Source organism: Macrotis lagotis, chromosome X, assembly GCF_037893015.1.
Source record: "Macrotis lagotis isolate mMagLag1 chromosome X, bilby.v1.9.chrom.fasta, whole genome shotgun sequence".
NCBI lineage: Eukaryota > Metazoa > Chordata > Mammalia > Peramelemorphia > Peramelidae > Macrotis > Macrotis lagotis.
This window is the reverse complement of record NC_133666.1, coordinates 324,983,381-325,106,009: the sequence shown is the minus strand read 5'-3', so window position 1 is coordinate 325,106,009 and position 122,629 is coordinate 324,983,381. Positions and strand designations below refer to the sequence as shown.

General features: G+C 35.7%; 1 long non-coding RNA gene and 1 pseudogene across 2 annotated transcripts; both read left to right on the top strand.

Moving 5' to 3' along the window:
* Positions 1–2,615: 2,615 nt before the first annotated feature.
* Positions 2,616–96,277, top strand: LOC141500565 (uncharacterized). Of its 2 annotated transcripts, XR_012471967.1 has the most exons (6): positions 2,616–2,677; positions 16,538–16,694; positions 48,794–48,884; positions 53,219–53,436; positions 92,079–92,283; positions 95,604–96,277. It is a non-coding gene; the product is annotated as an uncharacterized LOC141500565 (long non-coding RNA). The 2 variants fall into 2 exon arrangements; XR_012471966.1 differs by lacking the exons at positions 48,794–48,884; positions 53,219–53,436.
* LOC141503465 (small ribosomal subunit protein uS10-like) lies at positions 84,867–85,242 on the top strand (annotated as a pseudogene).
* Positions 96,278–122,629: the final 26,352 nt, after the last annotated feature.

The following is a 122,629-nucleotide window of genomic DNA, read 5'->3' as shown; positions in this document are numbered from 1 at the left end:
CAGGAGTCCCGAGTCTTTCCTTCTCTACGGGCAAATTGTGCTGCTGGTCTTGGGGCAGGCGCGAATTTTAATAGGATTCCCCCCCCCCCCCATCCCGCAACTGTTTTTTTTTTAACCACCCTTCTCCCCATGATCCTTCCACATTTGTCACCCCACCCGAGCAAAATAAATAGAATTAAAAAGAAATCACCTACCCCGGCAGCTCTCCAGTTGGTGGAGCGGGAGCTGTCCGCCTCTGGGCTTCTCGCTGCTTTTCCTGCTTTCGCTCGTCTTTGCTTCTCAGAAAAAGACTGTTGAATTTATTGTGTATTTTCAAAATTAAATAGCACCCCCACACACACATAAAATTCAAGAGATTTAATAAACCCAGACCGGGACTCCTATGGGGTCACCTCGGCTCCTGTCAGCAACAGCTGAGGCTGGGAAGCTTTAACTTAGTCTTGGACCCCAAGCTGGTCAGTTTTGCTGCCCCTATCCTGGCGGGGCAACGAGATACAAAAGTAATGTGAAAAATGCTAAGTTCTAATCATTCCGTTTTCAAATTCTCAACATTTGTTTATCTAGTGTACAACTTATCTGAGAAGCATAGCCGTTTATAGACATGTCCACATACATATCCAGTTTTTCACCATAACATGTACGATGGCATCATATTATTGTGCATAGAGTATATGCCAGAGACGAAGAATAATTCACATACAATTCTACGTGTGAATACGAAAGAGTGCGAGCATAATGTAGGTAGAGTAGATAGGGGGTGTTTGTGCATCACGTGTATGTGTATACATACATATGTTTTTTGTGTAGATACTCTATGTACAGTGTTGGTACAGTATATGTGTATTATTGTGTTTAGATCGTGTCCAAGCGGGTTAGGAGAGAGTTTATTTGTAGAGTATATGTGTATGTATAAAGATATAGCGTGTTCGGTAAATCCGCGTATGTGCAGGTCTACATTCTCTTGCCTAGGTTCACCAGGATAGGTCAGTAGAGGTTGACAAGTTTGCCTGGAATTTCTCGTCAAATGAGGTACTAACGCAACCGAGCTCCCCCCCCCCCCATCTCACATCCGAATGAAATATATTTTCTGGCATAACAACAGAGTTTAGAAGCGTAATGCATTCTTCACGCCGAGTTCGCTCACTCGCTCTCTCTTGCAGCCCCCCTCCCCCTTTCCTCCAGCTCAGCTATGACAATGGAGGGAATCAGCAGAAGGTGAGGACGGAGGAAAGGGGAAGGGAGATCGTGTCTCCCCCACCCTCCATTCTCTTCCACCACTATCCTATCTACCCTTAGCCTTATGTGAATTATTAACATATGTTTAATAATTCATATTATTATTAATAATAATAGCCAATACATAAATAACAGCGGTGAGGGTGGTGGTGGTGGTGGTGGTGGTGGTGGTGGTGGCGCCTTGGTATGGCTAATGAAAAAAAATGGGAAAATCACTTTCGGGCGTGAGTTGCTCCCGAGTCTTTCCTTCTCTACGGGCAAATTGTGCTGCTGGTCTTGGGGCAGGCGCGAATTTTAATAGGATTCCCCCCCCCCCCATCCCGCAACTGTTTTTTTTTTAACCACCCTTCTCCCCATGATCCTTCCACATTTGTCACCCCACCCGAGCAAAATAAATAGAATTAAAAAGAAATCACCTACCCCGGCAGCTCTCCAGTTGGTGGAGCGGGAGCTGTCCGCCTCTGGGCTTCTCGCTGCTTTTCCTGCTTTCGCTCGTCTTTGCTTCTCAGAAAAAGACTGTTGAATTTATTGTGTATTTTCAAAATTAAATAGCACCCCCACACACACATAAAATTCAAGAGATTTAATAAACCCAGACCGGGACTCCTATGGGGTCACCTCGGCTCCTGTCAGCAACAGCTGAGGCTGGGAAGCTTTAACTTAGTCTTGGACCCCAAGCTGGTCAGTTTTGCTGCCCCTATCCTGGCGGGGCAACGAGATACAAAAGTAATGTGAAAAATGCTAAGTTCTAATCATTCCGTTTTCAAATTCTCAACATTTGTTTATCTAGTGTACAACTTATCTGAGAAGCATAGCCGTTTATAGACATGTCCACATACATATCCAGTTTTTCACCATAACATGTACGATGGCATCATATTATTGTGCATAGAGTATATGCCAGAGACGAAGAATAATTCACATACAATTCTACGTGTGAATACGAAAGAGTGCGAGCATAATGTAGGTAGAGTAGATAGGGGGTGTTTGTGCATCACGTGTATGTGTATACATACATATGTTTTTTGTGTAGATACTCTATGTACAGTGTTGGTACAGTATATGTGTATTATTGTGTTTAGATCGTGTCCAAGCGGGTTAGGAGAGAGTTTATTTGTAGAGTATATGTGTATGTATAAAGATATAGCGTGTTCGGTAAATCCGCGTATGTGCAGGTCTACATTCTCTTGCCTAGGTTCACCAGGATAGGTCAGTAGAGGTTGACAAGTTTGCCTGGAATTTCTCGTCAAATGAGGTACTAACGCAACCGAGCTCCCCCCCCCCCCATCTCACATCCGAATGAAATATATTTTCTGGCATAACAACAGAGTTTAGAAGCGTAATGCATTCTTCACGCCGAGTTCGCTCACTCGCTCTCTCTTGCAGCCCCCCTCCCCCTTTCCTCCAGCTCAGCTATGACAATGGAGGGAATCAGCAGAAGGTGAGGACGGAGGAAAGGGGAAGGGAGATCGTGTCTCCCCCACCCTCCATTCTCTTCCACCACTATCCTATCTACCCTTAGCCTTATGTGAATTATTAACATATGTTTAATAATTCATATTATTATTAATAATAATAGCCAATACATAAATAACAGCGGTGAGGGTGGTGGTGGTGGTGGTGGTGGTGGTGGTGGTGGCGCCTTGGTATGGCTAATGAAAAAAAATGGGAAAATCACTTTCAGAAGCTCAGCAAAAATTCAGTTTATATAGAGTATCACTATCTCTCACTCTCTCCTAACCCGCTTTTCCTGGCTAACTCTTTAGCGCTTTGACCCAAACCCAGCAAAGAACTTCTTTCTTGCCTAGAAGAGAAAAGCCTCGTTGAGTTCACATTTCATCGTTCCCCCTTTCCCCCCATCATACAGGGAAGCGGTATTTTGGATGCTAGAGATTGCTGACCCTCAGTAGGGACTACAATGCTTCCCTTCCTTAGCAAACTACAAAGGGTCCTCTCTGAAGAAGGGAAAAAAAGATCAAGGAGAAGCTCTGCCTCCCAGCGTGCACTAGCTGGCCCGCCCAGATAGAGGCAGCACCTGATACTAAGAGCACAGGGCCACTTCACTCCCCTTTAAAACTGAATAACCCAGTGCAACAGCCACCATGGTGAAAACATCGATCTATTAAAGGCGCAGAACTTGATTCCTTAGCATTATGTACTTTTCTGCAACAGCAAACTTTTGTGCCTATAATAAAGCAGGGAGATGTCCCAAATGAATGCCAATTAAAGGAATAGTACTGAAAACAGAATCATTCTATTATTTGCCTAGAAACTCCCTTTAAAAGATCCCAAATATGCTAATAAGACTTGGACTTGGGGGGGGGGAGGTAGAATCATTCTGTTCATCAAACAAAAATTAAGTGTAGCTGTAATGAATTATTAGCTAAAACGTTTTCTTTCAGTGCTATTTTATTTTCACAATGGGGATGGATAATGGAAAGGGTGGTGTCCCTTTTAGGGAGTCTAGGTGTTCGATTCTTGTACCAATTCTGCTTTAGTCCTGGTATGATGGTCAGAGTTATTTTGGGGCTTATCGCCTAGTGACAGGGTCAGCTATGTTCTTAACTTTTGTCTTCTGTTTTCTAACTAAATAAGAAGACTTCAAAACATGTAGGTTTATAGGATCATAAATTTCAAGCTAGAAGAGATTTCAGCGAATCTGACAAATTCAGAGAATCATAAATTTAGAGCTGGAAGAATCTTCAGAGGTCATCAAGTCCAACCCCCTTATTTTACAGATGAGAAATAAGACTGACATAAATAGGTAGCAAGTGGCAAAACTGAGATTCTAACTCAGGTTCTCAGGCTCCAAATCCAGTACTCTTTCTGTAGATGTTATCTCATTTGATCAGCACATCTTTCTATGAAGCATTTCATAAATTTGAAGGAGACCCCAGAACCCAGATATCCTTTACTTTAATTCAAATATGGACAGAAATGAACTCTACAAACTTGAATTGAATACTGTCAGTGGTAAGGATTATACTCCTATAAGTTATACCATTCCATTTTTTGATAGCTCTGTTCCTCAGCTATGCCTTATGTTGGAAAAAATGTTTCTCTTCCTCATCTATTCATTACTCCTAATTCTGCTCTCTGGAGTCAAGGAAAATATGAAACTATATTGGAATGTACTGACTAGGGGGATCCAAAGTTAGAAAATATTGAGATTTTAAATACTAAGAGACACTTATTTGTTGTTTGATCCTGGGCAAGTCATTTAACTTCTTTTGGTATCTGAGTCTTTATTGATAAAATAGAAATAAAATACCTGTAGACCTTATCTGATAGAGTTGCTGTGAGAATCAAATAAAATAATGTATATAAAACACTTTAAAAAATCTTAAAATGTGATGACTACATTAGGCAATGTGGCAAAATCAGCCAACCATTGATTCAAGAAAATGCAGGTTCAAGGCTTGCCTTTGTTACATAAAGGCTAGGTAAGTCAATTAACCTCTCAGTGCCCCCTAGGCAACTCTCTTAAACTGTAAATTGCAGATTAGGTGCCTAATTGTGCTGATAGATAGAATTTATTCAAGTTTCCCTAACACTCAAGTCATAGGTATAATCATTAAAAAGATCTAAATTACTATTTTCCTTCACACTTATATCATCACTTCAAATCCTTAAAGATAACAATCATGTTCTCCACTGTCATATCTTCCCCAAATTCAGCATCTTCAATTATTTCAAGACTTCTGGTCTCTGGTTCTCTCACTATCCTGACAGTCTCTGGATTACACCAAATCATTACTTTTTTGTTTGTTTCGTTTTCCAAAAACGTTCCTTCTAGAATCCAACATAATATTCCAAGCCAGGGCAGAGTTGGTAGGACAAATAATATCAAAATTTTATGTTTGAGGATACTGAGAGTGAGTGAAAAGAATGCACTTAAAGTAACCTTCTAAGGAAGTAGTGGAGCCAGGACTTCAACATCAACTATTTTCTCCATTCCATAATCTCTATAATGCTTTAATTTCTACAGAGATTTTGTCTCTGAGTCTACTCTACCAAAAAAGCTGTCCCTACCCAACTGCCCCCATTGATTCCTGAGTAGGCAAGGTTGTATAGTGACTAGAGTGTTGAAGATCTAAGTTCAAATCCTTTTTCAGACAAATAATAAACTTGAAATTCTGGGCATGACTTCTTTTAACCTTAGTTTCCTTATCTATAAATGAGGATGATAACAATTGCACCTATCTTACTAGACAGTTGGGAGACTCAGATAAAATAATATGTTTCATGCATTGCAAACCTTTGAAGTATTATATATGAACTCTATTATTCTTAAGAATTTACTTATCACTTGAGGTTTAGCTTATTTCTATACTCTCCATGAAGCCTTCTGAGTCTGCTCCAATTTTAAAGATGCCTCCTTTTTCTGACCTCCTCCAACCCAAATTGTCTGAACCAGTTTATTTTTGGCATGTAAACTGCATACTTGAATTAATCACTAATTGTTTCCTGTGCATCTTGTTTTTTCTCTGAGGACAAGGTTTTTGTCATTTCCTTACTTCCTTCTGGAAGAACTGGACATAGAGCTAGTTCACTATCAATAAAGAATGCTTTCATTTAATAACTAATTCTTGGCTTATCTGACTTTGTGCTGGTAGATTGCATTTGTGTGTGTCATCTTTGTCCCAACACCTCCTGTGTGGGGAGGATTACTTTACCTCAAACATTTGCCCTATAGTCTGTGGGAAACTGCCTTTGTGAAGTAAAGAGAGGAGGGAAGGAAAGGGCAGCAGTGGCTATTTCTCCTAGTTACTTCTCAGAACTCTGGCCAGGCCTCCTGGGGAATTTGCCAGATTGCTGAAGGGAATCCAGAACAGGGCTAGGCATACAGGAGGTACCCAGGAAATGTTTACTGGATGGTTGTCTCCATCCTTAAAGTTCTCTCCCTCTTCAAACTACCTTATATTTATTGATTTGTGAATTTGGAATGGACCCCTAGTATAATATAAGCTCCTTGAGAGCTTACATCCTTCCTTCCTTTTCTGTCTCTCTCTTTTCCTTTCTTTATCTCCTCTTTTCAATGTCCAGTGGATGCTTAATGTAGATGAAGTATTCTATCATTCATCTAGTCAACCAACCAAGGAGCCAACTAACCATCCAGTATGTACTCAATGTCTCTGGCCAGAGAAAAAAGCATTTATTAAGCAAAGCAAAACAAATAAACAAACAAAACCCCAAACCTCCATCTCAAAGAGCTCACAGTCTAATGGGAGATTCAATAAGAACAGGAATAATACAAGCAAGATATGTAGAGCTAATCTCAGAGGTAGGATTTTAAGATTAAGGAGAATTTGAAAAGGCTTCTTGAAGAAAGAATATTGGAATGAATTCCAGATATACGGATCATCCAAAGAAAATGCCTAGGTTAGTTTTCAAAAGAAGAAATTAAAGCTATCAATACTCAGATGAAAAAATGCTCCAAATCACTAATAATTAGAAAAATATAAATTACAACAACTCTGAGGTACCACTTCACATTCATCAGATTATTAATATGACAGAAAAGAAAAATGACAAATGCTGGAGGTTGTGAAGAAATGGGGCATGGTAAAATTTTGAACTGGTCCAATCCTGCTGGAAAATAATTTGTAGCTATGTCCAAACGGCTATAAAACTGCATACTCTTTGACACAGCAATACCACTACTAGGTTTATATTCCAAAGAGATACACAAAGGGAAAAGAACCCATGAGTACAAAAACATTTCTAACAATTCTTTTTGCTGTAGCAAAAAACTGAAAACAGGAAGAAAATGTCCATCAACTGAAAAATGACTGACAATGTGATAGCACAAGCCTTAGACATGGAAAACTTCAGTTGGCTCACTACTACCTCTAGTATAAAATTCAAAATACTTGTTTTGGCAGAGACTTCTACAATTTTTGCTCTTGTTTATCTATTCAGTCATTTTATATTACTACCCTTTGCTACAGTCAAACTGGCCTGCTGAGTTTTTTTCCCTTAGTAGTCCATGTTCTCTTTCTATGTCTTTACATAAAATGCCTTTACATTTTTATATCTAACATTTATATTGTACTTTAAACATTGAAAAACACTTTATCCTCTCATTTGATCCTCACAACAACTTGATGGAGACAGGTGCTCTTATTAATAGTCCCTTGTTTCTGGAATGAATTACCTCCTTACTTTCACTTTATAGAATAATTTAAGTGATATCTCCTGAAGTCTTGATTCTATCAATTAGTAGCTTTATATCCCTCTTGAAATTACTTTGTATATATTTTCTTTTTACTTGCTTAAATAGAAGGCAGCAAGATGACTTGTTTAAATAGAAGGCAGCTAGGTGAATTCTGGATCTGGAGTTAGGAAGATTGAAGTTTAAATTTTGCCTCAGATGACAGCTTTGTGTCCCTAGACAAGACAATTAACTTTGCTGTGCCTCAGTTATCTTATCTGTGAAATGGGGATGAAAAATATGCCTATATTGTTTGGTGCTCATGAATATAAAAAGAGAAAATATTTTAAAAATATTTTGCAAGCCTTAGACTGCCATGTAAATATTAACTATTATCATTATTATGTAACAGTTATATTCCTCAGTAGAATATAAGCTCCTCGTGGGCACAACTAATTCATGTTTGTTTTTTTCTTAATATCCTTTGCTTTTGGCTTAACACTTTCTTCATGGCAGGCATTTAATAAATGTTTGTTGAGCTAAAAAATGAATAAATTCATCATTTGTGAAAATTTTTTCTATATTTAAATTCTATATGACCCAGTAGAACTGAATGACACATTTCCAGAATGTCAGAACCTATGAATCAATAACTACGGAATGAGTTTGCTGATAATTCTATCTAGGAAAGGGTACCTGGAAGACTCCTTTTGTTGCTCTCTACCCCTAAAAGTACACATAACCCTATTACTCTGGGAAGGGAAAGCAAGGAAGAATTTTCCCCTGTCTAGTTTCTACCCACAATCTATCGAGAGGGAGTTTCAGAAATATAGGATTTTATTTCAGTTCTCAATCTTATCTTCCTTCCTTTTAAATAGGTATAGACATACATATAAAAGTAGTTATAGCTTGAGATTACTAAAGAAAACAAAAGGGGGGGAGGTGGATCTAGGTGTACAGTCAAAGAATCATATCCTGGAACTGGATAATCACTTCATTTTTTTTGGATTTCAGTTTACTCATTTCTAAGATCTCTTTCTTGTAATATTTGTAATAAACTCTTCCTTGTCCATATCACAGGGATATGAGACTCATGGAGGATTAAAGGATATGTCAAGTTATACAAATATAAAGGATAATTATTGATAAGAAATTTAAGGCAGTTAGGTGGTATAGTGAGTTTTCATTTATTGATATATAATTTAGAATTAATAACTGATCTTCAGAAGAATAAGTAAAGCTAGATATATGAGTCTGAGAGTTATTTTGAGAGAAATACAAAGTGATCAGCTCATCAAGTAAGAGACCAAAGACAGAGAAGAGAGTCCAGAACTAATCTTAAAACTATTCTGGTGCTGGAGCTAGACATGCAAAGGAGACTGAGGAGTGAGTTAGCCAGAGAGGTAGGAGGGAAACCAAGAGAAAGCAATATCACAAAAACTCAGGAGCTATCAATAGCATTTAATGTTTCAGAGAAGTCAGGATGGATAAAGATTGAGGAAAGATCAAATAATTAACTCAAAGGAAAGAAATTCAAATGGAGGAATATATCAGTCAACATAGATAGACTTTTTGGGAAAGATTTTGATCAGAAGACCATGTTGGCACTTTCATCTTGTCTTATGTTGTGTAGGTAATTATACATCCTAAGGATAAATCTAATTAATAAAGGATTTGTATAGAATCAGTGTTCAATGAATAATTTTCTAAAAGTTTTCATATGTGAAAATAAACCTTTCCTGGCATGGTCAAAAAGGGTACCAGGGTCAGCTGTCTATTTTCATGAGTCCAGTTCAAAAAACTTCCAGTCCCCCCTTTTTTTACCTTCCTAAGAGGTGTTGCTGTAGCAAGTCCATTTTATTGTGATGTTTTCCTAATTAGTTTTTAATTATGTTAATTTATTGTAGACGAGCTCTGAGGTTTTCAGACATTATACTCACTTTAGAAACTGAAATAATAAATTGTGTTTATTACACAACAGCAGTTGATAAATTCTTCCTCAGCATGGCCATAATAGGTCTGTAAACAATAAATGGACAAACAACTCTTCTCAGACATTTTTGGTTCTCCTTAAGATTCCTGAAACTCCTTACCATGATCACCACAGAACATCTCTATTCTCTGTCTTTACCTCAAAGACCCACCCATTAGTTCTCAGAAATAAACTTCCTGTCTGTCACTGGAGGTTTGTAAACAGAGGCTGAGTGACCACTGGTCAAGGAAAATGAATAGGATATTTCTGAACTGAATGGACACATTGGTATAGATGACTTCCATATTTGGGAGATTTTCAATTTTTATCAGTCCTGTTATTCCAGAATGTAAGAATCAAATACCTGAAATAAGACTGTTCTTTATGGGCCCAGATAATTACCCCAACAGAGGCATCAAGAGATAATTTGGGGAGGTTGAATTCAACAGAATAACAGGTACATAAGACAAAGCTGAAAAAAACAACCTTAGAGGTCATTTAGTCCAATCTCTTCACTGTGTAGATAAAAAAACTGAGACCTAGAGAGATTGAACAATTTGCCAGAGGTCAGAGATGGAATTCAGAACCAAGCACTATTACTTCAGATCCAGTGCCCTTCCCACTATTCCCATTGATGCATCAAGGCCCAGGTCACTTACTCCTTCAATATGAGGTTCTGAATATTTTTCCTTTTATTTCTTCCTTTACGAATGTTTTTCAGCGCACAATTTCTAAGGATATTTTTTCCCTTGAATAGTAGTTGCTACTTTTTGTAAGTGAATTTTTAAAAATTCAACAAAGCCTTTCATTCCTTTTCTTCTCCTCCAAAATAAAACACTTGAGAACAAATTCACTCTTTTGATGGCTTCTTGCCCTATTTTTTTCAGGTTCAAGACTTCCATGTTTTTTACATTCTTTATAGGAAGTTGTTTAAAAATGTTCTTTGTAATCAGTCTTTTGAGGATCAACATTTTTTTTCTTCTGAAGTCCAACCAATGGAGAGATCTGTCATTTTTCCAAATTTCATCATTAAAAAGTCACCATTTCTATTTTTGTTTCATTTTGTTTTTAATTTCTATAACTTTTATTTAATACATTTTTGATCATTAGTTTTTCTAGGAATTGAGGACAAGAACAAAAACCTTTTGGCCTATAATGACTAGTTATATAGTATTTGGTAAACATAGAACTAGATTAAGTTTCAAAACTTCATTCAGTCAACAGCATTTATTTTTAAGTGTTGAGGATGCAAAGACAAGGACAGTATTTTTTACTTTACTGAGTTGTAGAGGAATTTGTGGATGGGTATAAGAGGGAAATTTTGTTGCAAGGCCAAAAGAAGAAGAATCTTTGATTTTTCTTGTTTCAATATTCTTCTTCTAGTCACATTCAGTTTTTTTTTTTAGACAGGCAAATGGGGTTAAGTGGCTTGCCCAAGGCCACACAGCTAGGTAATTATTAAGCATCTGAGATTGGATTTGAACCCAGGTACTCCTGACTTCAAGGTCGGTGCTTTATCCACTATGCCACCTAGCCGCCCCCACATTCAGTTTTAAAGTTTATTAAAACATATAGCACATGAACAGAAACTTGATTTCTGACAGATTTCTTGCCATTGTACAGACCAGTCATTTGTTGATATGGATTATACATTTGAACTCAGAAGGAATCTTGGAGGCCATCAAATCTAAAAACTCTCCCTCATTTTTTTTCTCATGTGGAAACATGCCTAAAGTCATACCTCTAATATATGCCTAAGTCTGGATTTGAATTGAAGTCCTCCTTCAATCATTGGACCATATCAGCCACGTAGAATTGAAGCTGGGAGAGAGAAGAAAATCCAGACAGAAGGAGTAGTGTAAGGGTAGTAGAAACGTTCAATGAGTCTGTAGATCACCCTGAGTAATCCAAGGTAGTTGGGCTGCCAATTCTGTATTGGAAAGTAGGACCTTGGATTTAGAGCTGAAAGAGGTCTTAATGACCATCTAAACTTCATTTTATGGTCAGCTAGATGGTGGAGTAGATGGACCCTTAGTCCTGAAATCAGGAATATGTGAATTCAAATATGGGCTCTGACACTTATTAGTTGAGTGATCCTGGGCCACTCACTTCAACCTGTTTGCCTCATTTTCCTCATCTGTAAAATGAACTGGAGAAGAGAATGGCAAACCATTCCTTTATCTTTACCAAGAAAACTACCAGTCCAGTCATGAAGAGTATAACATAATTGAAAACAACAAATCCTTATTTTATAGATGGGGAAAATAAAACCCAGAAAGGTGGGCTCGTACCAAAGGTCAATACAGGTAGATATAGAATTTATATCCAGATTCTCTGACTCCAAAGCCAGTATTCTTTCTGTTGTTCTATTGAAAGTGGAAATTAAATCAATACAGGTAAATTTGGGCTAATCTGTGGAGGGATTTGAATGTCAGGATAAGAAGTTGTAACTTTTTCTTATAGGAAATGACAAGTCAGTGTTCTGAGTGGAGGGGAGGTGGTAATGGGGGTGCTCATGACAGAGAAAAATTGATACATTGGAAAGATTAACTTGGTGATGTTAGGCAGGATGGATTAGATGTGAAAAGAGAGAAGACTGAAGACAGGAAGACCATTTTAGGGACTTTGAAATAGTTTAGGGTCAAAGTGATAGCAATATGAATGGTATTAAACATAGGCTACCTTTAGAATTAAGATGATGGATTTGGTTATGGCTTTATTATCCAAACTGCTAGATTTCTCATGGATGTGGCAGATAAATAGCAGTTTTCCCCTTAATTGCATTTTTTTTTCTTGAAAATAGAAATCTTTGTTCTACAATGAAACATATTAAAGGATGCTTGTTGTTTTCCTATTCAGGATTTTCTTGCTAAAAATACTGGAGTGGTTTGCCATTTTCTTTTCAATTTCACTTTACAGATGAGGAAACCAAGGCAAACAGGGTTAATGTGGGTTGCTCTGGAGTCACATAGTTAAGTGTCTGGGGATGAATTTGAACTCAGGAAGATGAATCTTCCTGACTCCAGAGCTAGTGCTTTATCCAATGGATCACCTAGCTACCCTCTTCTATTTTTAACTTTTATAATAGCAGCTAGCCCTATGGTGCCACCTAGCTGCCCATACTGAAAAAAGACATTCACTCAGGGTATGGTTACAAAATGTCATTTCTGTTGTGGTGTTATTATTAATATTAATTATATTCTCATATTTTCGATGGAATTCAGATAGAAATAGCCTTTGGACAAGTCAGTATACTGCTACACCTTTTGATTTCTGCTCTGAAGATTTTCTCATGAATATGTAATTTATATATATATATATATATATATATATATACATATGAAATGTATAAGTAAAGTATTGAGATACTTGTAGGCTCACTAAAAACAAAACAAAACAAAACCCCAAACCCTTCAGGTTCACTTCAGTAGCAAACAAGATGATGGGGATGATATTCACCCAATTTTGTTCCTAGATTTTGTCATAATTTCTTCTAGATTTGGAAATCTTTTCCTTTTTCCTAGCTTGGAGATAATCAACACTTGTTATAGTGCCGTCTATTAAAAATTTTGTTCTTCAGTTCTTTAAGGTGATTGTGAACAAAGGCTCCAGTAATAAAAGTCTGATTCCAGTGTACTTTGTTAAGCTCTATAGAAACTTTTAAATCTGTATGGTATGGAAAGTTGTAGTCTGTCAGGGTTTTGGTTTTTGCTTTTTTTTTTTTGCTGTTTATTTTTTAGGTAATTGAGATTAAGTGATTTGCCCAGAGTCTCACAGCTATTAAGATTCTGAGGTAGGATCTTTTACTCAGGTCCTCTTGACTTCAGGATTCTATCATTGGGCCATCTTGTCTGTTAATTTTTGAAAGATACCAAGCTTCTGGTAGAGAATTTTACTTACTAAGTCATACATTTTGTTAGTGCAACATTTTTACAGATTGTAGTGACAAATTCCATAGGTTCTACAGTTCCTTCTCATAATCTGAATTGATTGATAGTTCTGGGCTCTTTAAGAATAAATTTTTGGTATTGATGACCTGATCCTGAATAGACACCACAAACTCTTCATTCCTTTGCTTCATGTCTTATAACATATTGCTTGTATTGAATGGAAGTTCATTGAAAGTAGGGTTTGTTTCACTGTCCCTATATTGTCAACTCCTAGCATACTTCCTGGAATGTATTGGGCAGTTAAATACTTTTGCCACAATGATTGATATCAAATTCATTACTTTTAGTTTCTTTATTTTGATATCTTGTGTTATGGAGGTGATATCAGATTCAAAGACGATGGCAGCAAACTTTGGCAGTTTCAATTCAGATGTAAAGGCTTTGAGTACTTCCAGGACTATGTTAGATACTGAGGACCAGTTTAGTCAAGTTCAAGAAGGCTCATCAGACCTACTTTGGCTATTAGGTAATGAATACTTTTGGCCACAGAAGTTCATTAAGATCATCTATTCAGGGAGACAGAGGTTGTGTGCTAGAAGAATAGATGGAGCATTTATAGTGATAGACAATCACAGATTCACAGAAAGTCATCCTTTAACCTATGCCCTATAAAAAATGTCTGGTCTGATCTGATTTGGATGCTAGGGAGGCTGCCCTAGGAGGGCAATTTTCTCTCTTTGGTTTATTATGTTACATAGAGTTGCTTCAGGAAAATCTCAAACTCGGGTAATATCTCTTGCCTAAGTTTTCCTAAATAAAGGAAAAGGGATCCTCAGATATTTTATAAGTACTCAAGATACAAAATACATATTGGCTACAGGACAACTTAGTTTATTCATAAATAATTTGCATGCAATTGAAAGATCTTATAGGAACCTATAAGCAGTTAAAACACACACACACACACACACACACACACACACACACACACACACACACACTCAAATACCATATCAATTCCTCTAGAAAAGGAACTGATGTAGGGTTGTTATTAGGACAAAGTTTTGGTATTCTAGTGAGTCCCTCTTTTCCTCAGAATCCTTGGGGAGAACAGTTTTTCAAACTTGTAGGGTCTCTTTGTTCTGTGGTTTAAAATACCCCTGGAAGAAATTTTTTGGGTGGCAGCTGACCACACATTTACCTTTCCAATTGACTTGTACTATCTGTATTATTGACTGGCTTTGCTGTAGTGCAGGATAAAAAGATGATTTTGGGGGAGAGGGTTAAAAGATTATGTTGCAATGAAAAATCTTTCTCTCTCTCTTTCTCTCTCTTTCTCTCTCTCTCTCTCTCTCTCTCTTTCTCCCCGCCCCCTTACCCTCACCCCCTCTCTCCCTTTGAGGTCAAATCTTAAAACTTTTGATTTTGGAAACTTTCAAAGGTAATTTTACCAAATGAAGCAATTCCCAAAGCTGGAAATCCCCAGAAATCTCCTTTTTCTTTTTAGAAATCTCGATTCTGGGGTCATGTTGCTTAGGGAATTCAAAATTGCTCTCCTTCGTAAGTCTCAGGAATAATGAACATTGCCCTTTTTTGTCCCTCTCAGTCATGCCTCAGTACATGTCTGACTCTTCTATTTATACTGCAAATTATTATCAATTTTTCCTGGAAGTATGTAGTGGCACTATATTCCTCCTCTCTATAATGCTGATCTTTACTTTCCTTCAGGTTGGTTTTGTTTTCTCAAAGAAAGTAAGAAAAGAGAGGAAAAAAACATGACCACTTTGTTTTTACATGCTACAGAGACTTTTCATTGCAACATAATCTTTTGACCCTCTGGCAAGACCTCTGTTTTTCATATTTAGTTAGGTATTCATCTTGAGGTCCTTGTGTCTTATCAACAAGGTGCTAGTTGGCCTTATTTCATGAAAAGGTACCTTTTGGATGCTTCCCAAGACCCTTACCCTATAATAAATATCAAGTCAATTGGTGAAATTATTATATTTATTAATTTCTCCTTTTAATTAGTTTCTCTTAAGTGGCTAGCTCCTCCACAAAGTGGTTATTTGGGGAGTTGATATGATTATTTTGATAAAGCTGATAATGCTTAAAAGATCTTTGAAGCCACATAAGACAGTTTCACTGTTGCATAATTCATATTACATAATCTTATAAAGTAGACCTAAAGAGAGGTCTATGTCTCTAATATTACAGATTAGGAAACTGAGATATAGAGATGTGATGTGAATTTCCAGGGGTCATACAAAGAGTACAGGGTAGAACTGGACTTTAATGAATAGAAAGAGCAAGTAGAATGGAAATAGAGTAAACAGGGTATGTGTCATTTTGATGGTCATTGTAGTGACTTCCCAAGTCTTGGTCTTTATCATCTTCTATATTCCACTCTAAAGAAGATGATGAAACAGAATAGAAAGAATTGTGAAGCCTACAGAAATATAGGTGCAAATCAAAGGTAAAAATGATTGGATAATATTATTTCAGTCTGGTTAAGATTATTTCAAGGAGGCTTCTTAGAGGGAGGGACTGTGAGGAGTGTCTTTTACCCTTACACTTGAAGTTTCTATATTTTTTTAAATTTTTTTTTCAAGGTTTTCAGAGCACTTCTTAGACATTTTCTCATTTGGCTCGCAGATAAAGTTAGATGACTTCTCCAGAGACACAAGACTAATAAATGACAGTGAAGATTTAGGCCCACATTTTCACTTTCAACGGGTCCCTTCTCTTCTCACCACTCTATATTGCTTTTCTATTCTGATCTACTTCCCTCCCTTAGGGAGGGTCATAAAACTCTATCATTGGCTTGGCCTTATTGAACATCTTTATCAGTGATTAAAATAAATTAAGGAATAGCTAGTATTTTATCTGAATTTTGGATGACAACAAATTGGGACACTTTGATGGACCCATAAGTGGAGAGCAAATAATTATTTATTGGAAGGGTGGGGCCCCTGTGTTCTGCATTGAATTTTACCCTATTTAGAAGAGATAAAAGTAAAATGGTGCATGGAATCATTTTTACTCATGTAGGGTAGTGAAAGGTGGGAAGCTAAACCAGATAACAGCTTGTGGGGAAAAGATTTAAGAATTTTAGTAGATTGTAAATCCCTGAGTCAACAGGGTGATATGAGAAGTCCAAACTAATACATTCCTAGGCTATGCTGAGAGAAATAGTATTCCACATGAAGGAAGTGATGGCCTTGCTATATTGATCACTAATTAAAATTCATCTGGAGTATGACATTCATTTCTGGTCATATCTTTTAGGAAGGATATAATTTCAATGAAGTCTCAAAGTAAATTGTAGCACATCTAGAAGAAGGTGGCCAGGATGATGAGGAAACTGCAAATGATATCACACAAGGATTTATTGAAGAAATTCAGTCTGTTTGGTTCAGAGAGGAGAAGATTGAAGACAGAAAAGGTTAGTAATCACATGGAAGAAGAATTATGTTTATTGTTTGGCCCCAGGGGCCAGAACCAGTAACTATGGGTGATAGTTTAAAAGAAACAGTTTCTGGATGTAGATTTGTAGAAGGGTCGTGGTGATACATGCCTGTAGTTCCTCTTATTGGGTTGACAGAGGTTGGTGAATCAGTTGAACTTGAGAGTTCTTAACTATAGAACTAAAGTTGATTTCAGTTGTTTGGCTTAATACTTTAACAATCAATAAATCAATATTTATTAAACTATGCTAAGCTCTGGGGTAATAAATTCCCTTCCCCTCAAGATACAGCCCTTTCCTCAAAGAGTTTACAGTTTCATGTGACCAATATGGCCATTTTGATAGGGATGATGAGATGGTGGTGGTGGAGTAGGGTAGAGTTAAGAGACTAGGCTTTGTAAAGAGCTATGAATTGGTTTAGATTCTAAATGAAGCAATTCAAAGCTTCTGTAGGGATCAGCATTGGGATACTCACAATTGATTGACTGACTGATGCATGTTCGGTTTGAATGAAAAAGGGAGACCTATTTAAAATTTTTTCTATTAATCAGAGTTATTAAAAAAATAGAATGAACTTCCTCTCACGGTAGGGGGTTTCTTCTCATTAGAGATCTTCACTCAGTTTGGATGACTATTTTGTAAACACAGCCTCCTGGCTATGATTTTCTGACTTTCCAGACTTCCATGATTCTTTTTGCAGTTTCATCTTGGAAATATACCACCCCATTGCAGTGTTCACACCCTGAAATATCCCTCAACTATGTTGTCCTCCCATTTTTTTAATTTTCCTGGGCTTATGCCAATCAATCTTTATTCTCCTTTTTGCTGTGTTTTTGGTATTCTGGACTTCAACACCATAACTAGGTGAATAGGTACATAGGTATTCTGAGGGGATTATTCCCCTCCCCCAAGCTCCCTTTTGTCTTCCTCCCTCCCTCCCTCCCTTTCTTCCTTCCTTCCTTTCTCCTTTTTTAAGACTTTCTTTTTGCTTCTATTTTCCCAGCATTTAGAATAGAGCTGGTAGGAACTTAATAAATGCTTATTTCTTTGCCTTGTTAAAAATGTTATCAAAACTATGCCCAGAGACATCTAGGTGTTCCAGTGGATAGAGCACCCGCCCTGGAGTGAGGAGTACCTGAGTTCAAATTCTACCTCAGACACTTAATAGTTACCTAGCTGTATGGCCTTGGGCAAGCCACTTAACCCTATTTGCCTTGCAAAAACACTAAAAACCTAAAAACAAACAAAAAAACTATGCCCAAAGAAAAATAAAACTACAGACCCTTTGAACCAGCAATACCACTATTAGGTCTGTATCCCAAAGAGACTACAAAAAAGGGAAAATGCCCTTTTTGTGGTGAAAAAGAATTGGAAACTGAGGGGCCCCATCAAGTGGGGAATGATTGAACAAGTTGTAGTATATGAATGTAATGTATTATTATTGCTTTATAAGAAACTATGAGGGGGCAGCTAGGTGGCACAGTGGATAGAGCACCAATCCTGTAGTCAGGAGGACCTGAGTTCAAATGTGAACTCAGAGACTTAATGCTTATTTAGTTGTGTGACCTTGGGCAAGTCATTTAACCCAATTGCTGTGCAAAAAAAAAGAAACTATGACTAGGCAGAAAAACCTGTAAAAACTTACATAAACTGATATTGAGTGAAGTGAGCAGAACCAGAAGAACATTATTCACTTTAGTAGCAACATTGTGCTGTGTTAAACTATGATAGACTTAGCTCTTTTCAGCAATACAAGAATCAAAGACAATTGTAAAAGTCCTGCAATGGAAAATGCCTTTCACATCCAGAGAAAGAACTATGAAATCTCAATAAAGATCAATGTATACTATTTTCATTTTTTAAATGTTTTTTGTCTTTTCCTTCTTGTGGTTTTTTGTTCTGATTGTTTTTATACAAAATTACCAATATAGAAATATGTGTAACATGATATTCTAGGGTGGGAGGGAGAAAACTTTTTTTTTATTTCTTTTTTAGGTTTTTGCTAGGCAAATGGGGTTAAGTGGCTTGCCCAAGGCCACACAGTTAGGTAATTATTAAGTGTCTGAGGCTGGATTTGAACTCAGGTACTCCTGACTCCAGGGCTGGTGCTCTATCCACTGAGCCACCTAGCCGACCTTGGGAAGGAGAAAACTTTATGAAAATGAATGTTGAAAATTATCTTTATATTTAATTAGAAAAATAAGTAAATTAATTTAAAAATTAAAAATATTATCAAGACAACCTGTTCTAGAGTTTAGATTATAATAGATATTTTCTAATCCCAAGATTACAATAAGTAGAAAGTTTTCTATAGTTAGGATTGTTTGAAGACAAAATGGGCCCCCTTGGGGAGAGTAAATTTTCCATCTATGAAGGCCTTCAAGATGAGGCAGGATGATCACATCCAAAGAAATCTGTAGACAGGGCTCATGACTTGGACAAAAGTTGATCTGCCTTATCTTTGAGGTAATTTCTTACTCTGAGATTCTACATTGTTTTTGTTGCTGTTGTTTGTTTATTTCTTTTAAAGAGTACATATATATAGGAACAGAAATTTATAGGCACAAGGCCATGGGTGTATATATATCTGTACATCCTCATTCATACAAACATCCCTACATGTATACACATAAATACACTCACAGAGACAATGGTCAGTGCTCCTGTTCTATGTGACTCACTCCCTGGCTTTCTTCCCACATTCTGAGTCATAGATAATTGATATTAGGTTGAGCCAGATTTTTGCTCTTATTTTGACCTGAGGCAAAGGCATACGGCCAAAGTGAATCCAAATATGGTCTATTAGGGGGTTTTGGGGAAGGGATGAGTGTCACCCAGAACGATGATTTGGAGTAGAAGAGGGGCATGCTTAATGTGACATGAAGACAAACCTGGATCTGGACTTCTGGCCCAGATTTTTTCAGTCTGTTAGGAGTGGCTTACACAATGTGAACTGAGAGGTGCTGGGAAGAATACCCACCTACTCATAAATGTTACCCTAAGTAAGATATATTAGTTCTGTCTTTTTTTTAGGTAGCCTGCAATTCTCCCTGTAAGAGTTATTACTAAGACAGCAAAAGTGGGACTACTGTCTTTAGAAGGTCCCTGTGAAAAAAAATTACTCATGATTTTAAAAAACTTTCCCCATACCATTTCTGAGAGGCAAGGTTTATGGGTATACAAATGTGTACACATGTATCCTCTGTCTATATACCCTGTAAATATATATGTATCTCTAGATTTCCTATAAATGTGTATATACTGCACTAAGACTTTTGGGATACTATGTGTGTTTTGTATATCTGTATATATGCATACATGCATTTGTGCCTGTATGTATGCTTACATAATTGCAACTTTCTGAGAGAAAATGCTCTGTAGCAATGAAATTGACAATTCATGTCATTTATAGTCTTAGAATGTAGATTGTCAAAATAAAGGACACAGCATAAGAGAAATTGTTAGCATGTGACAGAGAAAGAATGGAGCCTAGGTCTTAGTCATTCAAAGACTTACCTTCTGTCCATTCTTCCATGCTCCTTTTCAGGGCAAATATAATGAATAAACTGAAACTCAGGAATGAAGTAACCTTCATAGTCACTTTTCTCATGAGTGTTAGAGGCAGGATTCAAACTGAGATCCAGGCTGACTCATTAGGTTTGAGTTTTTCTCTATTCAATTGGGACATCTTAAAGGAATGGGTAAAGGACAAGTAAATCTTAAAACATGAAACTAATGAAAACTAATATAGAACAAGGCATGACAAGCTATGCCTGTTCCTATAAATTGCCATATCTATATCTATCTATACACACACACACACACATACACACATGTTTTAGTTGTCTTCATGTATTTAAGAGGAGAAATAAAAAGCTATTAGGATAGTCAGGATAAGTTTCTTTGAAGAAAAGAGATGTGTTTTGGACTTTGGAGGTGTGGGATAAGGGGTGGGGGGGGAGTTTTTAGTGGCAGTGATTCAGGGGGAGAAGTCAAGGGTTACACCGAATCTAAGATTGTTGATGCCTTTTGCAGAAAATGTGAAGGCAGAAAGAGGAGGGTTTGGAACATGCCAAGTCTGAAATGATTACAGGACATTCAGTTCAAAATATCCAATAAGTATTTCATGCTATAGGACTGGAGCTCAGGACAAACTCTTCCCTTAGACAATGTTTTCTCTTTACTCTCCCCTCCTACTTGACTAGTGTCCTTGGCTAGATGTACAGCCACATCACACTCACCAACAAGAGTATCCCATGGGGCTCTGTCCTGAACCCTTTACTCTTCTCCCTCTGTCCTGTCTCTTCATCTCCCTGAATTCATATTTCAGCTTTATACAAATAATTCCCAGATCTATATATCTAGCCCTAAATATCAGGGAAGAGTTTGGTCTCATTAGAAGTGTGTTCATGAATCCATGCTCACAAGGCTCATATGGAGTTGTGTGAGTCAAATGAACAAGTAAATATGAATTTTTAAAACACATACCGTACTAGGTTATACAATATCATCATCATCATCATCCTCATCATATCTGATGTTTTCAAGGAGGACTAGCATCTGGTATAATGATTTTTCAGGATTTCTCATCCATCTTTGATGTCTATGGAACTCATCTCTAAATTGTGGCTCTAAGAAGCTGTAGCATGCCCAGCAGCCATATTCCAATAAAAGTTTCTTGGCAGATGGAGTTAAACCAGGTTTATGGTAATTTTTAGGCCTCAATTACATTGATGGGGAGGTTGTGGGGAGCAGGTCTTCCTCAACCATGTGAAGACTTCCCCCAGTAGAATGGAAAGATGCGAAAAATTTATTTCAGTGGCCATGCAAGTGATTAAAGCAGGTGCTGGTGGAGCACTGAGAACATAGTCAAAGATTGAAAACAACGTGGTCATCCCAGGCCATTACCAATGATCCTAACTTTTGGCTTGCTAAATGGACTTCCAGGACTCTGGAAGAAAAAGCGAGGCTGATGACTTTGTGCAACTCTGCTTCATTTAAATCAAAATCATGAATAAGATATCATGCATGATGTCACTGGTTGGCTTCAAAAATGAAGGACAAACATTATTATTATTGTTATCATTCTAGGTTTTGGGTTTTTCTTTTTTTGCAGGGCAATGGACTTAAGTGGCTTGCTCAAGGCCACACAGCTAGGTAATTAAGTGTCTGAGGCTGGATCTGAACTCCAGTACTCCAGAATCCAGGGCCAGTGCTCTATCCACTGCACCACCTAGCTGCCCTTGTTGTTATCATTTTAAACAAACTTTTTTTCTCTTAAATGACTCCACCATTTTCCTACCCACTGAGTTTGTGGCAACAATGGAATTTGTTTGATTTCTAATTACATTCTCTTCTTGATTCATTCTCTCAATAATTATTCTATCATTCTTTGTCAGACAATTCAGCCTCCCTCAATGATTAGAGATCTGTGTCTCCATAGGTGCTTTTTCCCTCCTTGGTGCAATTGCAGAAGAAACATAGAAAAGTGGAAGGAGACTAGAAATAGGAACCAAGATTCCTAACTTCTAGTCTCAGCAACTCCATCAATCTGTGTTGCCACTTTGGGCAAGGTGATTTATCTAACTGGGCCTTGGTTTTCTTCTCTGTAAAATAGGATTGCTGAACTAGATATTCTCAGAGTTCCCATTGACTTCCCAAAGTCTTTGAATCTTTATTTTGTTAGGAGATAGTGTTTCAGTGGGGGGAGAAAAAGCATGGTGCAATAGAAAGATACAGACCTTAAAACCATGAGATCTTGAACAGAGACTCTAGCTCTCTAAAAATGGAAGATTAGGTTACCTATAGATCCCTTTCCAGTTTTGATATTTTTTTTTTGGAAATAAAACAAAAATTTAGTAAAAAGAAGTTACAACACATAGGAAGGGTTAGGTAGAGAGAGAGAGGAAGAGAGGGAGAGATAAAAGAACAGCCAAGCAGTATTGGCTGGGCAAACAGATCAGAGAAGACTGCAGCCTGAGTGGGAGTCCAACCCATGTTTTTATGTCTTGCCTCTCATCCAGAGGGCAAAAGGTGAATTCCCTTCCCTTACTGAATCTGGAATTAGGTAGAAGGTGAAGCCTAAGGAGATCAGGATACAAATTTTACATTAAACAATGAATCAATGGTAGTTAATTTACATTTCAAGAGTAGGTAGTAGTCAATTTGCATCTCCACTCAATTTCTACATTCCTTTTATCTTTCCTCCTGCATCATTCCTTTCAAACTTTGGGACCTAGATTCTTCTGGGTCTTTCAGAATCCATTTGGTGAGGACTTCATTGAGGCAGGTTTCAGAGAATGATTAGCTGGCACAGCTGGTTGGCATCCTGCAGAGACTGGTTTTGGAGACATACAGCTATGGAGCTCAATCCAATTTCCCAAGTCTGAGCAGGGAATTTTTCTCCTTGGCTGGCTTACCATTATGTAGTTTGGTTCTGCCTATGAGGAATCATTATTCAGACTCCAGAAAGCAGGGGTGGAAATAAAACAAAAATTTATTAAAAGAAGTTACAACACATAGGAAGGGATAGGTAGAGAGAGCGAGAGAGGGAAAGATAAAAGAACAGCCAAGCAGCATTGGCTGGGCCAACAGGTCAGAGAAGACTGCAGCCTTTGATACGTTTTGATTCTCTTATTCTGCCTCTGCCTCTGAACTTTGGTATGAATTTGGACAAATTATTTACCTTATCTGATATTCTTTCATCCCAAAGATGGGTATATGAATTCCTGATTAGCTTTTCTCATAGGGCTCTTGTGAGATTTGGAGGAGCGAATGGTTGAAAAAGTGCTTATGGAAAGAGAAGCAACTTCATAAGACAGCAATGGAAGAGAATTGGGTTTAGACCAGAAGATATGACTTTGAAATGGTACATTTAACTTGGCCACCTGAATGACTTTGGACAAGTCATTTCCCTTGGATTCATTTTCCTCTCCTGTAGGAGTTCAGGCCATATAATTTCTAAGGATCTATTCATTTAAAAAAAAACTCTGCCATCCAAAATGTAAGGGGACTTTATTAGAAACAAGTTGCTATTCTACCCAACCCCCTCAGCTTCAAATCCTGCCCTGAGTCCCTATCCCTGAGCTGACCTCAGCACATGGTATTTGTTCATTTTCTTCTGTGCCTCCTCTTCCTCCTGCTTATTTCTCCCAATCACTCTTAATAGCTGACTGCTTTCTGCTGTAGCTTGATATATAATAACCTGCAATTATTGTCCACTTAGACCGTCCCGAGGGCCTCTTTTATTGCTGCCAGCCTGGACCCTGTCGCTGCCTGCCTGGTGATTTCACTGTCAGATTCATTGCTGCTGGGAACAAAATCCCTGACAAACCAGCTAAGGCTGACAACCTGCTAGGGAATTCTGGTGTACCCTTCCCCACATGCTGTTCCTTGGTCTACCATCCAAGCCTCCTGTGAATGGCTGGGGAATAGTCACCCCAGAGAAGCTTTGTCTTTCTGTCATCTCTTTGGATAGCAGAAGGTTACATCTTTGTTCAAGACCCAGGGTTCAGGGTGGTTAGGTGGTGTAGTGGATAAAGCACCGGCCTTGGAGTCAGGAGTACCTGGGTTCAAATCCGGTCTCAGACACTTAATTACCTAGCTGTGTGGCCTTGGGCAAGCCACTTTAACCCCATTTGCCTTGCAAAAACCTAAAAAAAAAAAGACCTGGGGTTCCTGCTGAAGTGTTTGGAAAGTAGCTCATTTTTAATAATTTCTTGTTGAATAATTGATTGATAAATATCAATCATTTCTCAGGTGGCTCTCACCTTAAGTCTTCACTCTCTTTCCTAAATAATTCTGGCTCTTAAACTAGACCCATTTCCTCAGAAAACAATGCAAAAACATACAACTCTTTGAGCTCATTCTATCACCCACAATTTATTCATAACTTCCTTCCCTCCTGCCCAAGGATTGTCCTTTTTTGCAGAAACTTTCTTCTCTAAGCTCTCATAGCCTGAGACTAAATCACATACTTCCAGAGAAATGATCAGACAAGAGTCTTTATTATTCTCAGTTTTGTGTATATAAATCTTGTTTCCCCAACTAGATTCTGAGCTCCCTGAGGACAGGGACCATATGTCTGTTTTCTCTTTCAATCCATAATGCCTGGCAGAAGCTTGGGCATTCAGTTAAGTCTCACTGACTGTACTTATTAGCTATTATCTCACACCTACCGAACAACTTACTTATATAAGCTCTCTACACTCCTTCCCTTGAGGCTCCCTGAATATCATGGGTAGAATTTGCTTGGGGTAGAATTGGGATTAGATGAAGACTTTGAGTCATATAATTATAGAATCAAATAATAATAGATGACATTTATTTAGCCCTTTAAAGTTTGCAATATATATGCATGTATATAATCTCATTTGAGTCTTATGAGAACTTTAAGCTTGGAGCTCCAGGTATTATTTTCAGATGAGGAAACAGGTGTCATGGTTTGTTCAAGGTCACAAGGTTACTCAGTATCAGAGGTTGACTTTGAACCCATGCCTTTCTGACTCTGGGCCTAGCATGTTAGAATGAAAGGGTTCTTCAATGGAATGATATTTAGGAATATTCTCATTTTCTGTTTTTACCCAAAACTGTGAAAAGAGAGCCTAATAGAGAACAACAAAGGAACTTTATCTTTTCCTCCCATTTTCCACTGGGTTTACTCTTCTACCATTAAGGACAAATATTTTAGTCCCTATTAACTTAGAAATACATTAAATAATTATCACAATATAGTAGAAATCACTGGGTTTTTTTAGTTAAAATCATATAGTATTAGACAGAAGGGATAAAACTGTATAAGTTTTGAAGGGGACATTGAGCAAGGGAAAAGATTTGGCTTTGCTAAATGGGGAAAGATTAGTCAAGAGGATTGCAAAGGGGAAACCTTAGTACTTGAAAAAATAGTATTGGGAATGAGGATGAGGTATGGTCACAGAAAAAGGGTCTGAGGGTCACAATGGACCATAAACTAGACATGAATCAGACCTACTCAGAGTGAGTTTCATGCTGAGAATTATAGTGCTTTGCACATAGGTGTATACTTTGTTGAATTATTTATTGTAGCAGTAAAACATTCCTAGGAGACTAGACAAATGGGCTAAAACCATTATTATCTCTACTATGTGGAAAATAACCCAGAAGATAGGGTAGAAGAAAGCACCACTTTCTGTCTACCACATTCATTGCCCATGTCTAGTCATTGAACTTTGGTATAATTTGGGAGTTATCACTCACTATTTCTAATTAGAGTGTAATAAAGGCAGGAGATAGTGAAAAGCCTCAAAAAAATATGATAAATATCCTGGAGTAGGAGAAACTGGTCTCTGGGCATTTTATAATGTCAGAGCTGACCTAACAGATAGGTGACTTCTGCTACCCTCCTCTCCCCTTTAGTTCTAGAAAACACCCCAGTAGATGCTATGGAAGTTAGGAGCTAGAAGTCAGGACATGAGCCACAGGAAGCAGAAAGGGCAAGGGAGCCCATTGCTTTGAAGAAGAAGAGCTAAAAAGAGGAATTAAAAAATCCACACCTACCTTTGTGCATTCTGCGCACATATGGCATTTTCTCAATGAAAACTCATATGAAAATTACTTTTTACATTGGGGAAAAATGATATTGTACATAAAGACTGAGTAAAATGCAATCTTTGATTAAAATAAATTGAGCAAGCATTCACTGCAACATGCAATAGCTATGGGTTTACATCTGGACTCTTCATACAAATAATAATTGACTTCCTTGAATATTTTGTGGTTTACAAAGAAATTTCCTTACATCAATTGTGGTGTAAAGCTATGATACAGATGCAATAGGTCTTATCCCCATTTTACAGATGAAGAAACCAAGGCTCAGTGTTATGAAATGACTTTCCCAAGGTCATAGTACTAATGACAGGGTCAAGATTCAATTGTATTCTTTTGACAATTAATTCAAAGTGTTTCCTCTCCAATCCCACTACATTGCTGTATTTTCTTACCAAGTCAGGACACAGCTGGTTTGTGTTTAAGGCAGGACAATTTATATGGACATGGATACAATCAATGCCTTAGCTATAAAGAATCATAGATTTAGAAGTGGGGAAAAAAACTTAGAGGTCTTTGAGTGAAGGGCCCCCCCCGCCCCCCCCTTCCCAATCATTTTACAAAAGAGGAACTGAGGTCCAGAGGGGTCAGTTCACCTGCCAGGAACACAGAACTAGGAAGTGTCTAGAGATGAATTTGAACCTAGATTTTCTTTCCTTTAAGGTCATATCATTTTCTACTATTCCATGATCTCTCTTAATTATTACTCTTATTTTACAGATGAGGAAACCCTCTGAGAGAGGTTAAATGACTTGTCCAGGGTCACACAAATAAGTGTCAGACAGGATTTGAAATCAGGTCTTTCTTATTCCTGCTGTCTTTGTATCATGCCAGCTAGCTTGCTGGATCTAATACCTTTTGCTTTTATAAGAGGATCAGAAAAAAGACTGCAATTAGTGAATAATTCAATTTGATTCATTAAACATTAAGCACCCAGTATGTGTTAGACACAGTGCTAAAGACTGAAGATACAAATAAGGGGAAAAAAAAGACAGCCCCTCCCCTTACCATCTAAAGGGAGAAGGCAATGCACAAAAGAAAATTGAAAAGGCCCCCCAGTATGGGAGGCATGAAATTTCATGGAATCAGAACCAAGCAGAACTGCTAACAGAAAATGGAAAATTCCCTGCAAAGTTCAGATCCCAGACCTGTATAAAGGAAGGCTATAGGAGGAGTTTAGTGCTCCATCCTCTAGCCCTTTCCCAAGAGGGGAGAGGTAACTGATAGAGTTGAGAAGGAGCTGAGTACCAAGAACTGAGTCAATCAACAGGGTGATAAGATTTCAAGTGATCTGCTTCAATTAACCTCCAAACACATTTGTTAATGGAAAAATGGAGTTACCACTATGAGATGGAAGTGTAGGGGTCTTAGTTTTCTCCTCTGCAAAATGAGATCATTGGATCAAGTAAAGCCTAACATCTCTTCTAGGCCTAATTTCTGATACTCTATTAATGTTAAAGCCACAATTGAATTTTGAGGTGGGACACAAGGTAATATGATGAGTGTTATAAAAGAAAGAACACAGTGAAGGCCCGGATTGAAGTATAAGTCAAATACCTCCTAGTTGTGTGACAGGGACAAGTCAGTTCATCTCTCTGATCTTCCTTTTTTCCACTTTAAAATAAGATAATCATATAGTTGTGAACTCTTTTTCCCTAATATAAATTTTATTTTTTTATTTTTTTAATAGAGGGTATGTTAAAGGAGAAACAGCTAGAAATTTAAACATTCCCTCCAGTAGCATATATAAAACATGGAGAAGCTAGATGGTATAGTGGATAGAGCACCTAGAGTTAGGAGGACATAAATTCAAATGTGACATTAACTAGCTGGGTGACCTTGGATAAGTCATTTAATATCCATTTGCATCCCTGCCCTCCCAAAAAAGCCCAAGTAATGAGGACAAGGATTACCTGATTTTGTCTTTGTATCTCCAGAACTTTACACAGTGCTTATAATATGCATTACTAGTTGCCTTTGTTTTTCAATTTCTTTCAGATATTTCTGACTTTTTATGATGCCATTTGGGATGGTTTGCTATTTCCTTCTCTAGCTCATTTTACAAATGAGTAAACTAAGGTCAACAGGGTTAACTAACTTATCTAGTTACAGATAGTTTGTGTCTTCAGTATTGCTGGGGAAAAATGTGGCCAACTAAAGGTTGTCAGAACATGAAAAGATTCATGTAAAAGACCAACTCTGAACTAGAAGAAATTTTAGGAACAAAAAGTTTATTTAAGTATTGCTGTGATTAGCAGAAACTAAGGAGAAAGACTAAAGACAGGAAACCACTGATCTCTAAGTAATCTAAATATCCTAAGCAACCAAAGACACCATGAAAGGTTGAGCAGGAAGGAAAGGTATAGGAGTAACCTTAACAACATAAGTTACCAGGAGAGGATGAGCAATAAGGAAAAGTAGAGGAGTAAGAGAGTTTACATGGGAAATTATGCTTCCCAAATGTGGGTTAGCTTTAAGGAAGACAAGCAAGTCAACTGAGGAGTGAGTTTTTGAGGTGAAAGTAGGGAGACGTAGGTGGGGTTAATAGCTCTGAATGAAGAGGATGAGATAATGAGAAATGTTAATGAGAAGCAGTAGTTTAAAGGCTTAATCCCTTCAGCCTAGGGTATAGGGACCATTGTTGTTTTATTGATGGTTTCAGGGAGGGGCAAAGTACTTAAATTTTACTGACCTCTTCTCTTTACTTGAACTTTGGAATGGGAGTAGGCCAAGGTATGTAGTTTGTACCAAAAGTATTGACTAATAATTATAAAACATATTTCACTGTCTAATATTTCCTCTATTTCATGAGGAAAAATTTGAACTTAGGTACTCCTGACTTCAAGGACTGGTGGTGCTTTATCCATTGTACCACCTAGCTGTCTATTTGGTGCTTGGTGTTTCCTCATCTTTAAAATGAATTGGAGAAGAAAATGACAAGCTCTCCAGTATTTTTGGCCAAGAAAACCTCAAATGGAATTGGACATGATTGAAATGACTAAACAACAACAACAATAACATATTTATTGAATAAATGAATGAATCTGAAAACACTCAGCACTGAATTAATTTCTTAGTAGAGAGGAAAGTGAGTGAGTACAGTATCCATCAATGACTGGAGATAAAAATAACAGGGTCTATGTGGCAAAATTGAAATTAGGACCTTTTGTCTCAAGAGAATCCTGGATTCCCTTACTAGATCCTTTTGCTTTTGCAGAGACTCTCTTTTATTTTTCTTCTACAAAGAGAGTGATCTTTGAGCTCAAAAGCACCAAAGAAAATGAGTTGAAGCTCAAAGTAAGTAAGGAAACAGAGATTACCTACTGCCCTTGTTGAGTTAACTTTACCCAAGACAATGAAATGACTGCAAAATGTGATTGCTTCCCCATTATCACCTTGAAAGATCAGAGAGAACAGAAATACTATAGCAGGATGGGGCAAATAGTCCTATGGTTTTTTTAAGGGTAAAAATAGTAGAATTGTCCATTAGATTCCTAGAAAAATTTTAAAATGTCTAGGGAAGTCTAGTGTGATTCAGAAAAGAAATCATAAAGAGCCAGCAAGATTTCATCAAGAACAGGTTATTTTCTTTTTCTTACTATTCTTATTAGTAGTAATTAGTAGTAATAGTAATAGTAATAGTAGTAGTAGTTTCTGCAGTAGATCAGAGAAATATTCTAGGCTACAGTTTAACTTAATTTTAGCAATACCTTTGACAAAGTCTCCCATGGTATTTTTAAGGAAAATATGAAAAGATTCAGGCCAGAGACTACTGTGCCTATCTGGGCACAGAGAGTAATTATTAATAAATCAGGTTCACTGATGTCTCTTGGGAGGCATCTTTGTTTGACCCAGTGACTTGAATAAAGACATAAATGGCATGCTTATTGAAGTTACAGATAGCACAAAGTTGGGAGAGTGGTAACTAACTTACTGGGTGGCTTTAACAATAACTAAGGATAGAACATTGAGTTAATTCTTTTAAACTGAAATTTAATAATGATATACACAAAGTCTTAAAATGTTGGGCTACCCTTCGATTATTGCCTGTGAAGAATCATAGTAGAGACCTAGGAATGCAGGTGTGGAAAGAAAATAGAGATTTGTTAAAAGAAATTACAACACAAAAGAAAGTGATAGGGAAGATAAGTAGAGATTAAGGAAAAGGCCACAAGGAGTGCTAATTAAACTTGGCAGACCATCTGCCAAGTCTCCAAGTCTGGAGAGATCAAGAGAGGGAGCCCCCTCCCCAAATCTCCTTAAATTCTCCCTTAGGATCTATGGGAGGGGGTGGACCTGGGAGTGACCCAAGTTCCACATTGGAGATTTTGCCTTTTGGAGAGGGGTCTCTTTTGGGTGATTTTAGATGTGTTTCCAGGCCTGGACACCCTGGCTGCCTGGAACAAAAGAGAATGCAAGACAGATCAAATTGAAGGTCAGGCCCTCAGGTCTGAAGGAAGATTCCTTTAACAATGCAAACAAAAGATTTACAAAATTTGTCTGTTTTCAACGTTCCCTATGCCCATAGTTCCCTACATCAATATCTTGTGGTCAAAAAATAATCCAGCCTTATTCACTTATTAGCCATGTAACTCTGGACTAGTCACTTAACCCTGTTAGTCTTAATCTATTGGAGAAGGAAATAGTAAACCACTTCCATATTTTAGAAACACCAGTTCTGGGAGGAATGAGAGAAAGTCTGAAAAGAAGTTAGGGGCACAATGAATAGAATGTTGGATTTGGAATCAGGAATACCTAAATTTAAATCCCAACATAGATGATTACTAGCTGTGTGATCCTGGGTTAGTCACTTAAACTTTGTATGCCTCAATTTTCTCATCTGTAGGATGAATTTAATAATATCTATCTCATGGGATTATTTTGAGTATCAAATAAAAGAATTTGTAAAGTCATTTGCAAACCTTTAAGTGCCATATAAATACATGATGGTGAGGATGCTGCTGAATCTACTAGGGGCAAATGACCTGTAAAATGCTTTGGTTAATTCTATTAATAATAGCTAATATGGATGGAGTGCCAGTTCTGCTAAAATCAGGAAGACTCATCTTCCTGAGCTCAAATATAGTCTTAGATACTAGCTAGAGCAGGTCATTTAACCCTGTTTGCCTCAGTTTCTTCATCTGTAAAATGAGTTGGAGAAAGAAAAGACAATCTACTCCAGTATCTTTGCTAAGGAGATACCAAATGGGGTCACAAAAGAGTCAGTGACTGAACAGTAGCAATATTTATAGTGTCTGCTATGTTTCAGTAATTGTGATCTACAGATATCTCAGTTGATCCTCACAACAACCCTGGGAGGTAGGTACTATTATTATGATCATTTTACAGTAAGGAAAACTGAGGTGAATAGAGATTAAGTGACTTGTCTGCAGTCACAGAGCTAGTGGGTGTTTGAAGCTGAATTTGAACTCACATTTACCTGATTTCAGGTCCAATGCTTGATCCACTTTGCCATCTAGCTGCCACTATGATGTTCCCAAATAATATTTAGATTATCTGTTGATTCAAATTATCCATGTCATGACTCTTCTCCATTAGTATGGACAGTAAAGATTCATTATATTGTAGGAGGGTTATTTTCTATTAAAAGGGGAAACTCAGTAATTTCTGGAGTTCTCTTTCATTGATATAATAAATTATGAGGTATGAATTACTTATATACATTATAAGGATTTGAGTAGACTGTAAGTTCTTCTGAAATATGTGTGAGATATAGAAGTAAAACAAAATGCAATTTAATTCTGCACTTGTAGGATTCTGGTGTACACATTGAGGAGGTATTAGAGGGTTGCTGTCCTTTGGACTGATGAGATCACTTTGTGTTCAGTTGAGAATGCCACATTTTAAGCATATTGAAAAGCTGGAATGTGTCCAAAAAAGGGCTAACAATACAATGAAAAGACTCACATAATGCCGAATAAAGATAAATAGAGGAACTCTGTATATTTAGCTTGAGGAAGAGAAGACTCAGGAGATTAAGGAGGGGGTATTGGTAGAGGGACTTGGGAATAGCAAAGGTATGGAGGTGATGATTATATTTATGTATTTTTAAGGGTTTTTTTCCCCCTTCAGAAAAGTGTCTGAACATATACATCTTGGTTTCTAAATGCTGAATGAAAAACCATTGAGTAGAAGTTAAAGAGAATTGGTATTCAGCTGTATATAAAGTTAAATTTCATAAGAATTGAAATCATTAAGGCAGCTAGGTGGTCCCAGTTAGTAGGACCTGAATTCAAATTCAACTTTAGATATTTAATGCTTACTTAGCTGTGTGATCTTAGGTAAGTTACTTAATCCCATTGCCTTGCAAAAAAAACAACAACTTGCAAACAAGCAAGAATTAAAACCATCCCTAAATAAAATGAACTTTATCAGGGCAAATCTCTTATTAAAGATCACAGGAGGTCTGAGTCTTGGATCAAATGAAAGATTTCTGCTTAGGTACAGGTTCAATTGAATGATCTTGAGGTCCATTTTTTTTTTTTAGAAAAACCATTTATTTATTTATTTATTTTTGAATTTTACAATTTCCCCCTAATCTTGCTTGCCTGTCCCCACCCCCCATAAAAGGCAGTCTGTTAGTCTTTACATTTTTTTCCATGCCACACATTGATCTAAACTGAATGTGTTGAGAGAGATATCACATCCTTAAGGAAAAAAAAAATAAAAGAGATAGCAAAATTACATAATAAGATAACTTTTTTTAAAAATTAAAATTAATAGTCTTTGGTCTTTTGTTCAAACTCCACAATTATTTCTCTGGATACAGATGGTATTCTTCATCGAAGATATCCCAAAGTTTTCCCTAACTGTTGCACTGATGGAATGAGAAAGTCCATTAAGATTGGTCATCAACCCCATGTTGCTGTTAGGATGTGCAATGTTCTTTTGGCTCTGCTCATCTCTCTCAGCATCAGTTCATGTAAATCCCTCCAGGCTTCTCTGAATTTCCATCCCTCCTGGTTCCTATTAGAACAACAGTGTTCCATGACATATATACCACAGTTTGTTAAGCCATTCCCCAGTTGATGGACATTCACTCAATTTTCACTTCTTTGTACCACAAACATGGGTGTTCTGAATGTTTTTGTACAAGTGATATTTTTACCCTTTTTCATGATCTCTTCAGGGTGTCGACCCAGTAGTGGTATTACTGGATCAAAGGGTATGCACATTTTTATTGCACTTTGGGCATAATTCCAAATAGTCTTCAGAAAGGTTGGATGAGTTCACAGCTCCACCAAAAATGCATTACTGTCCCAGATTTCCCACATCCCTTCCAACAATGATCATTGTTCTTTCTGGTCATATTGGCCAGTCTGAGAGGTGTGAGGTGGTATTGAGATCCCTTTTGATTCTTCAATTCTTTGATTCATTACTTTGAAGATGTATGTATACACTCAGTTCCCACATTATCAAATTGACAGCATTTCTGTCTATGTTCTTAAAAATAAAGTATTTTGGAGGACTTCCAGGAGTCAAAATGGCAGAGTAAGTGGTAAATTACCATAATGCTCACATATTCACTTTAAAACAACTATAAAATAGCACCCCCAAACAAATTCTGGAACAATCTTTGAGTCCAAGAAACTTGGGATATTGGCAGAAAAGGTCTGTCTCATTCAGGTAAAAGGGGAATGCAGTCAAAGACAGAAAGCACCCTAGCAAGATAGCCTCAAGCCTCATTTCATTAGACCAATGGTAGATCTTGAGCCCCAATTCAGTAGAACAGGTAAATGCCAGCACCAGGAACTTTCTCTTACTTCAGTTTAGTCAGGGGAATGGTAGACTCCAGTTCTGAGAACTGTCACTGCTTTAGTGTAGCCCCCCCAGGGAAACACAGATATACTCCAGAGGCCTCAGACACCATCACCAAGACCCTGACTCAGCACTAGCTAAGATCCTGACCCTAGGAACTGTAGCAACTCCAGTCATCCCCCAATCCACCCCTTCAGCACAGCATCAGACATGAAAGTCCCCCAAGGACTTCAGGGCGATATCAGTGTAGTACCAGGTAAACTGACAGTGTCTGCAGCCCCTGGCACAAGAAACCTGAGACATTTTCCTTCTGCCCTGGGAGCACAGTTCAAATTTAAAAGGGAAAAGGCCAAAAAAGATGAGCAAAAATATTAGAAAAAAAAATATGGCCATATAAAATTATTATGGTGACAGAGAAGATGAAAACACAACTCAGAAGAGGATAAGAATGGCAAAACAACTATGGTCAAACCTCCTCCCTCTAAAAATGGGAAGTGGTCTCAAGCCCAAAAAGAACTCAAAAAAGGAGACTAAAAATCATATAAGTGAAGTAAAAGAAAAATTAGAAAAAGAAATGAAAGCGATGCAAGAGAATTGTGACTACCTCACATTCAGGGCCACTGGGCCCAGATGACTCTGAAAGAGAAAATGAGGCTGATGACTTAGCATAGCACCCCTCACTCAAACCCGATTCACTTGCTTATCATGGCATCACCTCCTTGATGTTATGGTCTTCTTTGAGAACTAAGGACAAACATTATGCAACAGGCATAGTACAGTGACAGATGACCCTGAGCTATCCAGTAAGAATTTAGTTCTATTCTATATATTATTGAGGACATATATCAAGGGAATGAATAAACATATTTCAGAAAGGTTTCCATGCAATTTAAAAAAAATAATGCTTAAAGGGTGAACGAACCTCTAGTTTTCTGGAAAACTTGATTATCTAGGATGATGAATTCATGACAGGTTTTTTCTGTTCTGCCTGTTTTATTACATAAACACTATATATGAATATATACAATAAAACCTAATGTGAGACTCACTAATGTGAGACAGAATGACATAGTCGATAGAGTCTTCCTAGAAAATGAGGATACCTGATTTCAAGTCCCACTTCTCAAAGATCCTGGCTACAAAACCCTGGGTAAGTCCATTAATCTTTCAAAGGCCAAGGCATTTCTCCAAGACTCTCAGTTGCAGGAAAGGTACAGATTTGCAATGGGAGAGAGAGTTTCCTCAGTGAGATTTCCTATATTAATGAAGTCACAAATCTGATTCTAAATGAAATCTGATTGCATATGTAATTTTATAAATATAAGTAATAACACTGCCTATGTATATGGGTCATTTTTTTATTTCTCTTCCTCATAATTAATTCTTTATTATTATTATTATTATTATTATTATTATTGTTTTTTTAGATTTTTGCAAGGCAAATGGGGTTAAGTGGCTTACTTGGCCACACAGCTAGGTAATTATTAAGTGTCTGAGGCCACATTTGAACTCAGGTACTCCTGACTCCAGGGCCAGTGTTTTATCCACTGAACCACCTAACTTCCCCCCCACCCCCACTGCATCACCTAGCTGCTCCATAATGAGTTCTTTATATTGAATGTTTTTGCTTCTGAAAGTGCTGTACCTGTATTGTTAGCATGATATTGCAGTGATTTACTTCTAAGGACATCAGAGAAGACTGATCTCTGATCATTTTGCAGAAAAATAAACTGAGTCTCAGAGAGATTAATTAACTGGCCCAAAGTTACATAGATACCTAAGGACAGAGTAGTTATTATATTCAGGTCTCTTGACTTAGATACATGCATGTGGTTTCTCAAAAGTCTCAGTCCAGATTTTAAACTCTAATAGCTTAGGGACACCCTGAATGAATATAAAAATAACAACAAATAGTCATTTGATTAAATGTTATTCCCTTAGTGCTTGAACATATATATACTTGAACATACTTGAACACATATATACTCACTCTCACACATGCATGTGTGTGTATATATGCTCACATACACAAGGTACTACCTTTGACTGGTGTGAAGGATAATCAGTCATTCATTCAGTCAAAACCATTTATCAAAAATATGCTAGGTTCTGGGGATAAAAAATAGCAAAAAACAATTCTTTCTCTTGAAGACTTCAAAATATAATGGGTAGACAACATGTAAACAATTATGTACAAATACCTTACATTTAAGGATAAATTGAAATAATTAATAGACTAGAATTAAAAAGGTTAGTGTAGATGATGTCCCTAAGACAGGGAAGCTGCCTCAGCTGCTGGTTACTTTAGAGGGTTGTGTTGGAATTCAGCTAACACACACTATGTAACTCAACTCCTTCATCAAACACTGGGAGGAGCAGTCAAATGAGAAAGGAAAGTTCTTCCTAAGTTAAGTAGCTTATTGAGAGCTTGATGGATTCAAAAGGAAGACTCAAGTTCAAATCTTTACTGTGAAACCATAAACAAGTCAGTTAATTGCCCTGAGATGCTGTTTTTTCATCTTTAAGTGATATAATCATGTCTGCTTCACAGGATAGTTGAGAGGTTCAAAAGACAGCTTAAATAAAATGCTCTGCAAACTTTAAAGTGTTAAAAATATGGGCTCTTATTATTATGCAGCTCATTTATTTTGATCCATTCCTTACAGTCTCAGATTGAAATCAATTCCTGAAATGTCAATAGAAACTCTTTGGGGAGATGCAGAAATAAGTAAAATGTAATCTTTGCCTTCAAGGCAAATCTAGAAAAGGGATGTTAGGAACTCATGAAAAACTCTAAAGGCAGAATGAATGAAATCTTGAGAGTTAAAAGGAGGGAGGGGCTTCAAATCTGATTGGGGGGATTTAGGGAAGGTTTTTTAGGAGATAAACTAGGCCTTAGTAGATAAGATGATTTTCATGGGTCAAGCCTGTTCACACCCTCAATCCAGACCTTGTGAAGGAGTAGTTATGGATACCCTCTCAATTGCTCTCCCACTTGTATCATGATCCAGAGGATCAGTAGTTTAGAACCTTCTTCAGTCTCTGCCAAAAGAGAGTTGGCAGATGCCTGGAGTTATGTGAGAGGTTACAAAGAGCTCCTCCCTCTAAGCTAAAATATTCTTTCCTCTTGCCAGCATCCAGTCTGAATGATTATAAACATTAAAATATAGAACTCTTTCCCATTCTACTTTTATTTGAACTGTAGAATCTTAAATTTTAAAGGACCATAGACATCATCAGACCCTGGCATGTTTGAAAGTAATGGGATAGAATGGGTGACACATTTAATTCACCCCTAAAAATTTCCTATATTTATTGAATTTTGATTCCCACCTGCAGTTGCCATGGTAGTACCAGATCACAGCCCACAGCCTGGAGGTTTCCTACTGCAATCTAGGGCTCCATTCACTCAGTGCGTTTATCCTTAGACTGGCAGATCTAGGTTCCCAGAGAAGGACCACCACCTCATGGTTACACTCAAGCAATAGCAGGGTATTATAATCCTGTAAAAAAAAATCCTTTCCCTGCCACCATAGTTTGAATCCTGTTCAATAAATTTTCATTTGTACAAATCCAGTGACTTATATGGATCACACTTTTATATTTTAAACAAAACTATTAACAATGAAGCAAAATAAACAATAATACCACAGATGTTCATATATTAAAGTAAACATAAGAATAATACATCACAATCCACATATAACCCTGAGTCATCCTCTCTCACCATGGCTTTTGGTTTCTGGGGGTGGTAAAACAGGCACTCATAGAACACTGGCAAAGAGAACATGATATGAAGAAAATCTGTTTGACAGGGACATCACAACCCTGCAATTATTAACTCCAACATATTTTTTAAAATCTTGGGAACTGTCCATAAAAGTTCCTTGATGAATATAGCTTCTCTCTTGAACAGATGTTTCTGCCACTATGCTGAATTGGTCTACCCTGTGCTTGACTAACATCTCACTAAGCCCCTTGTCTCAGTCAAACTAATTGATCCTCTGGGTGATTTCTTTGCATCCCTGCTCCCAATCTGTTCCTTTGCTCAGCTGGACTTACTCCTCTTAGCAATAAGTGACAGAACAGAGTCAAACTCTTTAATACAGTTTTAAAACCTGTCTTTCATTTCTCTTTTATCTTTTTTGGATTTTCTCTGCAAGTGACTCCACCTTAGCTTATGGTTAGTAGTTGACTTCTCACCTATCTATGATCAAGTAACATATTTGTTCTTTTGTGATGGAGTCATTCTGTTATTCACATTTTTACCAGTGTTTGATCTCAGAGTTACTCAGTTCTGCATATCCAAATCAGTAAGGCATCCTTTTGCTTCATTATTTAACAACTTGTCATATTCAAAATAAACAACTGCTCTCTCAGAGTTCTGAGAGTTGGGAACAACTTTCTCAGAATTCTGAGTAGACTTATTCCCCCAAAGGACTCAGCTTCACTTTGGGGAGTTTTCCCACTTCTGGTTCCTAATCTCTCCCAGACTATCTTGGAAAATCACAACCTGATGGCTCCCATTGTACTGATGCCAACTTCTCTCTCTTTTTTTTTTTTGTTTTTTTTTGCAAGGCAAATGGGGTTAAGTGGCTTGCCCAAGGCCACACAGCTAGGTAATTATTAAGTGTCTGAGGTCGGATTTGAACCCAGGTACTCCTGACTCCAAGGCCGGTGCTTTATCCACTAAGCCACCTAGCCGCCCCTTGATGCCAACTTCTCTTGCAAGTACTTAGTTCACAAAATTATTGAAGGGAAGTTTTTTTAAAAATAAAACTCAAGGATATAAAAGGATGCTTTCTGGGGGAATTAAAAACCCAGCACCCAGCATTAAATATCTTCTTTTTAAAGATCTGCATAAGAATGTCATTCACTTAGAACTCTGATTAGGTCACAAATCTATAGCAAGTTAGAAGATGGTGGTCAGATCTTATGTTCTGTAATTCTGCATAATGTTCAGCTTGGTGCATCGGTACCACCTCTAATTCAGAGGAGAAGGTCTTAAATCTTCCTGGTCTGGTGAGAGGCATAGTTCTCCTTTTAACATTGTTCTACAAATAACAAAGAAGCAAGTTAAGACCCCCCTCTTATTGATGATTCATCACTATTTAAAATCCTTTCAGACTTGGGGAAGTAATAATTCATTGACTTTTCATTTCTAAGAGAGTTCCAGATATTTCTTGCTTTAGATGTCTTTCTTTTCCACAAGACCCCCCGAACCACAGCTGAGTGAGTATTCCTTGCTTCTTAAAACAAAAGCCATATTTCATTTTATTTGTTTAAATTGATAATAATTAATTTTATTTCCCTTCTATCTCCCTTATGGCACCTACCTTATACCCTTGTAACAAATATACATAGTAAGGCATTGCTTTATTGTCCATGTCCAAAAAAATTTTACATCAGGAGTCCACTTCTTCTGTTACGAAGTATTCAACATATCTCTGTAATCATGGTCAATCATTGACTAGACCAGAGTTCTTAACTTTTTCAAAATTGCTTGCCCTTGTAATGTTTTTTTATCATTGTTAAAATTGTTCTCCTTCTACCCACTTTACTCTGTATCAATTCAGGTTTCTCTGAAGTTGCATTTTTCATTATTTCCTAATAGCACAATAATATTCTATTTCATTAATTTATTATGATATGTTCTGCCATTCTCCAATCGATGGATATCCCCTTAATTTCCATTTCTCTATTACTATAAAAGGAGATGATATATATTACATGCAAACACACACACACACACACACACACATATATGCTTAAATAAAGGCGTATTTTTACATATGGATCATTTTCTTCTTTCCTTAATCTTTTTTTGGGGTATAGGACTAGTAGTGGTATTTCTGGGTTAAAGAGTATGCACATTTTAGTGGTTTTTGTGGTCATAGTTCTGCATTACTTTCCAGAATGGAGTCAGAATTCTACTGACAATGCATTAATGTACCTCTCTTTTCTATAGCTCCTCAAACATTATTCATCTTCCTTTTTTGAACATCTTACTGAACATAATTTTTACTACAAGGATTTATTGAATATTTTTGAGTTTTAAAAATTTGTACATGAGATTTTTAAGGTCCTGAAACATGGTCAATTTTGTAAAGGTGCAACACACACAGGTGAAAATAATATATTCTCTTTTCTATTCACAGTCAGTAATTTCCAGAAATCTATTATATCTAGCCATTAAAAATGTCTATTTGGGTTCTTAAGTTTTTCCTCGTTTAATTTTATTAGCTTTAAGTCTGAAAGGTAAGCACATTGAGTTCTCCAATTACTGTCTGTTGTTCCTCAAAATTTGTTTATTCTTTTCTTTAGGTTTTTAGATGCTCTGTTATTTGATACATACATATTAAATATTGATATTAGTTATTTTACATACATTTTAGAATAATGCCTTTCTCCTGTAATTAAGTTTATTTTGCAGTTAAAATTGTTATTCTGATTTGTGAGTTGAGTTGAAGCATACTAACTTTTGCTACAATTCCTTTTTTATCTTGGTGAAAACTTTTATTTTTCAAGTGTATTTCTTTTTTTTTTAATTTTATTTATTTGAGGCAGTGAGGTTAAGTGACTTGTCCAAAGTCACCCAGCTAGACAATTATTGACTGTCTGAAGTTGGATTTGGACTCAGGTCCTCCTGACTCCAGGACCAGTGCTCTATTCACTGTGCTGTCTAGCTGCCTCCAAGTAGGTTTCTTATAAAAACATATTGTTGGATTCTACTTTCTAATCCTTCTATCTTTTTTACATTTATGGGAAAGTTCATCTTAATATATTCACAGTTATGATCATTAATTGTATATTTTCCTCTATCCTGTTCTTTTATACTGCTCTTTACCACCATCTTTTCTCTTTACAAACAAGAAGGGGTGGTGGTAAGAGCAGAGTGTGTTCAACATAAGTGCTCTGTGATCAGTATCATCTATCTTTGTTCCTATCCATTTTCTTTTCCTTTCTCCCAGATTTCTAAAACTAATTCTTGCCATTTTTCTTTCTCTTTTGAAACTTTTCTTCATAACACATCTCCATATTTAGAGTTTTTTTGCTTATATCTAATCCCTCTCTTATTCTTCCTTTTGTCTAATTCCTTCCTTCCCCTTCCCCATCCCTTCCTGTTTCCCGATTGAAATGAATATATTTATTTCCACTCCAAACTCTCTATCTGTTGTATATATGAAATCCATCTTTTGACTTGCAGAATAAATTTAGGTTCAAGTGATTTTCACTCCTACCAGTTTCTTTTATTTCTACAAACTTCTACTAGCACACTCTAATTATCTTAGCAAGTTTCTATTTCTCTCAAAGTATATTTCTTTTTCCCTCTCTTTCTTTTTTTGCTTTAATTTAATAAAAACCAAGCCCAAAGATTCTGTAATTTAATTTCCCCTATGACCCCGATGATATTAATGTTCTGAGAAGACACTTGTATCACTTCCCCCTATTAGAATGGAAACATTTCATCTTGTATCCTCTATTCCAATTTTCCACTCATATTTACCTTTTTATATTTGTCTTGATTCCTGTGCTTCTATTTCAAAGTTTCTACTTAGCTCTGATTTTTTTTTTAATCAGGAATGCATGGGAGTCCATTATTTCATTAAAAATCCATTTTCCCCCTTATCAGATCATACAGTTTTATGGGGTAAGTCATTCTTGTTTCTTGGCCTATATCATTTGTCTTTTGAAGTGCTATATTACACACTCTCTGCTCCTAAATAGTGGTAGCTATTAAATCTTTTGTGATCCTGACTGGTTCTTTGAGACTGAGCTCTTTTTATGTGTTTACAATATATTTTTTACTTTGACTTAGAAATGCTACATTTTAATTATAAAGTTCTTGAAAGTTTTATTTAAGGGTTTATTTCAGGAAGTGGTCATTGAAGTTTTCTACTTTCACTTTTCCCTCTACTTCTAATAGTTATGGAAAGTTTTCATTTTCATGTCTTGAAATATAACGTATGACATCTGAGCTCAAATCTGGCCTTGGACGCCTACTAACTGTGTGACCCTGGGCAAGTAACTTAATCCTGATAGATTAAAAAAAATAAATTTAATTTACAGATTCTTTTTTTGTCATGATTTTTAGCTAGTACAATGATTTTTAACTTCTTTTACATCTGTTTTTCAATTCAGAATTTTTTAAAATAAATACTTCAAACTTCTATTTTTTCAATCTTTTGACTTTGTCAAATTTTTCATTTAACCTCATGCTTTAATTAACTTTAATTTGCTCTATTTTAATTTTCAAGGAGTTTAATACTTGAGCAAGGTTTTGTATCTGTTCTATTTCCAAGTCCTTCCTCCAGTAGTGTCATTTCTTTTATAATTCTTTCTTCTAGAACTCTAATTTCATTTATAACATACTGTAAATTCTAAACTTTCATGGGAGTAATGTTCCTAGAAAATATCATGAATGTATAAAACACAAATGTTAATTCATTAAAACTATGGGAAATAGGTGGATAACTTCCTGTTACCATCAAAAAGTATAATAATTAATTAGAGATTGCTGAAAATACTTTTTTCTGCATTCAAATCTTACTCAATAATATTTTATTTTTTCCAATGATATATAAAGACAATTTTAACCTCCATTTTTATAAAATTTTGAATTCCAAATATTCTCTCTTCCTCCCTTCCCCTCCTCCTAAAATGGAAAGAAATTTGATGTTATTTATTTTTAATCATGTAAAGCATATTTCCATATTAATAATGTTGTAAAAAGAACCATATAAAAAGAAAAAAAACATGAAAAATAGAGAAAGTGAAAATAGCATGTTTCTATCTGCATTCAGAGTTTATCAGTTCTTCTTTTGAATGTGAATAGCATTTTCCATCATGAGTTCTTTGTCTTGGAGGGCTATATTGCTGAGAAGAGCTAAGTCATTCATCATGGATCGTCACATAGTGTTGCTGTTAACTATGTTCAATGTTCTTCTGGTTCTGCTTTTTTTACTTTTTTGCATATAAAACTTTATTATAAAGCATTAATTCTGGTAACATATACTTCTCATGGCATAGTGACCATGATATAACCCATAGGATACAGTGTACCAAATAAAATTGGTAACATGTAAAATTTTTTTTGAACTAGCAATTCCTCCAAATTTTGTGACCTTTTGTGCTAGCATCTCAATTAAAAACAAAACCAAACAAAACATTGATTTAAGACAATAATAACATGTGAAATTATATATCAAATAAAAATCTTAAATCTAAAGCTTTTTTTTAAAACATTCTTTTCTTCTACTGTATCAGATGACAGTGTGATGACATTATACTGTATACTATATTGCTATAAACTTTTCTATTTTGACTGTCCTAATGAAAACCAAAGGAGACTAGATTGGTGGGACTTTAGTCACCACTACTGGAAGATGGAGATCAGCAAGGTCTCTTCAGACAGTGTCATTTGGCATTGGAAATTGTGAAAAATGTGCCATCTTGAAAAAATACATCAGTGATGTCTGCTTCAGGCATCATTTGAGATTCTTAAGGATCTTAGAGTATAGGAGCAAAGTCATGAAGTACCTAGAGCAGGATACCAGCAACTCCACAAAGTTGTGTGCTTTGCACCTCTTATTTTTTTCTCTACTGCACATTGACACAAATATGCATGGTTGCCAACATAAAAGTAAAAATGAAGTTACTATGCCTGAAGTCTCAAAAGTTAAAATATGAAAAAGTTGAGGACTGCCTACAATATAAATTCTTTTAGAAAACCTCTTCATTTCTTTTAGGAATTCTAGTTGAACCTCGAGGCCAAGTTGTATTTTTCTTTGAAGCTTTGCTTGTAAGGATTTGAAGTTGTTCATTTCTGGTTTTGTGTCTTGGGTTTTGCTCTCTTATATTAGCCCCTTATCATGAGAGTTTTTAAATTTTGTGTTGTTTTGTTCATTCATTATTCCAAGCTTAATTCTTGAATTAGGATTTTTGTATTAGGACCACATTCTACATATTTCTGGAGGGGTATGTAGCCACATATTATAGTCCTCATCTATATTATTTGGAATTATGGCATTGCATTCTCTGGGTATTGAGTTCTATATTCTTTAAAGATCTCAGGGATGGCTCAGGGTAGGGAACTATAGTCCTTTAGTGGGCACTATGAGATCTGATTTAGAGTGTAGTCTGATCATTATTCTCCATGCATGAACTTTGCAGATTACAAACTCCATTTTAGTGAAGTTTACATCTGAATGGTAGAAATGTAAATTGCTTTTTGAAGCTCTAGGATTAAGTTGATGGTTCTGTCAGTTAGCTAGAAATCTAAGAAGATTCAAAGCAAAAGAGTTTTAAGCCTACTTCTACTGCAACCCTTTCCCATTTTCTTACCCCTGGACATAGTGGAAGATTGGATTCTGAATTCAAGGGAATGATGTTGGCACACTCTTAGAGTAACAGAGCCTCTGGTCTTCCTCTTATCCTCAACGGTAGGATTCTGAATTCATGATCTTGGGGCATGAAAATGATTCATTGTGTTTGCTTCTTGGTTTTCCTGATCATTGCTCTAAAATTGGAAATAATGTAAATGCCTATCAGGAAATGGCTAAGCAAAAAATGTTACATTAATTTAACAGAATGTTATTGTATTATAAATATCAATGAATTTGAAGAATTCAAAGAACATAGGAAGGTTTTAATCAACTGATCCAGAGTAAAGTAAGTCAAACTAGGAAAAAATATGCTCACAATGACAATAAGTTGAAAGAGCAAAAAAAAAATACTCAAAAGTGATAGTGTATTATAATAATAATAATCAATCTTATCTCTAGATAGATGAAAAAATATACTTTTTTGTAGAAATTGGGGTGACAACCAAGGATTAAGGACATTGTCTAATCTTTCAGACTTGGTCAGTGTGTTAGGTACTGTTTAGTTACTTTAGTCTTTCTGTTTTAAACCTTTCTTATTAGGCAAAGTAGGGGAGTAGTAGAGAGTAGAGAGTGATATTCAGAAATGAAGGTCATGCAAAAAAGCCAATAAAATTAAACAAGTAAACAAAAATAATACTTATTGAATTGAATAGGAGTATATCTAAGCCTTCTTCCATATGACAGGCTGGAAATATCTGAAGAGACTCATTATGACAGTCTGCCCTTATCTTTTGTCCTCAAGTTTTCTCTTAAGGTCAAATACTCTTAGTTTCTTCCAAGATACTTTCAGATCTTTTTAATTTCATGCCTGTCCTTTTCTGGACATATTCTAATCCCTTTTATGAGATGGCACCCAGGATTCAACACTGTATTCCAGGTATGGGATGACTAGACTAGACTATGGTGGGATGTACAATCACTTTCATTGAAATAAAGATTATACTTCTAATAATATAATATAATCTTTATTAGATCTTAGTCCATCAATAAGCACCTATTATATTTCAAGAATTTTTCTAAGTTCTGGAGATTCAACAAAGGACAAAAACACTGTCCCTTTAAGGAGATTTGAATGGTTGATAAAACTTGTACATACAAATTGATAGTAGGTAAACTTAGGGGCAGTGGATAAAACATCCAGACTATAGTTAGGAAGTCCTGAGTTCAAATCCAACCCTAGAAACTTACTATCTGTGTACCTAATCAAGCCACTTTAACCCTTTTTGTTTCAGTTCCTCATTTGAAGAAGGAAATGCCAAATCTCTCCAGTCTTTTCCAAGAAAACTCCATTAACTTTGTCACAGAGAGTTGACAAGACTGAGCAACAACTATGAATTTAGATGGGAAGGACTTTAGCAGCAAATGGCATGGAGGCCAGTTGATTCTTGAAGGAAACTAATTATTCTAAGAATTGCAACTGAAGAGAGAGAGCATTCCAGGCAGGGGGGGATAGATACCAGTGCAAAGGTACAGAGATAGAAAATGACCTGCTGTGTACATGGAATAGAAATAGACCATTATAACTGGAGGAGTAAAATTTAAAAAGACTGAAAAAGTAAAAGGACTATTGTGAAGATCACTAAACACCAAAGAACAGTATTTGATCCTGGAGGTAATGGAGAGCAGTGGAATTCAATGTGTAGAGGTGGGAGTAGTAAGGAAAAATCACTTTGGTAGCTCAATAGAAGATGGAAAGAAAAGGTGAGAGAGGGGGCAAGATGACCAATTAGAAGGCTATTTCAATGCTCCAGGAAAGAGATATGAAGGGTTTAAAAAGAAGTTGAGAACAATAGAACAGTTAATTTTACTCTAATCATAGTCTAAGCATATCTACTTCAGGAAGAAAAAAACTCTTTATATTGGTTTCAGATTTGTCACCTACAAAATCTGGGGCTCTGGCAGTTAGGTGGTACAGTGGATAGAGCACTGGCTTTGGAATCAGGAGGTCAGGGATTCAAATCCAGCCTCAGACACTTGATACTTAGTAGCTGTATGGTCTTGAGTAAATCACTTAACCCTGATTGCCTCACATCCAGGGTCATCTCCAGTCATCTTGATTCATATCTGGCTCTGGAGGAGTGACTTAGCACAGCACCCCCACACTCAAATACAATTCATGTGCTTGTCATGGCATCACCTCCATGATGTCATGGTCTTATTTGAGAATGAAGGACAAACATCATCACCATATTTGGGTAGAAGATCACTTTGTAGGTAACATGTTTCCTTCATTCCTTTACATATAGTACTGTACTTGATATGAGCTATTCCATAACTATATCTTTATATTTCAGTTTTATTCAAATCCAGACATTCAGAGGTCAAACAGGTAAATGATTTCTGAAATTTGACCAACTGGGAGAGACAAGAGCAAAAAGGAAGAGAAAAGAAATAGATAGAAAATGGATTTTTTATATCAGACCTTCTCAAAGCAAACTACTGATTCATATTATTTGAGTACATGTAGAGTAATATGCTAAGAAAATATGTGGAAAGATCCAGTAAAAGGTAGGTGCCTTGTTCAGGAGCCTCTGATGATAAAGCTCTAAGATATGCAAACAATTGTGAAAAACAGTCCTTTTTGTAAATATTAGGGATCACAGGAAGAGTGCCAGACTATTTCCAGTCAAGTAATTATGAACAAAAGAAGGAATATTCTGATGACATTGAGATTATGCTTTGTTTGTGTTTCTACCAGTGTTAATTAAGAGCACATGAACAAAACATTCAAACTTATCTCTTTAGGGGAGAAAGTAAAAAGTTTTGAAGAATTTCTTATTTCTACCCAGGTCATCAGGGATAATGAAGTATTATCTGAAAGAATGGAAAAAAAAGTTTCAAAGAAAAAAAAGTTCAGAATATGAAAAGGATTGACTATTGGTCATCTATGTAATACAATTTAAAGATACTTGACTGTAATTCTATGAATATGAAGAAAACTTGAAATTGGAAAAAAAAAGAATTGAAGAAAGAAAACTTAATGAACATGTCCACCAAAGCATCTACTCACATAATATTTAACTCATGAAGTGAGCAAAATGAGCAGCAAAATGATATTATCAAAATACTAAAAAAAATCCAATATTTCAAGAGAATTAGCTAAGAAAAAGAACAGTAGTAGAAATTGTGGCACTAGATGTTTATATGCAAATGTATAGAATATGCATTTTGCAGAGTAAAACACAATGGAAGGGAGAGCTATTCTGACTTCAAATGCAATCCTGAAACTAAATTAAATGCTTATATTCACTGGAATATATCAATGGCAAGACATTTCTTTCAAAAATAGATTAAAAAGGCAAAATAATAGAACTCTAAAGAAGATATACTTTTTGTAAGGGAATTAAGCAGTCATAGGTATATAAAGCATTTTGGTGAAGGAAAAGCAGAAGTGATATTTTTGTAGTATAGTACAGATCACTTGGTCAGAAGGAGAAAATGGATAATAAATGTAGAAAACAGATGATAAAACTGGCCAAGAGACCTATTATTATTATTATGGATCTCTTCAAGTATTTGGACATTTGCTAGAGCTCTTTGTGAACATAGGCAGAATATCTGACTTGCTTCAGAAACCATTCTATTCTTTCTAGAAAGTATAAAAAAGGAGAGGAAGTGACCAACAGAAAACATCTTCCCTGATATTTCATCAAAACAATTTAACCCATTAATGAACCGTAAAGACCTACTGGACTTTGTCATATATGCTACATCTAGACTTTGCCCTCCATGTTTTGTTTCTCTCAATTAGAATATGATCCCTGAGAGGAACCAGATCATTTTTTTTAGGGTTTTTTTTTTTTTTGCAAGGCAAACAGGGTTAAGTGGCTTGCCCAAGGCCACACAGCTCGGTAATTATTAAGTGTCTGAGACCGGATTTGAACCCAGGTACTCCTGACTCCAAGGCTGGTGCTTTATCCACTATGCCACCTAGCTGCCCCTTGAACCAGATCATTTTTACTGGTATTTAGCATAATACTTGGTATATAGTAATAACTTAAATAGTGTTTTTTCATTCATTCATTCTGACTACCTCATCTTAGATTTCTTATTAGATGAAGAAATATCCTGGCATAATGGTAGCTTTCAAAAAGCCCAGTAGAAAATCAGGGTACTAATACAAATTACTATAGAAGTTATTTCAGGAGGGATGGTGTTCTTTCTAGAATGAAATGTTGATTACGCAAATAAATGTGAATCCATTGAGAAAGAATCTAAGAGTTATCCCAAGAGAATTATGTTAAGGTATAGGGAACATATTGACCAATTTAGATTTTATTTTATATATATATTTTTAGTGTTGAATTAATGCTTTTTATTTCTGTACTTTAGTAACTTCACAATAGATGCTTCTTTGAAGAAAATCATTCTTATAACAAAGGACTCCAATTAAGGGAAAAGAACTAACACAGTCAACTCATAGGTCAGAGTATGTAATATTCTGCATCTATAGTTTTGCACTTTAGAGAGGGAGAAGTGTGTTTCATCAAGGTTCTTAAGTAGAACCTGGGTGATCATTGTATTTAATCTTATTCGTGATGTCTGTTCTCTTGTTTCTGTTTTCTTTCTTTTTTTAATTTACTTTTTAATTTACTTATACATTACTAAAACAGTCTTGTTGTAAGAGTAGACATAATCCCCCCTCCCCCCACAAAAATAAAAATTCTCACAAGAAATCAAGTGAAAGAAAGAGAAAAAAATGTGCTTCAGTTTGTGTTCTAATACCATCAACTCTGTCTTTGTGGTGGATCGAATTCTTTATTATGTCCATCAGAGAAGTTACTTCCACAGTTGATGCTGCTGATTGTAATTCCCTCCATCCATTTCTTCCTACTACCAATTATTATATTTTCTCTCTTCTTTTACTTTGTCTCTCATCAAAAGTATGTTGTGGGAAAACCAAGTGGTACAGTGGACAGAGCACCAGCTCTGGGGCCAGTATTCCAGCCCAGGGATTCAGCTTCCACCCATCCCTGTGGTCCTGGACAGGCTACCCAATACTACCACCTTGCAAAAAGTAAAAAAGAAAATGTATTATATCTGACTATCCTCTCCCATGATCTACCCTCTCCTCTATCACCTAATGCCTCCTACCCTTCCCCTTTCCCCTTTCTTCCATCCCCTTTCTCTCCTTTTTCCTTCTAGATTTTTATGCCCTATTAAGTATATATATATATAATGTTGTTTCCTCTCTGAGCCATTTCTGACGAGAATATCCCTCTCACTTCCCCCCCTTCCATACCATTGCAAAAGTTATTTCTTGACTCTTTTACATGAAATATCTTAATCTATTCTACCTCTCCTTTCCTTTCTCCCAGTACATTTCACCCATTGACTCCATTTTTAAGATACCTCCAAATTTGGCTCTCTCCTGTGTCTTGACTATAAAATTTCCTTCTAACTGCTCTAATAAATGAGAAGGGTTATATAAGTATTATCAGTATCTCATATGAGTATTATCAGTATCATCTTCCTATACATGCAGTTCATCATCATTAAATTCCTCAATTTGCCCTTCTCATCTTCCCTCTCTTTGCTTTACCTGAATCCTGTGCTTGAAGATCAAACTTTCTGTTCAGTTCTGGTCATTTCAATAGGAACATTTGAAATTTGCCCTGTTTCACTGAAATTCCATCTTTTGCCTTGGAAGAAGATGTTCAGTTTTGCTGGGTAGTTGATTCTTGGTTGCATTCCAAGCTCTTTTGCTTTCTGGAATAATGTTATATTCCAAGCAAGTCCTGGGTAATCTTGATTGCAGCACCACAATATTTGAATTGTTTTGTTCTGTCCGCTTGTAATGTTTTCTCTTTGACTTGGGAGTTCTGGAACTTGGCTATCATATTCCTGGGGGTTGGGTTGTTTTTTTCTGGATCTCTTTCAGTAGGAGATCAGTGGATTCTCTCAATTTCTATTTTGCCTTCTGCTTCTAGTATATCAAGGCTATTTTCCTGTAGAAATTCTTTAAAAATGAAGTCAAGGCTCTTTTTCTGATCATGATTTTTCAGGTAGTCCAATAATTTTAAAATTGTCTCTTCTGGATCTGTTTTTTTTCAGATTTGTTGTTTTTTCAATAAGATATTTCATGAATTCTAGTTTTTCATTATTTTGATATTGTTTTATTGTGTCTTGATTCCTTGCAAAGTCATCAGCTTCCTATAGCATTCATTCTACATTTGAATGATTTGTTTTCTTCAGAGAACTTTCTTATCTCTTTTTCCATCTGCCCAATACTGCTTTTTAAAGTATTTTTCTCCTCATTAACTTTTTTGAACTGTTTTTTCTATTTGACCTAAACTAGTTTTTAATATGTTATTTTCTTCAGCATTTTTTGGATCTCCTTGACTAATCCGGTGACTTCGTTTTCATGTTTTTCCTGCATCTCCTTCATTTATCTTCCCAATTTTTCTTCTGCTTCCCTCACTTGATTTCCAAAATCTTTTTTGAGCTCTGAAATAGCCCAAGCCTAACCTCTATATTTCTTTGAGTCTTTAGATGCAGAAGCTCAAACTTTCTCATCTTCAGATTGTGTGTTTTGGTCCTCCATGGGACCAAAGTAATTGTCTATAGTCAGGTTCCTTTTTTTCCTGTTTACTCACTTCCTTAACCTATGACTAATTTGGGGGTGCTTCCTGAGCTTTTGAGTATTATTAGGACACCCCTGCAAAGACCTCAGTTTCTTCAAGGTCTTATGAGAGTCTCTGATCACTCTATTGCCTGTGCTCTGTTCTCCCAGACTGCAACTAGGGTCTGAATATAGACAAAGCACAATAGTCCTATCCCAGGGCCAGAGGAGAGACCTTGACAGTCTTCCCCCAAATCCCTTACCTTCCATGGTCTGAGCACTCTGAGAGCAGCTGCTGGGTGGCTTTGTATGCCTGCTTCCCTTTCCTGGGATCTGGGCTGTGCTGAGGGCTGCAACTATGTTGATGGCTGTGGATGCACTGAGGGCCATACTGGGTCCCACTCATTCTGGCAGAGGTTTCTCCACTGATCTTTGAAGTTGTGTTTGGTGTTCCTGGGTTGCCAGGTCAGGAAATTGCTTCTGCTACTAGGTTCCTCAGGACCAGGTTCCTAGATGCCCAGAAGGCTGTTCTGGAAAGACTGGAGTTCCTTTGTTTCTGCACTATAATCCTGGCTATGCTGCTGCCCCCTCCACCCTGTGGAACAGAGCTTTCCCCATGATTTTCCTGGCTACCCTGGGCTGGAGAATTGCACCCACTGAATCTTTCTGTCGGTTCTGTTTCTCAAAAAATTAGTTATGGCCATACTTTTAAGGTTTTTTTGGAATATTTTTGAGAGAGCTCCTAGGAAAGGCTGTTCTCATGCTGACATCTTGGCTCTGCCCCCTTGTTTCTGTTTTCTTCACTCTGCATCAATTAATATAACTTCCATTTTTTTTAAGTTTTTTTGCAAGGCAAATGGGGTTAAGTGGCTTGCCCAAGGCCACACAGCTAGGTAATTATTGTGTCTGAGACTGGATTTGAACCCAGGTACTCCTGACTCCAGGGCTGATGCTTTATCCACTGTGCCACCTAGCTGCCCCTATTCTTCCATTTTTCTCTGAGTTTTTCTTAGTTAACAGTTTCTTTAGTTCAATAAGATCCCAACATATTTATTAACACAACTTGCTCATATGATCCTGAACGATAATTCACTCTGCTTCTGGTAGTTTTTTTTTTTTTAATTTGCTACTTCAAAAGAAGTACTCCTATGGATATTTTGGTATATATGGAATCTTTCTTTTATTGATATCTTTGGAATGTATGCCAAGTCAACTTAGGTTTTTAAAAAGACATTTGCAGAAAATGGGAGTTTCTAAATTCTAAGTATAAATGTAAAGGAGGGATACAATCCTCTAAGAATAAGTTTGAGAACTATGACTCAAAATGAACTAAAGGTTTAAAATTAACCCAAAAGAAAGAAGGCAGTATATATTTAAAGTTATAGTGAGAGCAACAGGAAGATTAAAAAAATTTAGTAATTTTATTTGGAGTAGATAAAGCAATGATGATAGAAAAAAGGTAGCATTATTCAGTGTATATCTTGCTTACTTTCTCTACCAAGGAAATCAAATTTCTGACTGGGAAATATGGAATAAATATGATAAATAGGAAAACTCAAGACAAATGAGGATAATAATAATAACTGGCATGTATATAGTGATTTAAGTTTTGCTAAGTCCTTTTAAAGGTAAATACATGCTATTTTTATTATTATTACCATTTTATATAAGAGGAAACTGAGACTGCAATTAAGTGGCTTGTTAAAGATCACATTGCTATTGAGTATCTGAGGTAGGAACTGAACTGAGATCCTTCTTAGATTCAAGATTCTTATCTACTGCACCACCTAACAGAGTAAGAAAAGATGCCCTCAAAAATATCAAATAAGACTCAGTGGAAGTACATTAAGTTACTGAAAAGCTGGAGCCTCTGGATATTGAGTTGTTATTGGTGATCTTGGAAAATAGGTGGAAAATGGGATGAACTTTTTTAGGTAGAACTAAAGATGGAAGGATATGCTAATTTTCAGAAAAAAAGAAGAGGATAGATTTTTCAAGCTACCTTCTTGTGACCTTTCATGGATTTATAGTTTCACTGAAATCTTCTAGAAACTCAAAATTATGCTATTATATGAAATTGAGCATCATAATCATTAGCATGTTTATAGAACTTTAATGTCTGGAAAGTATATTATCTCCTTTGAATGTCATAGCAATACTATGAAGTAAGTTCTTTTATTATTCCCATTTTACAGATGAAGAAATCAAGACTGAGAGAGTTAAATAACTTGCCAAGGAGCACATAGCTGTCTGAGAGGATGTGAACTGAAATCTTCCTGACTTCAATTCTAGTGCTCTATCCTCTTCACAAAATCTATACCATCTGACTGCCTAGGAGCAATCATCATTCTCACAGAAAAATAAGACCAGAAGTAGATGATTGTATATGGAAAGGGAATCCTTTACAAAAAGAGTATGTACATATATTCACACACAGCCATATATATATATATACGTATGCCTATATATTATATACACATTCACATCTGTATATATATATTTGTATATACATACAGAAGATGTCCCAAAAGTCTTAGAACAGTTTATGTTCCATTCTGAGTATTTTGCTCTCTTCTGTGTATTTTAAAAATTGATGCTCTTTTCTCTCTATTTTTTGCATTGTATTCATTGTCCTCTTCCTGTCAACTCTTCTTTCTCCCTAAATAAAAGCATTGTTTTTTAACATATGATCAAAGTCAAGAAAAAGGAAGTTGTATTATATTACTTGTATCTAAAAATGCATACTTTTTTTTTAGGTTTTTACAAGGCAAACAGGGTTAAGTGGCTTGCCCAAGGCCACACAGCTGGGTAATTATTAAGTGTCTGAGACTGGCTTTGAACCCAGGTACTCCTGACTCCAGGACTGGTGCTTTATCCACTACACCACCTAGCCGCCCCTAAAAATGCATACTTCATTCTTTTTTTCTCTTTTTTTTGTTTTAGCAAAGCAATGGGGTTAAGTGACTTGCCAAAGGTCACACAGTTAGGTGTCTGAATGTCTTAAGTCTTAAGTATCTGAGGCCAGATTTGAACTCAGGTTCTCCTGACTCCAGGGCCAGTGCTCTGTCCACTATGTCACCTACATGTCCCCATACTTCATCCTTTACCTACCATCTGATATATTTCCATCAAGGGGTAGGAAATATATTTCTCATCTTTAGTCATGTGGAGTCAAAGTTGGTTATTTTGTTGACCAGTGTTCTCAAGTATTTCAAAGTCATTTTCTTTTAAATGAATTTGAAGTCATTGTATAAATTGTCCTTCTGATTTTGTTCATTTCACTCTGCATCAGTTTCTATAAATTTTTCTAAGTTTTTTTTTCTGACAAAAATATACTATTAAAGGGATATTTTATGAGCATTTATAAAGACAAGTGGTATTTTCCAGATATAGGGAATAGTAGGAACAAAGGCTCAGGAATAGTGATAAGGATGGTGCTAATTCAGAATAATGAGAGTCTGGTTTTTGGGTATGATTTGTATTATGGGAGGTATAATATAGTTAGTTACAGGGAATCCATATTATGGAAGGTCTTAAACTCCAGTCATTGGAGGTTTACTTATGATTCTCTGGGTTAAGGGGGGGAGGACTATAAAAGGTTGGTTAGATATGTTTGACATGATAAAAACAGTGTTTTAGGAAGATTTGTCTGTTCAAGATGGGGCTAGGGAATCAGCTGGATGTCTGTCCTGGAATAATGAGATGAATGCCTAGCACTCAGTGCCTCTTTACCTCTTATCTGGTTGACTTTCTGATAATTGACAAGAAATAGATGAAGAGGCTGGGAACGAAGAAGCAGGGTTACATTCAGTATGAATGAAAAAGAACAGGATACAAAATGTGACTTCAATAAAAGTATCAAAAGTCAATATCAAAGACAAATAAATTACCCTTTCCTTATCCTAGATTTGTATGTATGTTTATATTCCATGGTCAGACTGAAAAATATTTGACTCCAGAAGAGTGAACTTACTGATTTTGGAATCATTCTGGCTTTGATAAATAGCTAATGAGATTATTATTTTTCCTTTCCATTTTCAATACCCATATATCTCCTAGAGATCTTGTCTTGGAATCTTCTGGCCATAATGGACTGGAGATGACCTGACAGTTGTCATTTCAACTTCCAAGTGTGATTTGCTAAGAGTAACTTTTCCTGAACCCCAGTTCTATAATTTTGACATTCTCATTCCTAGGCTGCAGATCACATGAAAACATTTTGTTGGAAGTCTGGAACCCTCTCCTGCCCTCTGTTGGCTCCCTGCATGTCTCTAGTTTACTGGCAATTAAAGCTTGCTTTTCCTGCTCAGTGTTTCACCAGGTTCTGCCCCATCTCATTAAAGCAACATTATAAATCATTGATGAGGATGTTTCTATTTCTGTTTTAAGGATTCTAGCCAAGAAAGTCTTATGATTATTTTCCAAATCATGTTCTGCTTTACAAGATAGTCTATCATTGATAGCATATCCATATCATTGGCTTTGCTCTTCTTGGTGGCAGTGATTCAATTCTGAATCTCAAGATCTGGATAATTAAAATCTGGTTCAACATAATTCTTGGGAAAGAACATCCTTCCTCCCACCCCACTATCACCATTCTTCTTTGGATTCTTTCTCCTACTGATGCTTTTACCATTTCCTTACTATCAAATCTTAGTTCTTTATGCTATGGATTTTCCACTTTGTGTAGTTTCCCTGTTCTATGTTTAATCCAAATCCATTGGGTTCTCTCATACCTCTCTCTCCTCTTTACCCAACTCCCGACATTATTCAGCACATTTATTTTAAAATCATCCCAATAAAGATTGATTTTTTTGTTTTGTTTATTTGCAAGGCAATGGGGTTAAGTGACTTGCCCAAGGTCACACAGCTAGGTTATTATTTAGTCTCTGATTCTGAATTTGAACTCAGGTCCTCCTGAATCCAGGGCTGGTGCTCTATCCACCACACCACCTAGCTGACTGATGCCTAAAGATTGTAATCTTGCTACAGGATGAAAAAGAATTTACAAGCCATTCCTAAACTATGTCCTAAAAAACATTTATTTTGTATAGCTTGCTTAATTTTTTTTTTCAGAATCATGGCTCCCTTTCATTTATAAAAAGCAATTAGAATTGAATGTATCACATATGGTAAAAAGGTCACATGTTGATCTTTTAGAAATTATGTATAATGGTTTTAGAGACTGAGATTCTATGAAGAAATTTTCACTATTAATCCAATCTAATGCAGGTCCTCCTCTTATTTTGATTACCTCATCCCTCTGATATTCATTTATTGAACTATCTTCTATGTTGCTTGGACATTGATGCCTCATAGCTTTGTATTTGCCTTTTATTCCCAATTTATGAAAAATTTTATGCAATCTAGTTCCCCCTTACTTGTTCACATTCCTTCTTTCCTAGGTTTAATACTATGGTTTATCATTTTAATGTTTTATTTCCAATTATTCTGGAACATTTTCCACAACTTCATCCAGGATCAGTATCTCTCCTTGGACACCATTCTCTGTGAGATAGACAGACCTTGTCATCAATGTATTTATTGTTCCTCTTTGATAATCTAGCACCAGTTATAAATCAGGGCAGAAGCCTGCAAGAACAAGAACAGTATCATTCCTTTTATATAAAAATGATTTCATACAGACCAAATCAGCTAGGTGGTACAATGAATAAAGTGTCAGGTCATGAGTCAGGAAGACTCATCTTCCTGAGTTCAAATCTGGTCTCAAAACCTGGGAAAGTCATTTAACCCTATTTACCTTAGTTCCTCATCCATAAAATGAACTGGAAAAGGAAATGGCAAATGACTCCAATATTTTTGCCAAGAAAATTCCAAATGGGATCATGAAGAGGTAGACATGACTGAAAAACAAATCCCTCAAAACAAACAAATGACTGAACAACAAAAAAGTTAACTCAGCACTAAATAATATAGATTTACTTGGCTCATCTGATCAGTACAGTCTATGGGATCATTTTACAAATGTCCACCCCCCCCCCCCAAAGTATATAAACTAAGTGGTCAGGGTGAATTATATTTGCTCTCTAGATTGATTAAATTGGCTCAGGTAATTCATTTTGTAAGACTTTGTTGACTGTACTGTCATAATTATATCATGTGTATGAGTATATGACTCACAATGCTCTTGTGGATGAGGAGAATTGTAGACTAAACAATAATATAATTAGATTCAAAACTGGTTGAATGGTCCAATTTAAAGAGCAGTCATTAATGGTTCAATGTTAACTTGACAGAGGTCTCCAGTGGAGTACCTTAGGGATCTGTCCTATTTAATATTTTTATCAGTGTCTCAGTTAAAGGCAAATTGTGGCATGCCTATCAGTTTTGCAGATGACACCAACTGAGTAATAGTAATAAACTAAATAACAAAATACAAAATTATCTTGAGGCTGCACCATTGGGCTGATTGAAATAAGCCTGAATTCAATAGGGATAAAGGTTAAGTCTTACATTTGACCTAAAAAAAAAAAAAGAGAAATAACTACAGGCACAGGATTGAGGAAGACATGGTTAGATAGAAGTTCAACATGAATCAACAGAGTGATTGGACACCAAAGAAAACAATATCATCCTGGGGTACGTTAAGACAGGAATAGAATGTAGGACTAAGGGGATGGTATTCATTCGCTCTATACTCTGCCCTAATCAGATTACATCTAAAGTACTGTATACAGTTCTGTGTGTCATCTGGAGAGTGTCTAGATGGTGAAAGGTCAGGAATCTATGCTATATGAGAATCCAATGAAAGAATTAGGACTAATTAACCTTGAAAAGGAAAAAAAACTCAGGAGAGGACATGATAACAGTCTTCAAATATATAAAGGACTCTCATTTGCAAGAGGGAGTAAATTTATTCTATTTGAATTGTGAGGACAGAACTAGGAAAATGAATGGATGTTGCAAAGAGATAAATTTAAACTTCATATTTCAAGGGGAAAAAAAGCAAAAAAAATCCTAATTATTAGAACTGTCTAAAAGTGAAATAAACTGCCTTAAGAAGTGGTGGGTTCACACTCACTGGGGATCTTCATGCAAAGGAGACCACTGTCAAATATGTTCTCATGAGGATTTCTTGGTTATAGATTCTACTAGATGACATCAAGAGACTCCTTTCAGTTCTTAAAATCTGTGATTCTATGCTAGTGCTTTAATTTTGACAAAGAGCTGTGAATCAACTTTATTTGATAGGGATGGTAATTATTCCCACCTGACAGATAAGGATTTCAGGGTTTAGGTTGAGCTTGTGTATGGGATAGAATGAGAGGTGTAGGATGGCCAAGATAGTACGAGTGAAGGTTCAGTAAAATATGTTGCCATAAGGTATAGAACTGGACAGAATTGGGAAGTCATTTGAGATTGTGAATAGGAGGCAGACAGAAAGTATGTATAACTAATTGAAGAGATCAAATCCAATACCATCAGTCCCAGAATTTGGAAGTCAAGAGGCTCATCTTTATAATTTGGCAGCCCAAATAACGAGTCATAGAGATGCCATGGGACAAGCAGAATGAATGGTATGAAGTCAAAGGGGAGTCTGCAAAACCTGATAATAGTAGTCCAAAGGATTGGTCTGAGTTTGAATAGAGGAGTGATCTCAAGTGCCATATTCTATTAGCCACTCATTCCTATCATCTTTCTAAGTTATGACTTCTCAGACTTCCTTTCTGAAATCTGATCTTCTTGCACATCCACATATCCTGTTAATCATTCTTTTTGCTACAATATTTCTATAAAAAAAGAAAGACACTTTTCATCATTCCAGTAGAAGTAGAATCAGAAGAGCTGGGTTCAAATCTTGTTTATGTCTGTTATTACTTGTCTTCATCAAATTACTTAACCTTTCTGGACCTCAGTTTCCTCTTTTGTGAAAGAAGGGGAGATGAACTCTAAAGATTATTTTAGTTTTAAGTCCCTGTTATATCAGATAAATGTCATCTGTGGGTAGCTCCTCCTTCCCTCTCTGCCTGCTGACATGGAAGTCACCCTGTCCAGACAGCATCATTGCCCCACCTGCCCTTTTTTCACTTTTCTCTACCACCTGCCCAGGTTTTAGAATACCAAGTCCCTTCTTTTCACTGTCAAATCTTCCTCTTCGAAAAGAACACAACAGTCATTTACACCTTAGCATGAATGCTGTTTGTGTAGCTCCCCAATGGGTTCATATTTTGAATCTGAGTTTTCCTTTTGAGATAAAGTTTTGGTTCCTTGAGAAAACAACCTGGCTACCTCCCTGATATCCCCATCATTTCCACCCCTGTATCCTCACTACCATCTTCTCTCCCCCCTCCCACTACCACAAACTATCACCACCAGCAGCAGCAGAAGCAGTAGTAGCAATGGTAACAATGATGATTAAAACAAAAAACAAACAAAAAGCAAACATGCTTTAGAAATCAGTAGGCAGATTGGAAAGGACTTTTAAACATCAGGACTTTCCCAGAGACTTTGAAATCATCCTCTGTGGGTGGCCAGATACATGGCCTAGATAGAAGAGTGACCCTTTTTCACTTCTCCCTGCTAAACACTGTATGGAACAAACCATTCTTTATTCCTTACATTTGTAAACAAAACAAAACAGAAAATATTCTGACCAATTTTTCTGTGCTAACATGTTGCTATGTTAACATGTTAATAATGCAATAATACTCTCAGGGAAGATATTTATCAGGAATTAACAAGATTCCTCAAATGAATGAATCTCTACTGACCTCGTCACTGTGGAGCAAGTCTGAAGAGAGATGTTTGTATACCTTCCTTCTCTCTCTCACATCACACAATGCAGGTGCTTGTCTAGGGCTAAATTTTATCTAGATGGTCAATGTGTCTATTTAAGATCATAACATGAAATCTTGAATAATCAGAATTAGATGAGATCTTAGGAAGCGTAGAATCCAAACCTCACCTTTTATCAATGAAGCTAATCAGTTTCAGAGAGGTAACACAGTCAGTACAAGGCCACATTAGGGAAGGGAAAGAAAATAAGAACTTAAATCATGCCTACTAGGTGTCAGGCCTTACGTTGAGGGTTTTACAAATGGCACCTCATTTGACATTGTTAATTTGTGACACATCCATCACTGGAGCCCACGGTTTCTCACTCCTAGACCACACTGATCTTTCTATTATAACACCATGTGTTTGCTCTACTAACAATGAGAAAATCCTTCTTTCTCATTAGTTTTTATCTCCACGTCGTTTTCTTCTTTGTTTTTGCCTCCGAGAGGAGCTTTTATAATGAACAAGGTTCCGGTTTTATGGGCTTCAGGCATATCTCCAGTTTCTGTCCTCATCTCAAGCTGAGTCGTTGCATGACAGAACAGCTGTTCAACAGCTGCCACCAGGTGGGAGGCTCCTGCAGCCCTTCATGGCATCTGCTCCCCATGGGCTCTGTTGGGAGCCTCCTCATCAGCCCAGGGACTGTCGCTCCGGGTGGCAACAGGAGCCATCTTCATCAGGGTAATTTGCCATGTACTTGGAGATGGGAAGAGAAGGGCATTGTTTTATAAATGCAAGACATTGCTGCCAGTGTCTAAGCAACAAGCTTAGGGTTCCTCTTTGCTGATGACCAACAATGGACTTATTATTTTCCCAACCTTTTGACCAATCCAGATTCCCATAGTCTGGGATGCTGCCTCCAGGTTTACCATGTCCTGTGCCTCTTGAAAACACAGAAGGAGAGAAGAGCCTTAAAACCCAATTCAGTTTTGTGCTGAGCTGCTACTCTTTGCTTGTCATATGCATAGAGGGAGACAGGAAGAAGGAGGCTAAGAATAATCATTAACATTTACATAATACTTGAAGGTTTTTTCCACATATTACCTTATTAGGTAATTCACATATTACCTAAGTATTCACCTTTTACCATATTCATATCTCATATGAAATATAAAATGTTTTATATATTACTTTGTCTTTTTCTATATTGCCTTATTTCATGTTATTTTATTATAATGTTCATATATTACCTTATTTATATTTCATGTTACCTTATTATCCTCACAACCCTATAAAATAGGTGCTATTACTATTTTCAACTTACAGTGGAAAAATTGAGTCCAAGAGAGGTTTTTATTCACTCAGGATCCCACAGCCAGGGATTATTCAAGGTAGGATTCAAAATAAAAACTTCCCAATTCCAACTCTAGTGGTCTACCTAATATACCAGCTATCTGGAGCAAACATAGAAGTTGCCCTCTCAGACTAGTTCTTGAGATTAAGTTCACATGTATTAGTTACAGAGTAATGCAAGACAATATATAATCAAATATGAAATGAAGTCTAAGCAAGTGAGAAAACAATGCTTGACAATAGCCTTATACTATGGACTATTGATAAGAGAAGACAGTGGAGTAATCAATATATATGTATTATATAATATGTATACACACATATACATTCTCCTCCATGTTATATTTTATTTGTCCCCCCATTCTCTGCTACCCAAATTGATATGATTTAAGGTGAACCTGGATGATTTAGTAAAATTTAAATACTTAAGGAGCAGGAAAAGGGTTTTCCAAGTGGGTGAACTAGATGGTCTAAGAAAACTTTGCCTTATCCAAGTCTACAACTAATTTGTCCTCTCACCTTAGTATCATAATATTTTAGATATAGAGATAAAAAGGGCTTCAGAGGATCCCTCATCTTATAGAAGAAGAAATGGATATCTAGAGAACTTAAGTGAAGAACCAAGGTCACACAGAGAGTAAATAGAAGAGTCAGGATTTGTATATGCATCCTCTAACATCAAATACAGTATACTGTTTTAGATAAGACATAATTATCTCTTTGGGCTTCCATGGTCATTTCTTTCAAATGAAGATGAAAACATCTTGCCTGGGTAAACATAGGGTAGGAATTAGGATGAAACAAGATGATGTTTGTGAAAAGACTCTGGAAAGCATAAAGCACTACATCTCAGCCATTTCTTGTCATAGACAGGCTCATTCTCCTCCCAGTCTCTGCTACCCAGTGAAGATGCTAGGCTTTACTTCTTGTTAGCTTCAGTTCATCATCTAGTGATTTTCATGGCTGCCCAAGTAGGCAAAGGGAACTGGACATACACATATATATAGCTGCATATATGTATATTGTATACAAACATACATATATGATGTGTGAGCAAATAGGGAGGAGATCACTGCAACAAGAAAGGTCTTTAAATTTGCAGGACCTAGCACAATGTCTTTGTACAAAGGAGCTTCATAAATATAAATTGCATGTGGGTTGTAGAAGAATAGGCAAGGGAAGCTTGGCAAGAGCAAGGAGTGTGTTATGGTTTCCTGGAGGAGGCAGTATTTACATGGAACCTTGAAGAATGAATGACAGAATAAGATTTCAAAAGCATTCTATACAGAATGAATGGAGGCATTCCAGTAGGAAAGTGAAGTGATGTTTTGACTGGAAAAAAGATGGAAGGGATAGGAGGGGGTGTGAGAGTTGCTGTCAAGGTTTTTTAAAGGATGCCTGGGGCTGCTAGGTGGTGCAGTGGATAAAGCACTGGCCCTGGAGTCAGGAGTACCTGGGTTCAAATCCTGTCTCAGACACTTAATAATCACCTAGCCTTGTGGCCTTGGGCAAGCCACTTAACCCCATTTGCCTTGCAAGAACCTAAAAAACAAACAAACAAAAAAAAGGATGCCCTATGGAAAATGTTAGATTTTTTTCCTTGTCCTGAGAAAATAAGCAGAACAAAGAGCAATGTGTATAAATCTTCCCTGTGAAGTCTTTCTTGATCACCTCAGCAGCTAGAGGCTTTTTTTGCTTGAAATTATCTTGAATATACATGTAGATATACCAATATACATATTGTCTTTTCTATTGTATTTTCTTTGGGGGCACAAATAATTTTTCTTTTGCATCTTCAGTTCTGGCACTAACACTGTGTCTACCATATCTACCATGCTTATGGACTTATGGATAGATAGATATTGTGAAGCCAGATTTTAACTGATTAGAAGGAAAACTTCCTGATAACTCAGAACTGTTAAAAAGGATAATAGATTTTTTCAGGAGATAACAAAGACCATCACTGAAGGACCTTAAGAATAGCCTTAAAACCATTCTCTGGCGGGGGGGGGGGGGGGGGGGGGGGCGCAGCTAGGTGGCACAGTGGAAAAGCACCAGCCCTGGAGTCAGGAGTACCTGGGTTCAAATCTGGTCTCAGACACTTTTGTGTGGCCTTGGGCAAGCCACTTAACCCCGTTTGCCTTGCAAAAAAAACCCTATAAAAAAACCAAAAAAACCCCATTCTCTGGGCTTAATGTAGATGATGCCACTTCTGGTCTAATATATAATGGACTTAGTTAAGTGGCTTGCCCAAGGCCACACAGCTAGGTGATTATTAAGTGTCTGAGACCGGATTTGAACCCAGGTACTCCTGACTCCAGGGCTGGTGCTTTATCCATTATGCCACCTAGCCACCTCTCAATTAATACTTGTTGAGCAGATTTGTTATGTGAGAGGCACAATGTTATATCCTAGAGAAAAAAGAGACAAGGTGTCTTCCCTCAAAAAGATTACATTCTACTTTGGCCTACAGTAGGTACACAGATTAATGAACAAAAGAAAGAGAGCATGACTAATTGGAGGAATCAAGAAATGTTTCACAGGGGGTAGTACATTAGCTGAACCTTGAAGGAAGCTAAAATTTTTTGGAGACAATATAGGAAAATAGGCATTCCAGACACGGGCAGTATAAAGACACAGAGGCTGAAGATAAGGTGTTGACATGACCCCCTCTCCTCTCCAAGGGACTCTATTCTGGAATTCAAAAAATTTGGATTTATCTTAAGGGAGCTTAAGCCTACAAAGATTAGCCTTTTCTTTTTTCTCTGTTTCTTTTTCTTCTTCTTGGATTAATACAGTAAAGTACTAAAGATAAGACCTAAGTATAGTTGATGTTTAAAATGCCCCAAATGTGGGAGTACACAATTCTAAATTTTGTACCACCATTCAACATTCATCATAATTGTTAGGTATGGTACGGCTTTTTATTTCAACCCATGGAAAATGAACAAAATGTCAAGAATGCACAGGAGTCCCTCAACAAATACAAAATAAAGTTTTCAAAAAGTCCATTAACCCTTCCTACCCACCCAAAAAGAAACTGATTTTTGGACAACTTTCTATTTTCTTGAAATTTTTTCTTTCCCCAAGAGTTCTCCACAATCTTCCTAAGATATGATGTACTGCCTGTGGTTTAGACACCCCCAGACACTTTGAAACATTTTACTGACCCTGAAATTTAGTTATTCTTTCTTTGGTTTTATTTTCCAAATAGATTATAATGCTGTAACTATATAGGTTATTGTCTTCCCTTTACAAAAATCTTTCTTTAAATAGCGCCAGTGATATAACCCTCAAATTCAGGTACCCTTGACTCATGAAGTAGCTACCAGGGGTGGAAATGTCTATTTCTCAGGATCATTAGTCACTGTCCTGTGGTTCTGCTATAAGATGCCATTGCTAGTGACTGGAATAGGGAGAGGATAATTGTTGTTGTTGTTAAGTCATTTAGTTGTGTCTGATTCTTCATGACCCTATTTTTAATGGGGTTCTCTTGTCAAAGATACTGGAGTTGGTTTGCTATTTCCTTCTCTAGAGTCCCCATTTTACAGTTGAGGAAATTGAGGCAAAGATGTTAAGTGATTTGCTTAGATTCATACAACATGTAAATGCCTGACTAGATTTGAACTCAGGTTCTCCTGAGTTTAGACCTAGTTCTCTGTACACTATGCACCTCTATCTTGATATGTTTTGGAAAAAAAGACACAAGCAAAGAGTACATTCATTCTCACATACTCAGAGTGAAGAGAGTGTGATCAGACTGTTTTTATGTACCAAAAAGGCGCAATGGTCAATAATCAACTATTTGGAGTTCCTGGATTTCCATCAGTTATCTTCATCTAATGTCCAATAAAAATCAGTTTTATTGAGACTTTTTTCATTTTGTTTAGAGATGAACAATGGTCCATTCTTTAGAAACTTTTAAAATTATTTAGCAAATTTCTCAGTTTGATTATGGATTACCTTGTGCTAAACCCTCTACAATAAGATCAGGTTTAAAACCTATCAAAATCTGATAGGTTTATTGTTGATCATATTTTAATTCTTCAGAAGAAGGGTCATTGGAAATGCTCTTCCAGGATGTGCCAGGACTTGTGATTCTTTTTTTTTGTTAGGTTTTTGCAAGGCAAATGGGGTTAAGTGGCTTGCCCAAGGCCACATAGCTAGGTAGTTATTAAGTGTCTGAGACTGGATTTGAACCCAGGTACTCCTGACTCCAAGGCAGGTGCTTTATCCACTACACCACCCAGACGCCCCCGACTTGTGATTCTTGTTCTGTATGTGCTTGTGTCAGTGTATAAGGAAATTTTGATCTGTCTCATTTTATGTCTTTACTTTTAGGTGTTTCTTGTATACAATATATTGTTCCGTCGTTGTTATTGAATTTGTAGATCTTACCCTTGTTCCCCCCCCACTTTTTCTTTGTCCTTTACTGAACTTGAACTCCGTTTTTTTATTTTTGTTTTGTTTTGTGGGGAGAGGCCAAGGATTCCTTTTACCCTTCCTAAAATTCCCAGTTCTCTTGGCTTTTGATATGCATGCATTCTTTTCCTTGATTAGTTCACCTGAGATAGAGTTAGGATCACTAAAATATTTTAATAATTTAGGAAAAAAGAGTAAAATACTACAAATGGACAGAGTATAGAATTTCTGAGTTATATGATCTATTCTGTTACATATGATATCCCATTTTTAGCCTTAGTTTCCTAGATAACAAAGTTCATTTTTCATATACCTAGTATCTTGTTTTGGATCAATGTATTGCATTAGTAGAAGACCTTTGCCATAATGACCAGACCAATGATAATCAGATGAGCTCTTCCATAATTTCTCTGGGCCTAGATTTTGGATAGTTCACTCAGTAGATCAAGTGTTTATTGAGCATCATAAATATGTTGGACTTTGTGCTAAGGAAGAGACAAGTTGTCAGAGAAGATAAATTTAGAGCTGTGGCAGATCATGGATATTATATAATCTAGTCTTTTCACTTTACAGATGAATAAACTGAGGTATAAAGAGAGGTCAATAATCTTCTGATGGATACACAGCTGGTTGTAAAAGAGAGAGGAACTTGAACTTTAATACCACCACTTTTGGAATATAGATTTATAGAACCTTTGAGTTAAAAAAATACATAGAATGTCATTTGCTTTAATCCTCATTGATATATTTTATTCCTCTTATGACATCTTTGAGAAGTGGTCATGCAGATTCTAATTTAATATTTCTAAATTATGAAGAACTCATTTACCCATGTGATAGCTCATTCTATTATTATAATTTTAAGTTTCCCAAAGTTCTATTTTGAACAAGTTTTATGTTGAGTTAAAAATCTTTGATTGTAGTTTTGTTCATCTAGGTCTAGACTTTGAAGCTACTCACAGTAAGCCCAATTAGTCTTCAATTAGTCTTCTTTTAAATATTTGAAGACTGCTTTCATGGTACTATGGTGAAAAGCCTACTTTAGATCAACAGCCTTGGGTTCTACTTATTATAGGAATCCTGAGTATTGGGTTACCTATCTGCAAAAAGGGGGGTTAATAACATTTGCCATATTTTTGATTATTGCTAGAAGAACTTAAGACTTTTCTAAATTGCAAAGTGTTGTACAAATAGAAGTATTCCTCCTCCTCCTTCTCTTCATTCTTACTTCCTCTTGCACTTTTCTTTAGATTAAACATCCCACACAAAGAAAAATGTAGATAATCCTCAAATTACTCTCTCCTTTTTTCTTCATTTCTTTTCCTGTTCTATTTATTTCTTTTTCTCTTTTTTACTTTTTATTAGCAGAAAGGGTTATTTTAGCTGAATAGAAATGGGGTTGACAGTTTTCAATGCTTATTAATTTTCACATTTTTATAATAATCTTGTAAAGTAAATATAATCCCCCTCCTCTAATAAAAGATAGAGAAACCTCAAGAAAAATAAAGCAAGAGAAAACAAGGTCTGTGTTCAGACATATAAGCTCTGTCTGGAATGGGTTGCATTCTTTATCATAAGTTCATCAGAGAAATTGCTTCAATATTTTTTTCATGGTTGCTATTGTTAACTATATTTCTATGCATTTTATTCTTCCCCATTCCCATTTATTCAATTTTCTTTCTCCTTTCACCCTGCCCCTTCTCAAAAGTGTGATGTATCTGACTACACTCTCCCACAATCTTCCCTCTCTTCCATCACCTACACCCTCCTCCTTTTCCCTGCCTCCTTTCTCCCATAGCATTCCTCTCCTTTTTCCTGTAGGATAAGATAGATCTCTATACCCTATTGAGTATGTATGTTATTTCCTCTCTGAACCATTTCCTATGAGAATAAAACTCACTCATTCTCCCCCACCTTCCCTCCCCTTCCACTTCATTGCAAAAGTTTTTTCTTAACTCTTTTATATGAAATATCTTAGCACATTCTACCTCTCCTTTCCCTTTCTCCCAGTACATTCCTTTTACAGCATATTATAGCTTTATATTGAGCTCTCTCTTGTGCCTTGTCCATAATATATATATATAGATATAGATATAGATATAGATATAGATAGATATAGATATATAGATATAGATATATGCTCCTTCCAACCACTCTAATAAATGGGAAGGTTCATATGAATTAGCATTATCTTCTTCCTATAGAGGAATACACTCAGTTCAATATCATTAAATCCCTTATAATTTGCCCTTCCTGTCTACTCTCTCTATACTTTACCTGAGTTCTGTACTTGAAGATCAAACTTTCTGTCAGTTCTGGTCATTTCAACAGGAAAGTTTAAAAATCCCCTATTTTATTGAATGTCCATCTTTTTCCCTGAATGAGGATGTTCAGATTTGTTGGGTAGTTGATTCTTGGTTGCAGTCTAAGCTCCTTTGCCTACTGTAATATCATATTCCAAGCCCTATGAACCCTTAATGTACCTTGTGTAATCCTGACTGTAGTGCCACAATAAAATTGTTTCTTTCTGACTGCTTGTAATATTCTCTCTTTGACTGGGAATTTTGGAATTTGCCTATAATATTCCTAGGAGTTCATTTTGGGATCTCTTTCAGAGGCACATTCCCTCAATTTCTATTTTATCCTCTGCTTCTAGGATATCAGTGTTATTTTCCTGGAGGATTTTTTAAAAAATGAGGTTTAGGTTCTTCTCCTGGTCATGACTTTCAAGTAGTCCAATACTTTTTAAATTATCTCTTCTAGATCTCTTTTCCAGGTCAGTTGTTTTTCCAATGAGATATTTCACAGTTTTTCTAGTTTTTCATTCTATTGGTTTTGTTTTATTGTCATCAGCTTCCCTTACTACCATTCTACATTTGAAAGAGAATTTTTTAGGGAGCTTTTTTTTAATATCTCCTTTTTCATCTGGTCAGGTCTGCTTTTTAAGGTATTCTTCTCCTCATTGCCCTTTTGGACTACTTTTTCCATTTGACCTAAACTGTTATTATTTTCTTCAATATTTTTTTTTGTATCTCCTTCAAACTGCTGACTTGGTTTTCATGTTTTTCTTGCATCTCTCTCATTTCTCTTTCCAATTTTTCCTCTACCTACCTTACTTGCCTTTCAAAGTCTTTTTTTGAGTTATTCCATAGCCTGAGTCCAATTCCTATTTTTCTTGGAGGCTTTGGAAACAGAAACTTTGACTTTGTTATCTTCTGAGTGTATATTTTGATCCTCCATGGGACCAAAATAATTTTCTAAGGTTAAATTCTTTTTCTTCTGCTGTTTGCTCATTTCCCCAGCTTATGACCCAATTGTGGTACACTTTCAAAGCTTTTGGGTGTTTTTTTGGGACCCCCCCCCCCGACCCAAGACTTTAATACCTTCAAGGTCTTATAAGAGACTCATTGCTTTCCTGGCATGTGCTCTGATCTGTGGATGATCACAAGCACTCCCCTCTGTCTTGGAGCTGTGAGGAGAGTCCCTGCTCTACTATGGCAATATGGAGCCTCAGATTGTGACCAGGATCTGAGTTTGGCAAAGCAGCAGAGTCCTGCCCCAGGGATATCAGAGACATCCCTGCAATTTCTCCCACCCCGCTTACTGTCTGTGGACTGAGTTCTCTGGAAGGAGCAGCTGGATGGCTCTGCAGGTTCCCTGGGAAAAGCCGTACTGAGGCCTCTGCTGAGGACTGCAATGACCTGGGTTCCGAATTCACTCTGGTGTGGCAGAGTTTTCCTACTGTCCTTCCAAGTTGTCCTTGGCGATCCATGGGTTGAGAGCTGTGGAAACTGCTCCTGCTGCCATGGACCCAGGTCCTCCTAGGGACCCAGGTGCTCTTGTGGGCTGTTACTGGAAGGCTGGAGCTGGTTTGCTCCAGGTCAGCATGACTATGACCTGGGCTGCTCTGTGACTCTTTCCAATTCCAGTGGAATAGACCTTTCCTGAATATCTTCCAAGCTGTATTGAGCCAGAAAATTGTTTCACTCAGGCTTTCTATGGGTTCTGCCACTCTAGAGTTTGTCTAGAGTCATATTTTATGGCAGATTGGAGTGTTCTGGGGAAGAGCTTCTGGAAATTCCTGCCTCCACACCACCATCTTGGCTCCACTCCAACAGTTTTCCAATGTGAAAAAATGGAGAAAATGAAATGTTGATCAAGACTCAGAAATAATTAAACACAGCAGCATAATATTTGATAAAAACAATTATTCCAACTACTAAGTTAAGGAATCTCTTTGACAAAAACTGCTAGTGAAACTGAAAAGCGATCTGGCAGAAATTAGGTTTAGGTCAAAATCTTCTATCATATAGCAAAATAAACTCTAACTGGGTATAGCCATGTGTAAAAGATTTTAGAATTTAATTTAGAGGACAAAAGGAGACACTTTTGATAGTGACAGGGAGAGGATTCTTAACTACAAAGAGAAAGGTAATCATGGAAGATTTAGATTGACAACTTCAATTACATAAGATTGAAAAGATTTCATCTAGACAAAATCTATATAGTTAGAATTAGAAGAGAACCTGTTCCTTTGTGGGGGAGGGGGGAATCTTTGTGTCATATTTCTCTAATAAAGATCTGATCTACAAAATAAAAAGGTGGAATTGATATAAATACATCAGAAGAAGAGAGATTTTTTCTAATAGAGAAAATATATTAATATAAAATTTTCAAATGAAGAAATACAAATTATCAGCAACTATTTTTAAAATGTTCTAAGTCACTAATAATAAGAGAAATGAAAGTTAAGGCAACTCTGAGTTTTCACTTTGTACTCATTATATTAGCAAAGATGATAAAATATGAAATGTTAATTATGAGAAGACAGAGAAACTAATGCAAGAAAAAAGCACAAAGCATTTAAACATTAAATAGAAGACAAAAAGAAGTTCAGAAAGGAACATAAGCAAAAAGGGTAATTTTTTTACTACCATGTTAAATTGAATATATACTTAAAAATAAAGGACATATGACATAATATACAGCTTTGTACATAATCTTCTTTATGTCCCATATCCCTGAAATGTTCATTTTTCTTGAAAATTATTGGGTCGTAATAAAAAAAAGAAAATTAAAAATATTATGGTGTGGATAATTGTCCTCTTAGAAAAGAGGACCATGAGTACTTCGTCTAAACCATCGCTTTTCCAACTTACCCTGTTCCTATTAAGGACATTATTTCCTCAATGTAGATTTGATAATCTCAAAGTCATTCTAGACCTTTCTTTCTCCCTCACTTTCCTTATCCAGTAAGTTGTCAAATCTTATCCAGTCTACTACTTATCATCCTCTCAGAGTCATCATCCTAATTCATGCCTTTGTAACTTCTCGTGTGGACTTTGGTCATTAATATTACTATTACAACTACTGTCAGGGAGAGAAAATCATATTGTACTTAAATATTTACTATATTTTTTATATATGTTTTCTTATATAAGATTCATTCAACTTCATTTTAATTCCTCAGAGATTGTTGCATGTCAAGATTTACAGTCAGGAAATATCACTAGAAGAACTTCTGTGTTAAAACACTGATATTTTTATTGGTAAGCATCTTGGAATTACTAAAAGCACTATTCAGTCCCACTCATTCTATTCTTTCTGTTCAAATTATGGTTCAAATCATTAATCATCTTTAGTGCCTATCCTAAATAATTGAACTGATGTATTTCATGGAATAGTCATTCAACTGAATTTCACAAACCAAACAGTAGTTTTCATGCATTTAGTTTTTCTTGATTGTAAAGGCAACAACTTTTGAAAATCATGTATCTCATTGAGAAAGCTCTATAACATTCTGGAACTCAATGCATCCAGCAAGATACTGTTTGAAAAAGGGAGCATCTGGAAGACTTTACCATCCTTGAGGAAATTTTCTTTTTTTTTTGGACCTTGTTTAAGATATCCCCCATGGTTAGTAATGAATATATGAATAAATTTCCCAGAAATATCCATATTTGTAATTATCAATCAATCTTGGATGATTTTAACTTATGCCTGTTGTGGGAGGATAGTTTTTAAGTCAACTCTTTCTTTCTTTCTCTCTTTCTCTCTCTGTCTGATTAACAAATTAAACCCACAGGGATCTTGTAGTTTCTGTTCACTTGTGTTACTGCAAAGATGTGACCCTCTTTAGAAAATGATTTGCAAAAGTTTCTTCTTGTTTCATATTTTTATCAAGAAAAACCTTGATACCCATGTAGATCATTTTTGTAAATATTTTATGCAGATGAGAAAGTAGACATTTGTGTTGGTAGTTACTGATATTCACTCAACTGTCTTTTGTCAGTATTAATATCATTAGTGATTGTTTCCCCCTTCTTTGAACAATCTTTGCAAAATTACCTCTCATGGTGTTTAAAATTGTGCCTTCTCAGGCACAAATTACTTGTGTCTACTTGATCTAGTTCAGCTGCTCTTTCTGACACTTTCTTCTTAAGAACCATTTCTATTTCCTCCAGTGCCACATTGAAGACTTAGGTATTTGAGTCCAAATGTGGTGATTCTTCTGTCATTGATGATAAAAATAGATTGTTACCAAAATGTAGACAAATTTCTTCCATTTTACATCTATTTGTTGTCCTCCTGCCAATTTCATCTATGAATACTTTGGGGATGATGTGGCTTATTTGCATCTCACACCAAGCTTTCTTTAGGGTTGTTTTTGCTTCCACAACTTTTTGCTGTTTTATGAGATGATATTATTTATAATCTTCCACCATAGTCCCCATAGTGTTTTACAAATGAAACTGTTCTAAAGTAGTGTTTCCCTTGGCTGCCACTTCCCTCTGCTCAGCAAAGAGATCAAGTGTTTCATGTCCAAAGGGGTTTCAGAGTCCTTTTGCCTTCTTTTTTGTGGCAACTGCTTTATATCAGTTAAACTTCTGTAGAAAATAGTGATGATCAAGGGAAAAATCTTGGTTTTTTTTCTATGGTCTGCTTTTTTAATAAAAATAAGCTACAGTAAATACTGTATTTTCATTTTTTTCTTTTGGTCTTGACATCTCTGGTATCTAGCTCCAGGCTGTGCATGTAGTACCAACTTAATACATCTTATAGAACTGAATTCAGCATCGATAACTTATTTGAATGGATCAGGTTGAAATTGTTGAAATTATTCAGAGTACTATCAGTTTAGACTTTCTTTTAATTAAATGTTGATTTTGGCATCGATAATAACTATTCAGTCTGACTCTCCATGGATCTGAAATCCTTCTCAAGTTAGCCTCACATGAGTCCAGTCATGATCTGTTCCTTCTCATTTCACTTTGTATCAGTTCATATAGGTCTTGTCATATTTTTCTGAAACCACCCTCTGTCATATTTTATAGCACAAAAGTACTCCACCACAATTATATGCCACAACTTATTCAGATTTTCCCCAAATGATGAGCATCCATTTGATATCCAATTCTTTGCCATCAAAAAGAAATTGTTATAAATACATTAATATATATTGATTCGCTTCCTTTTTCTTTGATCTCTTTGGGATATAGATCTAGTTATGGTAGCACTAGGACAAAGGATATATACATAGTTTATAGCCTTTTGGGCTTAGTTCCAAATTGTTCTTCAAAATGATTAGACCAGTTCATTAAACTACCAACAATTTATTAGTGTACCTATTTTTCCTCTCATCCTTTCCAGCATCAGTTTTTTTGTCTTCTTGTGCTTCTCTGAATTTTTATCTGTTCTTATTTTTTATATTTTATTTTTATTTTTTAATCATATGTTAATAAAAATTTTAACATTTGCTTTTTAAAAAATCCTCAGTCCCAGATTCTCTCTTTCCCACCCTTCCCTTTTTCCTTAAAGAGATAAGCAATTTGATATGGGTTATTCTTGTGCAGTCATACAAAACATATTCCATATTAGTCATGAAAGAAAACACAGACAAAACTCCAAGAATAATAAAGTTAAAATATACTTCAATCTGCAGTCAGACTCCATCATTCTTTCTCTGAAGGTGGATAGCATTTTTCTTCATGAGTCTTTCAGAAATATCTTGGATCATTGTATTGTTAAGAATAGTCTAAGTCATTCACATTAGATTATTGTATAATATTATTGTTACAGTGTATAATGTTCTCTTATTCTACTCATTTCACTTTGTATCACAATGTAATTCTTAGTTTTTTTCTGAGAGCATCTTACTCATTATTTCTTTTAGCATTATAGTATTCCTTTACAATCATACTACACTTGTCTCAGGTGATGGACATCCTGTCAGTTTCCAATTCTTTGCCTCTACAAAGAGTTTCTATACATATTCCTTTTTTTCCCTTTTATCTCTTTGGGATACAGACTTAGTGGTGGTATTGCTGAATCAATGGGTAAACACAACTTAATTGCTCTTTGGGCATCGTTCCAAATTTTTCTTCAGAATGGATGGACACAACTCTACCAACAATGCATTAATGTCCCTATTTTGCTATATTGCCTCTAAAATTTGTCATTTTATTTTTCTGTCATGTTAGCCAATCTGATAGGTATGAGGTGGCACCTCAAAGATGTTTTAATTTATATTTTTTTCTGATCAATAGTGATTTAGATATTTTTTTTAAGAAAAAATGACAATAACTATCGTTGATTTTTTCTTCTGAAAAGTTCCTGTTCATATCATTTGACCATTTTTCAGTTGGGGAATGACTAATTTTCTTAAAAATTTAACTCTGTTCTCTATATATTTAATAAATGAGAACTTTGATTACTTGCCACAACCTCCTTTCCCCCAGTTAACTGCTTTCCTTTTCATCATGGCTGCATTAATTTTGTTTGTGCAAAAACCTTAAAATTTAATGTAATCAAAATTATCCATTTTACATGTTGTAAGATTCTCTTTTACTTGTTCATAAATTCTTCTCTAATTCATAAATCTGACAGCTAAAAGATTTCTGCTCCCCTAATTTGCCTATATTATCATTTTAATGTCTAAATCTTGTACCTATTTTGACTTTATCTTGGTAGGAGATATTAGATGTTGATCTATATTTAGCTTCTGCCAAACAGTTTTCCCAGCAATTTTTATCCAAAAGTGATATTTTTGGTCCCCAAATCTTGGATCTTTGGGTTTGTTAAACTCTAGATTACTATGATCTTTTACTATTATGTATTATGGACCTAATCTAGTCCACTTATCCACTATTCTATTAGTCAGTAGAAGATGGTTTTCATTATTAGCACTTTGTAATATAGTTTGAGATCTGAGAAAGAAGGACCACCTTCTTTCACATTTTCAAAACTGATTCCCTTGACCTTTTGTTCTTTCAGATGAATTTTGTTACTATTTTTTTTCTAGCTCTATAAAATAATTTTTTTGTTGATCTGATTGGTATGGCATTGAATAAGCAAATTAATTTAGGTAGCATTGTCATTTTTATTATAACTTGGATACCCATAAGCAAATTTTATTTCTTCAATTGTTTAGATTTGACTTCATTTGTATAAAAAGTGCTTTGTAATTGTGATCATATAGGTTTTTGGTTTGTTTTGTCAAATAGTCTCCTAAGTATTTTATATTTTCAGCAGTTATTTTAAATGAATCTCTCCACTTCTTGCTGCTGGAATTTTGTTGTAACATATAGGAATGTTGATGATCTTAATGAGTTTGTTTTATATCCTGCAATTTTGTTGAAATTGTTAATTAATTCAACTAATTGAATTCAAAGTTAGTTGCTTCTCTAGAATTCTCTACCATGATGTAGATTGCAAAAAAAATGATAGCTTTGGTTTCTCAGTGCCTATTCTAATTCTTTTAATTTCTTTTTCTCTTTGTATTGCTATCACCTATTCTAGAAAGAACTAGTGATAATGGGTATTTTTGCTTTGTTCCATTCTTTTGAGAAAGCTTCTATTTAATGATTTCAGATAGATACTACTTTTCATTTTAAGGAAAACTCCATTTATTCCTATGCTTTCTAGCATTTTTTAATAGAAAAGAGTTGTATTATATTAAAAGTTATTTATATATATATATAGAGAGATAATCATAATATTTTGTTGGTTTTATTATTTATATGGTAATTATGTTGATAGTTTTCCTAATAGTGAACCAACCTTACCTTCCTTATATAAATCCCACCTGAGCATAGTGTATGATCTTTATGATACATTGCTGTAATTGCTTTGGTAGTATTTTATTTAAAAGTTTTTTTTTAAACCAACATTCATTAGGGAGATTGATCTATAGTTTTCTTTCTCTGTTTTTACTTTTACTGCTTTAGTTACCAGTACCACATTTGTGTCATAAAAGGAATTTGGTACTGCTCCTTTTTTTCTCAAATACTTTTTATAGTATCAGTATTAATTAGTCTTCAAATGTTTGATAGAATTCACTTGTGAGTTTGGGGAATTTTTTTCCTTAGGGAGTTTATTGGTGTCTTGATCATTTTGTTTTATGATATAGGGTTAATTAAATATTCTATTTCTTCTCTTAATCTTGACAATTTCCATTTTGGTAAACATTCAGCCATTTCACTTAGAGTGTCAGATTTATTGGCATATATTTGGACAATGTAACTCCTAATAACTTCCTCTTTATTATTATTATTATTATTATCATTTTTGATACCAGTAATTTTCTCTTTTATTTCTTTTCATAAAACTGACTTCTAGTTTTATTTATAAATTTAATGACTTTCTTACTTTCAATTTGATTAATCTCTCTTTTGATTTTTCAGTATTTCCATTTTAATGTTTACTTGGGGATTTTAAATTTAATCTTTTTCTAGATGTTTTAAAGTTGCCCCCTAACTTACTGATCTGCTCTTTCTCTATTTTATTGATATAAACATTTAGAGATTATAAATTTTCTCCAAAGACTGTTGGTATGTTGTATCATTGTAGTCAATCTCTTGAAGGAAATTATATATTGTTTCAATGATTTGTCTTTGATCCACTCATTCTTTAGGATTAGTTTAATTGGTTTCTAATTATTTTTTAATCTATGTTTCCATAGCCCTTTATTGAATATAATTTTTATAGCTTTATGGTCTGGAAAAGAAGCATTTCATATTTAGGCTTTTATGCTCTAACACATGGGTTGATTTTTGTGAAGGTGCCATGAATAGCTAAGAAAAAAATTTTTCTCTTTTCTAATCCCATTCAGTTTTCTCTAGAGAACTATCATATTTAACTTTTCTAAAATTCTATTCATTTTCTTAGATTCTTCCTTGTTTATTTTATGGTTAAATTTTATCTAGTTCTGAGAGAGAAAAATTAAGTCCCCCTAGTGTAGTTTTATAGTTTATTTCCTCCTATAACTCACTTAACTTTTTAAAAAAAGAATTTGAAAGCCATGCCATCTGGTGCATATATGTTCAGTATTTATATTACTTCAGTGACTCTGGTACCTTTTAGCAAAATATAGCTTCCCTGCTTATGTCTTTTAACTAGGTCTATTTTTTTTTCCTTTTGCTTTGTCTGAGATCATTATTGCTACCCTGACTTATTTTTTTAACCTCAGCTGAAGCATTATAGATTCTGTTCCAGCCCTTATTTTTACTCTTTGTGTGTCCTTCTGTTTCAAGTGTGTCTCTTGTAAACAACATATTGTTGAATTCTATTCATTTCTGTTTTAAGGGTGAACTCATTCCATTCACATTCAAAGTTATGATTACTAAATGTCTACTTCTCTCCCTATTTTCTTCTCTCTTTTCATCCTGTTCCTCCTCAACAGTTTTTCCTTGTAATCACTTTCTCACTTAATCTACTTCCACTTTTATCATTACCTCATTACCTCCCCATTTATCTTCTCACTTTCCCCTCATATTTTTAATTGGATAAATTGCATTTTTATATTCACTCAAGTATGTGTGTGTGCATATATATATATATGTATACATATATATGTATACATATATATATATATATATATATATATATATATATATATTTCCCTCTTTAAACAATTCTGATGAGAGTGAGGTGAGCACTGATTTTGCAACATTTCTTCCCATTTTCCTTCCACTATCCAAGTTCTTTGTATGTTTCTTTTATATGAGAAAAATTTCTCCATTCTATCTCCCTGTCCCCTCTGCCCATTCCCCTTCAATGAGGGTGCTCCTTTTTATCAGTTTGACTTCTTGGAAATCATTTCAACAGAATCAACATCCATGCTCTCTGTCAATGTAAACTCCTTTTAAATATCCTTATAATAAAATTTTTAGGAGAAATACACACACACACACACACACACACACACACACACACACACACACACACATCACTTTACCGTAAAGTAATATAAGCAATTTAGCTTTCCTGATCCCTTAGATTATCTTTTAATTTACCTTTTTATGTTTCTCTTGATTCTTATGTTTTAGTGTTAGATTTTATATTTAGCTTTGATCTTTTGATCACAAATGCTTAAAAGTCCTTTTTTGAATTAAATATCCATTTTTCCCCCATGAACAATTATACTCAGTTTTGCAAGGTTATTTTTGGTTGTAGTCTTAGTTCTTTTGATTTTTCGACATACCTTTCAACATATTCCAAGACCTCCACTTCATTATTGTGGAATCCACTAAATTTTGTGTGATTTTGGCTATAGCTTCATGATATTATAATTATTTCTTTCTAACTGAAGTATTTTCTCTTTGACTTCAGAGCTATGGAATTTGGCTTTAATATTTCTGGAATTTTTATTTTGGAATTTCAGGAGGTGATTGATGGATTCCTTCAATTTCTATTTTACCCTCTGGCTCTAAGGTATAGGGACAGGTTTTCCTTTATTTATAGTTTCTTAAAATGTGATGTTTTGGTTCCTTCTTTGATCATGGCTTTCAGGTAGTCCAATACTTCTTAAATTATCTCTCAAACAAATAATGTTTTTGAAGAAAAAAGAAAAATAGGAAGTAGAGAAAAAAGTCACTGATCAAAATGTTGAAAAAGTAAAACTATGTGTAATGTGTCATGCCCATGATCCTACCTATTTTGCAAAGATGTGGGAAGAGGATATATTTTCAAATCTCTTCTTTGGAATCTTGTTTGTTCTTCATAATTTTGCTATATCATCTTTTGATTTTTTTTTCTAGTTGTTCTTTCCATTCACATTGTTGTAGTCACTGTGTGGATTTTTTTTTTTTTTTTGCAGAGGAGGGACTTTGTTTTCTTTACTTTGCATCAGATCATGCAAATTTTCTGTACTTTTATGTATCCATCACATTCATCATTTCACACAGTACAGTAATAGTCCATCACATTCATTTACCAAAATTTGTTTAACCATTCTCATGTCACTGAGCATCTATTTTTGTGTCTAATTCCTTTTTAAAACCCTCCCAGAAACAAAAAACTCAAAACATGTTACTGCACACACACACACACACACACACACACACACACACACACACACACACATATATATTTATTAAGTTAATGCACATATTTTGGTACATACATGAACTTCTTATCAATGATCCTTGAGGTTTAGTATTAATATGGCATCTTTGGGTTAAAGTGTATGGCCATTTTAGTCACAGTACTTTAGACTGTCTAGATTAAAGTGCCTAGCCCAATAGATGCATATAAGTTTATGGATTCTGAGGCCACTCTTCTTCCTGTGTTAGAAGAGGTCATTTAGTTCTCTTGGCATATCAATTAAAGCTATCAAAATTTCTTAAGATGCTCTACTAAATTACCCTTTAAGCACTATATTCACTCATATCTTTTTACCAGCTTGTTGTTTAGCATTTTCAGTCTTGTCAAACTCTTCCTTACCCCAAATGGGATTTTCTTGGTGGACATGTTGGAGTGTTTGCCATTTATTTTTCTAGCTGATTTTTCAGTTGAGGCAACTGGGGCAAATAGGGATTACGTGACTTGCTCAGGATCAAATAACTGTTTCAGAAGCTGAATTTGAGCTCAGGGTGGTGAGTCTTCCTGATTCTATATCTGGCACTCCATTCACTGTGTCTGTCACCCAGCTGAATCAGGTAGGCTTCAAATCTCCCTCAATGCTGTGAGCTTGACTGAAATTATTAAACTGAGAATTAGTGAACATCTAGAAAGGAAGCAGTAATCACAAAGGTGAGATATGGATTCATCATGACCAGATTATGCCAAACTATTATCCTTTTCTTCTTCTGGACAAGAAGATAAATCAGAATGATAGATCAGGTATTAGTTGTGGTTTTATGCTTACCTAAATATAAGGAAAATCTCATGACATCCTTTTGAAAAATATAAAGTGATGTGGGATAAACAATAGTACAATTAATTGAATTTGGAACTGGTTGAATCACTAGGCCCCAAAAATAGTTATCAATAGATTGATAAGAAGCTGGAAGGGGTTTTAAAATGGAGAACCCCAAGGATCTGTGCTTGACTCTGCTCATCAACATTTTATCAATGACTAGGATAAAAGCTTAGATGGCAGGCCCATCAAATTTTAAGATGACAGAAAGGGTGGAGGTATATAGAATGCACTGGATGATGATGTCAGGGTTCAAAAAGATTTTAACAGGCTGAAATATTTACTGATTAAAGCAAGATGAACTTTTTATGGGGATAAAAATTCATAGGATCATTGATTCAGAGTTGGAGAGCATAAAAGAGATCATTTAGCCTAACATTCTTATGTTATGAAAGAGGAAACTGAGGCCCAGGTAGTTTTAATGACTTGCCAGAAATCACACAAATAATAAGCAAAAAAGGTAGGATTAGACTAAAGCCAGGGTTTTTTTTTCCCAGTACATCCCATTTTATTTACTTAAACAAAATTGATTTTATAAAGTTAGGGAGGCATAAACAGATTATAATTTTGCCCCCCAAATTGCTTTTTTTAGAGGACTATAAGTTTAACATAAGTTAATTCAGAGGTTTGTTCTAACTCCATAAATTTATAAATATATGTTGCTTTTGTTCTATCACAAGCAGAGCAACTGCCTCTCATTTTTCTTGCTGCTCTCCATCAGAATATGGATGGTCTCTATAATATTTAGCTTAGGATGGTTGAAGGAAGAATCATAGGGAATTCTTCCTAATGGTACTAAGAAGGATTTGTGACCTTGAGATAGATAAACACAAGAAAAGAGGCAATGGTTCTGTCATCAGACAGGGATAGTCCCTCAGGTAAGCAGATGTCTCTTTTCCTCCTTTTTCTTTTTCTCTTTCCTTCTTCCTCTTTTGATATGACAGAACCATACTTGGAATTTGATTTCCTTCCAGTTTTCTGCTGGGGGAGGGGCAAGATTTTTTTCCAAACTCAGATCCTGGTGAAAATTTGTCCTTTGAGGGAGAGATTGGGAAAAGAGCAGAGAGTTGACTTATTAAGTAGTTAGTAGGAGGAGGAACCAGCTGGAATCCCAGCCATATGACAGCTGGTTGTGGGCTAGGGAGAGGGATGGGAGGGCATGATAGGCAGTGATTTTAAGGCAGTTGAGTTGGGGCTGCTGCCCGCACTTGGGCCAATAAAGGCCACCTTCTGTGAAAGTGGGTCTGTAAATGCTTGGGAAATAAAATCCATGAAGAATTTTCACTGCCTCCTGTTAGTATTGTTATTGTAGCTTCAGAATCCATTCAAAACCAGCTTCTCTAAAATGAGTGTCGCTAAGGCATGGACATATTTGCATTGAAAAAGAAAATTTTGTGTTTCATACAAAATAAACTCAGTCAGATTTTTGCTTTTAAATATTTGACATAAGGCATATGCAAATGGAAATTTACAAACCAAGTACGGCTTATATACCTTACAGGAGAAAATTTCTAGGGTGTTGATAAAGGAGAAACATGAATTAGTAGAGATGAACAGTCACTCTGTATATTTCTTTCCATCCATTTGCTCTATCCTTTTTGCCCTCAATCTATTTCTCCTCCCTTTCTCTTTTTTTCCCTCATATTTCTTCTTTGTTTTGTTTTTTTAATCTTTCACCCACTTAAATTTTTTTGCTTTGAGATGTTCCTTTTAATGTGCAGCAAATGAACTACTGATAATGCTGGAAAGTGGTGGCCTTAGATTCTTATATTAGCTTGCCTCCCAGCTCCCTTTATGCCCTTAGACAAGTCACTTGACTTTGCTGAGCCTATTTTCTTGTCTTTTGAGGTGATCAATATAAAAGTGCTTTGAAAAGCTCTGTACTTATGAAACATACTATTATTTCTGAGAAAAATAAAAATGGACTGTGGCATGTCTAATCCAGTATTTTTAGCCATTTTACTGGGCAATGTGGGATAAGGGCAGGCCTATGTCGCCACATAATTGATCACATAGAGATAAAAGCATTTGGGTTTCATTTTACCTGAAATATACAGAGTGACTGTTCATCTCCACCAATCCATATGCTTCTCTTTTATCAACACTCAGGTTGATAATCTCTTTCTTCCAGGAAGTCTTCTGTGATTGATTGAGCCTGATTCTAGTCAGTCTATTACACTGTGTCCTCAGTTGGGCTACATTCATTTCTGTGAGTGGGTATGCTGTTCCATTAAAGTGAGAGGCAAAGACCACTCAGAACTAGGAAGCTAAGTTTGAGTCCTGGCTCTGATACTTAATAACTGTGTGACCTTTGACTTGGATGAATCTGTTCAAAAGATCATTGATTTAGAGCTGGAATCACCTGAGATAGCATCCAGCCTCAGAGTTCTTAACCATTTTTGGGTCATGGACCGCTTTGGCTTGGAACCTTTCCCAGAAGTGATGTTTTTAAATGTATAAATAAAATTTATGTGATTACAAAGGAAATCAATGATATTAGAATAGTTATCAAAATAATAAATGTTAATTTTTAAGATTATTTTAAAGAAAGTACTCTACAAACTAAAAAAACCAAAAAAAAAAAAAAAACTCCAGACAATTACAGTTATAGAGACACTAGCATTTTTTATGCTGACCAAAAGGTCAAACAATGACCAGCTTTTTTGTTGCTGGCAGGCAGTCATAATAAAAGCAGGATGGTGGAACAAAGGCAGAAATTGCCAGTTTCTACTAGTTTCCCCCTTTCCTTTTTTTGCTCAGAGGTTAATTTGCATGACAGTGAATATGATGGAATCTGAGAGGGACCTCCTTACTCTAACACCTATATAGCTCCTGTATGGTCTGTTGAGAATACCCTTAAAATAATAATGAGGGATTTGACAGGACTTAATGAAAATGTTTTTTTAAACACTAAAGCATGTGCTTTAGTAGGAGGAGTTAGGGAAGGGGAAGGATAAATTTTATAGTCAGAGGATAAAGACCTTCCTATCAAAAATTTTAACCTATGAAGCCTTGGGGAAAACACAGACCTCTTGATGGGTCTCAGTTTTCTCATCTTTAAAATGAGGGAATTGGATTTGATAACCTCTAAGTTCTCTTCTAGTTAGGGATCTCTGGTCCTGTGAGTTAGCACTAGTAGTTGAATCAATGCAATAGATTTAATCTTATTTTTATTTTATTTTTTTGGCTTTCATTCACTATCTGGATGGATGTAATGGTTTAAAGCCCTTAAAAAGGCATTAAAAAGTTATACCCATTTCTTATCAGATTGAAGCTTAGTTGTTGTTATTGTTCATACTTCATTTTCAAAGAGGTACAAAACTATCATGGCTGATGCTTTGATTTGCATGTGAATTGGATTTAAGTGAGGCAGAATTGTACAAAGTTGTCAGCTTCACTATCTCTTCCTGAGTCATTGAAGCCCAGTGGCAGAGCAAAGGTAAGGATGATTAATGATGGCTTGTGATTCAGTGGATGATCTTGGCATCTTTGATGTAAGACAAGCTCTAAATGCTCCACAGCATCTTCTTGAGTCACCTTCATGTCAAATTGTTCTCATCTACCCATTTTGCTGGGTCTAAGTCTTCATATGTTTGGGTTAGATATCCTCCTAATTTACTCATATATTAAGGCCCATGGTTACCTCAACTTGTTTTAGGCCTTCTACCAGGAGGTGTTCACCATGTACACTACAGGTTCTTGGAGTCACTCTTGGAGAATTGGGTGAATCAGGTGGACACCAAAGGTGGATGAGTAATCAACAAGCCCTCTCAAAAGAGGTTCGAATTCTAGAACACAACATACATCCCGAGGCTTAGTAGTTACTGCTTGTAGGAGCAGAAAGTTCCTCGGAGACCACAAGATTATTGTAGAGTAGAAATAGTGTGATACAACATTGCATGAAGACCATGAAGACAATACCTAGCAGAGAGAGAGAGAACACAACCAAGACTTCAAAAAAGAGCATCAATTGGTTTTAGTATGACTTGGTCACATAAATATGTTCCCTGGTGGTGTAAAAATCTATTGTAGAGGGGCAGCTAGGTGGTGTAGTGGATAAAGCACCGGCCCTGGAGTCAGGAGTACCTGGGTTCAAATCTGGCCTCAGACACTTAATAATTACCTAGCTGTGTGGCCTTGGGCAAGCCACTTAACCCCATTTGCCTTGCAAAAAAAATCTATTGTAGAGTACATATGTTCATGAGAGTACTTAGAATAGACCTTAGAAATGCATCTATAACTTGGAGATAGTATATAAAAAAAAGTAGAAAAAAGTCAGACCTTTGATTTGATATCCTCTTTGATTAGAAGTTATATATTTGAAACAAATGAAACTATTTCTCTTTGCTCTCCCAGTTCTGTTACTGCCCTTGCCCCTTTCAGTTCTTTTTATCTGTAGTCCTTTTTGTCCCCTTGAAATATAAACTACTTGAGGGCAGGGACTGTTTTTCTTTTTTGCTTTTATTTGTATTCCCTGCACTCAGCACAATGGCCTACACATGATAAACAGTTTATAAATGCTTGTTGATTGACAGAGCTCCCTTAGATTGGGGTATTTTCCATTTTTATGGCTATGGAAACTAGAGTACATTCCAAGAATGCTTGGCTATTGACAGAAAGGAGAATGGATCCCATTAAATTTTATGTTTAGGTGAGAGCAAAAACAACATACATCTGTCTGCTTATCTTGAACACTAAAGACATATTAAATTAAAACATACTGATCAATCAATACTTATTTATTGAGTACTTGTGATATCTTCTGCTTAGTGCCAGGAACTTCAGGGGAATTTAAGGGCAAAAATCTTCATATCCATGGACATGAAGATTGTGACATTCTAAGGAAGGGATTCTTAACCTTTGAACTTGCTTTTGTTAAAAAAATATTTCAGTGATTATTTCAGTATCATTGATTCCCTTCAGAACTCCATTTTACAAAACAACCCTTAATTTTAGAAGGGGTCTATAGATCTCATCAGATTACCAAATGGTCCATGACAGAAAAATAATTTAAGAATCCTTGATCTATTCATTGGTTCAAAGTACCATTACTGTGGCATTCCCACCTCCTCCTGACTCACTGCTGTTTACTCTCACCAAGGAGTAAGTTGGTCAGGAAACTGCTCCACTGCATGGTCTTCACAGACACTGGTAATTCACTCGTGGAATCTGAAGTAGCCATTCACTGGATCTGAATCACCCTCACCTGCCACAATCTTAAGTCACTTGAGAAAGTATGTGCTGCTCTAAATAGAGAAAAGAACTTGAGGGTGAAAGGACCTGTTCAAAGACACTTCAAATCACAACTAGAAAAACTCCTTGTGGTGAACATTCAAAGACTTGGAATCAATCCCAGATGAGAATCCACAAACACCTTATTGTTTGTACAATCCTTTTGAAATTGTTAAACAGATCACTTTTATCAGCATTGAACCAGGTGTAGAAGTTGAAGTCACTATTACAGTCACTCATCAATCATCTCTAAATAAATTGAATGCAACTATTTAAAAAAAGAACCTCTGATCTAATGTAATTTTAATAAGTCTGAACAATTCCAAGTGCTAAACCACAAGGTGCCTAGAAATTCAGCATGGAACCTAATAGTTTCATTTTACTCTTACCTCAAAACTACAGATTGCATTGCATCCTTATATTTCATAGATACTAGCATTTTTTTTTAGAATACCTGGAATATAAGGAACTGACAGCATGGAAATTGCCATTCAGCATAGATAGCAGTGTGGACCTGTGGGAAACTTATCAACCATCACCATCTTTTTCCGACTTGAGGCTGGTATTCATTCAATTTGGCTAATGAAAGGTAGTTGGAAGAAATAAGAATAAAGCATAGACCAAAATGGAAAGAACAAAGAGAAGGGTTCTTTTCCAGTAGAGCTTCCAATTACTGATATGGCAGGAGAAAAGATGAAATGACTAAAGAAACAAAGCTTTGAGCTTCCGAGCATATTGATTTATTAAGCAATGTATGTCAATTGCACAACAAATTGAGACCAGACCTCCTCAGTTGTGACACTGAATCCTGAATACAGATGGGCGAGACAGATTTTTATGCATTAAAACTGTCAAATAAGATCAATTAATTAAGGGAAAACAATTAACCAGGATACAAGATTAGGTTATCTGATTTCTAATTGGAAGAAAGATAAAGGACTTTCCAAATTGGAAGGAAACGAGTGAACAGGTATAATTCCATGAAATCAGAAAAAGAGGTGTCCTATTCCACCCAAACTGTCTGTATTTGATGAAAAGAACATAGAAACAGTTACCAGATGACCATATGGGGCCAGTTTTTAGAAAATACTTATTGGGTGCTTGAGATACATAATTATGAGAAAACTCCTAGCATCATTCTTTAGATCTGATTGGGTTTGTGGTCAGTATAATCCAGGTTCTTCTAAGCATCATGTTGAAGTGGTCCAGCTCAAAAAAAATTAAAAATGTGTTCCAACTTTCCAGTCATGCACTGGGTTCAAATAATGCCATACAACTTTCTCACAATTCCTACAATTGAATAAAGTTTTCTCACAAGACACACATTGAATTAGGTTCAAAACTGAATAGAAAAGCAATTGAGTTAGATCCAGAACTGAGTTATAAGATAGTCAGTTCACTCAATTCAATCAGCTTTTCCATCACTTAAAAAAAATTCTTTCATTGAGATCTAGAAAAACAGAAATATTGATGATGACCCTTCTTGAGGCTGGGATCCAGTGTCCTATGAAAATAGCACAATGTTTCCTTGTTCCCTGTCCTAGCACCTTAATAGAATGGATAATGAGGAGCCCTTGAAGAATTCTGAGAGGGTAGAGATTTGGCCAGACCTAAGCATTAGGAATAGGTGATATAAATGGATACAGGGAGAATATTTAGAAAGAAATTACAATAAACTAGGTGAATGGTAGCAAATATGAAGGTACATAATTCCATAATCATATTGAATTAATGGCCTTATAAAAAAGGCACAACATAAAAGTAATATTTATGACTCAAAAGAATTCCTGAATATTTCTACACAGAAGGAGGGAAGTCAGAAGAAATAGACTCTAAACTGTTAGATTGGAAGCAGCCAGTGTTAGTGATGGGGATCTCATTACCTCATGACTGTACAGTCACAGAAGAAATATTCATTTCTACATCTTATCACTTACTATAATGGAACAAAGATATAGTAAGCACTTTGGGTCAGTCAGTCAGTCAGCTAGCATTTATCTATCTATCTATCTATCTATCATCTATCCATCCATCTATCCATCTATATCTCTCATTTTTAATTGATATTTTATTTTATTTTATTTTTCCAATAACATATTGTGAAAGTTTTTCAATGTTTATCCACACACATATATGTGTATTTTTTAAGTTACATAATTTCCTTCCACCCTCCCTCCCCTCAGTGACTAACAGTCAGTGAATATTGTACATAAACATTTGTGGTTAACATGCTTACAGATTAGTCATTTTTGGTATGAGGAATTAGGATTAAGGGAAAAGAAAGAAAATCATGAGATAGGAAAGAAATACATTAGAGAAATTTTAAAAAAGTGAATGTACTGTTCATTCTGATTCTGAAGGTTTTTTTTTTTTTGTTATTGCTGTTGCTTTGTTTTATTTCATTTTTTTCCTGTGAATGGGGATAGCATTGTCCATACCTGGTCTTCTAGGGTTATTTTAGCTCTCTGAACTGCTGAGAGGAACTGCATCCATCAAGGTTGTACAACTCACAATGTTGTTGTTAATGTCTAGAATGTTCTCTTGGTTCTGCTCCCTTTGCTCAACATTAGTTCCTGTAATTCATTCCATGCTTCTCTAGAGTCTTACCATTCATTGTTTCTTATAGAACATTAATATTCAATAATATTCATATGCCATGACTTGTTTAATCATTTTCCAATTGATGGGTATCTCCTCAATTTCCAATTCTTTGCCACCACAAAAAAACCTGCTATGAATATTTTGGAACATGTGGGACTTTTCCCATTTTTTTATGATTTCTTCTGAATATAGGGCTAGTATTGTAATTCCTGGGTTCAAAGGGTATAGACTGTTTTATTCCTCTTTGGGTATGATTCCATATTGCTCTCCAGAATGATGGGATCAGTTCACAACTCCACCAACAATGCATTAATGTCCCACTTCACTCCTCCCACAACCTCTCCAACTTTGATTATTTTTCCTTTTTGTCATCTTAGCCAATCTGATAGCTGTAAGGTAATACCTTATAGTTGTTTTAATTTGCATTTCTCCAATCAGTAATTATTTGCAGCATTTGTTCATACAATTATATATATAGCTTTAATTCTTTATTTGAAAACTGTCTGTTCATATCCTTTGACCATTTCTCAACTGAGGAATGACTTGCAACCTTATAAATTTGATGTGATTCTCTATATCTTTTAGAAATGAGACCTTTATCAGTATAACTAGCTATGAAAATTGCTTCTCAACTTTTTGTTTTCCTTCTAATTTTGGCAGCATTGGTTTTATTAATAAAAAAACCCTTTTTAATTTAATAGAATCAAAACCATTCATTTTGCAATTTATAATGTACTCTATTTCTCACTCAGTCACAAATTTTTCCCTTTTCCATAGATCTGACAGAGTAATTTTTGGTCTATTAATTGATCCATGTCTTCATACTTTCTGTCTAAATCTTGTGCCAATGTTGACCTTATTTTGGTATTCAACTAGCATCTGTTAAGGCATATGTATATATATATATGCCAGGAGGAGATAGCTAGGCAACTCAGTAGGGGTAGGAGTCAGGTAAACATGAATTCAAATCTAAATTTAGACAGTTACTACCTGTATGACCCTGAGCAAGTCACTTAACTTCTGTGTGCCTTAATCCACTGGAGAAAGAAATGGCAATTAGTATCATTTTTTTTTAGCTTTTTGCAAGACAAATGGGGTTAAGTGGCTTGCCCAAGGCCACATGGCTAGGTAATTATTAAGTGTCTGAGACCGGATTTGAACCCAGGTACTCCTGACTCCAAGGCCAGTGCTTTATCCACTACGCCACCTAGCCGCCCCAACTAGTATCTTTGCCAAGAAAATCTCATGGACAATATTAGAATGATTTTTTGATTTTTTGCCATGGGATCATGAAGAGTCAGACATGACTGAATGACTGAACAACAGGCTACAGGTGCAGGGGCCTTTCATGCTGATTTAATCTTGTTTCTTTTGGAAATTGTACCCAAATATCTGCCTGATTAATTACAATATTCCTTGCATGTAGAGGGAATTCAAGTTAAATATATGTATATATTTTATATATATATGCAAATATATACATACATATGGATATATATATAAATAAAATAGCCTGAAGTCTTATTTAATATAAATAAAAATGCATACAATAACTTAACATAATTTCTTTACTTCATAGTTTGGCATCTTGGTAGCTAATTTTGATAGTCAACTGCTCTCCTTTTCCCAATATGATGATTTTTATAGGTATTATTAAAATTATTCTCCACATAGTAATATTTATTATACATCAGAAGCTCTTCTGCTTCTTTGACACTGGAGACTCTCACTCTTCTGAATCCATTGGGCAGCATGTTTTTTTTTCTTCTTCTTTCTTCATCAACATTAGACATCAAGGACTTGCCCTTAAGAAACTATTTCATGCACAGTGGATAGAGCAGAGCACCAGCCCTGGAGTCAGGAGTACCTGAGTTCAAATCCAATCTCAGACACTTAATAATTACCCAGCTGTATGATCTTGGGCAAGTCACCTTAACCCCATTGCCTTGTAAAAACAACAAAACATGGTATTGTCAATGCTACCTTGTGTATATTACTTAGGCTTGCTCTTGATGTATCTGCCTTTCTGGAAGATCATTGTGCTCTTTTGTTTCTCTTCTTGAATATTCCAGACTTTTTGAGGAGTCTGAGGACAGATGTATTGACAGAACAGTATAGGATGTCAGCATATGAAGAAAGGCAAAAAATCAAGAAGGGAGGCTGCTCAATAAATATTTGTTGAATAAAGTAATTATTACTGGCCATGCTAAATGATTTATAAAGATACATTCATTCCTTGAGTTGAGGAGAATGCTTGACTTTAAGAGTAATAAACAGTATTGGGAAGAATAGTGAATCTTTGTCTTCTCATGTCTTCACAAATAAATAGATGCTCTTCAAAGGTTTAGACTAGATTTGTAAAAGTTTAGTATATATATTGAAGTCATGTGGAAGAATAGTTTTGATTTGGAATAGGAGATGAAAAAAATGGGGAATTTGGGGAAATAATGAAAATATAACCAATATACGTATTACTTAGCTTCCTTAGGGTCCTTTATAGATTTTGTTTCCTGTTAGTTTAAGAATGTGAAATGTTCTGTCATTTGGTTTTCTTATAAAATTAATCATATTTGCTATGCATAGAGTGTTTATACTCTTGCAAAACATAAACCAAAACATTTTCCCAAATATCAAGGGAGGAAAGATTAGAAAATTCTTCAAATTTTTCATTTTCCCCTTGCTTTCATCTGTTCATCTTAGATACTCATTTATCTGAAAGTAAGGCAGAAGACCTAGAATCAGAAGACTTAGAATAGTGTTTGATTTGTAATCATAAACTCTGATCAAATCCTATTTCATACACTTACTAGAACCACATAGTAGTTGTTTGAGGAGGGATTTTGATTCAAGACTTCCTAACTCCAGAATGTATTGGAATATTACAAATTTACAAGAAATGATTAGTATGAAGAATTTAGAGAAGTATGGGAAGGACTGATGCAGAGTGTAGTAAATAGAACCAAGAAAACAAAATCTATAATGACTTTAATCATGTAAATGGAAAACACAACAAAAACTGAATGCCTTATAATTATATTGGCTGGGTTTGACCCTGAACAAATGACAGGAAAATATATAAGCCTCTTTTCTTTGTAGACATGGATTATTAATGGATTATTAAATTGGATTATTATGGATTAATATGGATTATTAATTAATGTATTGCTTAATTTTTATTTATTCATTTATTTTTCCAACTACATACAATGGTAGTTTACAGCAGTCTTTTTTTTTGCAAGGTTTTGAGTTTTACATTTTTTCTCCCTCCCTCCCTCCCTCCCCCACCCAACAGAAAGAAATCAACTATAAGCTAAACATGTATAATCATTCTAAACATAGATCCATATTAATCATGTGGTGAAAGAAGAATCAAATCCAAACAGAAAAAAAAACTTTAAAGAGAAAAATGACATAATACATAAGACAACTTTTAAAAATTGAAGATAGTAAGCTTTGATCTGCATTTAAACTCTACAATTCCTTCTCTGGATATGGATGGCAATTTTCATCACAAGTCTTTTAGTATTCTCTTTGAATATTATACTGCTAAAATGTACAAGTCCATCATAATTGATCATCACCCAAAGTAGCTATTTGTGTGAATAATGTTCTTCTGGTTCTGCTTATTTCACTCTGCATCAGTTCATAGAAATCTTTCCAGGCTACTCTGAAGTTCTGTCTCTCATAGTTTCTTATAGAACAATAGTGTTATATCACATCTGTGTACCGTAATTTGTTCAGTCGTCCTCCAATTTCCAATTTGTTACCAATAGGAAAAGAGTTACTATAAATATTTTGCACATTTGAGTTTTTTATCCTTTTTTGGTGATCTTGGGATTCAGACCTAGTAGAGGTATTGTTGGGTCAAAGGTATGCACAGTTTATATTGTTCAGTTTTTCAAGACTACTTTTCCCCCTCTCTCTCTTTTCTATTGGTCATAAGATGACCTTCTGGAAAGAAGGAAAGGAAGGTTATATTTAAAAAGGAAGGCAATATAAAAACAAACTAAAAAAATGAAGTACATCTCAGGGATTATTATTATTATTATTTAGTGTTACCCCTCATTTATAGATAAAGAAACTGTGTACTAGAATTGTAAACTTACTTAATATCATACTGTAGGGGCAGCTAGGCAATAAAGTGGATAAAACACCAATTTTGGAGTCAAGAGCACTAGAGTTCAAATATAGCTTCAGACATTTAATAGCTATGAGACCCTGGGCAAATCACTTAACTAATACTGATTGTCTTAAAAAAAGACAACTCATTACAGTGAGTTAGTGGTAGAGATGGAATTTGAACTCATGTTTTCTGACTCTTTGTAAGATACCATGATGGCTCTCATGACCTCCGTCTGTTCTAGTATAATATTAAAATAATTCCATGTTAATTGTTCCATCTGGCCCATTGAAAAACTCAGTCTGCCTATTAAACACCCATTCTATCTGTGTCCTCTGGAATAGTCCCACACACGATTCTAGGAATGACATTTCTCTCCTTTCATTCTTAGATTTCAATCTCACAATCACTCCCTTGAAGTGAACTGTATCATCTATGAGAAATCAGACCACAGAGATGGACCTGCAGTGAACAACCCAGCTTGCTGGCAGACTGGGTTATCCTTTAATCTCTTAACCCTTTGAAGCAACGGATCATCTGCAGCAGTCACAGAATTCTTCTCAAGAATCTGTCAGGCAGGATAGCTAGAGATAAAGGTATGCATGCTGGCAGTGTGTATTTAGCAAAAAACATGGAGTTTCAAAGCAATGAGTATGTGCATCCTATAGTATATGTGTATATGTACATTTATATACATATATATTTATCTTCATGTGTTTGTGTGTATCTGTGTTCATATGCATTTGTATGTGACTTTAAATTCAACAATAATTTTTAAAACACAGATTTGTTTCACAAATATAAAATGTTGGGGAAAATTCAGGGTTTATATGTAACACTTTTATTAGAAGCTCTCACATAACATAAAAGAATTGGGATGTCTTACTTCTCTGGTTCATTTTTCCTAACCACACAATTTGAGATCTTTACTATCTGAATAAAGGAATGAACAAATGAATGAAAGAACAAATGAATGAATGATAAAGCATTAAAGAAGTACTTATTTAAGTAACAATGTGCTGTGTTGACAAAATCAGTTGAAAAAATGAGACAGTCCTTATTTTCAAGGAACTCACTCTATTTTGAGGAGACAGCAGATAAAAGAAAGATCACAAAACACATAAAAGGAGAGTAGTTGGAAAGACCTGAAAATCCTCTGAGTATAACAGAGGGGCAAAAGACAAGGCCAGTGGATCCTTAGGATAATGATCAGGTAAAAGATCAAATGATAGTGCTGGGATATACAGATTATAGAAGGAGGAAAAGCTTAATGGTTTTCCATTTCACCAGAAGGAAGAGAATAGATAACTTCCACATCATCCAAGCCATGAAGCAGCTAAAATGAGTGTTGAAAGGCTCAGTTGAGGGAGATGGTAAAAGGTGAAGGTAAGAGGAGAGAACACCCCTGATGGGGGTGATAGGCCTTTCTACCACCTGACTGTCTATAACTCTATTTGCAAGAACATGCTTTACATGATTCAAAGAATAAGCAGGTGAAATGAAAAAGGCTAAATTTCATCATATATTCAATGGAGTATATGATAATATGAATGATCCTCCTGAGAGCCTGTCACTTAAAATTGTACCTTGAGATGACTTTCACCAAGTGCTGATTCTTGTGAGTCTTTGGTATTAGACTTCTGCTGAACTTCTTATGATCATGTCATGTAGTTCTCACCTCCATAGTTCCTCTGACTGACTATCCAGTTCTGTTTGTAGCAAACTGTAGCTCTTAGAAAATGATGGTGGTTCTCACTTTCCACTGGGGTGCAATTGATAGAAAGTAGGGCCGAGAGTCAGGAAGTTCTGATAGGATTAGAGAAGAGTCTGAAGGGAGAAGTTAATTTTCAGGATAAGAGGGAAAGGCTTCATGGAAGAGATAGCATTTGGTTTGGACTTTTAAGGATGGGTAGCAAATCAATTGATGAAAAACGGGAGGAAATGAATTCAAGAATGGAGAAAAGTATGACTAAAGACATACAGTTGGAAAGTAGAGAAAAAAGTTGAGGGATAGGGAATAGTCTAGTTTGGTTCAAATGTAGAATATGTTGGCCAGAACTGGATGAAATAAGTTTGAGAAGTTTAGGGTAATACTAGTTAGGTTTTGATTACAGCTAAAGTGTCTATGGGATAGGCAAACGTAGTACAACTTGGACAGGTACAAGAAGAAAAAGTCCCCTTTTCTGTGATATTAGCCCCACCACCTACTATTTCATCATCAGAGCTTCATTTCTAAGTTTTGAGGTCTTTTCTCTTTCCTGGAGTGCCTTGTTTATTATCTCTTACAGGGATTATACCTTAGAAATTGTAGTATAGTTGAAAGGGCACTGAACACACACAGAGAGAGTTTTGAGTCTAATTTCCAAAACCTCTGAGCTTGGTGCCTTTTGATAAATTTATTCACCTCTGTTTTCTTTTTTACAAAATGAGGCAACAATCTTTGCACTATTTCCCAATAAGGAAAGTCATCATGTCTGTAAGCATTTATTAAAAAGCCTCCTATGAATTGGTCATTGAGTAAGTTCTGGAGGGTTTTAAGGCACCATATAGATGGGAGTTATTATCTTAAACTCATTCAGTAATCCCCAATGCTCCAGTGAACACTGTAGTGGGAATCATAAGAACAAGATATAAGAGAAGTGTGTTAAAAGGGATCAAAGGTTGATGGGGAGAAGGAAGAACACTCAAGGTGAAGCTTTTTGGGGTCATCATTTTGTCCTGTGTTGGGGTTGGGGTTAGGGATAACAAAACTCCACAGCTTTGGACAAGTCACTTTATAGTCTTGTCCTTTATTTACCTCATGTATAAAATGAGGAGTTATCAGGCCTGCTTTGACTATCAAACAGGGTTACTGAAGGGCTCAAATGAGATAATGAATATGAAAGCACTTGAAAAAGTATAAGGCCCTGGAAAATATAAGGGTAATGACAATAGTGAACATCATTATTATGATGGTATTCAATATATGTTGACTACTTGAGCTACTTGGTGTGAACATGAAGTGGTTGTTTGAGATACTGATGATGGGGGGGAGAGAGAGAGAGAAGCTATAGGTTTTAATAGTCTGATAGGGTAGCACACAGAGTGCTGATTAGGTTCATTCATCAAGTTTACTTAATTTACAAAAGACAAGTTTCCCCCCTTCTCATTAAACTTTATCTTATAAATGGCTAGCTTTCAGCAAAACTTTTCGCATTACTTCTTGATAGCTTTTCAATGGCCAGTGGCCTCTACCATTTTAGCTTTAAATTTTTCTGTCCCCTAAAATCCTAGTTCTAGCCAAGTTCTTCTAAATTATTTTATTCCTTTAAATTCCTTAATGCTTTAAAATAACTTTAAGATCTCTATGGTAAATCTTCTTGTAAATGAAGATCTTTTAAAGTATAAAATATTCTATGTTGTTGTTGAACTATTAGTTTTTCTGGTATTATTATGCCTATCTCTGAAATATATTACAATTCCTCATAGTCACTATGCATTTCAATTCTTGTACAATGGTGTCATGTTCTGGGGAGTATGATGTATCAAATTTTCTATTTCCAGTTGTGGATGACTAAGAGAGTTAGTTTTTAAAACATTTTAAGTTGCTATTTTAATAGTTATATTTTCTAGAATTTTTTAATCACTGAATTGTGTGCATTTATTTTCTATTTATATGGTACCACTAAGAGAAAATGTCATTTGAAGCAAGAGTTAAATAATTATATATTCTAGGAACAGCTCCTCACTATAATCAACATATCTAATCTTTTCATATTGCAATGTATCTCTGGTTTCCCAGGCTAAGCAGTGACCCTTTTTTGTCTTGAATCTTTCTTATGGTCAGAAACATTTTAAACTGTATGTGATATTTTCTATCAGTAAAACTTGCTCTTTTATTGTCATTAATGAAGCTCAACTTGCTTTTACCTCTCAGTAGAGCATCAGAAAGAGATGGGAAAGAAAAATATAGCCAGTTAACTGGAGCATAACAGAGAAGACAGAGGCAAAGAGGAGTGAAGAAAACAGAAGAGAAGAGAGGAAAGAATATAAATCAATTTTTGCATGTGAGATCTAATAGAAAATCTGTGCCCTCCATACACATATGAATGAACACACACACACACACACACACACACACACACACACACACACACACACACAGACACCCTGACTTCTTTTCTGAGTAGCACTACCAACACCCTCTGAAAATTCCACTGTTAAGACACTTTCCCCATGTAATAGTTGCCAATTACTGTTTTCTCTACTCACTGACTCCATCATACAACTGCATATTATAGAATATGCACATCAATTTGCCTCTGTTACAGTTACAATCAAAAGGCGGAGCTATCTTGAAATATTTTCTTCTTCCAATTCTATTTGTTATCCAAAGGGCCCTTTAACCTAAATGGTGTGCTTTCTATAATGTCTTTGGCTAATGAATGAGCCTGTGAGGGCCTCAGAGCAGTGCAATGTAGGGAGAATGCAGTAATTTCTTTTTAACATGCAGGAATTCTGAATACGAGAAAATGCATGCCAAATTTTATTGCTTCTAAATCTGAATAATTGTATTTCTGGGCTGTGCATCTGGGTAGATAATAAAGGCACAAAACAATTTAATGAAACATATAAAAAATAAAATGACATTACTAAATATTATAAAATGAAAAAACTATTTTTTGCATATTGTCACCTAATCTTTCAACCATATAGCAACAAATAATGCAGCAATAATTGAAAGTTTTATTATCAATCAGAGTAAATTGAGCTCAAATTTACCTTGTTCCCATTAGTTGGCATACAAATCTATTGAGGTTACATATAGGGCTTCATGTTGGTGGCATATTATTGTGTTTCTTCTTATAGATCCAAAGTTTTCAACAAATATCTATTACATAATTGATTTTGATCAGATGGATATGTGATACATAGTGACTTGTGTTTCTATAATCTCTATTAAGTTAGTTCTCTTGGTCCAAGGTCACAGGGCATTGTAGTTCATATCTATATCCTAAAAAACTTGTCTATAGCAATAAAGAAGTTCAATATTCCTGAATATCAAGGTTCTAGCCTTCTTCCATTATTTGATTTCTTAGGTAGAGTGCTGGGTGGAGACAGAGTTTGCCTTATAAGGAATTTCATTATTTTGTAAGGTAGAGGTTGAATTCTTACTTGAATAGGATGCCAGTCATAAGGGAGATAAAGTTTTATTCTTTAAATTCTATAAAGTTCATTGTGCTTTCTCAATATGCAAAACAAAATAAAATAAAACTAATCTGCACAATTAAGCCATATTCCATCCTAGTTATTAAAGCCAATGGTCAGATGAATCCAAAATAAATTAATTACCTCTTGTGTAACTACAACCATTTAAAGACCCGAATTCATTGAAAAATAAGTTTGTTTGTTTTTTCTCAGAATGAGAGAAAGATATGGTTTTCTGGAAGAGGAAATGAACCTAGATGGTTAATATAGGTTATTTCAGGATACAATCTATATCTATAAAATGGTCTTTTTTTGAAAGAAAAAAAGAATATCCAGGAAAAAATGGGCATACAAATTTAATATCTGTATCCTGTATATATAATATGTAGATAACATTTTTTGATATATATACACATATGTATGGATAGTTATAGATAGAAGATATCAAGATAGACATAAAGTTAGATAGATTAAATAGACAGACTGTTAGACACAGATGATAGCAAGATGGATAAATAAAAGTATATCTTTCCTGCTCTCAAGATTAATAAAAGAAGTCTGAGAATAAGTGGTCAGATAGGAGAAAAAGCAGGAGAGAGGTTAAGTGATTTGTTCAGGATTTGACTCAGTATCTATAATACCTATTAATGGTTTGTGAAGTACTTGTAAGGATCAAATTAAATAATATATGCAAACAACTTTTCAAATTTTAAAGCATTGTATAAATGTCAGTAATTTACATTTATTCCCATTAAATTCCATTATATTTAATCCAGTCTATTATTTTAGATTTTCAATGGAATTTTGATGTTCTATTCTAAGTGTCTTGCTCTCCCTCTTTGGAAAGAATTGCATAACTATACATAGCTCCAAACATCCAGTGGATCTTCTTCTCTTTCTCTGTATCACAGTTTTTCCCACCTTATGACATTCTGAGATAAAAATTCCTCTTTGCCTCTTCAGATTATTTTTCTTTAACTTTGAAGCAATCCCAATTATGTTTAAGAGCATATTTCTCCTTATAACAGGGGGAGGAAAGATATGTTCCTTCTGTTCTTTTACCTTTCCTTTCCTAGGGAAAACTGCCTTGCCCTCTATTTATTTGTAGCTATTAGTTAGCATTTTCAAAAACCTAAACATTGTCTGATTGCTCTAAGTCCTTACAACAGTCTTGTCCCTGGTATGCCTGCAAAATTGAACTCTGGCTATCTGCTGATTTTTCTGATTTCTCTTGGACCAACAAGAGATTTTTGTTGTTTTTGTTTTTGCTTTTGTTTGCTGTATCTATTCCCTGCTCTGGGGATTTTGTAACTGGGGGTTGCTCTCAAGAAAGGTCTCATTTCAGGGTTTTATGATTTTTCTTTGTTATTCTTTTTCAGTTTTTCTCTTAATATCTGAAACTAGTTACTCAGATTCTTCTGTCAATGCCCTCCTCTCTTCTGTAAATAACAGATGCTCTCAGCTCTCTTCTGTGAAGTTTTTATGTAGAAGTTTACTTTCCAGTATCTTTTTGCCTTTTCTTTTCTCTATCACCTTTCAAGGCTCATGAGATACCTTTTTTTTTTTGTTTCAATAGCTTCTGTCAAGAAAAGAATATCTGTCCCTAAATTGCCATGCTAAAGGAAAAAGTAAGAAGGTCAGAAAGGGGTTTTGGCAGTTCACATAAATGATAAGCTATTTTGGGGTGAAGAGCAAGGCTAGGGATGTTAGGAGTTGATCAGTGTGATTCCATGGTGGACAAAGGGAAATTAGAAGAAAGTCTGGAGATTGCCTAGCTTGATGTTTTTATCATATTCATTCACTTTAAAAGATTTATTTTGTGGTTTATGTTGTGGAATCATAGTCATCCACCTTTTCTTCCTCCTCTAAAATTATTGATGAAACTCAATAAGCATTTACTGAGCATCTACAGTATAGACAATACTGTACTTGGGGATCTGGGGATTAGAAGAGAAGGATGAATTAATGACCTTTAACCCTATTTTCCTGTACCCTTTGGAACATAAAATCATTGGGCATAAAGCTGGAAGGCATCTTAGAAATATTTTCATACAAAGACATTCTTTTAAGCAGATGAGAAAAACATGTCTGAAAGAGGTTATATGAATTGTCCTGTTTCTTTAGGTAACAAATATTGAACCAGGATTCATAGTCAGATTTTTTGACACCAAGTTCATCATTTTCTATATAACAGTGCTTTCTCCCTTCCTCCCCCTCTCCCCCCCCTCTCTCCCCCTCTCTCCCCCTCTCAGTCTCTCTGTATCTCTCTCTCTCCCTCTCTCTAACTTTCTCTCTCTCTTTCTCAGTCTCTCAATCTCTCTGTCTCTTATTTTCTATTTCTTTTTTAGTCTCTCAGTTTTTCCTCTCTCTTTCTCTTATTTAATGATATTGGTACAGATTGACTTTTTCTGTTTTCTCACCCCTGTAAGGATTCATATACTTGTTTGTAATCTTGATGACACAAAACGATCATATCAAAACCCAAAACAATACAACACCAGATATAACTCTGTATTCAATGGAATAGTGCCACTGGTTTGTTTCACCCGGGCCTTGTGAAATTGGAGTTGTGAAATTGTGAGTTATAGTTATTGTGGTAGGTTTCCTGTAACAAATAGTACCTGAACTACACTGTAAAAGATGCCCAAGACTTATTGGCAGAGGTGTGTGTGTGTGTGTGTGTGTGTGTGTGTGTGTGTGTGTGTGTAGGGAAATGATATTTGTGTGAAAAGATGAAGTCTAAAAGAACAAAGCCAAAAAGGGGAAAGGACCTCAAATGGGTGAAAAACAACTTGAAGAAACAAGTCTGACTATGTAGGAGGAGCCTTTCTTATTTTACATAAAGTCCTCATACAGAGAGACCCCTGCTAACCCCATCCCTGCTTTCTGGCTTATATGATTTTTCACAGACTTATATATATAAGCTAGCATGTATTTTGCTAAAACAGAAATGGGTAATCTAGGTAGGTCTAGGGGAAAGTATGTTTAAAGCAGGGCAGTAGATTTTTTTACTCCACTGGATGAAATTCATGGTGGATAGATGCAGACCTCAATTTGAGGTGTATGTGTACTAGGGAAGGGCATCAATTTTCCAACTAATCCTAGAAGACTTTTTGAAAGAGGAATGGTTTTAGAAGCTGCTTCTGTGGACATAGAGGAACCTGTCAGATAGTTCCCTAACATTTCATTTCTAATATTGTCTTTTTAGTGTCTCAGTTTCACCACTTTGCAAATGGAATAAACTTTGCCTAGACATTCTCTGCAGAGTATGGTGAGAGTTAATGAGAAAACTCACTTGGGAATTTCTAGGTGTGAGGCAGTCCATGAAAGCAAAGCATTTCTATACTATCAAGTGGTGGAAAATAAAGGGCATTTCAAAGAATATTGCCATACAACTTTATTTTGCATAGAAAATTTAGACAGACTGCTTTGCAGACTTAAATAATCCCAGGATGAAAGGTGCTATATAAATGCAAAGTATTATTATTATTATCAAGAAGTAGAAAAGAAGGGCATTTCAAAGAATGTTTCAGTATAATACAATTTTATTTTGCTCAGAGAGTTCAAGGGGAAAAAAGCCTTTTTTATAGATTTAAATAATACAGTTATGGAGCTACAATAAAATAAATAATACAGATATGATGTTAAAATAAATAATACAGTTAGGGAGCTTAAATAAATAATGGTACAGAGAAAAGAGAAATTAAGTCTCTGGAAGAAGAGGAAAGAAAGATGTAGTATTGAATGATGAGTGTTAAGAAATTAAGGCAGGGTCAATAAAAATTGAAGGATTGGGGGTGTGGTTTTACTGACCTAACCACTGCCATAGGAAAGTCAACAAGTTAACTTCATCATTTGGTTGGTCTGTCTGACACCAAAGTACTTATTTGATGAATGTTTTTAAGTCTGACTGAACTGAATAGCTATTTTAGCATCCTAAAGACAGTCAGGTCAAGATTGAGGCTGATCTTGAAAAAAAGAATTGACTGATGAAAGTTGAGTCAATCCAATTGGTCATTTGGTATCATGAAGACAAACTCCTAAATCCTCCTCTTCTGAATCCTTGACTCTTGTTTTGTGTTCTTCAGCCTCTTAAAATATTTCCTTCTGCCCATCAAACAATTATTTACTCTTCTTTACAACTTAAGGCCTAACTAATATTCTCTAGTACACCATGCAAAAAATTTCATGGGGTGGCAGAGAAAGAAAGTATAGGTCTGGTATTAGAAGCCTGAGGTTTGAGTTCTGGCTTTAAACCTTGTTATACCATCTCTCCAAGTTTTGATGTCTGCCTCTGTAAAATGAGGTTATTAGTACTTGTAGCACCCACCTTTTAGGGTTTTGTTAGGAGAGTTTTCTGTAGATGGTAAAATTCTATATAAATATGAGATATTATTATTGTTTTTAAACCTGCCACCATAACTTCTGATCCATGTGTTCCCTGCAATGCACCTTTTCATTTTATAGCTTTCATTTCTATTGCCTGCAGGTGTGTGTATTCCATTTTCCCCATCAAATTCTAACTTTGTAGAGGGGAACTTGAAAGGTTCCAGACCTTCCTTGTGAATTTATTAATAAACTCATGATGATGGGGATACTTTAGATTCATGAATCAACTTTGTAGAAAAACTTTAAGCAGTTGTTTTTTAACTCTTTTTTCAATTCTGAAGAAGGAACTGCAGTAGAATGCCTTAGGATAGCAAGGGGTTGTTTTTCAGTCATTTTTCAGTCATTTCTGACCCCATTTGGTGGTTTCCTGGTAAAGCTATTGCAGTGATTTGCCATTTCTTTCTCCAACTCTTTTTATAGATGAAGAAACTGAGGAAAACAGGGTTAAGCGACTTGCCTAGGGTCACAAAGCTAGTAAGTGTCTGAAGTTGTATTTGAACTCAGGAAGATAAATCTTTCTATCTTTAATCCCAGGACTTTATTCATTATGGAGCCCCTAACCAGCTAGGGGATAGAGAACCTTTATGCTCCAATATATATTCTAACTCTCCTCCCACCCCCAATTCTTTGAGAGTCAAAGATGTCATGGCTTAATGTACTAGATAAATTCTTAGTTTCTTTCCAACTCTAGAATTCTAGAGTCTGAAGGTAGTTTTGATCTCAACTAGTCTAAGGATTGAAAAGATTGAGCCTTTGTAGTATGGAAAGACAGAAATAAAGGAGACCAGATTAGATTCTATGATGGCAAAAACAGAGTTGAGGAAAGTATCACTTACAGTCTTATTTTCCAAACTTTTGACAGAGTTAGGTTTGAATCCTCTGGACAGGTGAAAGTTTCAGGAGATCTCTCTTCCTTATTTCAGGAATGCTATACTAATTTCTTTCAAGGAGAATCACCCTGTAGGATCAGAAAAGAGACAGGAAAAGTTTGGAGACATTCATAGAGTAGATTGCTAAAAAAATTCACTGAGGAAACTTGGGGGCATAAGGCATTCCCTGTGTGGATAGAATTTGAGGTAACTTTTCTTGCCCCCCCAAAAAACTCACTTTCCTTGGTGCTCCTATAAGAAGATGAAGGGAGATGGGGGAACTGAGAGGTGACAGGGAATGTTTTTGATGATCTCATTGTTTAAGAATATCTATGGTAGCACTGTGCACTAGATAGGACTCCTCTTACACAGCCAGTTATATTTCTTCACTTACCTTCTTACTTATCTTAGGCATTTCCATTTTCTTATCTTTGTTCTTACAGACTCCATTTCTGAACACAATCCCCAACTCCCCACATACACACAAATAACTTTTTGCCTATGCAAATTCTATCAAGAATTCAAAGTTTGCATTGGTTTACACTGTCCAAAGGATTAATAGAAGTATGTATAGGATAATTTTCACATGCACATCTATGTGTATATGTATCTATCCATCCATCTATCTATTTGTATATACCTATTTGTTTCTAATGGTAGCCAGCTAGTCTTTGATGGGGGTAGGGAAGAAAAAAGAAAACAATAAATTTCCATGATAATTTTGTGGTATGGCTGAAAGTAATAGCAAGTTGTGCATAGTAGATTTGCAATTTCATGTACAATCATCTTTTTATTGTACTGTTATGGAAGTGCTTGTTTTATTCCATAAATTAAAAAAAAGAATCTATGTGTAAGACACTGAGCTAATCACTTGGGATATATAAAAAAAGGCAAAAGACAATACTCTTAAGGAACTCACACTCTAATGGGGAAGACAACATGAAAACAACTCTGGACAAAAAATATCGATACAGGAGACTGAAAGGCACCACCTTTAGAAGGGATTGGGGAAGACTTCATGTAGAAAACTGAGCTTTTATTCTAAACTTAAAAGAAGTCAGTAAAGCTGATGTGAGTGGGGGAGGATGAGGAGGGAAAATTCCAGGTATGGGAGAACAGTCAGAAAAAATACCCATCATCAAGAAATGGAGTGAAGTACAGCAAGGACATCAGTGTCACTTAAAGGCAAAATACAAAGTGGGAAGTAAAATATAAGAAAACTGTAAATGTAGAAAAGGGCAAGGTCATGAAGAGCTTTGGCTACCAAACAGATGATTTTATATTTGATTCTGGAGGAGACAGAGGGTCATTCAGATGGGGGTATATGTATTTGTGAGATGGCCAAACCTGTGCTTTATTTTTAATTGTCTCTTTTTTAATGTTTTATTTATTTTATTTTTAATTTATGAAATAAAATGAGCATATCCATAATATAGCATAATAAAAAAGATGATTGCACATGAAACTGCAAATCAATTATGTATAATTTGTTATTCCTTTTAAATATATAATAAAGTTATGTAAATTTCTTTTTTCTCATTCCCCTCTCCCCTCCCCCACTGCCCACCCTAGACTTGACTGCAATTAGTTGCAATATGCAATATAATCATATATGTAAAGTCATTTTATACATATTTCTATTTATCAGCTCTTTCTCTAGATACAGATAGCATCTTACTTCACAGTGCCTTTGTAGTTAATTTAGGTATTTAAAATAGTCAAATTGACTTTTAGGAAGATCAATTTTAAAACTGAATGTAGGTTAGATTATAGTGTGAAGAGATTTGATGCAGAGGGACCAGTCAGTTGACTATTGCAATAGTGTGGGTTTCAGGTGATGAAAGCCTATATCAGGGCTATGTCAGATGAGAAAAGAAAATGTACCCAAGAGATGTTATGAAGGCAGAGTCAACAAGATTTGTCGATTGATTGACAATAACACCTAGGTTTGAGAACACTATTAAATGTAATGATGACATTCTGCTTTGCAAATGAAGTGAGGAAAAGGATTTCTAGTAGTGATGGAAAGAGTTTTACCACTCATTGAAAATGCTCTTTTTTCTCAGAGCAATTTATTTCTTCAAATTCTAGACCCAGCTGATCTCCTTCCCTTGTGTGAAACATTTTTAATTACCCTAGTCTGCTACATCTTCTACTTCTCTAACCTATTATAGTACTTTAGTCTGAATTGCCCATTTCTAAATTTTCCACATGCCAACTCGTCATTAAATACTTTCATATTTGCTAATTTGATAAATATATGTGTATGCATATATAAATATACATATGTATATACACACATATATGTAAATGTATCTGTGTATGTGTATATCTGTGTGTATTGTCATAGAATCTCATAAAGACCAAGTTGGAAACTGAGGGAGATTGCAATTTGTATCCCTGAGGGAATAGTCCCCTAAAATTTAATGAACTTTTTTTGCAGTATAATGATAATTTCACTTTTTCTCAAGTAACACACCTTCATGAAGACTTTCCTAATCTTCCCAGCTACCAATAATCTTCTTCTCTTCAATTTTTCCCCACAGCAAAGAGTTTTGATTCATTGCTGTCTTGTCATAATCATAGTTTATTTTGTATTATATTATGTGCGTGTGAGAGAATATAAGCTACTTGAAGGCAGGATCTGTATCAGGCTTTACCTTGCTATTCCAGGACTTGAAATAATGCTTTGTACATTGATCAGAGCATTGGTATTTTTGGATCTAGATGTAGAGGGCATTACTTTGCTTTCTATGTGATCATGGACTGGTCACTTCATTTCTCTTAAAGCAAATGACTTTACTATGAAATGAGCGGTCAAGATTAGATGACAACTGCATACTCTTTCAGCTCTGACTATGAGATATGACAATCTTAAATGTTTGTTGAATTGACTTGATTGCATGAATTTTGTTTCTTCAAATAGAGTGTTAATTCTTCAATGACAGGGTCCAAGTCTCTTTAAGCAGACCCCTAGGTGGTATAATGGATAGAATATTGGACTTGGAGACAGGAATATCTGAGTTTGCACTTTGGTTTAAATAAATATTAGCTGCATGACCTAAGCACATCACTTAGCCAATATCTAGCTCTCAGTTTTCTATATGTAACATGAAAATAATAATTGAACCTTCATTGCAAAGTTGTAAGGATCAAATGAGTTAATATATAACTCAATATTTCTAAAAAACAATAACAAGATAAATGTTGGCTGTTATGATCTAGCACAAAGGTTGGTCACAAGTGAGAATCAATTCAGACTTGTTGATCCAAGTTGGGGCTAAAGGGGAAGCTAGCAACACCCCCCCCCCTCCGCCATTACTTCACAAAAGATAATGATTTGGAGTTGTGCCTCACTATCTAAGATGAGGCAGGACCATCCCCTGGGCCCTGTATCCTCTGGGAACACAGAGACAAATGGGTTGTGTTCCCATTATGTAACACTGGGAGGAAGGAAGAAAAAACAAACACAGAAAGGCAGGAAAAAATATAAATAAAAAAGAGTGCAAAGTTTTATTGTCAACGGCTGCTGTCACCTCCTGGAACCACAGTCGTAGCTAAGAAATATGTGACACACTAATAGGAAGTAATTTACCCAAGGATGTTTTTGTGCCTTGAATTGCCTGCCGCGTTCAGCTTTGGGAACTTGGAGAGTGTATATGCATGAGAGCCGCTGTGGAGCTTCAGAAAGTTCCCAATTTGTGCACAATGTGACTTTTATAAGGCTATTAAACTCGTCTCAAGAAAAGCACTCCGGAAAACAATGATACATGGGATCTCAAGGAGGCTTAGAAGGAAAAAAGAAATTACAGAATTATGACCTAGTCCTCTTGGCTAAAGTGACTTTGAGATGGACAGGCTCTGCCTCCACCAGCAGCTGCTTTTCCTCCATTCTTCCCCACACCTAGCCACAAGGTGGGCAAAGGACGTTTTTTGGCTTTTGCTGAGCCATAGGTCCAGGGAGGGAGAGACTGTCATCTTCTTTCTCTCTTCTCTTACAAAACTGGATAATTTGACTCTAGAATGAAGAATTAGAGCATAGGGTACAAGCTGCAAAGAGCTAGTTTAGGTTAGCTATTAGCATGGGCTAGATATCCTAACAATGAAAGCTGTCTAAATATGGAGTGAGCTACCTCTGGAGTGGTGGCTTCTACTTCCCTGGGAGGTCTTGAAGCAGAGGTCGGATTGTTGGGCATGTGGTAGAGGGAGATTTTCATGAGTCAAACTAGATAGCCACTGAGTTCTTGCTGGGATCCTGTGTTCATTAAATTCAAACTTTGTGACCTGAAACACAGACTCTCTGGGGTTTAACATCCAATCTGGAATTAGTCTCTGAACAGAAAGATGATGTATGAGGCACTGGGAAAATTGAAGTATGTACAAATAGGAACCCTGCTCATGTCTTGGACAGACATGTTGACAGATATGTGTATATATCAGAGGGAGGGAGAGAGAGAGAGAGAGAGAGAGAGAGAGAGAGAGAGAGAGAGAGAGAGAGAGAGAGAGAGAGAGAGAGAAAGACAAAGAATGTGTTTGCTAGGTCAGTAAAGCTATTTTGAACAACTCTTGTGGGAAAGAACATGGAATTAGAGTGGTAGAGATAGGGAAGGGGAAGGTGACAGGGAGAAGAAAATGAGAGGAAGTTGGGGGCAAAGAGGAAGAGAATAGGAAGGGAGAGTAAAAAAGGGAAGAGAAAAAGAGGGAGATTATTGTGAGAGAGACAAAGACAGAGATAGAGAGAGCCAGAGAGAAAGAGAGTGACAGAGAGACAGAGGGAGCCGGAGAGACAGAGGGAGCCAGAGAGACAGAAGAGCCAGAGAGCCAGACACACACACACACACACACACACACACACACACACACACACACACACACACACACACACACAGAGAGAGAGAGAGAGAGAGAGAGAGAGAGAGAGAGAGAGAGAGAGAGCCAGAGAGCACAAATCTTTGAGAAAGTAGAAGAGAAAGGATGTCTAAATGTTCTAGGAATTCAAAGGAGAGTTGATCTACTTCCTCTTAGCCATTACCTAACATCAAACCTTTCATAAAAAGTCAATAACTCTCCAAATTAGTTCAAATAACTTTTAGTTATTAATAAAGAAGGACACCAGGAAGAGTGAGGTCCTCCCTCACCAAAATAATCCTTCCCACTAGCCTGTGATAAGACCAGAAATTCCACTATTAGAAATTCATTATAAGGTACAAAGTCCTCTCCAAGATTATCTTTGTCCCCCTTTCTTCTCACATTCAATTCTTAACATCTAACTGAATTACTTTATTATCTTTTTCTTTTGTTTTCAAGAACTTACTGTAGAGAAGAGGTAAGATGAGGATCTTCATAGCAGACTGGAATTGGGTAGGAGGAATAGAAAAGAGACACATAAAGGGGAGGCAGGTCCAGAATTTTACACAAATTTCTGTGAATTCACAATTTGATTAAGGACCAGCCCAGGGGCAAGGTACCTCTTCCTAGAGGGGAAGAGTCAGGAAGGCTTTGGGTCCAGAGACTCTAAGGAAGTATGTCCCTGAGAGTATATTCATGAACTGTGTGTGGTTGAAGTGGGGAGGGTGAGGAGGGAACAGGGAGCCTCTAATTTGTACTCTGGGCTGTGTATCTTTCCCTGTGTCCTAGCTTAGGGAAGAAGGAATGAGCCCTTTATCAATTTTTAATAAATTGAAATGACAAATAATCCATTTAATAAATTATTAACTGAGAAAATTACTGAAAACTGAAATATCAAACAATCGTGAGCAAATGCTCGGAGCGACGTATTTATTAATAACGAGGTCTGCAGTCAGATAGTGCTGATGCCAAGGTTTGGACTTTATCACCATGACACCCACCCCAGCTTCAGTCTACTAAGACCTCGCCCAGGAGTCTGGGAACATAGACCAACATTGCAGTATAGTGGAGTTGTGGGTGATGACGGAGGCCTCTCTAGACATAGAACATAAGCCATTAGCCTTTGTGGTATAATGAGGAAATGCTAGGTCCACAGTTGAAGACCTTCAGTTGGGGCTTGACTCTACCACTTCCTAACTGTGTGACCTTGAGCAAATCCCTGAACTTTCTAAGCCACAATTTGCTAATTTATAATATGAGGTAATAAAACTTGTCTATCTCAACATGTGGTTGTGAGAATTGAAGGAGAAAACATCTGTAAGGCACTTTGTAAATCTTAAATGTCAAGTATTATCACCATCTGAAGATGGCGCTATCAGTAGTGTAGTCCAAAGGCAGGTTTGACTTAATGGCTCTAAGTTTTTGCCCTGAGATAGTTCCCTCACTGGTCTATCACTATTAGGCAATCATTCCTTTTTATGAAGACATGGTATATCCAAAAGATCTTTGTTAAAATATAGATAGAATATTTATAGTCTCAACTTCCAATTTGGTATGTACTTATCCATTGGAAAAGCTAGTTGACAGTTTTCTTGTCTTTAATTAAATGAAATATAGAATGTAATACATCTAGGTTCTGGAGGGAGAGGAGAGGGAAAAGTCTAGAACATGTAAGACCTAATAAGATACTGAAATGCAGGACTCAGCATTGACAAACCTAGGGAATATTGACTAGGGATGGTGTCAAAGGGGATTGAAGGACTCCAAGAGAAGAGGATAGAGTAGGCAAGAGAAAGATTTTTTTTTTAAATCATGTTTCTGCTATGCATTGAAATCTTCAGTAGCTGCCTGCTGCCTGGTTTTCAAGGCCCTCTGACCTGCAGAGTTGAGCCAAATGGCATGGCTCAACATGATATTTACCTCAAGGTATAGAAAGTTAAAGGGTAAAAAAAAATTAAATAGCAATTTAAAACTGTTTTTCAATTTAAAGTTATGTTACATTTACATTTTGATAGCATTTTTACTCCTTTAATACTAGAAACACCTGTGCTTAACACCCACTAAGCAAGTGCTTTCAAATCAACTTTCTAATTCATGATGTAAAAATATTAAAATTAAACAAAAATTAAAATATGAAATTAATTAAAATTAGTTGAGTGTGAGTGTGGAAGACCCTGGGACAATATCTTCTGGTGGGGAGACAAAGAACTCAAGGCATTATGCACCTTAAGTTCAAGCTGAGGGGAATTTCATCTAGAGAGGAACTTGGGAAGAAGAAAAGAGAGGAATCACAAATGTCAGCATCCTATTTTAATTAGATAAGAGCATTATGACCCTATTAAACTCCTACTCAATTGAATTTGCCTTAATTACTTTTAAAATTATTTTCACATCACAAACTCTATGATTTGAGTGAACTTTTAATGCTTGTCCATGTGTCAAAACAGCTAATTATTGCCTTACCAAAATGTAGCTCTAACCTACCTTTCCAGACTCATTTTCCCTTCCTCCCCATTATGAATCTTTTACTCTAAATGAATTTTTCTCCACAATCTCACCTGTACACATTATACTCATTTCTGCCCCACTGTCTTTGCTTATATAATTTCTCTGGTGGAGTCTGCTTTTTTTCCTTCTCTCCATTTCCAGCTCAAGGCCCATTTTTTCCAAACAGGATTTCCCAATCACTTCAACCCATACAACTCCCTATAGGTATTTCACTGGTTACTCTAATTCATACTGATCCATTCTAGTACCAAAAGGGTTGTTATGAGAATTAAATGAAATAAAATATTAAAATGCTATCTAAGTGGTTTTTTTAAATGGAAATTCTTCTAATTCCCATATAAATCTGTTACCATACAGGTATTCAAGGCTGACTCTTTTTAATTTTGGCTATGAAAGAACAAAGGTCACCTAGGAAATAATATTGAATGAAGAGCCTCAGCTTAAGAATATGGGAAATTTTCTCACTGAAGGTTAACTGAAGGTTAACAATAGCAACAGTTATGAGAATATCTGGTATTTAAACAGTATTTTGCATACACAGATTCATTTGACCCTCATAAAAATCCCATGATTGTTGACAAGACAGGTATTATTATCCACATTGCAAAGATTAGGGAACTAAGCTTCTCAGAGGTTAAAGAAACTTTTGAAAGATGCATAGCTAATATGTGGCAAAGTGAGAACTGGGAACTTTCATCTTTTGACTCAATTCCCATTCCACTATACCATATTGCTTCTTACATGTTAGGAATGTTAGATGTTGTAACAGATGAAAATGAGTTTTAAAGAATTTGCTTCCTTGAGGTAATGGAATATAGAACATGTTTCTCCAAGACAGTCCTGATTCTTTCATGAATTCTTTCGTGACTACTCTAACCAAAGTCAATCTTTTTCTTCTTTGAAATATTACATCTACCTGCTAAACCTATTCCATTTAGTTTAAATGGAGAGAGGTTGGCTGAAATGACCTTTCAAGGAATTTCTATACTTTGGGTTTTATGAACTATCCCTCATTTCTCAGAAAAGACAATCAAAAAAAATTTCAAATTAAGTCAAGCTACCTGCTTGCTTTGTCTCAGACTTAGGTTTCAGAAAATGGTCATATTGTATGGTAGAAGAGGTCCTATCATCATATCCCTACCCATGATGCTTATTATCTGTGTGATATCAGTCACATCACTTAAACACCTTGGGACTCAATTTCTTTATTCATAAAACATGGGGATTGGATCAAATGAATCAGATGAAACCAGATGAACCAGATGAAAACCCTTCATATAATGTATATATATATATATATATATATATATATATCTAAATATATATCTATGTATAAGTGAAATATGTTTTCTTTTCCTGCCTCTATCAAAGTTCCATTGTAGGGCTCTGAGAAGGTCAGACTACCTCTGTATCCTACTTTCTTAATCTATAAAATGGGGATAATAATGCCTGTAGTTATTTGGAAGCTAGGGCTTAACCAATTTCATTTTATAAATACAATGCAGCATTATACAAAGAGGGTCTGCATGCATAAAACTGTTGTTTGTTCATAATGGATATTTTTAAGATGGGTGGAAGCAATGGGGGAGGGTGGGTAGTTTATAAATATTTGTGCATGAAAAAAATACTGTGCTGTTTGAATCATGCCAAATATAATATCATTTGTTTCTAGTAAAATTCACTGCTCTGGAAATGAATTAGTTTACATTGAATATGTGATGGTTCAGAGAAAGGGATATTAACCCAATTTGCATTTCCTTGAACTGAAATAAATTATTGCCATGTTTGAATTAGTTTGGTCAACTGGATGTGATTGGAACAGACACGTGGTGGGGAGGGATGGGTTCAGGGCTATGTCCCTTTACAGATGGGCCAGTGAGTAGATATTGCCAAATAATCAGGTCAGAGGATGCAACATTGCTTTTTCTGGATAGCTCTTCCTTTGAGAGTCGTAGGCTAGTTGGACCAGTCTGGAGTTGTGGCCCCAATAAGACTGGCATGTCCTATTCAAACCTCATGGTATTAATTGCATATGAATTTGATATGGTGAGTTATACATTCTGTCTAGGGAAGTGAGAGGAAAAGGATAGCTAACAAGCTTGGATCGACTACACAATGATATTAGTCCATTGGGATTACAAAATACTTTACATAGATTATTTTATTTTGATCCTCATAATAACTCTGGGAGGTTAGGATAATGGATAGTATGATTTCCACTTCGTAGATACTGAGGATGAGTAACTTGCCTAAAGTCACAGACAGTAAATAGTAGAGTAAATACTTGAACCCAGGCCTAGCATCATGCCTTTTCCAGTACACTGGAATATTTAGTGAATGTCTCCTTTGTGCAATGCACTGAACATGAATAAACATGGCTCCTGCTTACAATGGCATTGGGAAGACAAGATGGAAACCCATAAAAAGTGAAATAACAATAGAAATCATAATAGAAGCCTTCCATACTAGATATGTCACAAGGCCACCCATGAATAATTGTCAAACAAGTGATGCAGACAATAAATGCTGTGAAATAAGTGGCATAGATTAACAAGGATTTATAGACCTGGCAACCCTGAGATTCTTCACGCAAACAGAGACACGAATCTGAAGTCTGACTCCTGTAATGTGAAGTGTAACTGGGAGAGGGAAGCAAGCATTCATGGACTTTACGACTAATACATTTGCTATACCAGCATTTCTAAGAGAAATGAGATCATTCTGTTAGGGACTTCAAGCTTGGCAGGGACCTCTGGAGTTCATTTTGTGTAGTCTCCTGCTTCTGGGCATTGCTATGCCAAGTTTGTCTCACTAAGAAAGGAATTGTCATTGTTTCTTCATTACTAGGGTACTGTCCTTTAGCTCCTTTGCCCTTTCCAGGGAATGGACTCAGTGTTTTCCTGAGTCTGAAGAAAGTTAAGTTGCAGGATTTTCTCTGCTCAGGGAAATATATATTTGACAACAGATTATTCTGATGATATGTGTCAAGAAGTGAATTCTGGAAATATCCCACACTGGTCAAGTTGTGATTTTAGGAAGAAGATTGCTCACCCAGGATTTTAGGAAGAAGATTGCTTAATCATCAGTCAAATGAGATGTTTGTTTTAGACAATCTCTAAATTTTCTTCCACTTCTAACTATGGGGTTTTACCATCATTTGATAATAAAAAGAGAGAAAAAATAGCCAATCTTTTGACTTTTGGATAAATGAGGGAACTCAGTTACTTGAAGTGTTCATCCAACAATCTTTTCTCTCAACTTAATTTACCAGATCAGAAAATGGTCGTCATTAGTAATTAGAGATGTAATTATTAAAAAAATAACTTTTTAAAGACATATCATGGTGTCAAGAAATCCCACTTCCAACCAATCTCCTACACTTTCTCCTCTGCACCCTGAGAATTCATGTTCAGTATTCATGTTCAGGAGTCAAGAATGTAGGATTTCTTCCTCTCCTTATAGCCCATAAACACTTGCTATTTGCGTTAGAATTATGTAAAACTGGCAAGTGGATGAAGTCTGCATTTGGTCTATGTTCTCCTTCTACTCTCCCTCTGAAAGCCTCCTGAGACTCATATTCACTATGCTATTCTTGAATGTTACCCTCAAATCATTCACCTATATCTATGTCTAAATGATTGATATTAGTTTTATTTATAATCTATTCCAAAAGAGATCTACATTGATTAGGGATCAAAGCTAAAGTCATCATAGGAGCTAGATTCAGAGTTATAAGGGCTGTTTAAGAGATGAAGAAATCCAGACCCAGAGAGTTAACATTATTTTAATTACCAGCTCTCACTGGTAGTGTCAAATGCAGGATTTGAACTGAGGTCCATTAACCAGTGTTCCTTCCACTACACTCCATGAAACTTTATCAAGAAGCTTCAAATAAAAGGCAGCAGGTACAGCTTATCAATGTTCTTTTCCTAAACCATGGCTCCCAGAAATAATGAAGTACTCCAAATGTATTCTGACTAGTGCAGAGTACAAAGGGTTGTTGTTGTTTGTCCTTCATTCTTGAAGAGAACCATGACATCAGGGAGGTGATGTCATGATAAATAAGTAAATTGGATTTAAGTGAGGGAGGGTTGTGCAAAGTCACTAGGATGTCTTTATTGCTCTTTCTGCCTAAGATCATATTAGCTATGAACTCATCCAACCTTTCTGGAGAGCAATTTGGAATTATGCCCAAAAGGCAACAAAAATGTGCATACCCTTTGATCCAGCAATACCACTACTGGGGCGATACCAAGAAGAGATTATGAAAAAGGGTAAAAACATCACCTGTACAAAAATATGCATAGCAGCTCTGTTTGTGGTGGCAAGGAATTGGAAATTGAGTGAATGTACATCAATTGGAGAATGGCTTAATAAACTTTGTATATGTATGTGATGGAACACTATTGTTCAATTAGAAACCAGGAGGGATGGGAATTCAGGGAAGCCTGAAAGGATTTGTACAGACTGATGCTGATCAAGATGAGAAGAACCAGAAGAACATTATATACCCTAACAGCAGCATGGGAGTGATATCAACCTTAATGGACTTGCTCATACCAATAGGGCAACAATCAGGCACAATTTTGGGGTATCTGTGATGGAGAATGCCATCTGTATCCTGAGAAAGAATTATGGAGTTTGAACAAAGACCAAAGACTATTACCTTTAATTTAAAAAAAGTTGTCTTATTATGTAATTTTCCTATATCTCATACTTTATGTTTCTTCCTTGAGGATATGATTTCTTTCTCATCACATTCAACTGAGATCAATGAATACCATGGAAACAATTTAAAGATTAATAGACTACCTTCTGAGGGGGGTGGGGGGGGAGGGAAGCAAGACTGGGGGAAAAACTGTAAAATTCAAAGTAAATAGAATCTTTCAAAAAAATTGTCACACCACATTGCTGACATACTGAACTTGCCTTTCACCAAACCTTTTCAGATAAACATTTGTCTCTCCATAAACCCTCCATCTTTTATTTATGAAACTGATTTTTAGAATCTAAGTATACAACTTGGAATTTTTCCCAATTTAATTTCATCATCTTAATTCAGCCTGCCAAGATCTTTTCAATCCTGACTCTTTCATCAGTATTTTAGTTATTCCTACCAGCTTTGGGTCATTTGCAAATTTGATAAGCATGGCATCTATGCTTTTATCTAAGTCACTGATGATAATATTAAGCAGTTATGGACCAGCAAATCTCTCTGGGGTACACCAGTGGAGAATTTCTGTCAATTTGACATTGACATTAATGACTATTCTTTGAATCTAACCATTCAACAAGTTGTAGCTTCATCTAATACCTAGTTCATTTCTCTCCATCTTTTCCACAAGACTGGTAAGAGTTATTTTATTACATATATTGCTAATATCTAGTAGACTCTACAATCTACAGTTTTTCCAATCTTTTTGTTTACTAACCCTGTCCAAAAAAGAAATGGGGTTAGTCTGGTACAAGCACTTTTTGAAGAAGTCATGCTGGCTATTTGTAATCATCACTTCTAAGTATTCAAATAACCATATCTTTGATGCTCTGTTTTGGATGTTCCACTAGAACTTTAAGTCAAACTCATTATAATTTACAGACAGGTCTATAGTCTGTAACAGAGTATTCATTTCCCTTTTTGGAAAACTGTGACAAGATCTGCTCACTTCCTATCCTGTAGTACACCTCTCATTTTGCACAATTTTTCACATATTACTAACAGTGATGTAGTTATTTAGTAGATAGGGAAGTGATTTATTTGGGCTAAGTGACTTGAATTCCTTAAGGGTAGCTAGGTTCTACCTTACTATCTCTTTATTTAACAGTCAACTCCCTGTTCGAAATTTTTCTTTTGTCATTTCCAGTGCAAATCATTTAGTAGAGAACTAATACAATGTAAGAATGAAGTAGCTACATTGTTTCTGATGTCAATTATAATTTTCTCAATTCCAAGTAATGATTTTATCCCTTCTTTGCTCCTCTTCTTTTACTTATTAGAGTTTAAAAATCTTTTTTGTGTCTGTGATTTTTCTGTTTTCTTCACCAATGAAACTCACTCTTGGTTTTAGCATGTGATATTGAAAAATTACATCATACTTTCATATTCATTCCTTGTTATTTATACCTGTGTAAAGATCTTTTTAAAAATCTAAATTTTCTGGACAGTTGCATCCACACCACTTTCTTGTGTCAACATACACCTTTTCTTCTTATTGTCATTGCTTTTGTTGTATGGTTAGAACTTCTCATAAGGTTAGAATTTGTCATCCATCCTGATATGACATCCCTAGTTATCTTTTTTCTGGAAGTCTAGAAATAGGTTTCCTCTCTTTATCACAAACTCAGGAAGAGAATTTGAGGGTAACTTCTCCCAAAGTTTTCATAATTTTCAGCCCCTGAAAAAGTTTTATCCTGTTAACCAGAGTCAGATCTAGAATAGAATAGTCTTTTGGATTTTTCTATCTTTTGATGGATGAATTTATCATTAAGGCAAGCCAAGAAGTTTTGAACTGCTTAGCTTTTATCAGAGAGGCATCCAATTGATGTCTGGATAGTTAGTCTCTCATGTTATCACTGTATCATGCCACCATCCCAGGTTTGTGATTTGCCAGCCTTCTTATTTGCCAAATTTCTTATCCATGACTGCTGTCTGTCCAGGTGATAGGCAGTATACTTTTTTTTTTTTTTTTTTTTTTTGCAAGGCAATGGGGTTAAGTAGCTTGCCCAAGGCCACAAAGCTAGGTAATTATTAAATGTCTGAGACCGGATTTAAACCTAGGTACTCCTGACTCCAAGGCCGGTGCTTTATCCACTACGCCACCTAGCTGCCCCCATAGGCAGTATACTAATGACAAAATTGCTTCTCATTCTTTCTCCGTTGGTCTTGTTTTTTGTTTTTTTTTGTTTTGGTTTTTTTTAGGTTTTTGCAAGGCAAATGGGGTTAAGTGGCTTGCCCAAGGCCACACAGCTAGGTAATTATTAAGTGTCTGAGACCGGATTTGAACCCAGGTACTCCTGACTCCAAGGCCGGTGCTTTATCCACTACGCCACCTAGCCACCCTGTCTCCATTGGTCTTAATCCAAATGTTAATATCATATGTCCTTTATATTCTCCTCTTCTCTCTTCAGACCCAGCCTGGTATAATTGCTCATCACCCTATACTTATTTCTTATAATTGCCATGATGATTGGTCTCTCTGCCTCGATTAACTATTCTCCTTATTCCAGTCCATATTCCATTCTGCTTTTAAATTATTCTTCCTAAGGCATAGATCTGGTCATGACTACTTTTTCATTTAAGAAACATTTAAGTGTCTCCCTCTTACTTCCAGGATCAAATGTAAAATTCTCTTTCAGCATTCAAAACCCTTTACATTCTGATCTGTTCCCATCTTTCTATTCATTTGGGCTAGGTGACTTGAATTCCTCAAGGGCAGCTAGGTTCTACCTTACTATCTCATTACTTAATAGTCAAATCCCTGTTAGAAATTTTTCTTCTGTCATCACAGTGTGAATCATTTAGTAGAGAACTAATACAAAGTGAGAATTAAGTACCTCTACATTCTATATTGGTCTTCTATATTAGTCCCATATACTTTGTAATCCAGTGATACTTCTGTTCTCACACAAGATATTGTCTATCTTGTCCCCCATTCTTAGAATTTTCTTCTTCAATAACTCAACCTCCCAGCTTCTTTCAAATCAGTTAGAATTCTAACTCCTGCAAGAAATTTTTTCCAGTCCTTTTTAATCTTAGTGCCTCTCTCTAAGATTGTCATCCCTGATTTATCTTGTTCGTACATAATTGTTTATGTATATGGTCTACCCCATTAAATATGAACTCTTTGAGAGAAGAGATTATTTTGTTGCTTTTCTTTGATTGGTGAGACACAAAGCAAATATGTTCTTCCCAACCTTCATTAATTGCATTCCATCTCTGGTCAGGAAAAAGCAATTCCTAATATTTTAATATTGACCCAGAAATTCAAACCCCCATTCTCTTCATAATTTTTTCTTTTGTTTTTGTTTTAAAAATCTTTTAACTGGTGCTTTTTGCCTCATGTCACATTTCAACATCAAACTTATGTTGAACCATTCCTCATGATTAAAAAACCCCATAAATTACTCAAAACATCTAATACAATGAATACCTCTGACACTGTATACACTGTTGTGTTCCAATGAGTCTCTGCCTCTCTATCATGAAAGGAGATGTATTTTTAATTATTCATTCTTAAGTTTTTCTTTTTTCATAATTTAACTTCCTTTTTAGGGATCTCTTCATTTACATTATTATAGTCATTATGCACATCTCTTGAGTCTGCTTACTTTACTCTATAAATTCATATAAATCTCATATTTCTTGGAATTCCTCATACTCATCATTTATTACTTCATAATAATATTACATTATAATCATGTATCATTTTTCCCCACACTATTTCTTAATTAATGAATATTTACTTTGTTTCTTTCTTTGCTACAATCTTTTTATGAATAGTTTGGTATATATTGGAACTTTGTTCCTGCCTTTGGGCATATGCCCAATTGTTGGATTCAGATACCATCTTCTCAGCCAGCTGTTCACTTCCTAAATAAATTTTCTCTTTATTCCTTACCTTCATAGGGGCGACAATGAAGAAAACACAATCTGTGCTCCTGTTGTTTTCAGTTTTTCTGCCCAAGACTTCATAACCTTTATTAATTCTTTCCAGTTTCCTCCTGATAGTGACATTTATGCCCATGCATATCATCAGAAGTAGGCAATAGTAATCTGCCCCCCCCCCCGCCAAATTTTGGGAAGTTTTCAGTTGGACATATGCCTTGAGAAAACCAAAAAAGTGCTTTCAATTGTCATTATCAGATAGACAGATAATTTCCTTGGTCTTCCTGAGGATGACATCATCACTATTTATCTCTTCTTTTTTTTTTGATCCTTAATACGTGATCTCTCACTTGATAGCTTCTGTTATTTTATTTTAATCTTTTCTTAGAAGACAAGCATCTTCTTCTTTTCCTTCAGAGGAAGCTTAACCCAATTAAGGAATAGTCTCAAATTTGTTTTGTATCTGTGAAGATTGGTCATTGCTAGACAAATTAGTTGATAGAAGTGACTCAATGAATCTCCAGTGATTGACCCTTCTACATACTGGGAAGTTTCTAGTACCCAGTAACTGGTTTAGTCAACTTCATTTAGGCAAGGAATAAAAAGATTTCTGATTCGTATTGTTTTCATCCTTTATTTTCAAGGAACAGCAATGATACCACAGAGTGATGATTTGACTTGTGTCTGATTTCAGTTTAAGTGAGTCAGTCTCATTAGTCTCACTATTTCTTCCAGAGTCATTGAAATCTAGTGGTAAGGCAAAATTCAGGATGACTGGTGAGGGCCCCAGAATACAGTGGTTGACCTTAGCATATTCATTATCTGACCAAATTCCCAAGCTTGGTTCAGCTGCCTTCATAGAAGAAATTATTCTTATCTCCTAATTCTTAGGGAAAGTCTTCACATGCTTGGCATAGACATCTTTCTATAACTCACTGAGGGGTTTGAGGTCTGTTGGTAAGTATCCACCTGATTTAGTCTGTCTGGTAAAATGGTTTTTACTGGGGCATGATCAATACATATGCTATATTTCTTAGATCCAAAGGTGAGGGCTGGGTGAGAGGTGAATCCCAAGAGGTGGATGAATAGTCCTGAAAAGAGCTTAGCACATCTTCATAGCAGAAGTGCCAATCCTCTCTGAACACCTCCTATGACCTTTCTGGATTATAATCAGTTTAGCAAACTTTATCTAATTCATATATGCAAGATAAGCAAATTTTCTAATCCCAACACCTTTTTGATAGATAAAAGAGTATTATAGTTTAAGCCACTGCCTAGGCTACTTTCCCCTCAAGTCCTCTTGTTACTTGGTCTCTCTGAATTTGCTCAGTAACAAAAATCAGTCAGAAGGACAGAGATCTAGATCTTTGTAGTACACCTACTCCACCAAACTTGTGCTTGTCCATGGAACAAAAGGATTGAGTAGCTGCATACTTGCATGCCTGTGAGTGCTCCTTGACTTTTGATCCTTCCTGTATTTGTGTTCCTTCTAAGTTCCTCACTTTTGATCTCATAGAATTTCCAAGTGAAATTTTCTGTTATTTACCACTTTTTGAAACATTCTTCTACCCTTCAGCTTCTTGACAGAAGTCAATTTTTCTCAATGTTTCTTCAGATTCTGATCATTTCTCTTCTCTCCCTCCCCACCCACTCTTGAAGATCTACTTCAATTTGTTTTTTCCTCTGGAATGGCAAGGTCTACTAACAACTTCTGGCAACTCTTAAGGTTTGTCTAATTTTTTGGACCTTCTGTTTGCTCCTGGCCATGTGATGGTCCAGTGCTGAAAAGATATCTTGGCACCTTAGAATGATGTGCTAGATCCTGAGTATTCCCTGAATGGTTGGTTCTGTTACCTCCCTGACTTATGAAAAGAAGCCTGGTTGCTGAATTCAATAAAAGAAGAAATTTTTGGGTTAGGACCTTCTTTGGTTACATCTACAGATGACAAGATATGTACTCACCAAGGAGTACAACAAAATGACAGTGAATATTCCCCACATGGGATATAGATTCAATCAAGTAGGCTTATATTAGGTTCCTGGATGTCTATTACCGTTTGATTACTTCCATTATCACTGACACTGTAAGTATGGGAGGTCCTGGATTTCCTGCAACATCAAGTAATGGTTATATACATGGATAAATTTGGCATTGAATAGACTATGACAAAGAAGATACTTCTTGGGCTGGGGAAGCAGAGGTTGGACAGACTGTGCTCAGTAGAAATAATAGGTTAAATAGCAGCCTTGCCAAAAACAAAATAAAATTCATATTTTTGCTTTGATATTAGCATCTCTGCTGAGTGTATCCATAGAAATAAGATCTCCATTTCATAATACAAGCTATGATTCCCTTTTCTGCATGGGAATAAACTTGTTCTATATGTGTATTTTATTGATTTCTCTCTTTTTTTCTGATGGTGGTGGGGAACCCGAGTCTACGTTGAAAACTAAAATTGTTTCTAGAGTAACTGGGATAGGGATAAGAAAACTAACAAATTTATGAAAAATCAAAGATCCTTCCCCTTTGGAAAAGTCAGACAACCTCAGAGCAATAAGCCCTCTGCAAACTGTTTGAGAAGGTAAAGGTAAGAATTGGTGGTTGTTTCTAGCTAGCCCCCATGCTAAAAAAAAGGAAATTTGTTATCTGGATAAGATGAAGTGTAGGGAGCTGTTTCTTGATTCCCTTCACTTTCTTTTCTAGAAGGGAGACTATTTTCTACTTACAACAAGCAGAGCAATCAGGACTGGCCCAAAACACAAATATCACTTAATGCACTTTGAAATTTGCCTGTTCTCCATTGTATTTGAAATTCTCAGCCTTGATTTTTTGGACTTCTTTTGTGTGTTTATACTATATTTACTAAGACCCTTAAAGTCTTTCAGCATCTTTTAATGACTAAAGAGCAATCTGTTTACTTCTTTTTTCTGACTCACTATAAGTTTAGAGTGATAGACTTCTGCCTTTCTCTCTTTATCACTAATTTCATTTTTCTGACCAATTGGTTTTGCTTATCAATTTATTTTCCTGATCTATTTGATTTACCTTTTCTCTTATACTTTGCTTTGTCAACTACCTTGTCCTTTTTTTTTTTTTTTTGTCCTGAGATATTACTCCATAATCCTGTTCCTCCTGGAACATTCTCTCAGAGAAATCAAACATGAAATTTGGACATAGACATCATTTTCCTTCAATTTTCCTCCTCAATTTCCAATTTCTTCTCCCCAAATTCAGTTTTTAACCTCTTTCACATATCCAAACTTATACAAATCACCTTTACAAAGTCCTCTCTTCCAGACAGGTGATGAAAGAATGACTCACATTAGTAAACAGTCATTTCCTTTCTCTCCCCTATTCAGCGTTCAACATAATCATTTTTATTTTTGTGATTTTATTTAGTGCTTGCCAAGTATATCATCTTTGGATTCCTTTATTGAAGAGAATACTGGTGACATTTAAAAGTAAGATCTCTGTCTGACCTACAAGTATTTGGTCTTTCCTTTCTGAACCATATTTTCCAATGTTATTTCATTTCCCATCCTCACTTAAATATATTTTTGAAGGACAGTCACTGAGTATTAAGATATGTTTATTTAATTTTAAGGATCTTATCAATTTCTTCATAGAATATTGATTTACCCTTTATCTTCTTCATTAGATGTTGGCACAAGAACTACAATTATATTCATGACAGTCTTCTTATAACTAAATATTATGAACACTATAATAAGAGGTGACTAAATGATTCCTAAAATTATATATCTCACTATTTGTGAATACATAGCATATAGTTTGCAGACACAAGTCTGTTACTTTGGAAAGAATACTGTCTGTGGAGTTAGAGGATCTAAGGAGTCAGCTCTCTTGTGATGTTTACTGCTTACTTACTGGTAATTAGATGGTAAAATGGATGGAGTTCTGGGCCTAGAGTCAAGAAGACCTAAATTTAAAATCTAGTCTCAGCCACTTACAATTGTGTTACCTTGGGCAAATTACTTAATTGCTTTTTAATCTATTTTTTTGGTAATCTGTAAAATGGGGATAATAATAATAGTACCTCTCCCTCCCCCCCCCAGGGTTTTTGCAAAGATAGTATAACAATAATAACAATAGTAACAGCAATAACACACACACACATAGAACTTCCCTTTTGTTTTCTAGTCTCTTTTTTCTTAACCAAAATACAAAGATTGCTACTCAGTTAATTTAATAGTAGTAATAATAATAACTATCCTTTAAATAATTCTTTTAAAGTTTGCAAAAACTTTGCAAATATTATCTGTAAATGTTAATATTCTGCATTTCCTTCCTCATTTTACAGATGAGAAAATAGAGGCAGACAGAGGTTAAGTGATTTCACCAGATCCCCATAACTACTGTCTAAAGTAGGATTTGAACTTTTATGAAGTCTTTATGAATTCATGTTTGGACAATGGACAAAGACTTCATAGTTAGAGTACCAACAACTGAGCTAAGTTTTAGATTGTTTACAAAATATAATTCTATTCTAGTTACATATCAGAGTGAGTATAAATAGC